This window comes from Mastigoproctus giganteus, chromosome 1 (genome assembly GCF_048544385.1).
Source record: "Mastigoproctus giganteus isolate SK-2022 chromosome 1, ASM4854438v1, whole genome shotgun sequence".
NCBI classification, from domain to species: domain Eukaryota; kingdom Metazoa; phylum Arthropoda; class Arachnida; order Uropygi; family Thelyphonidae; genus Mastigoproctus; species Mastigoproctus giganteus.
In genome coordinates, this window is record NC_143575.1 from 274,013,240 (window position 1) to 274,157,418 (window position 144,179).

General features: G+C 39.7%; 3 protein-coding genes across 5 annotated transcripts in view; 1 reads left to right on the forward strand and 2 right to left on the reverse strand.

The window, feature by feature from the left end:
• Positions 1-12,325: 12,325 nt before the first annotated feature.
• LOC150092007 (vascular endothelial growth factor receptor 2-like) lies at positions 12,326-25,266 on the reverse strand. Its single transcript, XM_090386487.1, has 6 exons — positions 25,146-25,266; positions 23,053-23,183; positions 22,769-22,952; positions 22,303-22,602; positions 19,337-19,485; positions 12,326-12,581 (listed from the first exon to the last, which is right to left on the reverse strand). The coding sequence occupies exons 1-6, from the start codon at positions 25,204-25,206 to the stop codon at positions 12,348-12,350; spliced, it is 1,059 nt and encodes a 352-aa protein (XP_090242613.1). The 5' UTR covers positions 25,207-25,266; the 3' UTR covers positions 12,326-12,347.
• A 16,903-nt stretch (positions 25,267-42,169) lies between these two features.
• On the reverse strand, positions 42,170-91,188 carry Cad96Cb (protocadherin Fat 4-like Cad96Ca). 2 transcript variants are annotated; one of them, XM_090386496.1, is made up of 17 exons: positions 91,108-91,188; positions 66,797-66,942; positions 60,903-60,971; positions 60,519-60,727; positions 60,306-60,398; positions 60,106-60,213; positions 59,507-59,608; positions 59,242-59,367; positions 52,655-52,748; positions 52,104-52,387; positions 51,914-51,969; positions 51,642-51,726; positions 50,380-50,511; positions 48,866-48,924; positions 48,480-48,758; positions 47,276-47,711; positions 42,170-42,880 (listed from the first exon to the last, which is right to left on the reverse strand). In XM_090386496.1, exons 2-17 carry the CDS (start codon positions 66,897-66,899, stop codon positions 42,794-42,796), a joined length of 2,322 nt encoding a protein of 773 aa, XP_090242622.1. In that variant the 5' UTR covers positions 66,900-66,942; positions 91,108-91,188; the 3' UTR covers positions 42,170-42,793. The 2 variants fall into 2 exon arrangements, with proteins under 2 accessions (XP_090242622.1, XP_090242632.1); XM_090386506.1 differs by lacking the exon at positions 42,170-42,880 and having other exon boundaries at positions 47,604-47,707; positions 48,476-48,758.
• Positions 91,189-143,165: 51,977 nt separating this feature from the next.
• The window catches only part of LOC150092009 (transcription initiation factor TFIID subunit 6-like), a 49,117-nt gene continuing 48,103 nt past the window's right edge, over positions 143,166-144,179 (forward strand). For both annotated transcript variants that reach the window (XM_090386517.1, XM_090386526.1), the window contains exon 1: positions 143,166-143,335. In XM_090386517.1, the coding sequence (XP_090242643.1) occupies positions 143,186-143,335 (150 nt within the window). In that variant the 5' untranslated portion in view covers positions 143,166-143,185. The remainder of the gene's footprint in view (positions 143,336-144,179) is intronic.

Consider the following 144,179-nt stretch of genomic DNA (forward strand, 5'->3'; position numbering starts at 1 on the left):
TTTTCTTACAAGATTGGATGAATCATGGGTCCACCGCTTTCAGCCAGAGACAAAAGAACAGTGGAAACAGCTCTTCTCTCCCTCTAAAGAAAGACAAGTCGATTCCATCAGCTGGAAAAGTAATGGCATCGGTATTTTGTTTTAGAATGTCAATGGAGCGTTGCTAGTAGATTTCCATCAGCAAGGCGAAACAATCACAGGGATGTGGTACAGACTTTGTGAGGCATTTGTGTGAAAACATGCAGAGGATAACACAGCAAGGGAGCCTTATTCCTCCCGGCTAATGTGCTTGCTCACAAGTCTCTCATTGTCATGGCTGCACTGTACGAGTGTGGCTTTGCAATCTTATACCGTCTTCCAGATCCAGCACAATCGAATTTTTACCTATTTCCTAATTTGAAAAAATAGCTAGCAGGCATCCGTTTTCCCGCTGACAGTGGTGGCATTGCAGCACCCAGTAGCAAAAGTATTGAATTCAAAGGTATATTGAAAATCAATATGTCATGAGACTTCTATCGGTCTCAGGCGAGGGTAGCGTGTTCTCCCCATCCCCACTATACTACGGTTTTTCATCCAGCAAAGAGCAACTCGATCACAGAACACGCGCAATTTAGACATTATATACGGCGCAATGTGGCCTAAGTTGCTGATGCAGCTAAAACCCTACAAGGAACCAAACCTCAAATAAACCCTTCATTCTCAGGCCACAAACCTTTCAACTGTTCGATGTATAACAAGTGTATACCAATACTCACCAGACTCACATCTGGTGAGTATTGGTATGGGCTTGGAAAACCTAGGGTTCTAAGCTGGATATCATCATTCTTCTCTTTGCTTTCTTGGTGACTCTCTCTCTCTCAGAGTAATGCGTGAATTTTTTTTTCTATTTTTTTTTTTTTTTTTTTTTGGCTGGTGCAGCATAAGCCTCTGGCTTCCTTGCACCGTATGGCTAATAATAATATAAGCAAGCTTATAATGCATCAACCATAAAAATAAAAGATTCCATACCCTCCAAGAATTTTTCGAGTTCTTCCTTTAATTTATTCAAGCTGCCTACTTCCACAACAACAGACGGAAGTTTGTTCCAACAATCAACCACTCGCTGGCTGAAGGCAAGCTCCTGCATATTATTATTATTATTATTATTATCCGTTTATTTCCATAAGGAAACCACCCTGGGACGGCAAAGTGCCAGGAGGGTGCTAAGTACATATCAGGGTACGAGATACTACGTGCAGTGGGTTACATATACTGAACACGTAGTCTCGTCCCGAAATATTATATACACATTTTATGTTTAATATATATAGTATTTACACATTGATGATTCTGTACATACATTATACAACTGATATATTTACAATTCACTAATAATTCCATCTATAAATTACATATTTACATAACTGTTACAGAAGGTATATTTTTACAGTCAACAAATTATTATTGTTCTGAAAGCAGAAAGTTTCTCTTTTACTCTAAATTCTTTGGTACTTTGCAGCCGATTCATATTTTGTAAACATCCTTCCTCAAGTTGAATTTATGCGCCCTCATATCTCAGCAAGATGAAGTATGGCAGCAACATACTGAATCCATCCAATGCCTTAAACACTATAATTAGATCTCCCTGCAGGTGCTTAGTCTCCAGGCGGTGCAATTTGCAGAACTGAAGCCTTGCTTAGTAAGAACACACCTTTGTTCCCTTCACCAATCTGGTTGGCCTTTGCAACTGTTCCAACAGATCTACATTCTTCCTAAAGTGAGACCTCCAGATGTGTATACAGTACTCATGATGCAACCTAACCATTGCATTGTACATAGTGACATAGTGACATAGTGTTTTTTGACAAGCGGCACCGGTGCTTTCGCACAACTCCGCATTTGAATCTCTTGTGAAGTAAGACAGTACAGTACTGTCAAGGCCAGATATCATATGTTAGTGTATGTTCATGTTTGCTTAGTGCGGGTTATGTTGTTCATCTGGCCGCTTAGCCTAGGGTCTGTGGAACACCACAGACTGCTAGTTACCGTCACTGGCACTGGGAGCCGGACCAGGTATGTGGAAAGAGAACTCTGGCTGGCCGACCCTGGGGTTAGCCTGAGCTTCCCAGGGAGGGCCGAGAAAAAAAAAAAAAATAATAAAATAAAATAAAAAGAATGATAATAAATAATATAAAAAAATAAAAATAATAATAATAAAAAAAAAAAAAATTAATAAAAAAAAAAAATAATAATAAAAAAATAAAATAAATAAATAAAATAAAATAAATAAAAATAAAAAAAAAATTTTTTTTTTTTTTTTGAAATAGGAGAAGGGGTGAGAGATTGAGGAGAAGAAAGAAGGTAAGCAGAAGAGAGAGGGTGAGGTAGGGTGGGCTCCCCCCCTGGGGGGAGCCCACCCTACCTCAGGAAGAAGAGAAAAGGTTGTGAGGTCAAGTGACCCACAAAGTCAGATTGCCTAATAGCATGATCCTGCATTTGAAAGTCAAATGCCAGCCCCACTCCCAGAGGAGTATTTATATGAGTTCCTGCACAAGTAGGAAAATCAGATATTGTCATACACCTTGAAGAGAAGAGGTGCCAGCAAGTGAGTGGGTCCCACAATGGGCAGGGGGCCCAGGGTCAACAATTTAATCTTCTTCATCCAAGGGTGACTTGTAGGCAATGGGCAGTGTCCCACACTGGGACTTGGATAATCTTCTCTTAGGGGATGAGAGGAGGCACATGGATTCATGAAACTCAAGGATTGCTTGGAGTTCTTGTGGCTATTGTAGAAAAGTCCTTTTTGGGTTCGTGGGTTTGTCAGATAGCTTCCTTTGTGAACGTCGAGAGATTCCTGTTAGGTCATGACAAAGATCAATATTCTGTTTGTGTTTTCTTTGATTCCATTCAGGATATGTTCTGTGAATTGAGTTTTGGGTTCATTATAAGATGGGGGTGCGTTGAACAGTTTGCTGTAGGTGAATTTGACGCATTTCAAATACAGTCTGGGCAAAAGTAGTGAAGGCTTTGTAGTTGGTTTCGTCAATTATGTAGAGGTGTTCCTGCCCACTGGGTATATTTCCAGTTTTGGTAATTAGGAGACTTCTGGGTAAATCATAAAGAGGGCAATTATACATGAGGTGAATCCAGTCTTCATTGTCACCGCATGTGCAGAGAGGAGAATCGGTGAGACTCAGGGCATGCAGCTTGGCCCGAAACGATCCATGACCAGTGAGGAAGAACGAGACGTGAAGGCCTGGTGAGTACCACGGAGGAGGTTTTGGTGCAGTTATCATAACTTGTGGAAGAAATCTTTTAGTTGTTTCACCTTTGGTTGTTTGCTCCCAAGATCTTTGCCAATGCTGGAAGAGCTTAGTGTAAATCTGTTTCATTTCGTTTTTTGGATCATTAGCTAGATCGAGTGTTATATCCAGAATGGTGGTGGCAATTCCTCTCTTTATGCGGTATGCAAGGCCGCGACGAATAACCTCCAGGTCCAGAGGAAGAGTGCCTGCTAAGACCTGCAGGGCAGGATTACTGACTGTGCGGCATGCTCTAGTCACAGTGAGTAGGATATTGCGTAGAATTGTATGTAGCTTTGCTTTATTACGTGCAATGATGGCACGAGGGAACCATATGGCTGCACCATAGCACACAGCTGGTAAGAAGATGGTTTTATAAAGTAGCATGAGAGTCCTCCTCTTCAAACCCCAGTCTGCTCTGCTAATTCTTACGATCATGGCAGTATAACGACGTATTTTATTGGAGAGGTAATTAAGATGAGGTAAGAATGTTAATCGGGAGTCAAAGGTTACTCCTAGATATTTTAGTTCTGTTTTGAGTTGCAATGTCTGCCCAGAGATTTTAATTTGGGGTGGTCTTCTTATGTCCAAGGATCCTTTGAGGAGGATTGTCTTCGTTTTTTCCCCAGAGATGACTAACTTGTGGTTGTTTGCCCAATTTTGGAGGATCGTTAAGGCAGGGGAGGCAATTTGCTCAAGCTGAGTTCTAGAATCAGCTTTGATAAGGAGGATGAGGTCATCTGCATAGGCCATGCAGTCCACAGGACCCAAATCCATAAGAAGAAATTCATCTAGTATCAAGTTCCAGAAGTAGGGCCCAAGAACCGAGCCCTGTGGACACCCTCTAACAACTGGTCGGGAGGTTTTCTGAAAATTTGTTTGAACAGTGACTGAGCGGTTGAAGAGGTAGTTCTGGAGACAGCGGTAGAGGTTGAGTGGAATATTGATTTGACGTAATCTCCTGACAATGCTGGGCCACCAGATGGAATCGAAGGCACCAGCAAAGTCAATGGAAATAGCCAGTAGATATTTTTCTGTGGTTGAGTTTGCTGTGTTGAGCAGATTGTTCATAGCATCTTCAGTGGAGCATCCTGGCTTAAAGCCATACTGCTTTGGAGAGTCTAAGTTGGCTGTCTGGTAGTAGGTGGATAATCTGGATTGAAGCAGCCGCTCCATTACCTTTCCCAAGACCGGGAGAAGAGCAATGGGGCGGTAAGATTTGGGTAGAGTAGGATCTTTATCTGGACCTTTTAGGATGAGTCGAAGCACTGCCTGTTTCCAAGAATCAGGGAAAATTCCTTTCGCAAGGCATTTGTTGAATAGTGCTAATAGGTGGTTTGGGAGATGTGTTGCTGCTTTCTTGATGACCTCAACCTCAATATTATCATGACCAGGGCATTTATTCATTTTTGTTCTGTCAAGTGCTTTGTTCATTTCCTCAGAGGTGAAAGGAGGTTCTATTTTATTGTTGGAGAAGGCCTGGTTGTCTTGTTTAATTTGCTTTTGTTCATCATTGAGGGGACTCTCATCTGTCTGAAGTAGGGCATTCAGAATATTATTCATGGATTCAGCCCATGTGTGTGTTGGATTGCCATCAGGAGTCAGGGTTGCATTTAACATCTCTCCCCTGGGCAGCTTGTTCATAACAATGCGATAAACGACCCCCCAAGGATCTGCGTTACCAGTGGTTGTCACAAGGTTCTGCCAAGACACTTTCTTTTTCTGCCGAATGAGGCTTGTGTAGTCGTTACGATATCTTCTATATGCTTCCCGTAGAGCCTGGACCTCAGCAGGAGGCCAGGAGTGCCTCGCTCTCTGGAAGGCTTTTCGGGCAGTGTGGACTTGCCGCCTTAGGTTTTCTAGTTCCCTGCACCACCAAGGGACAGCCTTTAGGTGCTTCTGACGTTTTTTCATAGTTCTCTCACATGCTTGTTGGAGTGTGCTTGTTAGGAGGGAGAGGTGCTCCTGTGGATCAAGATGGTTTAGTTGGGATGTATCCATTTGTAGCTTTGATTTTATATTGTCCTTGAAGGCATTCCAGTCAGCTGTTTTGGTGGAGTATCTGATGATATCGTGGTAGGTGGGAGGAGTACTATCAAGTTGTCTAGATAGATGGAAGGAGATGGCCCTGTGGTCTGAGGTGGTCCAGGCCTCATGAACCATCCATGATGAGAACTTTTGTGCTATGGACCGTGTGGCGAGCGTAACGTCAATGTTGCTTTCCCACAGGGTATTGCTGAAGGTAGAAAGGTGATGTGGTTTGTTAAGGACTTCAAATGGGGAAGATGAAAGGAAATCTTCTAATTGCTGTCCATTCTGGGAAACTATGTGGCCATCCACACGGCTATGCCACAAGCGAGATCTACAATTGGCATCCATCGTTACTAGGATTTTGCTGGAAGGTAAGAGGGTTATGACTGACTGGAGATATTCAATATATGTTGCGATATCAGTTCGTGGTCGGCAGTACAACGAGACTACGTGCAGAGAGCCTTGTTGGCAGATAATGTGTGCACAAACACCAAAGGGGGTGCATAAGGAGTCGATCTTTGTGACTGTAATTGTTGTATTCCTAATAATGATGGCTGCCCATGGAGTATCTGTGGTTGTCTCAATGATCCTATAAGCGCGAGGGTAGCCCTGTACCCGTCCCTTGTGGGTGTAGGGCTCTTGAACGCAAAGGATATCAATTTCTTCTTCATCCATTTTCATTCTAATTTGTTCGACAACATTTCTAGCTCTTTGGGCATTCAGTTGGAGAATTTTGAGGACGTTGGTGGAATGGCGATTATGGTGTACAGCCATAGTCGGTTTTGTTATGGATGGTTCTCAATACCCTTAAATAGATTGGACATTTGACATCCCGGACGGAGTGATTGGGATCCATTTTTGCTGCTTTGCAATTGGCGCAGTTAGGGGCTCGATGTTTGTTTGGACAATTGTTGTAGGTGTGTCCGCGTTCAGCACAGTGGCCACAGGTGAAGTCTTGTCGGGCACAGACATGGGATGTGTGTCCAAATCGGAGACATTTAAAGCACTTGATGGTAGGTATGTGCTCCTTGAACCGGCAAGAGCTCCAGCCAATAAATATTCGTTGTTGTTGGAATAATATTTGCCATATCTTCGGGGAGAGTTCGACTACCCAGTTGCAACAAGTACCCGATCTGGATTTGGTGGAGTACTTGACTTTAAGTTCACTTTGAATTTCATGTCTAGTGATATGATCAGCAAGGTTCCTGTCATATATTTCCTCAAGGAGGTCATCTTTGGAAATTCCTTTTTCGACATCGAAGATTACAATTGATGGGCCTTTTGGTTTGGGTATCTCAGCGCTAAGACCCAGTTCATTTATCTGTGGGATTTGAATAATGTTTTCTGCATCTTTTTTGGAAGCAGTCTCAATGATGATTCCAGAATTACGGATTTTTCTGAGGCTTTTAATTTTTATGGTTTTCATTTGAGGTTTCAAGTTGGTAGTAACAACCTCCTTGACAGCCTCGCTTGAAGTAAAGCAACCCTCTTGGGTCGCACGAAGGATGACTAGGTTTTGTTCTCTATTCTGTCTGGTGTTGGGAGGGGCAAATAGCTTATCTGCCATTGGTTGGATCCTCTGCGCATCTGAATAGGACCGGGGGCGCTGTGGCATTTCACTTGGTTCCCGGTTCTTGGTCTGGTGATAATCATTAACTGTGATATTCGGTTCACTGTCCATAAGGTGGCAGTCAGTGTGATTGGGAGGATGGGCATTAATTTTTGGCCGCTGTACCATAGCAGCATAGGTTGATTCTGGGATAGGTGTAGGGAGAAGTGCTGGTCGTGTCTGGCGGTTTGATTGTGCTGTCAGATCTGGGAGGAAAGAGTTCTGAGTGCTATGGCTGGTCCAAGCTGGACTGCTGAGGGCCTTTGTCAAAGTATAATTTGTTTCCCTCAGTTGTTCATTGATTGCAATTAGTTGTTCATTCTGTAGTATTAGGTCATGTAACATTTTCTCGAGGGTACCCCAGCAGCCTGTAACTTTTTGGGCAGCTGGCTTGGTTACTCTACTTCCTTCAAAGCGAAGGCAGAGAATTTAATATCTGACCGCATAATTACCCCAGGTACTTTTCATTTTCCACTACATTGAGTGTATTACCACACAGTTGGTATCTTAATCTGGGATTACTGCTACCCACATGCAGTACCTTACCTTTGTCAATGTTTAAAATTCAACTGCCGTTTCTCATCCCATCGACCTGATTTCCCTAGATCTTTTTGCAGCAGCAGCATACCTTTATTATCGTCCTTAAATACCCTGCTTTTGCGTCATCTGCAAATTTAGACATTAAGCTTGACACACCCTCATCAATATCATTAATAAACACCGAAAAGAACAATGCGCCCAGCACTGACCCGTGGGGGACTCTATCTAATAATATTTTTCCACGAAGAACAATGCCCATTGAGAACTATTCTGTCTTCTCCTGCTAAACCACCCCTTTATCAAAAGCTTTCCAGAAATCCAAGTACATGATATCAAAATTATTTTTTGCATCCGTTCCTTTGTCACAGCATCATAGTATCCAATCAGATTGGCCAGACAAGACTGCGCCTTAAATCCATGCTATAACTGCAGTACAATTGTTTCCTGTTTAGATAATTCTGCATCACTTCTTTAACTAATGACTCTATTATTTTCCTTTGAGTAGAAGTTCAGCTATCAGGTTTGTAATCACTCATGTCACCTTTTGATTCCCTCTGTGACTGGGGATACATTCGCATAATTTCGGTATATAGGAACCTTCGCTGGATCCGAGGATACTCTCATAATATGGCTAAGGGGTTGCATGTGTCTTTGGAGCCTACCTTAATATAAATGGATAGATTCCATCCACCCAAGGTGCCACTTTTTTTTTTTTTTTTTGTTGAGATTCAACTACGCTTTCCTTTCAGTTATCCCAAAATCATTCTGCTCCCGTTATAGTTTGATAAACTTTTGGCATCACCTTCCCTAAAGAATTCCACATGTGTGAATGTAGATGCAAAATATGTATTCAATTTGTCAGCAATCTGAGCAGGATCATCAACATTAATGATTTAAGCCCCTCCGTGTACAGTTAATATAAAAACATAGAATTTTAGTTACTGTTCTTTTCATTCTTTGCCATAAACTTCTCAAAATCTACTTTAGCTTGCCTAATCGCTTTTGTGACTTGATTACAGACTAATCTTTATATTCCAGTCTTCTATATCACCTTATATATTAAATGAATCGCACGCATTTTTTTCTTCAGTTAATCTGACATTCATTTAGGACTAAGCGTTCAACAGTATTTCTTCGTCGATATTAATTACTTCTCTAAATACTTTCCATTTAGAATTTGCTGTTGGTAATATCATCAGTTGGTCCCATTGCACACAATTTAAAACTTTCTGATACCACTGTAGTCATCCTTACGAAAGAAAAAGCCTTTCCCTTTAGCCATGACAGTAGTTATGTCTTTAATTAAATTCCACAATAGTACAGGTCTTTACTGTCATTAATAACCATGCCAACTTTGGTATCATCTGCAAACTTGGACATTAAGCCTGACATACCTTCATCGATATTATTGATAAATACACAAAACAAGTGGGGCCCAGCATCGAAACCTGAGGCCTCACAAATAACATTAGTCCACATAGAGCAGTGTCCATTTATTACTGCTCTCTGCCGTCTCCCACTCAACCATCCCTTTATTCGTTGCAGCAAATTGCCTTTAATGCAATACCTCTCCAATTTGTACAGCAGTCTTCCATGTGCAACAGTATCAAAAGCTTTCCTGAAATCCAAGTATATGATATCAAAATTATTTTTTGCATTCTGTTCCATTGTGATCACATCGTAGTATCCAATCAAATTGGTCAGAGAAGTTTCATCTTAGCAAACCCATGCTGTCTGAAGTGTAATTGCAGCCTTGTCTAGATGATCCTGCAATGCTTCTTTAACCAGTGGCTCCATTATTTTTCTCGAAACAGAAGTTAAACTAACAGCTCTATAATTATTTGTGTCACTCTTTAAACCCCGTTTGTGAAATGGGGATACATTTGCACATCTCCAGTCCATGGGGACCTCCCCTGAGTCCCAGGATGCTCTCATAATTATGCCAAGAGTTTACTAACTTCCCTCGCTGCCTCCTTCAATATAACTGGATAGATTCCATCCACCCTAGGTGCCTTTTTTAATTTTAACTTTAACAATTTCTCCTCCACCTCGCTTTCCGTTATTACAAAATCATTTCGCTCCTTGTTAGAGTTTAGTAAACTTCTGTCCTCCCCTTCCTTACAGGATTCCCCATGTGTGAATGTAGATGCAAAATACTCATTCAGTTTATCAGCTACCCGAGCATGATCATCAACAGTCGAAACACCAACATCAAGTGGACCAATCTGATTCATCCCTAGAGTTTGCATAAGTAAAGACATCTTTGTTGTTTTTCTTTGTATCCTTTGCCAAGAATTTCTCGTAATCAGCCTTCGCTTACCTAACCTCCTTTGTGATTTGGTTACAGATTATATCTGCGATAGGCTTTTGTGTCACCTGGTAATTTATATGCATCCCACACATTTGTCTTCTCTGCCACGAGCCTAGTAGCTTCCAAGATTTTTTTTTTTTTTATGAAACCCCCAAACACGAAAGGTATCAAAACCTATAGTACTTAGTACCGTGCATGGGTTGAAGGAGAAGTATGGGGGGAGGGGGATGGCGGAAACTTTGCTCTAGAGACTAAACATGGGTTTCACCACTTCAAGCCTCCAATAAGCAAAGTGGTGGTATTTCACCGGTTGATGAAAGTCATCTACCACCTCGTTGAAGGCCATTTAGAATTCGCTGTTTTAAACACCATCAGTTATCCCGCTGTATATAATTTAAAAACTGTCTGAGACCTCTGTAGTTACCTTTACGAAAACAAAAACCCTTCCCTTTACCGCTTATGGTAGTTACATGTTTAAGTAAATCCCACATCAGTACACTGTGATCACTGTCACCCAGTGGTTCCTTTATCTGCAAATTCTTAATGCATGAATAATCACTGCTGATAATCAGATCAAGAGTATTACTCCCTCTGGTTGCCCATTGAACTTGCTGCTGTAGAAAACTATCATCCCATAAATCCACAAAACGCCTTGCTTGTGTGCAAGTGATCAAACCGAAAGTTCCAATCAATATCTTGGAACTTAAAATTCACCATTATAAGACATTCTGATTTACTGGCCCACGCTATTTCTCTGCACAACTGTTCGTTGTACTCATCAGAGTCATCAGGCCTATAGCACACTCCTGCTCTCATTTTCCCTTTCCTAGTGCTTATGTCACACCAAACAGACACAACATTGCACTGTCCATCCGTGTCAACTGGATGAACTTCGTTAGAATTTACGTGTTCCTTAACTAACAGCATAATCCCTCCTCCCTTCCTACCCTGTCTCCTTTCTGTAGACGTTGTACTCCCCAAATTCCAATTCTGCACTGCTTATATCTGTGTGACACCACATCTCTGATATCCCAACAATATCTGACTTTGATGTCTTCATCAGCAATTCAAATTCATAAAATTTATTTACTATACTTCTAGCATTGGTGCAGATGCAAGTATACATGCACCTGTTCTTACTCTTAGTTATCCTAAAACAGCCAATGTATTTACTTGCTCCATGATAACTCCCAGGAGCTCTTGAAATTGCCATTAACTTGCTGTCTAGGCTGCTCATTACAATAGAAGCAGTGCAAAAATCACTTTCGCCTCTTCCTGTGGATCAGGTTGATCTGCTAGTCTGTGAATCCCTCCCAAGCTAGCTGTTTTCTGATCCACCTAACATTGCCTCGATAGCATCAGCAAATATTCTTGCACCCTTCCTATTTAAGTGTATCCCATCCCTGTAGAAGCAATCTCTCCTATTAACAAGCAGAGACGATGCTGAAAAAAATTCTACCCCTTGAGCCTTGCACAATCTCTCAAGGGCCGAATTCATTGACAAGGCTCTCATCATATACTCCCTCCTATCGTGTCTGGGCAGACACACTTTCAAATTTAACCCTAACTCGCGACTTTTTTTCCAGCATTGATCTGTACTTGTTAAGTCAATCTGCAGATCTTTTAATATTAAGGTCATTAGTGCCAACGTTACAACAATATCACCTTTTGTGCCCTTAAAATAGTATATCTGCCCTATGACGCCATCAACTTTTACCCCTGGCAGACATTCCCTGGTCCTATATTCCCCGTCTCCCTGACAATAGTCACCACCAATAATCACCTCCTTAGGGACCAGAGCATTCTCGTCTGGAGATTGCCTCTGTGTTACCTGATGCACTGGATAAAAGAAAAAGAGGCTGATTTCTATTTTAGTACAGCATTATTTAGATATGTAATATACCTATCAAAAAATATATTTAACCTTTTGATCCCAAATACCAAAAAAACATTTTTTTTTTTTTTAGAAAACTGCATAGAAATCACTAGTCGATTTGTGTCTAATTCGTAGTTTTAATTTTAGACAATGAATTTTTAAATATATTTTAATTTTCATGCAGAGAAAACCTGCGATATTCAAAGATGACGTCAATAGATGCATAACAGGTTTACGAGACAATTTCGTGAATGAAACAAAATTGTCAATTTTCGTGAGTTCCTTCTAGCTTCACAACCCACAACCAATCCATGTTACTAAAACAGCTGATGGCTTTAACAACTTTTACAACTGTTGCTTTCGCCTGGTTTCTACCGCCCTGGTTTCTTCTAGCTTCCATTCCTCAACCAATTCACGCTCCTGGAAAAGCATAGGATTCAACTGAGTGGATATGTCTAAAAAATGTCATTCACCAAATTGTCTCGTACACCAAACTGACGTGGACTCGTTGTGAAGAGTAAGTTCAAAATGTATACAAATATTCCAGAGTACAGTATTGGATTCTTAGTTCTGGTTATCAATGGTAATTTACTGGATTCAGATAAAATAAATTGAAATTTTAGACATAAAGTAGACAACAAATCAATAATTTATTAAATTATTTATACAGTGTGCAGAATTCATGTTTGACGAACATCTTCATTGAGACTGAGGTAGTTGAAGTTCGGGTCTGGATTTCTCGTGCACCAAAACGTGCTTTGAAGTTTGGCCAGACTTGCCCGAGTGGTCCGTAACGATGCAACTGTAAACTCCTTCATCTTCATATTGAGCATCTGTCACGGTGAGGGTGCTGTAGATCATTTGGTTGGTCCTATATTCCGATGGGTTTTCATTCTTTACCAGTTGTGTGGGAGCGATATGGATGCGATTGCCCTGAAACACCAAAAATCCATTTCAATTTCCAGAATTCAATCTATGGCAGGACTTCACCAATCTAATATTACTCAAGATAAATGAGTTTACGAAAACTTAATATAAGTATGGCCTGTACACTAAAAATATAACAAAAATACACTCGGCACCACTTTATTAGGTATACCAACTGAATATCATGTGGAATTCTATTTTTGCCCACAAGACATGAACGTTTATTATTGCTTTGGACAACTAGTAACGTTCTATTGTTGTTGTGTTCTGGCCTCTTGGCTATCCAGAAGCATCAGTCTCCTGGACAGATGATTTTGTGTACTCGTCCACACCACGAGAAGGTGGGCCTGATCCAGTAGAGCACGTACTGTCTCAAAAAAGACTCTGACGCACCTCAAGATCCTCTGGGACCCATTCTAGAGGAAAAGAAAGGAGAGAAAAAAATAATAAATAAAGAAAAGAGAGAGAGAGAGAGCCAACCCGTGGTGCTGGTTATGAAAGAAAAGAGAATAAAATTAAATATATCTAGATAAGAGAAAAAATAAAAGCCAGTAGTGTTGGTAAAAAAAAAAAGAAAAAAAAAAAAGAAAAAAAAAAAAGAAAAAAAAAAAAGTAGTCTTCAATAAGTACTCTTGTATCCAGGATAATTCAGAAATCGAAGTGATGATTTTTAGGATCAGTGCAATGACAACCAAGATTCTATGGGCAGGAAAACAGCATTATAGTAGAGAAAGAGTGACTTCCTAGAGAGACTCCACTCCCCTCTGGTTTGACAAAGAGAAAAGTCCCCATTATGCTATCCGATTCAGTGTGACGCAAAATACCTAGTGCGAACTGATGCTTTATTTGAAATGACCATCGCCTATGGAAAAGACAGTCAACTTGATGGAGTACACTACTCTGAAACGATACAGCAAATGTACTCGTGACTCCCATAAACATACCATACCATAGACTATCTGTCACGATGAAGGTGCTGGAGATAGTACTGTATTCATGCATACGGCCCTATAGCTTCATATTGTTATTGCTGTACCCTAACCTTGCCATTAGTATGATGCAATTTCACGTAAGATTCTTTGGACCAAGACTTTTCCAATCTTTAGGTATTAAGTTCTGATGGTCCGTAGTTCGTTGCAGGCATTTCTTCCTGTTATACGCAAACAGTAACGATGTATGGTGGGGTTGTTTGTCAATATGTTTCCTGTTTGAACCGGTGGTACGTATGTTGCCCATACGATCAAGAAAATTCTCTGGTCTCTTCGGATAACAACTACTGTTTTTCGGCCACAATGAACCGACTCTTTTACCTGTTTGCCATGATGTCAGGTTGTTAACCATTATGTCATCTACGATGTCTTCACCACGACTGCTAAGAATGATGTCACTTAACCCAATCACATCCCGTATCAGTCTATTGGCATGTGACCTTCTGGATAACCTAATAAAGTGTCCACCGAGTGTATAATATAATGATAATCACAATATTGCTTCACTATCTTAAACAGTTTTGAGGAAATATTCACAATTGTGTCCTCATTGCAATTTTATTTCCAACTGTTTTGCGCATTAATTTTTAGTTCTATAAGGACTGAGCTTGCAATTTTATGTGATACATGGGCCTAATTTTTAATGCGTCGAAATATTAACTTCTTTTCCCAATGCGTCTCGATTTCAATAAATTGGTCCTCTACCTAGAAAGATAAAAAGATTGATAGAAAGCGAAGTTTTTTGCTTAGGTGAATCCAGTCTCGACCAGAATGAAATATCAGATCCAAGAATGGATTGGTTAGGTCCAGGAATCAGTCAAGTCACAGATGGGTTCATAAAGTCGGAGAGTGTACTCAGTTCAGTTGGATCCATACAAAATCATTATCCTCCAGACAACTGACGAAACAGATTCAGACCAATACCAAACCTGAGTGACCATAACACAGTGCGGATATACGCTTAGCACCGCACTGAAGAAACATATTACTTGTGGCAGGTGATCTTTAACAACCAATAACATCCTTTAAGATGAAAACCCAGTACATGATGAAGCTAAAGCAGCCAACTTTAGGGCCTGTTTATGTCCTCCTTGCAGTAGCTGCCCTCCTTCACGAATTTCTGTTCAAGTATCTATCACAAGTTCCATATAAAACTTTATAGGAATCAAAATATAGAATTCTATCCTCAATGTAATTAATTACATTGAGGATAGAATGAGGACCAAATTTTCAAGGATGAAAATTTGGTCACCCTAGTATACAATAATCAAAAGAATATCTTAAAGAATTTCTTAGCCATGTGATGAAAGTTATTTTAATATGTAGAAAGTGATTCTAATAACATTAGATATTCTAATAAACACACTGGTCAAAAAAGTACGAATCTTTATTCGGCATTGAATCCGGCTGCCTTTGTTTCGAATAACAGCAAGTCTGTGGCGCGGCAGGGATTCTATAAGATGTTTTAGTACGTTCCGATTTAATTGTAACCATTCTTCCATCAAAATATCGAGTAGCTGTGATAAAGTTGAAAGAAGAGGACTTCGTTGCCGAATATTCCTCTCCAGTATATCCTACACATTCTCAATAGGGCTGAAATCAGGAGATTGTGGGTCATGAAAGATGGTGGACATCAGTGTCATGTTCTCCGAACCATTCAGCCACGACGCGCTCTTCCATTTCATTCCATTTTGTCCATCACCTTCTGGATAAAAGTGGAACATTGTAACTTACAGTAGATCTGATACAAGATTCATGTGCTCCCTGATGACATTCAACCTTCTGGTATCAACAGACCCAGTCGGTGCCAACAAATTCCACATACCATGTTACCACCTCCAAATGCTTGGGTTGCCTTAACAAGGCAATCAGAATTTATCTCTTCGTGGGATTCTCGCCACACTCTCTGCATACCATCACTGCAAAACAAAGTGTATTGTGATTCGTCTGACCACGGCACCACTGCAAGCAGATTTTTCTGTATTTTTCAGTAACAAGTGGCTTCCGAATACACAGGCGACTGCTAATACCCATTGACTCTTTAGCCATTCCTCTTCAACTTCCTGCACATGGGACGGGTTGAAATAGGGAAAATCTAGGCTTGGTTGAATTCAGGTGTTAATTGCTGCACACTGGATGTCCCATTTTCACTGTTGAAAAAAAGGCGTGAATTAGGGTTGAATTTGAAAGTGTCTGCAATTCTGCCCAGACACGATAGGAGGGAGTATATGATGAGAGCCCTGTCGATCAATTCGGCTCGGGAAAGATTGTGCAAGGCTCAAGGGGCAGAATTTTTTGCAGCCTGGTCCGTACTTGTTAACAGAAGGGACTGCTTCTACAGGGATGGGATACACTTAAATAAAAAGGGTGCAAGAATATTTGCTGATACTATTCGGGGCAGTGTTAGGTGGGTCGGAAAACTGCTAGCTTTGGGGGATACAAGGACTAATAGATTGACATTAGCCCCTGGCAGAGGTGAAAGTGATTCTTGCACTGCTTCTATTGGAATGAGCAGCAGCCTGGAAAATAAGATGCAGGATATTTCAGAGACTGCTGGGAGTCATTGCGGTACAAGTAATCACACTGGTTGTGTTAGGGTAGCTAAGAAAAAGAACAGGTGCATGTATAGTTACGTGTACACCAATATTAGGAGTTTGGTAAATAAATTTGATAAATTTGAGGTATGGCTCAAAACATCAAAGGCAGATATTGTTGGGATATCAGAGACGTGGTGTCACACAGATATAAGTAATGCAGAACTTGAATTTGGGGAGTACAACGTCTACAGATAGGATAGACAGGATAGGAAGGGAGGAGGGGTTATGCTATTAGTTAAGAAACACATAAAATCCAAAGAAGTGAAGCCAGTCGACATCGCTGGACAGTGCAGTGTCGAGTCAGTTTGGTGTGACATAAGCATTGGGAGATCAAAATTGAGAGTAGGAGTGTGCTATAGGCCTAATGACTCTGATGAGTATAATAAGAAACTGTACAGGGAAGTAGAGTGGACCAGTAAATCAGAGAGTCTTATAATGGGGGATTTTCATTTCCCATATATTGACTGGAATTTGGGGGCTGGTCACTCACACACTATCAAGGCTTTTGTGGATTTATTGGATGATTATTTTCTACATCAGCATGTTCGGGAGGCAATTAGAGGGAGTAATACTCTTGATTTGATTATCACCAGTGATTCTTCATGCATTAAGAAACTGCAGAAAAATGAACCACTAGGTGAAAGTGATCACAGTGTGCTGAAGTGGGATTTACTTAAAGAGGTAACTACCATCAGGGGTAAAGGGAAGGGTTATTGCTTTCGTAAAGGTACTGAGACAGTATTTAAATTCTATACGGTGGGACCAACTGATGATGTTACCAACAGCAAATTCGAAATGGGAAGCATTCAAAGAATTGGAAGCTACTAGGCTTTACATACCAACTAAGGAATGTTGTTCAAGGTTTAGGCCTAAATGGATGTCAGATGAACTGATGAGACATATGGCAGAGAAGAAAAATGCATGGGATACATACAAATTAACACGTGACACACAAGCCTATGATAGATACAAGTTGATCTGTAACCAAGTTATAAAGGAGGTTACGCAGGCGAAGGCAGATTACGAGAAATCTTTGGCAAGGGATGCAAAGAAAAACAGCAAAGAGTTCTTTACTTATGTAAACTCTAGAAGGAAGGGGATGAATCAAATTGGTCCACTTGATATTGATGGGTCAACTGTTGATGATCCTGCTCAGGAAGCTAACAAACTAAATGAATATTTTGCATCGACATTCACACATGAGCAGTTATTCAGCGAGGGGAATGTCAGAGGTGTATTCAACTCTGGCAGTAAGCTAGAGAATCTTGTAATAACTGAGAGTAAAGTGGAGGAGAAATTGTTGAAGATAAACACAAGAAAGGCACCTGGGTTGGTTGGGATCTATCCAGTTATATTAAAGCAGGCAGCAAAGGAAGTAAGCAAACCCTTAGCCATAATTATGAGAGTTTCCTTGGACTCAGAGGAGGTACCCATAGACTGGAGATGTGCAAATGTGACCCCAATTCACAAAGGAGGATCAGAGTCTGACACATGTAATTATAGACCTGTGAGTTTAACTTCTGTTACAAGAAAATTAATGGAGGTACTGGTTAAAGAAGCACTGCAGGATCATCTAGACAAGACTTCAGTTATAGCTTGGACACAGCATGGTTTTGTTAAGGGGAAGTCTTGCCTGACTAATTTGATTGGATACTATGATGCAGTCACAAAAGAGCTGGATGCAGGGAATAACTTTGATATTATATATTTGGATTTCAGGAAAGCTTTTGACACTGTTGCACATGGAAGACTGCTGCACAAATTGGAGCAGTGTGGCATTGGAGGCAAATTGATGCTATGGATAAAGGGGTGGTGGAGGGGGAGAAGACAGAGAGTGGTAATCAATGGACACTGCTCATCGTGGACTAATGTTATTAGTGGAGTCCCTCAGGGTTCAGTGTTGGGTCCATTGTTATTTTCTGTATTTATAAATAATATTGATGATGGTATATCAAGCTTAATGTCGAAGTTTGCAGACAATACAAAGGTTGGTAGGGTTGTTAAGGACACTACTGATGCTATGCTGCTGCAACAAGATCTGGAAAGGTTGAGCAGATGGGCTGAGAGGTGGCAAATGAAGTTTAACGTTGACAAATGTAAAGTACTACATATGGGAAACAGCAACCCCCAGAGCAACGTATCACCTCTGTGGTACTACACTGACAGCGGTAGAGAATGAAAAGGACCTGGGAGTAATTGTGCAGGCAGATATGAAATTCTCTGACAGTGCAGACAGGCTGCAAGAGTAGCTCATGGTGTCTTGTCAATGATATACATGTACAGGAATTTTTCTAACAGGGATAAGGAGGTTATTGTTCCCTTATATAAGGCAATGGTCAGGCCACACCTTGAGTACTGTATACAGGTCTGAAGGCCTCTTTTCAAGAAGGATGTAGATCTGCTGGAACGAGTACAGAGAAGGGAAACAAGATCAGTGAACGGAACAAAGGGTGCTCTTACGAAGAAAGGCTTAAGTTTTGCAAATTACAGTGTCTGGAGACTAGGCACCAGCGAGGTGATCTGATAGAGGTGTATAAAGCCTTGTATGCTTTGAGCATGCTCAATGCTGATGGAATACTGCCTCTTGCTCAGAATAATCACCTGAGAGGGCATAAATTCAAATTGAGGAAAGACAGATGTAGGGTAGATGTGCGGAAATTTGCCTTTAGCCAGCGGGTAGTTGGTTGGTGGAACAGACTTCCATCCCTTGTTGTGGAAGTTGAAAGCCTAAATAAATTTAAGGCTCAGCTGGACAGGTATTTCGAACGAACCGAGGGGTGAAGTGGAAGTTTTTTTTTTTTTTTTTGGCTGATGCTGCATAAGCTTGCTTTCTTGCATCATATGCCTCTACTAATGGTAATTTTTCCGGACAGTCCTCCTCATGGTACGATGGCTTCGCTTTTGAAGTACTGTTCTGTTTTTCTGCCATATTTACTCCTTTGAGATGTGAAGGGACAGCTTGCCTTTCAGTCATTAAAAACCTTTAAGATAGATGCTTTTGGGAAACCAGTTATCTTTAGTTTCTTGAATTGCATTTCTTCTGTCTCTCACTATCTTAATACAAAGGTTCGTATATTTTTGGCCAGTGTGCATAACAACGATATTCGACCTAATAGAAATATGCTAAAACTTAATAATAATTAACCTTATTTCCATCATTTAGGTCATTACCCACCTGATCTCCAGGATACCTCCACTCCATCAATGCTGCTGTTCCAATATTGACCATTGCCGAGCATGTCAAGTTAAAAGTGCCGTTGACCATCGCATCATCCGCTCCGTTGCTGCTGCTGATTGCCGGAATAGGAGCATACGATGTGTTTTCTACAAGGTAAAACAGATCCAATTGTAAACAACAGTAATATGACAGAAAACGGTAAAATATTATATCTATCAAAATTGCAATTCAAGGGTACAATCATGTTCAAAGGTAGGGAATCAGCTGTTTTTCTAAGTGACCCTTCTATAAATACATAATTTGAAGGTTGGGCATTGACTACACTTACTTTTATCAGTGGTACTACCATTATCAATAATAATGATGTCCAAAGATCATGCCTATCGATTGTCTGGTATTCTGGTAGGTCCATCCGCACTCCTAAAAAGTCGCATATAGGGTTCGAGGATCTATTTTCGGAACCCCTCTCAAAACCATGAAGACAGATGCGGTCGTTGATCATTATTCCGTCCCCCATACGAGAACACCGCCTCCACTGTAAGTGTCCCAGTCTCTGATGTTGGAGAGATGGTACCGCATTCCTCCTTGTCTCCAGGTAGAATCTGTTTATAGGCTAAAACGGGACTCATCAGAGAACAGACCTCTGCCCCATTTGTCAGGGCTCCAAGTCACATGTTCATGGCACCAGTTTCTACGAGCTCTGCAGTGGTTTTGGGGTTAATGGAGTACAAACCACTGGCTTTCCTGCGTAGAGTCCACTTGAATTGAGCTTTCTTAACACAGTCCGGTTGGAAATGTTTTAACTGTGGCCCAAGCAACCTCAAGAGATAGTTGATGATAGTACATCGTAGGGTTCATCTTGCTGTTAGAGCCAGATAGTGGTCTGTTATGGTTGACCTCGGGCGACCCTGGCCATCTCTTCTTGTAATGGTTCCTGTCTCCTCAAACTGCTTCCATAGACATGTATAGTATCTTAGGTAAGACGAATCCCAAACGCTAGTTCAACTCTGCCATGGTGCACTGTGATGATACAGAAACTGTGCAGAAAGGCCAGAAATGTGTGTAATGCTATATATATACTGGTATACGTTGTTTAGTTGTTTCTGACCACTTTGTTATCAGGAAGCAACAAGCACCGGGGAGGTACTCCCTGATACCCGTCTAAGCAACGAGGATGTGGGCCACAACTGAGCGCGAACCGCAGCAAACTTGAGTGTCACATTTTGGATGTCCAATTCATTCTAAATATGAGCAAATAAAATAGTAATAAAATGATAAAAAAAATTAAAAAATTTAAAATAAAAATAAATAAATTAAATTCAATTAAGAAAAATAAAATAAGGAATTGATGGCAAACTACAAAAAGTTCAGAAAAAAATAAAGATAAAAATAAATAAACAAATAAAATAAAATAAAAACCACGCACCAACGCAAGGCTGGTGCCAGCAATGAGAAACACAATAGAAGGAAGAATAACCGTAAAAGAAGGAAGAAGAATAAAAAAAAAAAAGTAACCACTTGATAGACGGATAAAAGGAAAAGACATGAATTAAAAGGAGAGAGAGGGAAGAAATAGATTCGACACAGGATAACCTATGTCATCAGATGATCCCGCTTCCGGACCAGCAGGAGACAGAAGATAGGACTTCGTTCAGCATCGTACAAGGTTAGGAACTGTACAAATCGAAGGTGGTGGTGAAGATGGCAGTTCCCGGAATTGAAGCACTACTGATGAGTTGTCCATGTTTGGTGAAGGCTTTATGTGTAAAATCTTGCAGATGATTAAATTTTTTTCTGGAGTCCAAGAGAGATGTTTCATTGGCTGGAGAAAATGGTTGACACACAGCAAACAGAGGATGACGAAGATCCAAGTATATGGACAAGTGAAAAGAACATGCTGCCATTCTTCTGGGCAGCCACAGTTACAGAGGGAAGAATCACACAGCAAGTTAGCGCGAAGGGAAGCATGGCCAGTTAGAAGAAAAATAGTGTGGAGACTCGGTCTGAACCATTTTAGAAGAGACTTTTGTAAGGCAAAGGACACAGATGGAATAAACTTTCTTGTGCCCATACCTTTGGAAGAAGAAGACCACTGATCTTGCCAGAATTAAAATGGATGGCAAAGAGATTTTTCAGTTTTAGGATCTCGGTGGATAATAACATGTCTAAAACGTCAATGGAAATGGCATGTCTAAGGTAATAGTAAAAACCTTGATAAGCTATTTGGAGGTCCAGAGGTAGGCAATCGTTTAAAACCAGCAGCGCATCTGTCGAGACAGTGTGATAGGAACGACTTATTATTAAAACTGTTTCCATAGTGCCAAGACCACGCTTCGTAACACATTAAGCAAACGAGCCATGATCAAGTAGTCCAACGGCCCGCCATCTCAAAGAATCATCTAAACGACAGTGAGTTGCTATACTGAGTACTGGAGATGTGGCAATCCCACTGAGAAAGTAAAAAAAACTGTTTTTATAGGCATGAGTAATTTACGCGATGTGCAGCTCTGTAAGGTGGTAGATCGATTTCTATTGGATACTCGGAATTTGCATGCCAAGATACCTATTATATCAAGTATTCGCCTTTGGAGGCACATTGTTATGCCAAATCCATCAGATGCCTTTGGGCTGTCTAGAGATAGCCTGAGTTTCACCAGAATCTTCATGGAATGTTTCTGCAATAAATTGGTAAGCCAGGAGATCCCCTGCAGAATAAAACTGACAGGATGTATAAAGACAATCACCGCGGATTACAGTTACCTTAGATAGAATTGAAGTAAGGGTAATATCAGTTTAAGAGATGGATGGATGAATTTAACCTGTATCGCAGAGGCCAAGACTTGGCTGGGTGTTGAAATTGTCCAAGGTTTATTTTTAATGCGCGGTGGACAGACACAACGGGTAATGTGGTTTTTACTAAAATTTGACTGTATATGAACTATTTTATCATAAAACCAACTTACCCAAGAAGAGTAGGATGAGATGCATGGACTGAGATACATCTTTCAGGTGAGCTTCGCAATTAAACACTCCACTAAAGTACGAAGTCGGGGAAGACAAAATGAAACCTCGCGTGGGGTCAAAAGTAACATCATCTCGGTACGATAGCACGTCCTCGTTTTGCGTTCCGAAAAGTTTCCAAAGGGTCACGTTAGTGTCCGAGTTTGTAGGAAGGCAAGGAAGGTCAACCGGTTGATCCTCGTGGATAGATAGGAACTGGTAGTTGTTACTCAGAGTGTGGGGCATCAACAGATGTTCAGGATCTGAAAAGGCAACGCTTTCATTACTACAGTATCGGAATTCCAAAACAAGAATCATATTTTTTGTCTGATGATGTAATAATCGTATTAACATGATTTTGAAGCCATGGCACACAAATAGAAAATTCTTATTTCAAAACTCAAATCCTATTCCCAAATTTAAGCTTACCATTCACAAAGACATAGACGGAGTTGACATTAACGGGAGTACTGGTGTCTTCTGAAACATCGGAGCGACATTGGTATTCCCCAGTGTCTCTGTACTCTGTCTGGATCAGAACAAGGTCACTGATGTAGTTTCCACTGCGTCCAAAGGTTGTTGTGATAGACAGGCGCTTCAGTATATTCTCGCTCTGCAAGGGACATCAAAAAAATTTGAACATTAACAAACTATTACACTTGGAGTAATGTCAGTGTCAACAAACAATCCCTTTTGATGGTTAAAATACATACCCACTCCTTCGGGACTATCCAGGACACAGGTTGTCGGCTCTTACAGCGTAATCGAAGAGTTGAACCCTGAGATATATCAATGGATGGAGAGGTAACGCTGACAGTGACGCTGTTGTTCGGTAGTGCAACACCTAGGAGGAAATTAAGGCACTTTGAGAACAAGCATTTTTTTTAAATTAAGGTGCTGTTAGAACAACTATTTTTTGATGCAGTTATCAAATACGCACATTGAAATGGGATAGTCAGCACGATCTAGCCAGTCTTCATCATGTATAGTAGGTACCAAAATAAATACATGCATGCCACGTGTACTGAATATAATTAATCATATTATAATGACTTTCTCCCTTCTCGAAGAGCAGCAAACTACTCTTCGAGAGATCAGAATTTCAGCTCAAAAACATGATTTTCTAATCTAAAGAAGATATTTTTATCTTAGCACATTGGTATTAAATCTAGACAAAGATGGATAGCCATGGAGTTGCACTCTCACACACTAGAATTATTAGTATTAGCATCAGTAGAGAGAGGAATATGATTCAAGAAAGCAAGCTTAAACGGTTGATCCTCGTGGATAGACAGCTGCAGTTCCTCAATCAACAAGCCGCTGGCTAAAGGAAAATTTCCGCACATCTATTATACAACTGTCTTTCTTCGATTTGAACTTATGCCCCCTCAGATGGGTAATCTGAGCGAGAAGAATCCCGTCAGCAGTGAGCCTGTTCACCAATTCAAGGCCTTATGCACCTCAATGACATCACTTTGCAAAGCGTCTAGTCTCCAGACGCAATTTGCAAAACTTAAGCCATTATTTTTAAGAGGATCCCCTCATTCTCCACACCAATTTTGTTGCTCTTCTCTATACTCGTTCTAGCAACTCTGCATCCTTCCTAAAATGAGACCACCAGACCTATACGGTCTGGGGATCTCATGACTGCACAATTACAGTTGGTACATTTCTCTTGGGTTACTGCTACCCATATGCAGTACATTGCATTTGTCAATGTTAAACTTCATTTACCACCTCTCAGCCCATCTGCTCAACCTTTCCAGATCCTGTTGCAGCAGCATAGTGTCAGTAGTGTCCTTGACAACCCTGCCAACCTTTGTATCGTCTGCAAACTTGGACATTAAGCTTGATATACCATCATCAATATCATTGATAAATACAGAAAACAATAATGGACCCAACACTGAACCCTGAGGGACTCCACTAATAACATTAGTCCATGATGAGCAGTGTCCATTGATTACCACTCTCTGTCTTCTCCCCCTCAACTACCCCTTATCCATAGCAGCAATTTGCCTCCAATGTCACACTGCTCCAATTTGTGCAGCAGTCTTCCATGTGCAACAGTATCAAAAGCCTTTCTAAGATCTGATTAGCCACTTTATTATATACTGACTAGCCACTTTATTAGACACACTTTCCTAATAAATGCGTCCCATTACATGATAAAGTTAGTGTATCTAATAAAATGGTCAATCGTGTATATCCCATTACCATTAATTTATCTCTCTTTAAAAACAATAAATATTTATTAATTAATTAAAAAGAAAATTAATAAGCAAGACAATTTATATAATTTGTTCATAGATGGCGACACACACTCAAATGGTTTCAGAACAGGCGTAGATGTTCAAATCTCAGCTGTAGGAGCAGTGCCTTAAGCCTGGCCAAATGTGACAGTTTAATTAATACTGTTATGGTAAAACTTGTCTGCCAATTGTTTAAAAATATGTCACTTCATATCCAATGACATCATGGGCTCTGTTGCCATAGTTACCTCACTATTTACCATTGATCAAGGGACACGATAAATGGAGAATCCTCTATCATTTTTAACGCAAAAAATATCTCAAATTAGTGTTCCAAGGATCATTTTGTGTCTTCATATGGAGTTAACCGGCATAAGGACACTGATTGGTGCCAGAAGATTCTCAGAATTCATCTAAATAAGAGTTAATATCTGAAGACAGGATTCATACTTCTGTTTTCGAATATATTGACAGTTTGAAGTAAAATCCGCACACTGACACCAATTATTGTTTAATTTTAGACATAAGCTTCCCCAACAAAAGTTTTTACTTACCATCTCTGATTACTCCTACTCCTACTAACAACAGGACCAAGTAACGTCTCGCAATATCCATCTCAGTATTCGTTCGCTGTAACCGACTTCTGCGGATCCTTCACCCAAACTGATCGATCTCCCAGACCCTATAAAAGACCTTATCCTATCTTTCCCACTTCCGGCCAGTGAGGGGGCGGAGCTATGAGGTTGGAAGAGAAGAGTTCTACGTCATAATGTAGTCAGTCAGTAGAGGGGTTTTCCTGCATAGGACACGGATGTCACTAAAGGAAGTTTATGGAAAATCATTACAATGGATGTGGTTAGTTGAAGGATAAATGATAATGTTGGCAATTTTCTCGCCAACTAGAAACACTAATGGGAAGATCATCGTGCATGCAGAGGGACATTCTACCTGCGTTTGTTTCTCCGAATTGATTGCGACATTAATTCCTCTGCGGTAAAAGTGAAACTCGTTTATCCAGACCTGCAGGGTGTATTTTCACCAATTAAAGATATTTATGGCACGCGAGCAATCGCTATGAATGTCATAAGACACTCCGTTAATGCCTTTAGTTCACCTAGTGACGAAAACCTGCAATGGGCCTGCTCATTCCTCGAATTTTCTCTTACCACAGATTTATGAATGACTTAAACAGTGCTGTAGTTTCCTTGAGTGGAGATTGCAGTTGTGGAAGAGAATTAATGGCAGTCCCCGGAACTGGTTTGAAAGTAAGGTAGTAGGTCACAAACGAAAATATCAACCCCAAAGGGTAGTTTTAAGAGGTGTGGTTAATGCAATTTGATTATAACAAGTACAGGTCATTGCTTTCTCCATATATATACGAGGGCTATCTCAAAAGTGGTCAATTTGATGCACAAAAGCATCAAATTGACCACTTTGCGGTTAATTTAAAATGAATTTATTTTTTAACATAATTTACACTAAAAACCTTCAATCCTTCAGGCATCAGGACTGCTTTCCAACTTTGTCCAGCTTTGAGAATAGATTGTAATCTCAAAGACTCATATCAGAACTATAAGGGGCGATGTAATGCTTCCCACTTATAATGGTGAAAGCAAACTGTACAGATCGTGTGATATGCGACCCTGCCAACATCTGTGGCTACTTCTGACGAATTTTCGGGCACAATGTTGCTAGTAATCTCCCGTTATTGATCTTCCAGGTGGTATTGATCAGTGGAAATAATATATCCTCATTGTGGTAATCCATGATGGCCATTTGTTTCAACTTTGGTTGTTGCTGACGATATTTAGAAGTGCATGGCGAAGATGGATGCCTGCACTGAGCTCGTTGTGACTTCACTTCAGGTTACAATTAACGTGTCCATGTCTCATCAATAGCATCCATGCATTTTAAAAACTCTTTAGCTTCTTGTAGATAATGCGCGAGTGACTCCGTTGCAATTTCGTTGGCTATTTCTTCACATGTCATACGTTTGTCTTCCGTAAAAATGGTGGTAATAATGACTGCCGATGTTGCCCATAGATGTTTTTGGTCTACATGAAGTACTAGTCTAGCCTTGTCTTCAGCACTGGTTTAGCCTTGACGAATCCTTTGACACCAAAGTGAAACCATACTACATTGGGTCGGCGTTCACCATGTAAACTTTCAATTTGGATAAAAGATCTTTGACCAGGAACTGCAATGTGATCCGAAGCAATATCACCATCCATCTTTAAAAGCAATATCACCATCCATTTTTAAGGAACTCTGTTTCAACTATACTAATGTTAAGGTTAATCTTCAAATTATTATCCTGATAAACGTAATTCGCGTAGGTGTTTGGAGTGGGCAGCACGTGCATTACTTTTTGAACAACCCTCGTATTATAATTATCTGAAATGTTGTGAATATTGCAAATCTTTTGATGTGACAAGTAATGGTTGCATAAACGTTTATTTAATTTTTATTATATTCATTTTAAATATGTTTTTCAATGGTGTAACTTTTTAATTAGCTGCGATTGCGTCATATTTTGGAGTGATGATGCAACGTCCGACATGCAAAACCTCTTATACAAGGTCACAGTGACTTTTATACGAATTCTGTAGTCTGTAAAGAATTTGTTTTAATAATTGTCTTTGTGAAGAGCAAATCTTGAGCAAGTTTTGAGTTATTTGGTACAAAATTTTAGAGCAACTTTAAGATCCTTCATCTGAATGATCTTAAAGATCTTAAAGAGGGAATGGATGTGTGAAATCTTTTTTTGCCTTAAAGGCATAAATTTAAATTAAATATTTAAATTATTGGACAAAACTTTAAAACACCAGAACTGTTGTTGGATTATGAGAGTTTTTAAAAATTATTATTCATGAATGAAATTAAAGTTCCAATCTTACCAAAGAAAGAGAGATGGAAGATTCTATTCCACCTGGTGATTTATAACCTTATTATGCAATTACCATATTTCCTGTAAAGAGAGCTGAATTCCTGGAAGCAGATTGGAACAAGCAAAGATTTCACTTTGTACCGCACCCATTTCACAAGAAGTTTATTTCCAAAGCACAGCAGGTCACGAGGTTCCAAATAGCAACACCAAATAACCTATTTGAGTGAACAAATCTTGGATTAAACTTTTGCTTTGTCGGTGTGTTTTCTAACTGATCCGACCTTAACCCACTGACAACTCTGATAACGTCGACCCGTGTGTGTGTGTGTATGTGTGTGTGCGTAGTCATCTGTGAAACTTCGACCTCCGTCTTTGGCATCTGCTGAAGATATCGAAGGTCGAAGTTTATCTCCCCATTTTCGCACTGTCTTAATGAGCCTGCTGTAGTTGTCAACCTTGGCGATTATTTGAAAGTTGCATCAGGGTTAAGTAGCACAAATATTTTACTAGACACAAAAGAACGCTTCTGAGCCTTAAGGGTTCAGTTCCTTTTCAGTTCTACACTGCTTGACAAAATTAACAGAACAAAATGTTTTTAATAAATTTTTTGTTGTGAAATAGGAGTCTCGTTTTAGAATACAAATAGATACTGGACGTTATTTCATCTGGAGACAAAGAAGGATTCCGTACCATCCCTCCAACATCAGAAAAAGAGACACAGTGGAGGCTGTGTTGTCGTGTGGGGCGGAATAATGATCAACGGCCTCGTTTCTTTTCATGTTTTTGATAAGGGTACCCTAACTGCGCAGAGGTACCGGGAACAGATGCTCGAACCCTATGTGCGACCTTCTAAGGATGTGGTTGGCCCAGATTTTCTTTTCATGCACGACAACATCACTGCACGTAGAGCTCAAGTGGTGGAGGAATATCTTTAAACTGAAGATATCCAGCGACTGCCGTGGCGAGCACAATCACCACACTTAAATTCGATCGAACATGGGTGGGACGTCCTTAGGCGTCGCATTGCACGTTGACAGCCAACTCCTCGGATACCTGGTGAGCAAAGGTCTGCTCTGGTGGAAGAATGGGATTTGTTATTATTATTATTAAAATCAATTTATTTCCCAAGAAACCTTGGGTTACCCATGGACGGCTCTGTGCCAGAAGGGTGTGAATGTTTACTGACTAAGGTGCGAGGAACACATGTACAATAAACAAGAGTACATGCGTGCTCGACCCGAGACATTTACAGGAGTAAATTTACAAAATATACAATTGCATGAAGACAAAACAAAGTCTTTGTCAAATACAAATAGGCAAGTTAAAAAAAAAACAAAAAAAGCAGTCAATCTTGTCCAGGAGCAAGGTGAATATCATAGAATATTATCTGGTAGCAGTTCTTGAGGATTTCCTTCCTGTAGGGCTTGTCTTCACAGAACCTATCAGGGTGGATCTTAAATCTATTGAAGATCCGAAGACAATTAGCTGGAAACATGTTCCTCAGGGAATCAATGCTTGACAGCATAAGATGCAGAGGAAGACAGGAGTCGGTGTGCTCTCCTGTTGCCCTCCTCGGGCCAGAGATTAATGTGGATACCGATGGAGCATCAATTCGCCCCGTTAGAAGCCGTGCAAGCGTGAGGACATTTTTTGTCACGATGATATGTCTCCAGGGAGTGGTGCCCAGATTTGCTTGTAGGATCGATCTGGAGATAGTTAGGGGGTGGCCTACCACCCTGTTCATCCATCTAAGCAACCAGTACTCTAAACTGAGATACTTCTGAAGGTATGAGGCAGGGGCAGATGACCAAATTTATGATGTATAGAGAGGAATCAGCGTAATACACAGAATCTTATAGGTTGGAGAGGATCATACACCATACTGATGTCATGTGACCTTTTTGGTAATTCTTGTGAAACCCCTAAAATGTCCCTGATACCTGTCCGAAGTTTCTCTTTGTCTCCTTTTTTGGATAAGGAGAAATACCAAAATTTTGTCCCGTTTTAACGCAAGCTGCACCAGTTACACCACGTGTTCCCTTACTTGTGCCGAGCAGTGTATTAAAGGTTTCTCCCACCTTTCTTAGTAAATATCAACTTTGCAAGCGTTAACTGAATTTCTTTAGGTCAGTCTTGGAGAACCATTGGCACTGACCGAAGTGTTAAAAGTGCCCATTTTTGTAATCATAATTTTCACTTCCGGTCAGGATAATAAACACTCTAAAAACGAGACTCAAAAGTAAGAATGCAGGAACTGAATACTCTTTTGACACTCCCACCTCGAAAGAAGGCAATCAGAGTAAATTCGAGTAACGTAATGGTGAGGTTCAGGTGTGGCGCTAATTTCTCAGAACCCAATTAACCGTTCGCATCATTGAAGAGGAAGTTGAAATTAAGATATACCAGGTGGGGAGACGAAGGAGGAGTTAAGAGGATTAATGTGGCAGATACTGAATGATTACTTAAAACGTGCTTAGTTGGGGGGTGTGGTGCAATCGACTTACGTAAGCGTTAATGTTTCCAACCACCTCTAAATTTATTTCGACACATTTCCGACTGGAATCTAACACAACTAAGACTCAGGGAATAAATAATCAGGCCCCTTGTAACCACAGGGAGAACAGAAGAGGGTTAGAATAGAATAGAAAAGTGGGAAAATAAAGACTTGGAAATAATTTATACAGTTGGGAGGTTCGTTTAAAAACGATAGAAGAAGAAAGGGATTTGGGAGTTGCGATTGGGTGGGACATAAAGTTCTCTGAGCAGTGTAGACAGTTGTCAACCAGGATGTGAACAACTGTTAGTACAGAAGAAGATTTTTACGCTGGTTGTGTTGTTTATTCGGTTTCTTAGCCTAGCGGCTTGTGTTTTCACACATAAACCCCTAGTTTACTGTCCAGCATCACGAGGAGGAGGGCCGGGTAGTAGGGAGTGTGAAGCACTGGCAGGGTGAACCCTATGGTAGCCAAAGCTACAGACAGGTAGAGCCCAGTAAAAAAAAGAGAGAGGAAATTGGGGATAGTAGTGAAGGCGCCCGCCTGATTGAAATTGGAGACAGAAGAGGCCCCCAGGTCAGGATTCCCGTCCTGCTCTGGGGATTGGATGTGATAGATGGAAATGGGGGTGACCCACCAGGCAAATGGGAAGTGAAGAACAACCAATCCAGATAGTTAAGACTGAAAGATCATAGGAAGATTCAACCGTAAAAGCCAAAGGAAAGACAACAAGAGGTAAGGCCTCTGTTTCTGACATGAAAGATAAGTAACACGTGGATAAAAGAATGATTTTTTTTTAAAGGGAAAGAAACAATGAAATGTTTCTTACATTCATCCCTTCACTCACTTCCATTTACCATAATACTCATGCACTCTCTCTCGCTTCCTTACTGGGTCACCCTCTTTCACCAAACTAGCATCCATTCCTTTTTACCACAATCCCTGTTTGACCCTATCACTTTCATTCAGTGCCCAGCACATTCATACAATTATTTCACTCACCCTTCTTTCATTCTGCATTTCATCCCCTTGCAACCAGCTTACTAATACTATTCAGCCAAGTTGCATCCCTGGCTGTCTGTGCATCTTCCTCCCCTTCATAATTACTTAGTAGGTGGAGAGCACAGTTCCTTACTAAGGGTAGGGTAATTCTGGGGTTCCCAGTCGATCCGGTATGTCAAATTCGGCTTTCTTTCAGGGTGCTGGGTACAGGTACTCTGTCAGAATTATATGTCACCATCTGGGCGGGGTGGGAGACATGGGCATTTTTAGGTTATTGGTTGCTGTTTAACTCTGGGGGATGCTGAAGTCCTTGTCTCTGGATATTTCTTCTTGTTTCAAATACCTTTTAGGTGAAATTAGTAAAGGCTTTATATATTTTTTTTTTGTATATATTCCTCTATTATGGAAAGATGTTCTTGTTCACCTGGGAAGGGGGCCAGTCTGCTATTAATCGAGTTCTTGAAATATCATAAATTATACATTCATGGAGAATGTGTGCCATGAATCTTCATAGAGAATGTGTGCCCAGTCTTCACTCTCGGTATAGGTATAGTCTGGGTCATCGGTCAGCCCTAAGGAATTTTATATTGCTTTCAGGAAGCCATGACCTGTCAATATAAAGGTTGCGAAGAATCCAGAGGCGTACCACTTTGGCGGTTTTGGACTAGCCATTGCCACCTGTGGCAGACACCTTTTGGTAACAAGACCTCTGGTTTCCTGCTCCCAATTTGTTTGCCATTACTCATATATCTTTGTGGTTATTCTCTTTCTTTCGGCCTTCATGGTATTGGCTGTGTCAAGGACTATCCCCATAAATTCTGTGGGTATGCCTTTTTTAAGTCTGTAATAGAAGCCCCTTTTGGCTACTTCAAAATAAAGTGGGGGAGTTCCAAAACAGCATCTGCAGTGTCGGGGTGCTCACAGTGCAACATGCTCTGGTGTTAGTGAGAAGTATTGCCCTCTGTATTGATTCTAATGTTTTTGACAGGAATGTGAACTACGGTGTTAACGTTACGACTTCTAAGAACCCTCACGATACATCCACCAAATGCCCCTTCCACTAACAGGTGATCCGGTGCAGTTCTTGAGGAGACCGCTGACGCTTTTCAGGCCGGCTTGTATCGGAGATTTGGGGCTCCAAAGGAAGGTTACACCACCGCGATGAGCCTGTTGGATGGCATTGTGGTTACTTCCTCGATGGATGACCTGTGATGCTGTAGTGTTATTGTGGTTCCAGGAACTGTATCTGGAGTCTTATTGAGATGTTCCTCTTTATATTTAACTACTGTACTATTGAGACTGGTTAGATTTGATGAAAAATTTGACTTCTTTATTGTGACCATAATTCCTGGTTCAGACATCTACATCCTGGATTACACTTCTCCTCATTTTGAATCTTCGTAGTGGACCTACATGTGTCAATTGGATCCTCAGAGATCATCACAACCTTATGTTGGGACTTTATAGTGTCAGATGCCTTCATGGTATTGCATTGTGTTATGGACATTACATTGAGAACGAATTGACCCTCTACCAGGGAATCTGAGATAACTGTACATCAACGTTGTTAGTGGTACAGCATTGTACTGTAAATAAATTGCAAGGTTGCCAAGAAAACTGGCTGGAATCGCATAGAACAATAAATAAAATTAAAAAAAAGACTTCAAGGAAGGCCTATGATGTCCTATTGATGTTTATCGAACATTTGTTTGTATAGATAGGGACGTCATAGTCCACTGTATAAGGCAATTTTATGACCACTCTTGGAATGCTGTGTTTAAGTATGGAGAACTCATCTGAAAAAAAAACATTGAGCTTCTTGAAAGGGTCCAAAGACGGGGAACGCGCTTGGTAAAGTCGGCAAAAAGCTTTCCATATGAGGAACATTTCCAATATGTCCGCTGCAGAACTTGGAAAGAGAGGTGAAAGAAAAAAAGGGTGGAATTGTTACTGTTATAAATGATTCCAGAACTCGGGGCCATAAATTCAAATTATGGAGGAAGAGGTTTAGACTGGATTGCAACAAGTTTTCTTTTACCCAGAGAGATTATCAGAAAAAGTTACCTCCGTGGGTAGTTGAGGCTGGGAGCTTGGGGAAATTCATATGTCAGCTGTACCTCTTCTTGAGGACCAAAACACAAGGTAGTTTGTTTTCTTTTTATCTATTTTATAAAATATGCAAGAATTAAATCAGTTACAGCTTTACTATTACTTCGGTAAAATGAAATGAGACCCAATCTGGCCCAAAATATAAATAAATAAATAAATAAAATTCCTTTCCTCCTCTTGATGTAATTTGTGAGAAATGACCCAAACGTTTTCAATTCTCAAACGAAATTAGCGCCGACCTATTTTATTAGGTTGTTAACTTGATTGCTTTTCAATTCCAGGAATCGTTCAACTGTTAGCATAGCCAAGGGCAGAGCGGGGTATGGACTAAACGGGCTATACTCCCCCCCCCTTAAGGTAAAAATAATGTGAGTTTATTTTTTTTTCATGATGCGAGTAACTCAGCCACAGTGTGAAAAGAAAAAGTCCATAAAAGTTACTGGCGTCCTTGATGGGGCAAGAACCTGGGCCTTCTTACCACGTGTGGGGAGGACGGTGATCATAACCACTCTGCCACAAGCGCAGTGTACCGCATGACATTTATTTTTCCATGAATGACCATCAGTGATCCAAGCATAATCCACACCATCTGGAGTTGTTTCTTAAAAACCCAGATGGCTACAGTACCTCGACCAAATATGTAGCGAAGACCGATTTGATCTTCACCACAATACTCCACAATACAGCTTTCTAACGTTCCAGACCAAATGCAATGGATTGTGCACCAACCAAAGCTGTGCACTGCTGCTATAATGTTTTCTCTTTGTGCTGCAGTTCTCCAAATACTAGTATCAGTTCCTGTGGCGTTCTTGAACTCCTGGTTGTCAGTGTTCGATGAGGACTGGGTCTACGTACTACTTTTCTAAATACCATCCGTCTCTTTCCATCCTGTCTTACCAAAGGTTTTCACACTGACGTTTTTCGTCTTCCAAACCAGATTTTCCAATTGACGACTAAAAGCTACCATTGACGTAGGGTGCTGCGGTTTTATAGCTTTCTGCGACACCATATTATCAAATATGGTATCCTAAGATGTCTTCAGGTCGGAATTCGCTAAACTTAAAGCCTCGATCCACAGTAGTTCTTCTTTGATTCTTATTTAAGCTCTCAACCTCCACACAAGCAACAGATGGAAGTTTGTTCCAGCAATCAACCAACTGCTGGCTAAAGGAAATCTTCCGCACATCTATTCTGCAACCGTCTTTCCTCAATTTGAATTTATGCACCCATATGGTTGTAGTCTGAGCAACAGGAAAAATCCCATCAGCACTGTGCTTGCTCAATACATTCAAACCCTTAAACACCTCAATCAGACCACCTCACAGGTGTCTAGTCTCCACACGCTGCAATACAATTGGACACTGTTCTTCGTGGACTAATGTTATCAGTGCAGCCCCCAAGGTTTGGTGTTGGGCCATTGTTGTTTTCTATATTTATCAATGATATTGAAGAAGGCATATCAGGCATTTCTGATCTGCTTGTTTCCAAATGACCAAAGTTGCTTTTTATGTCTGTTCCTGATATATGGATGGCCAATGTGGTTCATTTTTATCCAAATCCTATGAGTTACCAGATTAGTTTGGCAATGTAGTGTACAGTGTGTGTGATGGCGACTTAACTTAATAAATTGTGAACCCAAGAAACTCCAGTTAATAATGAGGTAAATCCTCTCCCTAAGCAAAATTTTGCTTAGGGAGAGGATTCACCTCATCATCACCCATGAACCAGATGACATGATAGGGCTGACAGTACAGGAACCAGTAGCAGGAAGTGATCACGGAGTTCTCAAGTGGACGCTGAAGAGAGAGATGGATCAGTAGTTAAAGGCAAAGGAATGGATTATAATTTCAGAACCCAAATAATGATGGCTCAAGGTGCTACTTGGCCTCTATAAACTGGGTAGACATCGTACAGAGAGCGAATACATTTTGAATTATGGTATACCTTTAAAACATTAGTCACAGCAGCCTTGAATGCGCATATACCATTAAAAAAATACTCAATTAGGAGGATTCGTTTATTTAATGAAAAACTTTGGAGCCTACAGGCCAGCAAGGTTCCTGGGGTTGATGACATATACCATTTAATCTTAACGGAGGCGGCAAATGAGTTCACTGAACCATTCCGTTGGATTTGGGAAAGTGCCAATGTAGATACATTGGCACTTTTCCAATTCCAACGGAATCTAAAAGTTCTAAGAGTGAAGTGGGAAATTACTGGCTGGTCAGTCTAACTTCAGTAGTAGGGAAAATCATACAGACAATGATGAAGGGCGGAATTCAGGATCATTTAGATAGAAATGGAATCTGAAGGATACTGCTCATGGTTTTGTAAAGGGAAAATCATGATTAACTAATCTGGTTAGCTATTTTGACTGGGTTACTCAAGAGCTAGTTTTAAGGAATAATTTCGACATTGTTTATTCGGATTTTAGCAAAGCCCATGACTCGGTCTCACATGAGCAGTTACTTTATAAGCTGGAACAGGTTGGAATCACAGAGAAAATCCTTAGATGGATAGCTGGTTGACTGCAGGGCAAGGGACAGCGGGTTTTGATAAATTGTTATTCCTCAGATTGCGTTGATGTAAGAAGTGGAATTCTACAAGGATCAGCATTGGGATTACTCTTGTTTTTGATTTTCATAATTGTCATCAATGAAGGGATAAAGGGATGTCTAAATTTGCAGATGATGTAAAGAATGGTAGAGTAGTTAATGATCACCGCCAAGCAGAGCTTCTTCAGAGTGACCTAGGTAGACTTCAGGGATGGTCAGAAAAGTGGCACCTGTGCTTTAATCCAGCAGAGTATAAGGTATTACACCTGGCGAAGAGTAACTCTAAAATAACTTCTACACTTGGTGGAGTTGAACTGAAGCTGGTAGTGGAGGAAAGAGACTTGAGTGTTACGATATGGTCAGACGTGAAGTTCTCCGAGCACTGTAGACTGGTTGCAAGGTAGGCCCATGGTGTCCTATCGATGATTTATCGAACAATTGCTAGTAGAGATAAAGACATCATAATCCCATTATATAAGGCTATTGTTAGACCATACTTGCAATACTGTGTCCAAGTATGGAGATTGCACCTAAAGAAAGACATTGTTCTTTTTTAAAGGTCCAAAGACAGGTAACTCGTCTGGTGAGATCAGCAAAAGGATGTGCATATGAGGAAAGACTTCGAATATGTGGGTTGCAGAGCTTGAACACTAGCAGACTTGATTGATGTGTTTAAGGCTCTGAGAGGCATCAGCAAAATGAATGAGGACGAAATTTTCACGGTTAGAAATGATTCTAAAACTATGGGCCATAATTTCAAGTTACGGGGAAAGATGTTTCGACTGGATTGCAGGAAGTTTTATTTTAGCCAGGTTTCCTTGCACCATGTGGCAATTGCTAATACTAATGACGTGATGAATTTATGGGCCTTTTTCACAACGTGGCTGAGTTAGTCGGTCTCAAGTGATGGTAGCATGCTTTTTGCTTCCGGAAACTCAGGTTTTTCTTCTAGCAAACAGAAAATCTACCACAGAACACGCAATTTATCGAAAATATGGGAGCAATATGACCTTAATTGTTGATGCCACTAAAACTCTACAACAACCTTCACTCTCTTTTGCATACAGTACGTTTTCTGTGCCTTCATTTAAAGATTAATCGTATTTTCGACAACCTGCTTTTATGTCTTACCAATACCTGTACGATTTTAGTAAATTTCTAAACCATACCGATTCTGAGTAGTCTCGATACCAACAAACCGTGGCATAGAGATTAGTAAAAGACGCTTTCTCCTTTCTGCAAACAATATGGAATACAATGGAATTGAATAAGAAGAATGAGCTTGACCTTCATTTCCCCTTTCCGGGGTGGCACGAGCATCCAAGAGAAAATTCCCTTAACCGGTTTATTACAAAACAGACTTGACGAGTTTGTTACACCATGATTGGGAACGGCACGTTTGCTTCTTCATGCACCAGCGCATTTCCTTTCTGAAATGAAATATTAGGGAAAAATGAATGGGGGAAGTGATGCACATCTGCAAAGTTCTTGGATCGTGACGATAAAAATGCGAGTCGGATGTGGGAAAGTGAAGCGTTAAATTGTGAATTTAATAAAGGTTTTCTTTAGCAAACTAAAACCAGTTCACAATAATACCAGGTTTCCTAGTAAACTTTTCTTGTTTTATGTTCAAAATGAGCTGAGTGTTGAATCCCTTTTTCTTCGGAACTTACTCATACACAAAATGAAATTGAAAGAAAGTTTCTTTGGCTAATTACTGCCAATCTCTTCTCTGCGCAATACCCAGAAAGGAAAATGCATTGCTCAGATGATTCATGTTTGAAATCATTTATTCCTTAGTCCATTTAAATTTTGTTTGGAAGGAGAATAATATAAATCACAACTGGCTTGCATCAAAATCCCAGCTTCAATTTACACTTGTAGAATAAACACTTTCTCCTTTCTCCAAAGAGATGTAATTGGAAACCGGTTGTTCATAAATCCAAATTTCATTTAGAGTTATTTGAACTTATTTGACTAATCTTGAATAATCTTGATACCACGATGCCTTCAAGCCCGGAAGTCAGCTTCCCCAAGACCGATCATCGTGTGGAGCCGACCACTGCCAACGTTTTTAACCAGATTTTTTTTTTTTTTCTTTTATTTAGTGTCCCAAAAAAAATGTTGTACGATAGTGTATCTTGAAACCTGCCATATGTTTAATGAATGCCAGTATGGCGGTCATTAAAAACTTCAACCATTTGCTCTACATCGGTGATTTCTTGCCTTTGAAACACTCATTGGCAAAAAAATTTATAAAGATTTTATTTAATATCTGGTACGGCCACATTTTATCTAAAATACAGCTCGTGCACTTCCTGACATGGACTCCACTAGGGTCTTAGGAAATCTAGCTCCAGGTTTGACCATTTTTCCATCAGAATATTTGTCAGTACTATATTGAGATCAGTAGAGAATTGCGAAGCCGAACAGGTCTTTCCAGCTTATTCAAGACATTCTCAGTTTAATTCAGATCTGAAGAATTAGGCGGCCAGAGTAGATATTCGGAACGTTCCTAGAACCACTCCGGTACAATTTTTGCATGGTGGATAGTTGCGTTGTTGGGTTACCATCTTTAAATAATCCATTGCAATCAGGGTTAAAATGATGCATTCAAGGATGAAAATGGTCCAATACTGTAGAAAAACATTCATTGGAGGTAACACGACCTAATGTACGAGCAGACCCATTATGTAGCCACACAATATACCCCATACCATGATACTACCTTCAACCGCTTGAGTCATGGACACGAGGCAGGCTGGATGCATGGCTTCATGAGTTTCACATGCTTTCATCCTACCACCGGTGTAAAAAAGTAAATCGAGACTCATCAGACAGCATGATCTTTTACCACTGTTCCAATGTCCAATCTGGGCGTATACGGTATTTATTTGATACCAAGGAACTTGTGATCATAGTACGTGATAATGCACACCATAGGTTTATCTGTTGACGTCATTTGCAAAAGGTTCCTCATTTTTTGGCCAGCGAATATATTTTGCTCAAGAAAACGGACTTTATTCAAAATTGATTCAAAAACTGAGTTAATTGGCCTCAGCGTGGTTTTTGGCATGGTTTTTCTCTAGGGAACTCTTGTTTTTTGTCCACAAACAGGCAAATCGATCATAGAACGCACGTAATTTACAGACATAACATATACGGCGCAAATTATCTAAGTCCAGAATGGTCTAAGTCATGAAATTAGAAAAAGAAGGAAACCTGATGGGTTTCCATCCTGGCTGCATGCTGTTTGATATGTGTAGTAGGCAGTCATGACAAAGTAACTCCATCATATATTGATTTGCAAGGACTACAAGGTGTCAGATTTCACTTACTCCGAAAAAATAATCGTCCCAAAATAAATAAATAAAAAATCCGTTTTAAACTCTGATTTTCGAGAAATTCCAGTACTATAATTCCGGTCTTTCTACAGCAGATAATGAGGCATTGAGCTAAATTGCTTGAAATCGGATCCGATTCGTTCATCACACTCCAAGTACGAAAGAGTCTGTAAAAATGCAACACCGGATTTCAATTTCAGCAAGTCACCCAACAAAGTTTGCAATTCATCTGTATTTTCCTCAACTTTTCGATCTTTATCTTCATTTTAGGAGTAGAACTTACAATATTTTTCATAATTCAACGATCTCTTGCAACAGATCTCTTAAAATAAACTTTAACTTGTTCTAGATGCTGTTAAATCGTCTGAGGAAGTTCGAAAACAATTTTGTCTTTTATCTAGAGCGCTAAATGTTGAGTTTACAGATGTTGAATAAAATGAGGGGGAAAATACCAACCAAATCTCCATGGTCTTCGAAACTAAATCTTTATTTCATTTAGATAATCAATGATGGGTAGGTTTAAAAACCTATTCAAAATATTATTATGATCTTACTATACAGTAAAAAGAGATTCCATCAGGTGTGTCTTAGAAATCCAGATATTCACTAAAAACTTGGAACTTTTTTGAATTTGAACTTTTGAGATGGTTGATGAAATTTTAAAAACAATTTTGTGAGGTTTGACTACAAAATCCAGGAACTCAATGAAATGTTAACTTTATTGCGATCTACACCTCAAATAATACGCTATCTGAGATGATCTTGTGACAACTTTAGCTGTGTCAAATTGATGTGGTATCCATTTCGCACAGGAAGTTGTTTGACCTTCGCCCAAATCTCTCGATACATCTTTGATCGACTCTGACCTTCGCTTTAAGCTCTCTGCAAAGAAACTTTTCTTGAAAAATAGTCAATACGCCATGAAATATATTTGATAATTGAATATAGTGACATGTCAGAAGGAATTCTTTAAAACAGAACAAGCCGAAAAGTGTATTCAAGTCTTTTATTTCTGTTGTTGTACTATTTACAAACGTATTGGATTCGGTAAAACGATTCAACATATATTATAAATTAGCAGGACCCACGGTCCACATTAACACAACTTCAGCTTAATGAAATACATTTGGCAAGATATAATACATTGGAAGCCCTGACGATGTACATACAATCACTTCTTCAACGTAAATGCAAATGGTATAACCAATATTTTGGGATCTCATAAAACTCTCCCTTGAAACGTATCCCCTTCAATTATATCAAGTGTTCAGCTCATATAAATATATATTTTAAAAATCCATATAGAAATTGTTTTGTTTCTTTTTTAATAAACCGATAAAAAGATTACTTTTAATTTTCTTAGAAATCCATTTTTTTAATTTTTGTACCGGAAGTATTGACAATATAATCCGCAGTGTGGTGTCATGTCGCTAATCCTAAAAAGTACATTTTATAAACGTAGTATTATTTTTCCTCGTTAGAATTAAATAAATATTCTTTAAATATTTCAAAATATTCTAAAAATTTAATTTAAATCGTGAATACTATTTAAGAATAGAACGTTCTATGTAAATATTATTTAAAAATAGAATTAATACGAATGCAAACTTTATAAAGTTCAGGTAATATTTATATCTTTATTTTGCTTAAAATTAAAATATTTATTAACAGTAGTTCTTTTTGCTAATTTACTTAATTTTGCAGTTTATTTTGTTTCATATATCATATAGTTTTAATATTTTTATTTTAATTATATTTTGAGATGTAATAATCGGGAAAAAATTTTTAATGGGCGTTGTGCTCATTATAAATGAACTGCAATATTGTATTCAGGCTACCTAATTTGGATGATTCTCCTCATACTTTTGGGAGAGAATCCAGGGCCGGCGCTACGAGTGCGCAAGAGAGGCACTTGGCATAGGCACCCTCCTAAAATAGGCTCTGTTAAAATGCACTACTGGATATATATGCGTGTTAAGACACGATACGAATTAGGCGCAGTTACAAGGTTTGCCTTAGGCGCCTACCAAGATGTTCAAGCGGAGAAGGAACCTCTTAGCAACTCTTCCACAACCACCATAGGAGAACATCCATCCAGCTGCTGGAACCAGCATGCTGCTGCTTCAAAAATACTCCTTAGAAGTCTACCCCACCTTTCTTTAGAGCACCCCACCTACTACAGGTTTTCCTAGCTGCTACTCGCCTCAAGGACATCTCTCTGTCCCCGTCACCTTCCCTTCTTCCACTGTCTCCATTTTTAGCTTCATTTGGGGCTTTCCCCTCGTCAGACGTTCTTATCTGCTCCTGTTCCAGCTCTTCGTGCCTTGGACGAATGTTGGGATGTTGGGAGGTGCCTTCCTTGGTGATCGCACCTCCCAGTAACTAAGAGGCCAAATGAACAACACATAACTTACGGTAGCCAACATAATTAACACTCATCTGGCCTTGCAGAGGCCTGCGTCTTCACAGTACCACTAAGCGCGGTTTTGTGGGAACCACTGTCACTGCCTAACAAAGACATGTCCACTTACCTCAGGCGTCACAAACGCTAGCGCCAGCCCTGGAAGAATCGTCCCCAAAAAAGTAGGAGAAGACTAATTCTAATGATTCTAACGTATTATTATAGATAAGAAACAGCGTTTGTTATGCTGATCGTGTGGGTTTCCTCCTAAATAGTTATAACCAGCGAATATGCCAATGAGCGCAATTAGAGGGGCTTTGGAGGATACGTCCTCCTCCTGTCCTACCCCAAGAGATCCCTGAAAGCTTTATTTAAACATCCTTTTTCACGCTATATACACACAGAAAGGAAAGTCTGTTATATAAACGGACTGCATTCGCATTTCAAGATATACTCACTAACTGCGAATGGGTTGAAATGCAATCCCAACATCATTTAGACCTCAAAATGAAGAGAAATTTTTCTATTGGACGATACAATAAAAATTTTTCTTCCTCTCGAAAAGTTTACGAAAGCTATCATACAAAATCTACTTGCCTATTCATCTAACAGTCTCTTTAAAAATAGATGAGGATTGGGTTTATATTAAAAGCATAAGCAGCGTTCGTAGATTCTGCTCTCTGGTGAAGACAATTGTATTTAAAAAAAATAACACAAACAACTATATAGAAAGAAGCTTTAAGTAATAAGCACCCCTATTTTAAAGAGATGATTTCATTGGGGATTTTAAAATCAACTCAGTTGTCCTCAAAGTCACTACTTGTATTACCAATTAGATTTATAAACTTAATTAGAGCTGATAATGGTCGTTGTTTCACTAGGAGGTATTGTACCTATTAGTTCCGATAATTAACGCTGTACAACCGGACGGATTATCTCCAATTCCTCCTATCGTTCTATCACAAACGAACAAGAACTCTTGAACGATGGCGCCATCTTCCTAGCATATCCCAACACATTTGTGCGATATTTTATGATGGCGCTTAGCAGCTGGAAATTACAAATTCCTCCAACTTCTCGCTTGTTGTCATGACAACCACAGAATGTGTAAGGTAGTTAACCAAATATTGGAAACATTCCGTATCACACGAGTATCACAGGGCAGACGAGTAGGAAGTTTACATTATGAACACAAACTCCATAAGAGGCAATATTACAGAACTCCTGAGTGTGGTTTCTGAAAGTGCCATCGGATATCCTTGGCTTAACACACAGAGGTAGTCCAACGCGTGACCTTTCGCTGCTAATAGCGAATACACCGAGATGGATGCTCAATGAACTAATAGTATCTGGTTGTTGGCATCCTACACTATGATGAGATTCACCATTTGCGTACATCAGTTTTGAATTCAAAAATACACAGTTAGATCCGTGGGCTTTGGTGTATCTGATGGTTTTCCCAACGGTGTGACGCTGACATCAGGATCGAGTTCCGTCTGCAAAAGAAAAACAATATCCAATATCAAACTACTGTAAATGGAATTGGTGACAATAGATGGTAGCTCATGCAATCTTATTCGCTAAACTGATTAAGTTTGTAACAATTTATGAAATCATGCTGGTTACGAAGTCGTTCAAGTTTAAAAGACCACAGAATTATGGGAAAGTCATCAAGTCTGTTTCACGAATTATTGGGCAAAAGACAGTAAGACAGAAGGTTATGGTAGAGTTGCGCTTCAGTTTGATTGGTTCAAGACTATCTTCAGTGAGAACAGATGGAGATAACTCGATCACATCGAATATGCCAGTCTACGTGGAAGACTACTGTACAAATTGGAGTAGTACAGCATTAAGGGCAAGTTGTTACTAGGGATAAAGGGGTGGTTTAGTGGGAGAAGACAGTGAGTGGTAATCAATAGACACTGCTCTTCGTGGAATAATGTTATTAGTGGAGTCCCACAGGGTTCGGTGTTAGGCCCATTGTTGTTTTGTATATTTATCAATGATATTGATGAAGGTATATCAGGCTTAATGTCCAAGGTTGTAGATGATACTAAGGTTGGCAGGATTGTTAATGACAGTACACTACTGCAACAAGATTTAAAAATGTTGAGCAGATAGGCAACTGAAGTTTAACATTGACAAATGTAAAGTACTGCATATGGGTAGCAGTAACCCCAGAGTAATGTACCAACTGGGTGGGTGGTACTACACTCAGGGTAGTGGAGAATGAAAAGGACCAGGGGTTAATTGTGCAGTCAGATATGAAGTTTTCTGAGCAGTGCAGCCTATCTGCACTGCTCAGAAAGAGTAACTCATTGTGTCTTGCAAATGATATACAGGAATTTTGCTTGTAGGGATAAGGAAGTAATTATTCCCTTGTATAAGGCAATGGTCAGGTCACACCTTGAGTACTGCATACAGGTCTGGAGGCTGCATCTTAGGAAAGATGTAGAACGAGTACAGAGAAGGGCAGCGAGATTGGTGAATGGAACGAAAGGTTGCTGTTATCAAGAAAGGTTTAACTTCTACAAATTGCAGCGTCTGGAGACTAGGCACCTGCAGGGTGTTGTGAATGAGATGTATAAGGCAATGGTTTGAGCAGCTCAACGTTGATGGGATTCTTTCTCTTGCTCAGATTACTCACCTGTGGGGATATTAAATAAGTTCAAGACAGAACTAGCAAGCATTTGGAGTGATCGGTTGAATGAAATGGAAAGGTTTATTTTTATTATTATTATTTTTTAATTTGGCTGATGCTATACTGGGTTTTGGGTGAATCAGCAACTTGGATCATAAAGCACCGTTATGTATTATGTCTGTACAAGTGTGTGTGTTCATGGGTCGGTTTCATGTTGTGGAGACACAGGGGGCTGCAGAACCCGAAATGTTATCATTGCAAGACCAAGTATCCTGCTTATTCAGGTTGAAATCGCATGATGGATACAGGACAGGATGTAGAAGGTTGTGGTTAATGGATATTTTAAAGATTAGGCTTGGATTGTATACAAAAAATTCCCATAAATTTTAATGCATTGTAAAAATTGCATTCCAATATGATTTTTACAATAATACTCTGAATTTTGCGCACAGAGAAAGAATTGTGTTTCTGTGCTTCTGCACATATTGTACATTCATTACTCCAACCAGCGCATGGCAACACACATATCCAGTGCTTCAACTTTAGCCTATGTGTTATGTAAGAACAAAAGAAAAATAATAATTGCTGGATTCGCATTGGCCCGATTTTAACGAAATTTGGGAAGGCTCGACAAGTCTCACTAACAAAGCTGAATCAGCTGACTCCCAACTGATCTATTAGGAGTCGTGTTATTACGTGCGGATCGACAATCCAAAAAAATAATAATTGCCTGATTTCTATTGATTGGGCTGAAGTTAATGAAATTTGGCATAGTTTGACAAAATTTTCGAAATGGTCAAAATATAAATTTTTATGAAAAATCTATCCATTGGGAAACTAGTTATTACATGTGGACAGACAGATGGACGAACTGATGAAGACAATAAGCATTTTATGCATATACAGCTCGCGTGAACTTCTAAACAACTTACTAAGTTAAAATGGCCGAATATAAGCATAATTTTTAGGCAGTGGTGGACAATGTTTTACTCGTCATGAATTATGCTAAAATTTATATTAAAATATTCAACAAAATTATTTAAAAATACTGAAAATTATTTCATTGGTCATTAAAAGATCGGTCTAAAAGTTTGGAATCGTCTTTTCTTTTTTTGAATTTTCAGTTTCTGTAAAAATAGAACCAACTTTTATTAAAACATTTTCGATAAAAATCAAAACTTAAATAATACTTAAGAAATATTTAAGAAGTTTCTAAATATTTGAGAATATTCCAGAAAAGTGTAAAAGACTCCTGAATTTGATAGAACATTGTAGAAGATTACTGAACTTTGTAGATGATTCTAGATTGTTTTGCATTAACATAAATTGAGTAGTAGTAGTAGTAATGGAGGCGTGTGATGCAAGAAAGCAAGCGCATGAGCTCATGTAGCATCAGCCACAACCATTCCCTCTAGAAGTTTGTCCAGTTCCTCATTGAATTTATTATCAACTATAAGTTATCAACTTCCACACTGACAGATGGAAGGTTTTTCCAGCAATTAACCACCTGCTGGCAAAAGGCAAATTTCCGCACATCTATTCTACAACTGTTTTTCCTTAATTTGAATTTATGCCCCCTCAGGTTCGTAATCTGAGCAAGAGGAAGATTCCCACCAGAATTCAGCGTGCTCAACCCATTCAAGGCCTTATACACCTCAATCAGATCGCCTCGCGGGTGCCTAGTCTCCAGCCGCTGCAGTTTGCAGAACTTAAGCCTTTCTTGGTAAGAGGACCCCTTCGTTCCACTCACTAATCTTGTTGCCCTTCTCTGTACTCGCTCAAGCAACTCAACGTCCTTCCTAAAATGAGGCCTCCAGCCCTGTACGCAGTACTCAAGTCGTGGTGTGACCATTATCTTATACAAAGGGATAATCACCTCCTTTTCCCCGCTAGAAAAATTCCTGTATATCATTGATAACACCCATGACCTGCTCTGGCAGCCTGTTTGCATTGCTCAGAAAACTCTATATCTGGCTGCACAATCACTTAGAGAATAAAAGCTGTAACTTATAAAAACGAACACTCGTCGTTTAAAAAGGGTATTTCGTGTAAGTTTTTGATAAACATGGCAAGAAATAAGTAACTTAGCGTTGAAAAACGAAGCGCTATTATAATTCTATATAAAGAAAGTTATTCCATGAGAAGTATTGGCAAAAATCTAGGTGTTTCATTCAAAGGAGTTCAAACTACCATTCAACGATTCAAGGAGACTGACAATTTAAAGGACAAACCACGATCAGGAATACCGCATGTTACAACGGAAGCACAATCGACGACTTACTGCATATGAAATCCGCACTGAGTTTATTAAGAACAGAGAAACTCCATGTCTACATCGCAAAACTTCGTCTTCAACAAACAGAATTTCATGGTCGTGTAGTGTTTCGTCGTTATTATAACCGGAAAATCGAAATAAATGGTTGTCTACGGCTAAGTAACATCGGACAGTTGAAGTGTGGAAAAACGTACTGTGGACTAATGAATCCAAAGTTGAAACTGTTGGTTCGAAGCATAGAGTTTATGTGAGACGATCAATTGAAGAAAACATTGTGCCACATTGCTTAGTGCCTACTGTCAAGAACGGTGGTGGTTCTATCTTGATTTGGGATTGCTTCGGTTTTTCTGGAGTGGATGACATCTTCAGAACTGAAGGAATTTTAAGAAATGAAGGCTATAAAATCATTCTTGAACATCATGCAATATCCTCTGGACTTCGACTTTGCGGAAGAAACTTTGTATTACAACAAGACAATGGACCCGAAGCTCTAAGCTGTACAGGAACTTTCTAGCAACTAAACAACAGGGACTGGGGATTGGAAAATATGATATTCTCACCCCAAACCTATCTTCATAAAATTTATGGATAATCGTCATCAACATCGCAGATTTCTTGAAATAATGTTAGTCAAGACACAATTATAAAATTAATTGGCCTAAATTAATTGGCTTAATGCCACGGCAGTGATAAAATCTCGTGGAAGATATCTTTGTTAAAGAAAAATACTGATTTCTTTTTTAATATTAATTGTTTCAGTATTTTTTGCTTCGATTTATCAATGCTTAATAAAAAATCTTAAAATATTTTGTAGTGTGTTGTTGTTGTTTTTTTTTTTTCTATATTAAACCTTGGTATTATCATAGCTAATTTAAAAAAAAATTAATTAAAATTAAATTGTGATTCCAAACTTTTAGGCGGCAGTGTACATTAAAAGCAGAATTAGACAAGAAAACAGCACCAACTAAAACTCACTCGATTTGACTGTTCATCCTCCCAGCTTAGTTTCTTCACTCGCCGTGGGATGGAGCCACTAGGCCATCTAATTTTCCCATTGATTAAGGCACTTCCTATATTTCGGGAAAAAGTTGTCAATGGCGATGTCACCGGGCCAAAGTCCCTTTCGCCTGCTGACGACGGACGAACTGCCGTGCCATTTGCTTTCCACGCTGCCACCAGAGGGCTTGTCGGAGGCGACGGCGAACAGCGCCTTTCGCCACCGGTGTCTCCTTCGTCGTGGCCTTCCCTCATGTTAAATATTGGATTCTCCACACCAGCCTGAGGTCCACCACCACCAGGAGGTGTCGGCGATTTGTTGGTAGGGGGCGCTCCGGCCATGTAACTCGCCATTTTGCTCATCGCAGGATGGCTCGAACTGACGACACTCGGAATACGATCCCTGTATTGCTTCCTGCAAGAGTCACAATTTCAGTTTAATCCTGTAAAATAGCTTAATCCTTGTTAAATCCTTAATTTTATTTATCCACTTAATCCTAAATAATTGTTGACCTATGATAATACCACTTAATCATAAATACTCATTGATCTACTTAATTTGAGCTAATCCGGTTAATATTTTAATCCAATTAATTTGTTAATTCGCATTTAATCTGATCTCCTTACGTTCTATTAATCTTAGTAATCAACATAATGCTTGGTAAATCTTAGTTAAATCCTTAATCTTATTTATCCACTTAATCCGTAATTTTATTGATCCACTTAATCATGAATAATCGTTGATCCACTTAATCCTAAATAATGGTTGATCTACTTAATCATAAATACTCGTTGATCTACTTAATTTGAGCTAATCCGGTTAATCTTTTAGTCCAGTTAATCTGTTAATTCGCATTTAATCTGATCTCTTTACATTCTATTAATCTCAGTAATCAACATAATGTTTGGTAAATCTTAGGTAAATCCTTAATTTTATTTATCCACTTAATCCTAGTTAAATACTTAACTTTATTGATCCACTTAATCCTAAATAATGGTTGATCTACTTAATCCTAAACACTCTTTGATCTACTTAATTTGAGTTAATCCAATTAATCTTTTAATCTTTAATCCAGTTAATCTGTTAATTCGCATTTAATCTGATCTCCTCATGTTCTATTAATCTTAGTAATCAACATAATTCTTGGTAAAGGTACTTTGTATACAAACAACTATAACTTACGTCTTCAAAATATAAATGGTCAGGGTTACTATGACAACGAGAAGGGTTCCAAGAACCACTCCAAACACGATCATCAACACCAAGGAGCTGTCAGCCTTCTTTGAACGAAACGTGGTACCCAGAAGCATGTTCTCCGGGAAGTTGACTGTCACCAGAACGTTCGACTCTCTCGGAGGAACGCCGTTGTCCCTGGCAACCACAACAATATGACAAACAGTGGAGTTCAGTTCGTCGAGGTCTCGTAGTCGGAGGTCGCCAATAGGAGAAATGGAAAATACCCTGAAATTGAAAAAGTCACTGCAATAAATCCTCCCAAAATTCGTAATGTAGCACTTCATTCAGATGGAAAACGAACTCGAACGAAATGGAAAACGAAGTTCACTTACCGTGAGCACGGTCCCTTCACTCGTAACTCGATGGTGTCATTCAGGTCCCTGTCCATCACCTTAAAAGAAAACGAGCTCAGTTCATCTGTGGTCCAGCTCTAATTAATATAAGTTATTATAATAATCTTTAACTGATTTAGTTGGTGTACATCTGCATCAGCCAGCCATTGAATGTGCAGCAAAAAAAGTAATGAGACTGAATGTTAAAAAAAAAAAAAAAAATGCAACACTAGTATCTCTCTGGAAGAGGGAGCTAGTGGAGCATACAAGTATGACCTTGACAGTCCCCCTGATCCAAACCAGGCCTTACACTTTTTTTTTGTACGAACGTTCTTTGTGCTTTAGTGTCTAACGTCACCACCATCAGAAACCAGAGAATGGAACAACAGATCAACACCAAATTTTGTGTAAGGTTGGAGAATAATCCTACTGGGTCACATGTTACGACCATCTTATGGGGATGTGACTCTGCCAGCAGTTTTCTTGAGCCTTTTAAAAAGCACAGAGGATATAACAGACGATCCCCGAAGTGGATGACAACGTGTAAGATCCAGTGGTCTGGATCTCACACAACGATCAACGTGCAGACATTTCTGGCTCACAAGCAGGTAACAGTCAAAAAAACACCCTCCTTATTCCTCTGACCTGGCTCCAACAGACCGTTTTCTGTATCCCCAGTTGCAATTTAAATTGGTAGGACTTATTGAAGTCTTTCCAAAGTTTGTATGAACGCTTGTAAGAAGTAGATATTCCGTCCCTTAGGGCTACTTTCAAATATTTTTCTTATCCTTATTTGAATTCAGTCATTACTTTTTTCCACACCGTGTAAATGAGGATAAATCAAAATGAACATGCTCTGTTCATCATACCCATTGCACACACGCGTCACCAATTGCCTGAACTCAATCTTTACCTTTACTTTTAAAAACCTATATACTGTATTTACCATCATATTTACAATTTATTGCGTTATATTTTTACATAATAAATTTAAAAGAATAGTGCAAGTTTATTCTTTACACTGATATCAAAGGTAAGTTACATTGTTTTTATTTTTTAAACGTAATTTGAATAAATCCATGGTTTATAGCGAATTGGTCCTTGTAATCATGAGATCCCATGACTACACATGAAAGACCAGCCATGATTATGATTGTATAGTTATGATTTTATACGCTGGTGTACAAAATGTATGTGGACACCCACACATACAATAATTTTACAATTTAATTTTATCATAATAATAATAATAGACTCGGTTATCCGAAGCAGTAGGGATCGAGGATATTTCGGATAATCGAGTTTAAAATGAAACCTATTTACAGTATAAAAGGTAAGCTGGAAAAAAAAAATTGATGAGAGAAATTTACAGTAATTTGCATTTATTGTTTACATATTATGTAAATTAATTTTAATATTTCAATTAATTAATTAATATTTTCTTCTTGGAAGATTAACTATTATTAAAGATTAATATTAGCTGTAATTTAATATTAATATGTAAATAAACTTACCTCAACTTTACCCACTAAGTAGCCTGTTCTGACGTCCTCTTCTTTCACCAAGAATGTATACTGGGTTTCACGAAATTCGGGGTCGTGATCGTTTACATTCATCACGGTAATGTTAACGCGGGCAACATCGCTCTGTAAAAAAAGGTAAAATGTGGTCAAATTTGGTGCTGCCCTCTATTGAGAAATTTAAGAAACATCTAAGAGTTTTACTTTAAACTGATTTTTTGTGAAAGAAAACAGATTTTTTAGAGGGAAAAACCAACCAATTTTTTTATAAAAGATGTTTATTAATACCATTATTATATTTTTGATTTTTAAAATATTTTATGCTGTCCCAAAATTCAGGTTTATTCAGAGCATTTTAGCTCCGACACTATATTTTGTGTTTCTTATTTATTTATTTTTAAAAAAAATGTAAATTAAAACGCATTAATTTATTTATTAATTGTGTCAGAAATTTGTTGACAATTAATAAATTAATTTATAATTTTTTAAAATTTATTATCACAGTAATGTTAACGCGGGCAAGTTGCTCTGGACGGAAAAAGATAAAACTGAGGTAATGCGTGCTGCCCTCTATTGAGGCATTTAAGAAACATCTAAGAGGTTTCTTTTACAGTAATGTAAAAAGATAAAACTGAGGTTATGCGTGCTGCCCTCTATTGAGACATTTAAGAAACATCTAAGAGGTTTCTTTTACGTTATACTGATTTTTTAGAAGAAAAAACCGACCGATTTTTAATAAAAGATGTTTATTAATATCATTTTTATATTTTAAGTTTTAAAATATTTTCTGCTGTCCCGAAAATCAAGCTTATTCTGAGAATTTTAGCTCCTTGTTGTTTATATGGGTTGTCTATTATTTTTTTAAATAAAAATTAAAATATATTAATTTATTTATTATTTTAGATATTTGTTGTTAATTAATAAAAGGATTTATTATTTTTAAAAATTTATTTTTAACTATGATCATAAAACAGTACAAAATATAGCAAAACTTGGAACAAAATTTAAATTATTATTAACTTAATTATATTTAAATCTCCTAAATGATTCATTACAAATGATGGACTATTACAATGTTTGTTTAGAATGATTTTATTCTTACTAATACTTGTTCTGTATTTAAGAAAATAACAAAAGCAATTATATGATTATGAGTACATATATCTGGGAAAGTTTAAAATTTTTAAGATTAAAAATTAAATTTTTAATTTTCCCCTCAAAGAAAGGGGTTAAGAACAATAAAATTCTTGCCTTACCACTTTGCCATCAGAAGCCACTATGCGTAAGGAATAATGTTGCTGTTTCTCGTAATCTAAAGGTTTGGCAACAATTATTTCACCCCTACAAACATAAGAGCTCTATTAGACACTTCTCGTGCTGCCATCTAGTGTTAGTTACAGTAAACAAATTTTGTTATTTCATATTATTGAATTTAATTAATTAAATATAATTTAATTAACTTAATCAGTTTATTAGTAATTAATTTGATTGAATTCTAATTTCTACAATTTTTAGTAGTGGCACTTACGTGCTTTGGATGGCAAATTCTTCTCCAGGGTTATCCAACAGTTGAAATCTGATGTTCTGGAAAGACATAAAGATTATTTAATTAAACATAATAATTAATTTTTTAATTAATTAATTAATTAAGTTTAAGTTATTTATTAATTAAATATAATTTTTTTCTCCCACAGACAGAATCAAGAAATTATACTTACTTTGTCTATTGGCTTGGAGGTGTGTACTGTAACTACCACCTGGTGCAAGGGGGCACTTTCTAATATGGTGGTCACATAATCCTTCTGGAGGAACTTCAGCTCGCTCGGCAATGTCTGGTCGCTCTCCACACTTAAAGTAGTTAGTGTGTAGCGGTCTCGGTTGTCAACCTGGGTCGCTCGAATCACTAATGTCACCGGAAGATGAAGAGAATCCGAGAGAGGTTTTCGAATTGTAATTTGAGCAGTCCGGGGATGGAGTGAAAAGAACGAATACTCTGGAGTGTCTGCGAAGGAAACCAACAAGAAATTATGCGTTCATCTAAATGCGTAAAAATCAAATACAAACGAAGCTAACCCAAGCATGCATTCAATTTTGCTACTCTCGTTTCTAACTGAAGAAGATTATTATAGTGTGCTCGGCACGTTATCGGAGCATTTTTAACCAATACTACATTTTACTTAATTTAACAAGGTTTTATTTTTTTATAATTTATATAATTAATTAATTATTAAAAATATTAATGGGTTTTTAAGAATTTACAAAACCTTACCAGAATTGAAACTGTATTCTATCGGTGCTTGGATTCCTTTATCAGGATCTTCTGCTTTGATAGGGCCGGGCGAAGAAACGTTTAGTAGTGTTCCCTAAATTGCAACAAAAACAAAAAGAAATTAGAATAAATAAATCATAAAAATGCTTTCGTTATATTAATATAAATACTAAATATACATACAGTGTTTATAAATGACAAGAGATGGCGCCAGATGCAATGCCCAAGTTATCATAAATTCATATAACAAAACACGAATGTTATTTCTGAAATAATAATGTCACACAGACGTAAACTAGTTAATGAAAGCAATATTTAATAATGTAAAAGAGGAAAGCCGGTTTTCCACATGACCTTGTGAATATAGGATGTAAAATATTCATTACTTCAATTAGGGATAATCAGTAATTATCGTCCATAACAGAGATGAGGTGGTAGCTGCGCCCTCTCTCGGTTGTTAAATATTTCAGTTATTAAAAAATTAACAAATTCTATTTAGAAAATTGTTTAAGTTTTCGTTGAAGGATATTACTAAAATCATGATACAAGGATTTGCAGATTAAAATCACTAATGCTGTCCCCGTTTTATTCAACCGGAAGTAATCATTATAAACCGTGACGTTACATCCGCTTTTGTGTTCTATAATAACAGTTTTTCTATTGTTTTGCGTCATAACAAATATCCACAAGCATTACCGTGAAGCGTGGTGCTCTTAGAGCACGACACATTGCGAAATTTCCGTGGAAAAGCAATTAAATGGAGCAAAGGGGCTGTACTGGAGTCCAGACGGGGCAGTGAAAATCCTCTAATGAGATTCACAAGCTTTTTCTCCCTCTACAGACATTAATTTGCAAACGGGGCAGATGTACAAATAGGTAAAATGGTAAATATAAATTATTAGTGTTAATGATGTACATTAAGCTGATGAAAGATGTTTCGCATTGAATTTCAGACAATAAAATGTTTGGGTTATTTCCCATTTGGAAACACACAAAGCGATTTTTTTTTTTTTTTTTTATGTGAACCCCAAACACGAGAGGTATTAGAACCTATAGTACTTAGTACCGTGCTTGGGTTAAATTTACCAGAGTTGCACGAGATTTTCCATATTATTGAGTTCGTAGGACAGTAAAATTCATCTCCCTCTTCACATATACAAAGTGCACTGAGAAAGATCTAACTTTTGTGTGTATATGTGTGGTTCTGAGGCTTCGAGGAAAGTTTTGACCCATTTTTAGATTCTGCTCAATATCAGGCACATAGACCTGGTATTTGCTAAGCGGTTACCACAACGCACGGAATTTCCATTAGTAGAGGCATTATGATGGCAGAAAGCGAACTTATACAGCTTCAGCCACTTGAATTTATTTAAGCTATCAACTTCCACAACAGATGGAAGTTTGTTCCAGCAATCAACTTTCCCCTGGCTAAACGCAAATTTCCACACATCTACCTGACAAATGTCTTTCCTCAATTTCAGTTTATTCCTCCTTAGGTTTGTAATCGGAGCAAGCGGAAGAACTCCATCAGCATTGAGCCTGCTCAAACCATTTAAAACTTTAAACTCCTTAATCAGATCACCTCGCAGGTGTCTAGTCTCCAGACGCTGCAATTTTCAGAACTTAAGCCTTTCTTGGTGAGAGCAACCATTAATTCCTCTCACCAATTCGTTGTCCTTCTCCATACTTTTCCAGCAGCTGTACATCCTTCCTAAAATGAGGCCTCCAGACTTGTATGCAGTACTCAAGGTGTGGCCTGACCATTGCCATATACAAAGAAATAATCACCTCCTTATCCCTGCTAGCAAAATTCCTGTATATCATTGACAATACACCATGAGCTACTCTTTCGGATCATTTGCACTGCTCAGAAAACTTCATATCTGACTGCACAATAACCAACAAGCCTCTTCATTCTCCACTACTCTGAGTGTAGTGCCACACAGTTGGTAGGTTACTCTCGAATTACTGCTACCCATATGCAGTACTTTGTCAATGTTAAACTTCAGTTACCACCTCCAAGCCCATCTTGATTTCTTAGGACAATAAAGTTCATCTCCCTTCTTCATATACAAGGTGCGCAGATATAAATTCTGTAAGTTCAAAAGAACTTACAGAACGTATTTGACACATGATCAATCTGTCCGTATGTGACGTTTCAACAGCACAGAAGATTCCTATGTTAACGATTGATGATGTTATCTGAATGGAAACGGACTAGTGCTGAAACTGTTCACAAAACACCTTATCCATACCAGTGGTGTATAGTACGTAGCATGGTATAGGTTATCACTGCTGTACAGCTGTCCACAAGCCACTAATCACCCTGACTAATGCCAAAAGATATCCAACTTGGTGTAAGGCCCATTGTTCTTGGACCATAAAACAACAGAAAGCTGTGCTTGAGGGTGATGAGTCACGGTACATGATTTAGTATTCCGATGATTTTGGCCTCTGTGTGGCGAATGCTCGGAAAACGCTACTTGCTGGACTGTATCGTCCCGACAATGAAGTTTGGTGGAAGCAACGTAATGGTCTGGAGCTGTTTTTCATGGTTTGGCCTTGGTTCATTGTAGTGAATTATTCAGCATGGGCCCCCGGACCCCTAATGTCATTCTGTTTGTGAAGTAATGAAACAATAATATATCTTACGATCGTTGGCTAACGCTCAAAGGAGGGAGGGGAAGGAAGACGAAAAATGAAAATGTATTCTGTACCTTATTTTCTCTGAATCAGTCTTGAAATTCCTTTCGAGGTGATTTGATTTTAAAAATATTTCTATCTTCCATGTCTTGGAATTATTTCATGGAAACCCTTAGGTAATACGAGATAAAAATCGATCAAATGCATGGGACAATATAAGATCTTTAAAGAAATATAACTTAAAATTCCTTTTGGAGGTGGCGTGGCATAGGAGGATTTCAATCTTGAACCTTGAATGTGTTTTCTCTGGGTGCCAATTCTCTTAAGGCCCTTTGAAATTATTAATAAATGCAACATCGAATAGTGTTTCTCTTTATTTTCTTGGCTGGTATTGATATTATTGATTGGGTAATATCTGGATTGATACAGCGTTTTGAATCCTTGAGCCAAATCTGTAACTTATCTGGAATCCTATCAACCTTTCAGGATTTATGGACCTTTCGTGGACCTAAGCACAAAATTTACAACAGAAATACGCTAAGGATATTTCACAAGAAATATGCGATGAACTGGGTCCTATGAAGAAAATTAACTGACCCAACTTTACTTCAGCACTAACTCCAGCCAACTTGCTGCAGAACATATTGGAACATAATCTAATTGAGTCGATCGCTTCCCTTACTTCCACGGGATGTTTTAGCATCATGAAGACACCGAACAATTTTAACAGATCTACAGCGTCTGAAGAAAGACTAAATGGGTTATCAATTCTTCATATAAATTCAACCATGTTGTGAAAAGAGGCCCATGAAAATTCCTCACATCATCAACGGGACTCGAACCTAGGTCATTTCCACCCTGTGTGGGGAGGACGGCGATTCTAGCAACTGTGCTACTCACCAGGACTTTATTGCTGTGGCCCGATGGTTAATATAATATGATTATTAAAGATCAAGATAATAATCAATTTGTAATGTCCCATCTAGCCATAATATACTGATGCAACATAGCCTAAGTTGTTGATGTGCTCTAAAAGGATGAACTGTTTTTGAGTTGTATGTTGCATACTGGTGATGGTCACCAATTAAAACCCATATCAAAATACACTTAGAAAATTGGTAAGACACTTTTCAATTACCCTGTTTTTAAAACTGAATGCACGAATGCATTTCAGGGTGAATGAGTTATCCGGCGTCTTAAAATAGGTAAATGATGTTTGGCTGGATTCGAAATGAATTCTAGATACTGAGTAGAAAGAGATGCAATGGACTGCTGTCCTCAACCTCTAAACAGATTGCTGATATTATCAACTCCTATTTCTGTCTCTCTCTTTCTGTTCATAATTAGAGTCAGATAAGACTGCTGTTAGCAAGGTACACTGCCTTTATAAGTCCTTGGTTTATCGACAGAATTTCAATTAGTTTTGGAAGTTATTCTGGGAACACTAAACTTGGCGTAGGTGCTACGCTGAAGACTCTATTTAAGGGCATACAGAACACCAATGGTATTACTGCGATATAAATATTGAACTGTTACAAATTTTAACATGCAGGCTAGCATTGTCATGGGTCATTAATTTTGGAGATGAACCTTTCCTAAGCATCCGTCAGACTCAACAGACACGTTTTGATGGTAAAGAATTTGCTCTCGCTTTAGCACAGTTGGTAGGATCGCGGTCCTCTCCACACCGGGTGGAAGAGACCTAAGTTCGAGTCCCGTCGATGACGAGAAGAAATTTTTATGGGCTTTTTCACAACGTGGCAGAGTTAGTCGGTCTCAGGGGAGGGTAGCCTGGTTTTTTCTCCAAGAAACTCGGATTTTTCATAAAGCAAACAGAAAATCGACCTCAGAATATGAGATGGCCATTCCACGGCTCCAAAGTGAGAAATGAGCGAGCTTAAAATCAAATTATGAAGCAGTCAAAATGTACTGTGAATAAATTCACCAGCAGTTTCCCCAGTATTGCACTTCAAATAAACAACACTTTCCCCTGGAGTGAAACCTGTTGCTATTTGTGTATATTATATTTGTATATATTAAAAGTTTTAACTGCTGCTGTGTGCAGGAGTGGTACCTCCCAGCTTCGTAATTAATTCAGATAACCGATATCCTGTTCCATACATATTATTATTATTGTTGTCGTGGTTGTTGTTATATTATTTCTCCCTGATGGCGGTTCCACCTCGTGACGGTTACTGGTACCAAGGGCATAGGATGGTTATGTCTGGTGTAGTTCGTCAAGGACTCTCTGACTATTCCTGGGTAGTAACCTACCCACGAACCCCTCCCCCCTGTGCTATTGACGCCAATGTGAGATTTTCCAACGTTCAGATAGTCCTACAGTAACCTCCCCCTACACACACATAGGGTGCTCTCGCCCTATGACTGCCTCAATATAAATACTCAGGGCATTGTCTAATCCCCTCCCCACTCCCTCCTAAACACTTCGCCTGCTGCCCTGCCACCATAATACTTTTACTGTTCTTGGTGGAAGTATTTCTGTCATCCACATTCTTAACTCACGCTATGTCCTTGCGCAGTAACTAAGGTCGGTGGCATTCCACAGGCCCCTGAGTTGAGAGAAACCACTGGTACCGCTTGACCCTAACACTAAGTATTCTATTAAAATCTTGGTGTAAGGTCAAAAAGTAAAAAGAATGGTAAAAAAAAAATTATAAAGTTTTGGGGCAGATTTTACAACAATTGCCAGAAAGATGGACCATGGCAATGTCTGGAAATGTCTAGCAATGTTAGCAAATAACTGTATTTTTCATTGTTCTGCTAGCTTTTTACCCGCACGCTATCTGGATAAGAGACAGAGAGTGTGGTACAAAGCCAGTTGACTGAGATGTCAGTCGAATAACACTTCCAGAAGACATAACACGCGCTTCTACTTTTTCTAAGAATGCCACACAGTGACCAGCAAGCTTCCTTCGTGCATGACTGTCAGTCACGTGGTGCAAAAGTGGAGCACTGAAGCGAAATTCCGTTTCCAGGACACTCACCTCGCCTCCCACAATTCCTCACGAGTATGTCTCCGAACGCGTTGTCCAACGCCACTAATAAAAAGCATCCGATTGATATCCGATAGGCCCGCAGCACGCGATCCTCGCAGACCCCATCGATTTTTACGAGGTAGTCTCCGACGCACGTGGTGATAACAAAACCGCTGCCCGCACTTTATTCCTACCTCAAGCGGCAACAAAATGACTTCGAGGGGAGTGAGGGGGAGGCGAAGGTCGATGGCCGAGGGAATTGGAGACCAATTCCAGTCGCTTCACACACGTCGGAAAGATCACCGTAGCGAAGAATCCGAAACGGGTGAGAGAGTCGGCACTTTTAAGAAAGAAACTGACCGAAGCGGTGGAACAGTCGGTGACAGCGACCCCTACCACCTTCGAAACTTTTAAAAAGCAACGACAAATGTAGCTGAATTCAATGCTAAAGGGGTCCCCAAAACGTTTTATAGATGATCATAACGAAAAAGGCTTCCAAAACTAACCAAGCACTGCTTGTTGCTGTTTGAAGAATACGAACTTGAAATGGTTAGTTAGTTTAGAATAAGTGTCAAGGTTGCTAAGACCATCAGGAGTCATTATATCGTGTCTCTAAACTGCGGGTTATGGTTGATTTATCCCTTTCTCGGAATGAAAAACTGCAACCCTTTCCAGAGACCAATTGGTAGATCTGAAAAATCAGAATTTAATAATAGTTAGCTCCCTCACTGTAACCACGCATTATGGGAGCCAGTGAAAGAAAATCACAAATTCTGTAAAAACCCTTAAGGGGGCACATGTTTTGATTTTTATTTTAAAAAACATTACGGTTAAAATTTTAAACAAAAGTTTAATCTTATCCTATCCTGCTGATTTTGCGACAGTTGTACATAAACCCTTTGGTATGTTCTACCTAACTTCAGATCTTCACACCAACAATCTACTTACCACCCTCAGTCGGTCGGGGAGTCTGGCCGTGTAGCGATCTGCAAGAAAACGAGGATTTTGATCGTCAGCATCTAAAACGTTCACTGTGAGGGTGGCATAAGACCAGAGAGGAGGTTCACCTTGGTCCTGAAAACAAGTAGAATGGAAGGTTAGGTTAACATTACTGGATCAGACACTAAACATCCATCTTCAATCAATCAACTTTATCACAGTTCCAGACAAAATAAAGTTAATGAAATGCTGAACTCTTTAGAAACTTGCTTACCTGAGCCCTAAGGGACACGTTAAACTGCGGTAGGGTTTCGTAATCCAGAGGTGATGCCAACATAAGAGTTCCATCCAGTCGATTTTCGAAGTTTAAGTAATGCTGAAAAACAAAACAGAAAAACGTCCATTTACTCTACCATCCTAATTCCTTTTCTGTTTCTCTTTTAACATTATTTGTAACTCTTATATTTCCATCGTACAAAAATAAGTAAATGAAAGAGATAAGCTTCGCGACCTTCCTGTGGTACCGTGACCCACAGTTTAAGAAACCATTAGAACATTCAGATATAAATGAAATTCAGACAAACGTTATTTAGCCTGTAAATTCTAAAAGATATAAAACATTGAACCCTACTTGCGAAATTAATTTTCCTATTTCTCATTTGATCTCTTTTTGGAGCAAAATTGCTTGTTACCTACATTGCTTGACCATTTTGTTAGAATCATGAGTTAATAGTGTGTTGGACAACTGTTAGCCCGAATTTCTGCTTCGACACAACGTGGCACAGCTTGTAAGAAGTCCAAACCTCCACAGTCCTAAAAAAGTAACCAAAGATTCAATAAGGATTCATATGTAAAGGGGAAATAACCACCTACCGAATATGGGCCTGAATCCACAGAGTACTCTACAGTGCTAAAGGGTCCTTGTTGATCTTTGTCTTCCGCCCTTATCCCCTGGAGTACTGTTGAGCCAACCACAGTAACCTAGAAACAGAGATAAGTTATACATCAGACTGAAGTCCGAGATACACGCTTGCCTACACACCAACGAACATACACACACCAACGACACTCACCTCGCTAATATTAACGCTGTAAGGGGCTCCTACGAACTGTGGGGGGTTGTCATTCACATCTGTGACAAATATACGAACTGGGATGATGATACTCTGGAATTAGAAAAGGGAAAGGTTAGTATGGTTGCATGAATCCATCTATCAATAACCTTAAATGCAAACCTTAGTATTGCAGCAAATCTGATGGATACCAAATGGCTAAAAAAATCTCACCGGATCGTCTGTATTCTTCTTGATGCAAGCAACTTCTATCATCACATTCTTAGCTCCTTGCACGCCCTCTTTATCCAGTTTCTTCCTGAGTATGAGATTTTTGGTGAAAGGCTGGATATCAACCGAAGAATTGTTCCTCACTAGCGACACTTCGATGTCCCCATTCCTTGAAGGGTCTCCTCCGATAGGGAGACTTCCAATTATGGTCCCTGAAAGAACAAAGATTATACGGTTGATTACTGGAACAAGTTGCCTCCGGAAGTACTTGAGGTTGATACTAATACTAAACAGCTGTTTGAACAACAGAATACACAAAAGGCACTGGAAACGCAATATGATGCAGAGCTATCTTCCAAAGATTACTGAAATGGGTTTAATACTCACCTATTGGAAGGTCTTCTTTGACAGTAAACGTTTCCGATGACCCGCCACTGGTCAAATAGCAACGACCATCTACAAAAATAAAAAATGAAGTCAATATTAATTAGTAGAACTGGAAACTCAGTGCATGTGTCTGTAAACGATGTGTGTCCTTAGGTGGGTTTGTCTATTGTTAGGATTTAAAATAAACATGATTAAAAACAAGAAAAGCCCTCACTTTAAATCGATTGAGTTTATGCTCTATTCAGTCAAGGAGGTCGTGGCTTTCTCCTAAAAAGTATTTCTTTTTTCCTGGAAGATATTCAACACACAGATATCCTCGAGTCTAAATATAACTCGCATTTCAGTGAGTTGATGATCGTACAAATTGCTTCAAATACCGCAACCACAAAGTCCAAATTTAAAGCAATTTCCACAGGATTAGAGAAAATTAACCAGAGGAGCCATGCAGAAAATAATAACCCAGGAGGAACAAAAAAAAATTCCCAAAAACCACTTTCACGCAAATACGATTCAAAATACAATGCAGGTGGTGATCCGAGAAAAGGGGAGGCAACATTCTTCAAGTTTCCCTACTAGGAAACAGTAGACAACAGACCATATTCTAAAAACAACCCGGGGGTGTTGAAGATGTAAATACACCACAACTGGTTCCAAACGTGAAGTTTCCTCTCTGTCATTCATAACTGTAAGACAACTCCTCAACCCCTCAACAAGAAATGCAATGTTCGTGTTGCCATGGTGAAGATCAAATTACAGCCCTGTCGTTCAAAAACTTCGATGTCCAGCGAGTTTTGTTATGCCAAGAATGCTCGGAAACTATGACATCGGTACTTCCTGTACATGCAAGACGCTCAGAGGTCAAGAAACTACAGAAGATACGCGTTCTTTTAGCTTATCATCTCGGAACTAAGTAAACCTTTCGCGTTTCCATTTATCTCGCGGATGACCGAAAAATTTTCATTTTATGTCCTTCCCCCTGCCATGCATGTAAACGATTCATGCGTGAACTCCCCGCTTCGAAATGTATCGTAATCTCCACCGCTACGTAACATCCCGGAGGCAGAAGAAAAGAAAAAAGTTATGAAGGCGGTAATTATCCACCATCAAAACTTAATGCAAACGAGTTTTTCTGATATGTGGTTTACAGATGGCGCCACCGTGCATCGCCCGTTTGATGAGGGTAACGTTTAGTGTGAAAACTGCACAGTTAATCCCAAAGGCTTGTAGTTGCTGTCCAGTTCAACAACCCCTGGTCCATTCAAGATGTAGTTGCGCTGGATGGTGTGGTTGATAGAATCCATTACGAAGCGTAAATGGTTAATAGAATTCGTAAAGACGCATACAGATGACGTTAGATGTGGTAAAAATTAAGTCTGAGCCACGAGCACATTACTCTGACCGGCTTGGGGGGGATGGAATTGGTGGACAGGTAGCGAACTCAGAACAATTGCTCATTAAGTCTAACGTTAACTCGTTATGTTAACGCTAAACTTCTAACTGCCTTGGGTGTGCGTGCACTTCTCCTTTGTTCCTCATCTAATTACTCTCACCATCTATATATCTTCCAGGTTTTAATGCCCCCCTACCTGCCCCATTACACAACCGTTAGACAAATTACTGTCTCCAGGTCGAAGGAAGTGCTGGGCCAATTAGAGATCAGAAAAGCGAACGTTTCACATCTGTTCTTTTTTCGTTCTTTTTTCTCAAAGAATGTTTGAGTTTGACCAAGAATTGGCTGTGCCAGACTATCTTGGTGGCTTGCTGGAAGCTGAGTCTGATTTGTTAGAAAAACCAGGAGTGGAATGTTTCGGTTTGGTCAGGGTCTATTGTTGGATTCCTCTTGAACAAACAATTGGTAATTCGTTTACATATTGGTATGGGTCTTGGAGACAGACACATTGGAGAATGGGCAAATATTAAAAATAAATTTTTTCAGTTCATAAAAACGCATTTTTACAAAATTAAGAACATCATGATGGCTTGCAACATGAAACATTTCATTTTATTTTTAATTTGAAAAACAAAGCCAGATGCAAAAATTACAGGCAAAAGTAATTTATTTTTGAATCCGATTACCACTCCCAGAACAACTGAAGAGCCTATGATATATAATGATTGGTTTAAAGAACAAACACGGGAGATTTAATTTCATAATGTCTTCGAATTCTTATCTTAGCTACACTGCTCGACAAAATTAACAGAACAAGTAGAAAACTTGGTGTAACTCGTGCAGCTTTGCAATGAAGCGGGAAAAAATTTGGTCTGATGGGGTAACATTTATAGGGGTTGTACAAGAATTACCAAAAAGGTCGCATTGTCGATACAAGATGCTCGACAATATGGTCACATGACATCAGTACGGTGTAGGACCTATTCCAACGGCTAAACAGGCCTGACAGCGGTGAATAGGCTCAACATAAGAGTGTCTATAATATTCTGTGGCAACAAAATCCATTCTTCCACCAGCACAGACTTTAGCTCACCAAGTGACCGAGGTGTTCGCAACTGGCGTGCAATGCTACCCAAGTGGATCCCACACATGTTAGAACGGATTTAATTCTGCTGTTCGTGCTGGCCACGACAGTCCTTGGCTAGTTTCAAGATGTTCCTCCACCATTTGACCTGCAGTGGCGTTGTTGTCCTTGAAAGAAAATCTGGGCCAACCGCACCCATAAAAAGTCGCACATAGGGTTCGAGGATCTATTCTCCTTACCTCTGCGCAGTTTCGATACCCCTATTAAAAATATGAAAAGGGCCGCGACCTTTGATCATTATTCCGTCCCACACGACAACACCCCCTCCACCGTAAGTGCTCCTTTCTTTGACGTTGGAGGGATGTACTGCATTATTTGTCGTCATTTGATGTACTTCATTCTTCGTTGTCTCCAAATGAAATAATGTCTAAAATCTGTTTGTAGGCTAAAATGAGACTCATCAGGGAAGAGAACTCTACTCCACTTGTCAGGACTCCAAGTCACATGGCACCAGTTTCGAAGAGCCTTGCATTGGTTTGGGGTTAACTGGATACAAATCACTGTCTTCCTTGAGTAGAGTCCACTTGAATTGAGCCTTCTTAGCACAGTCTGGTTGGAAATGTTCATCAAGAAACAGTTGATGACAGGATATCGCAGGGTCCCGTCTTGCTGTTGAGTCGCGTAGCAGTCTGTTCTGGTTGACGTAGCCGTCGGGCGACCTTGGCCAGCTCTTCTTGTAACGGTTCCCGTGTCCTAAAACTGCTTCCATAGAGTAAAGACAACACTGCGTGACACATTAAGCCACCATGCCACCCCCGCCTGCCCGGCTTCAAGTTTTCCAACGTCCCACCACCTCAAAAAATCATCTAAACGACGATGACTTGCCCAGCTCAGTACTGGAGATGTGGCTGTCCTACTGAGCAAGCCAAAAAAAGGGGAATGAAGTGATGTGGTCGCAGCCCATGTTTTTATAGGCATGAATAATTGGCATAACGTATGGCTCTGTAAGGTGGTAGATCGATTTCTATTGGATACTTGGAATTTACGTGTCAGGATATTTATTATATCAAATATTCGACTTCGGCAATACCGTTCACAATAAAATATTCTTGAAAAACATTTTGTTCTGTTAATTTTGTTGAGCAGTGTAGGCGATTATGGAAAACAGATAAAAGTCGGATTATATCCAATAGAAGGCGTTAATTCAGAGAATACAGAAATTTTTGTTTTTCCTTAGCCATCGTGATGATTTACCTAGATACTTTTAGTCAATTAAACAATGTTCTTCAACAGTTGAAGAATTGCTCACTTAGTGATTATTTCTTCATCTTTTGAGGACACAAAGTGTCCTCAAAATTTATTGAGGTCCAGAGACATTAAAGTCTTTTTTTGTTGTTGTTGTTGACAAGGTCAAATTGACGTTGCGGACCAGTGATCTTCAACCATTTATTGAAGTGCTACATACCCGTTTTGCTACAAAAGAATTTGTCACTTCCATTTGATTAATATAAATTGATCCAAATTATTATCTAGCCTCAGGTTGGTAGTCTACCCCGAAGCGATCCTAAACTAGCTGCCAGAAACTGTCGCTCTAGGCAGTTATGCAATCAGTGCCACTCTTCCAAAATCTTAAAGGAAATTAAGGTTGAAGTTTTTTCAGGTGATGCCCATCCATATAGGCAACCATTATTCGGTCCATATGGACAGGATGCTCCAGTACGGGGAGCATCCTGTCCATATGGACCGAATAATCGGTTGGTGTACCTACTAAAGTGGCCACTCAGTATATATAAAACTTCATAAATAAATGCTATATAGTATTTTGCTAGAAATATACTCGTAAACACAGTATAGACTAATCTAGAGCTCTCACAGGAAATACGATTCTAACGTATTTCCTGTGAGAGACATGGTGGAAGGTTATAGACAGAAAATTCACCAGAGGCGCTCTAACTGTTAATAATTTCGAACGCTGGGTCTATTTTGACTGACAGAAGTCTTCCTAAAACGGGAGTATTGGAAATTGCCTCAGGCCAGCTACAACAGTTAAGTCTTCTGTAGTTAACAAAAGAGTACTCCTCTGGATTCTGTGCTTGCGTCCCAACAGCACTCAGCACTAAAAAGAAATTCTAATCAATCAATGTTTTGTTACGCTCTCCTGTCACCATGAATAGTCCCATAATTGGACTGTTCTCAAGTCAGCTGACAAATAAATTCAACGCAACCTTAAAGTCTCTCAGCAATAACAAAGCACCAGGAATTGACAACGTACCTGCAGAGCTTTTAAAATACAGTGGAGAAAATCTAAAGAAAGCTTTACTTGAACTGATAAAGAAGATAAACAGGGATGAACGTTGGCCAGAGGAATTCTGCACATCAATCATAATCCCCCTACCCAAGAAGATGACACCAACAGTATGCTCAGACCACAGAACTATAAGTCTTATTACCCATGCATCCAAGATTCTGCTGAAAATTATCGAAGTACGTATGGAGAGTCATATTGAACAATTTCTGGCTGACTGACAGTGAGGCTTTCTCAGCAGATCGACGAGAGATGCTATTGGAACGTTGTGAAAGAAAATGTATAACATGGGAAGAAACCTCTATGTGTGGTTTGTGGATAACTAGGAGTTTGATTGAGTGATCTGGAGAGAACTGTTCACGTTTCTTGAGAAACTTGGATAAAAGAAGAAGATAATTGAACTGATCTATGGTTTATACAGAAGACAAAATGCAAAGATAAGAGTGAGGGAAGAACTGACAGAAAAAGCTAAAGTTAAAAAGAGAGTAAGACTTTCCCCCAGATTGTGCAACGCTTTTGCCGAAGTGATAATTAAGGAGACACTTGGGAGTAAGAAGTGGGGAAGCAAAGAAAAATACGTACATGATGGAGACAAAGATGGAGACAGCTCATCATAGAGAGTTAGGGACTGACCAGTCACAAGATTGAATTACTAATGATGATGATGATTAATAAAAAAATAGAAATATTCCAATTCATATATTTAAAAGAAAATTATGAGCTACAACTCTACTGTGGAATCAAAGCATTGTGAAGCAAATCACTACGAGTGACCTCGGCCTTGCATCCTTTTTGGTGAATTCATCCCCGTTCATGAAATGGATACTTGTCGACAAAGCTAAGGATATACACGGAAAAGCGGTCAATAATTTTACGGAAGTCAGATGTTCTCTCAGGGGTTTAAAGGCAAACTCTATTATCCCTTGCTTCATTCCTCGCTATTATTCTCAACATTCGTTCCGAAGACTTCAAGTCACGTATTGCTTTAGGGAGCATCGATTAGCTTCTCCAACCCCCCTACGAAAACCTCCTTCACCCTGCGGGTACCAATAACGAACATCCCTCTCATCACACATTCTACGCACTTAAATAAAAATATCGTCAAGTTTACTGACCTTGGCAGACTGCAATGCTTATCAAGGGCGCCACCAGGAGGAGCCTCCGTAGAACAATCCATGACAGCGTACTCGAGAAAGCACTCGTGGCCTTACACGGCATAGTGACTGTGGGAAGGAGTCTGGTCAGCAACTGTTACGAAGCCCTGAGGATAAAAATACGCTAATGAGATACAGGATTCAACTGCCAATTAAACAGACATGACTGACACCGTACACTTTAATTAGATACAGAAAGGAGTTACTCAGCAGGATTTATAATAGTTTACTAATATTTTTCTTTAATTTTAGTAGATTTTACTGATTTTTTTCACTTAGTTTCAGTAGATTCTACTGATTTTATCTTTTAATTTCAGTAGATTCTATCTGTTGTTGTTGTTGTAGGATTTTAGGACCATCAGCGAATAAGTCCATCTTGCTCAGTGTATACTGTCTGTAAATTGCGTGTATTCTGTGTTCGATGTTCTGTTTGCTGGACGAAAAATCGAGTTTCCGGGAGGAAAAAACCATTCTACCCTCGATTGAGACCGACTAACTCTGTACGTTGTGAAAAAGGCCCATTAAAATTCCTCCCTTCATCGAAGGGACTCGAACTCTGGTCCCTTCCATCCAATGTGGGGATGGTGGGCGATTCTACCAATTGTGCTACCCACGAGGGCTTAGACTCCATCGTCAATTTTGTTGAAATTATTGTCAGCCACATACCAGATTTTGAAATGTAGTTAATCCAGTTGCGATAGAACTTTGTTAGCTGACGATGGTCATCATCTTAAAATTATTCCATAAACAAGTTAAGCGAGCATTAACGTCAAAAAAAATTTACTTTCTAAACATGGACACGCATGAGAATAAACCGTAGCTAAATATAAAATTTCACTTGTTTTTCTTAAATGAAGATGACTGGAAGTGCTTAAAAGATTCGTCACACAATCCACGATTTCTTTCTCCTAACAAAATGCAAAATGTCTATGGCAAAACGGGGAGAAGGTGTCCCTACTCTGCAAGTAATCGATGAAAGAGGTACATTTGAAAATACTCTGCAAATACTCGATGAAAGAGATTATGAGGAATCCTTGGCAAAGGATGCAAAGAAAAACAGAAAAGAGTTCTTTACCTATGTAAACTCTAGAAGGAAAGGGATGAATCAGATGGGTCTACTGGATATTGATGGTTCAACAGTTGAGGATGTTGCTCGGGTGGCTAACAAACTAAATGAGTATTTTGCATCTAAATTCACACATGAGGAGTTATTCAGGAAAGGTGATGCCAGAGACGAAGTAAACTCTGGCAGTGAGCTAGATGATTTTGTAATAACTGAGAGAAAAGTGGAGGAGAAATTGTTGAGGATAAACATAAAAAAAAGCACCCGGGGTGGATGGGATCTATCCAGTTATATTGAAGGAGGCAGCAAAGGAAGTAAGCAAACCCTTAGCCATAATTATGAGAGCTTCTTTGGACTCAGGGGAGGTACCCATGGACTGCAGATGTGCGAATGTGACCCCCAATTCACAAAGGAGGATCAAAGGCTGACACAAGCAATTATAGACCTGTGAGTTTAACTTCTCTTCCAGGAAAATTAATGGAGGCACTGGTTAAAGAAGCACTGCAGGATCATCTAGACAAGAATTCAGTTATAGCTCAGACACAGCATGGTTTTGTTAAGGGCAGGTCTTGCCTGACCAATTTGATTGGATACTATGATGCAGTCACAAAAGAACTGGATGCAGGGAATAACTTTGATATTATATACTTGGATCTTAGAAAGGCTTTTGATGCTGTTGCACATGGAAGACTGCTGCACAAATTGGAGCAGTGTGGCAGTGGAGGCAAATTGCTGCTATGGATAAAGGGGTGGTTGAGTTGGAGAAGACAGAGAGTGGTAATCAACGGACATTGCTCATCGTGGAGTAATATTATTAGTGGAGTCCCTCAGGGTTCAGTATTGGGTCCATTATTGTTTTCTGTATTTATAAATGATATTGAAGATGGTATATCAAGCTTAATGTCCAAGTTTGCAGACGATACAATGTTTGGCAGGGTTGTTAAGGACACTACTGTCGCTATGTTGCTGCAACAGGATCTGGAATGGTTGAGCAGATGGGCTGAGAGGTGGCAAATGAAGTTTAACATTGACAAATGTAAAGTACTACTTACGAGAAACAGCAACCCCAGAGCAACGTATTAACTCTGTGGTACTACGCTGACAGTGGTAGAGAACAAAAAGGACCTGGGGGTAATTGTGCAGGCAGATATGAAGTTCTCTAAGCTGTGCAGACGGGCTGCAAGAGTAGCTCATGGTGTGTTTTCAATGATATACAGGAATGTTTCTAGCAGGGATAAGGAGGTGATCATTCCCTTGTATAAGGCAATGGTCAGGCCACACCTTGAGTACTGTATACAGGTCTGGAAGCCTCATTTCAAGAAGGATGTAGAGCTGCTGGAACGAGTACAGAGAAGGGCAACAAAGTTAGTGAATGGAACAAAGGGTTTCTCTTACGAAGAAAGGTTAAGTTTTGCAAATTATAGTGTCTGGAGACTAGGCACCAGAGAGGTGATCTGATAGAGGTGTATAAAGCCTTGAATGGTTTGAGCATGCTCAATGCTGATGGGATTCTTCCTCTAGCTCAGAAAAATCACCTGAGAGGGCATAAATTCAAATCGAGGAAAGACAGATGTAGGATAGACGTGCGGAAATTTGCCTTTAGCCAGCGGGTGGTTGGTAGGTGGAACAGACTTCCATCCCTTGTCGTGGAAGTTGACAGCCTAAATAAATTTAAGGCCTAGCTGGACAGGTATTTCGAACGAACGGAGGGGTGAAATGGGAGTGGTTTTTTTTTTTTTTTTTTGGCTGATGCTGCATAAGCTTGCTTTCTTGCATCATATGCCTCTACTAATGCTAATGCTAATTTGTAGAGTTCTGACATTTTGCAAATTTATATGAATCATAATTCGATCGATGTTTCGATTAGAAGAGAAGATCTAAGCTTTAAATTCATGTGGCCAATTACAGTGTCTGGTGGTAACAACACGCCAAACAAGTGACCTTAAGACAGGCGTAGACGACCGTAGTTGATGGAGGCATTCCATATTATGGAGACATTACACCCTTGAAGACGGGGAAATTCTATTAAGTAAGCAGACATGGTTGGCGACTCTTTTGATGAGTGAATTCACTGGAGTGGAACTTTAAAAGACAGAGAAAGGAGGATCGATGTTATTAACAAAACCAGTGGCCCGTAATTGGAGTGAAGAAGAAGAAATTGTAGATGTCTTTAGATAGAGCAAACGCAGATCGCAAAATGGATGGAACAACAGTCGGAAAGGGAGTTGCCTATGTAGGGTCCCATCTTCGAACATACTGAGATTGCTGAAACAAAACTATCGACTGTAGCAGGAACCAGGAATTTCCGGATATTTTAGTAAACGGATGGGCGCTTAAACTACATAAAAAATACGAAAATTCCAATTAAATCAGCGAACTTCTAATTGAGCTACTCGCATTATACAGTAAGCCATGTATATCCATCAACAAGTAAAAAATAAGATTCAAAACACACTGGAGATCACAAAAAATTCCGTTTATCTTTCCACTTAATTTCGCTCGGATAAGTTGAATTGAGTTGTTACATCAGCGTGTGGTACGTTTTCTGTTTTTTAAACTTTACCAGACACGTAATCCTCCTTTACCAACATAAAGTAGAATTACGTGACAAAAATGTAAGAACAATCCAACCTCTGAAATCATTAGCGTTTAATTGCAAGACCTCCCAACAAGATGCAATAGACCATCCTATCATTTAAAGCTGGCAAATGAGGCAAACAAGAAAACTCGCCACGGAGTCAGTGACAAGGTAATGTCCTGGCAAATTCAAAAAAGGAAAAACACCTGGAGATCAAAAGGGCGTGAAGTTTACGGATGGATGGTAGCCGAATAAATCCATTCTATTTTACAAGAGGGAAAGAACAGATGGAAACAAAAAAGGATGAGTAATGTTTATAATCATAAAATATCGTCTATGGAGTTCAATATTCACTCTTCGTCAGGGAAATCTTTGTGATCGTGTGGTCATCCTGGAATATAAACCGAAATTTTATTTAGTTTTATTTACATAACTTAAAAGTCAGTATTAAGAAGTTCTTTTCTCAGGAGGAATCAGTAGGGTTTCCCTGTAAGATATTTCGCGTTTTTTTAGCTCACACCTACATGCAAATCAGCCGTGAACACACCAATACGCCGATGAACGTAACCCACGTGTGGGTTACGTTTACCCAGTGTGGTAAAACAAGCTTGTATTTTAGGGTGATCATGCTAGATGAACCTCGTTCTCGCGCTTTGTTTATCTAGCATGACCACGCGGTGCCATTTTTGATTTCCATATATATTCGTAGCTAAGGAAGAGACACACACAGTGTCGAAAGCTTGTGTAAGTATTTTATTTTATTTTATCAAAAGAAGCGAGAGCAGCGAGCAGGGACGAATACCCCTAGTTATCATTATAATGACTTTTTCTCCTTATAGGACCTTTTTCTACCCTCGCAAGGAGTACTGGTACCAAGTGCATGAGATAGTTGGCTGTGTCCAGTTACTGTTGATCGAGGAACTCTCTGAGTGTCCTACAGTGTTCAGAATCGCGGCTTTCTGGAGTTCCATTTAAGTGTTCTATACGAGACATTGATGTTAGGTTCTTATGGGGGTTTTTTGGCACCATGCCTGTGGTTGATACAGTGATTGGGATGGTCGTGCTTGTTCCATACACCACATTTCTTTAACCTCCTGTCTTAGATCTGTGTACTTCCAGATCTTTTTCCTCGTAAGTTTTCTGGAGGTTGTCAGTGTTGGGTACCGCTGTCGATCAGGAAGGTAGCCATTTCCTTCTCGTCGATGAGTATTATGTCTTGCCTGTTGTGCCAAACTTCTTGTGCGTTATTACGGCTCAGTTCCAGTACAGTTTGTGAGTCGAGGTCTCTGGTACGGTCTAAGGTTCGTACTTGCAATACGTCACACTTTCTTTGATCAATTGATATTGTTTCGCTGGTTTCTGTGGTATTAACCTGGCGGCCTGGTCTCGTCTGCGAATGTATTCTATCTGTGTGATCACGCTGCACGCCACTGTGATGTATTGGATTGTTTCAGGTCCAGATGGCATCGTCGGCATGTGTTATTCTATCATCCGGGGTTTTTAGTAATATATTTCCTCATGTTGATTAACTGTTCTTGGTTGGCGAGCATGCATCATTCGATCTCGGAGAAGAGCCTCCTGCACGTTAGCTGCGCGTTGAAAGCCATCTTAACTATATAGTCTTGATGGAAGTCATTGTAGTGTTTGCCATGGAGTGTTTTCTTTGCCCATTGTTCTGTTTTTGTTTCTTCTGTCTGTTTGAGTGGGTCTCCTTGTTAAGGTTTAGCGGTGTGCTGTTTGTTTATTTCCTTATGGCTTGGAGTTGTCTTTTCCAGAAAGTAATCTCGCAGGTTTTTAATTGCCTTCTCCTGTAATGCAATGAAGTCTGTCAAACACCTCATTCTTTCCAGGTTATTATCGGTCTCTCCACTGCCGACTTCAGTGGCATTGGTGGCTCTTGGCCATTACTATGCTGGTCCGTCTCATAATCTCCTCCAGGTCCGAGTTTGTCCAATCTCTGATCCCGAATGAGTGCCTTAGTATAGGGACAGCACAAGTGTTTATGGTTGTAACCATGTTTCCACCATTCAACTTGATTTTAGCAGACTCCTCAGTCATTGATGGTACTTCTGAGTCGGGTAGGCCTTGATCTCCTTGTGTTCTTCCTGTTCAGCCTGCATCATCCCCAGATATTTGTAGGTCTCTCCCTCTGTCATAGCTTCTGTCTCTTACCGATCTTCAGCTGATAGTTTTGAACGATTGGATGTCTCTGATTCAATCCATGGGTCTTGCATTTGTCTTCGACAAATTGCAAGTATATCTAGTTTTGGGGTATATCCATACTTTCTGTTAATGAGCATGGCGGACAGTGTATTGACTGCTAGAGAGAGGGTATCTCTCTCTCTCTGAAAGATTTCTCTTCTGATGGGGACCAGTCTGGTCGGGATGTTCTCGACCTTGATGGTGGTCCTACATTTCTCTATGGTTGCTTTTAAGAAGTGTTTCGGTGTCAGGTTGACTTTGTAGATTATGAGTGTTTCTGTCAGGGCACGGAGTCGAAGGCCTTTCGGTAGTTGATTTAGGCTGTCTACAGATTGCGGCGCTTCGTGTAGGCCTGCTCCATAACTGCCGCATCAATAGTCCATTGCTCCTTGCGTCCTGTGTTCATCTGTTAATATTCTTCTGCTGCTCGGCCATGTTGAGAGGGCGCTGTATCGTCCAGTGTGGCTCATGTGTTCTGAATGTGCTCCTGCTTTTTGAGATATTTAATGCGTTCATTGACAACACCCTTATGTGTAAATATGTTTTCCTAGAAGTTAAAGTTGTGGTGAGTTCATAGGTGATTTTTTGGTTGTTGGGACCGTGGGGTTGTGGAATTATTTGCATGAGATTATATTACAAACTGAGTAATTGATTTCATAGTCGTACATTGCATTGCATAGTGCTTATACATATATCACTGAAATCTCCCATAGAGATACCATTATCCCATAGACTTTGTATGGATGATAATGGCGACTTGAAATATTCCATTTTTTGAAATTAGTCATGGAGACGGAAAACATTTACTAGCGCCATCGCAGTATTTTGACTTAATATCGTTTGTTCATTAGTTTACTTAAGCCTTCTGCTGGATAATATTGTGGGCTTGCTTGGGCTATCATTTCTCAATCTTAAAGTTGATATTTCTCCTCATCTATTGGTCCTTGGGACCCCGTTATTGGTAGGTGAGGATCTTATAAAAATACTTAATTTCAAGAATTTTTCTGGCGCCCTCAGGCTATTAGGGACTGAGATCTAGACACTGCTTTTCGAAGATTTCAGAACTTCCCTTCCACTTTCCATCCAGCTGGATAAGTGAAATACATATTGAACATAGACATATTGATATAACTCTGTCTTTAGGGTACTAATGAGTATCCTATTAGGATTGAGAAGACAAGTTTAGAACAAGAGGATAGACAATAGTCGTGTGGTTTTTTTTTTTTTTTTTTTGTTTTTTGCCTACACTTATCTGACATGGATACTGACTTGGACCATGACCAAGTTAGGATACTGACACAAGATATTGACATTGAGAATTCTTCTGGATCAGAGTCTACCGATTCATCTAAGAAAAAAAAGGGATGCAGGGGGAAGAAAACTCCCAAAACTCCTAGAATTACTCAAGCTCGAGGAGATAAAAACATTGTGGTGGAGAGTCCCTCTGTTTCGTTGGCTTCTGAGCCGCCGATGGTCATTGTCGATAGTAACTCGATTCCAACAGAATCTTCTGAAGATCTTTCTCTAACAGAGGGATTGGACCTGGGTGGGTCTTTGAATGCTTCAATTGTATATGCGACGGTTGCCAAAATCAGGAAAGCTCTGGGAGAGTTTCTATCAAAGGATTCTAGCAAGATAACTAAGTCTGCCTCTAACCGCATTCATAGTCTATGGGCGGATCTAGAGGCAGTTACCACCGCAATCTTAATTGACAATGAACGACTTAAGACCAAAGCATCTGAATTGGAAATCAGAGCAGGTCTTTTGGACAAGATGATACAGATCCAACGTGATCTACATCCTCATAAGACTTTTACGGAAGTTGTTCGTGGTGGGACAAAGCGAAATAGACAGACTCCTGAAATAACAGAGATTCCTCTGCTAACGTCTTCAGTGGAGGTGGCAGCTTCTTCGGGCAGACCAATTGCTGGTGAAGATAGGATGGATTCCGGAAGTGGGATCTCTGATTCCGAAAACATACTAATACTTAGGCCCTCAGCAGAATCTTCCCTGGCGTCTAGCCAGGATATCAGGAAGGCAGTTACTGAAGTGATTAAAAAAGATCACAAGGACATGAAAATCAAGGGTGTACGTCTTTTGAGAAATAAAGGTGTGTTGTTAGAGACAACAAATCCTGATGATGCCAAGAAGATCTCAAGTGCTTCTGCATTAAAAAAAGCAGGATTATCAATAGAAAAACCCGGATTGTCCGATCCTACAATTTTGATCTACGGTGTCCCGAAGGAATATTCTAAGGAGGATATTTTGGAGGATTTAATTAATAAAAATTTAAAAGACTTTGGTTTTAGCCAGGAGGAAGTTAAGAATGAGATTACATTCAGATTTAACTCTGGCACCGGAACCAGAGTGACCAATTGGGTTATTGGTTTCAGCCCACGCCTTATGGGACACGTGATTCAGAGTGACAAAATTTATCTAGGTTTTACGTCACACAGATTTCGTAAGTTTACACTTGTAAGCAAATGCTTCAGATGTCTGGGATATGGTCACAGTGCGCAGTTCTGTTCCCATAAAGCTGTATCTTGTGGCCACTGCGGGGGTGGAGGCCATGTTTTTTCTGACTGTATTCACAAGGAGGAACCACCACAGTGTGTTAATTGTAAACGTAGAGGTAGGGATTGTAATCACTCGGTCAGGGATAATAAATGCCCTGAGTATCTTAAAGCTGTTGAATTGACAGACCGAAGAACCAGACATGAATAATACAACGGTAATTGATTCAACAAGTGTTAACCTGCAATACGGCGAAATAAAAATTCTTCAGATTAATGGGCAAAGATCTCGTGCAGCGGCGGACGAGATTAGGAAAGCTGCTGATGATCTGGGGTTTGATATTGTATGCTTGCAAGAACCGTATTACTCTTCTCAGGTAGGGGGTTCAGCGTATAAAGTTATAGGATATCCAATTTCGGCAAGGATTATTGCCTCAAGTGACGATCGACCCAAGGCCGCCATAATTATCTTTAACAGTGAACTAGTAATAACAACTATCTCAAGTGAATGTTCTGCTACCACAGTTTGTATCCTGGTTTCCTCCAGGGACCAGTCGTTTTATCTGGTTTCCCAGTATTTTCCTCCCTCGGAAGATATTCAGCCAGCCTTACACAGACTTGACAGGGTATGTAGCAGATTTTCAGCTAAAAACTTACTAATTACAGCAGATTTCAACGCTAAGTCTACACTTTGGAACAGCGGCTTTTCTGATGCTCGAGGCGAGCAGTTGGTTGATCTGATCTTGGATCATAATCTCTGTGTAAAGAACTTGCCAAATAAACCATATACATTCTCGACGACAAATGGTGAATCTAATATAGATGCTACTTTAACCTCCATTAATCTGGTGGATAGGGTACAAAATTGGGACGTCAATCCGTATCTAATTAATAGTGACCATCGAGCAATCACCTTCTCGATTTTACCGGAGGATAGGCAAGTGAATATAACAATAAGGGATTTAAGGCGTTTTCGGATGGACAGGGTGAACTGGACCAAGTTTCGTGAATATCTGAATACAATTTTTAATGGAGATAACAAAGTAATCATTAACACCTTAACAGCAAAAGAATATGTTTTTCTGGTTCAATATCATTTATATCAAGCGATGGCCTACTCGACGAAAAGAAAACAGACAGGAAGAACTTCTGTCCCATGGTGGTCTTCGACACTAGCTGAATTGAGACAACAAACTCAACAAGCACGAAAAGCATACCAAAGGAATAGGCATCTATCGGACGCAGACACTCAGGCTTTGAAAAATGATTACAGAGACTTGAGGAAGAGGTACCATAAAGCAATTGCTGATAGCAGGCAAAATTGTTGGCAACGTCTGGTGAAGGAAACAGGAAATGCTGACCCTTGGGGTATAATCTATAAGCTTTCAAGAAATAAACTTTTGTGTGGTGAAATTTACAACACGATAATTAAAGAGAATCAAGAAAGTTCGGACTGGGAATCTACAGTCGAAGGGATAGTGAGTAGCCTATTTCCGGAAGATTTGCCGTTTATGGACAGCCCTGATCAAGCGGAAATTAGACGCATTAATCGTGAATATAAGGGGACAACCGAAACTGCCATTTTTAATATGCTTGAGCTAGGAGCTGCAGTAGCTAAATTGAACCATAAAAAATGTCCTGGCATTGACCTCATTGAGAATCAAGTAATTGGAAAATTTTATGAATTCTTCCCTGAGATTTTATTAAACTTATTTAATAAATGCCTGCTAGAAGGGCTTTTCCCTCTCGAATGGAAGCTTGCGCTCTTAAAAATCTTGCATAAACCGGGAAAGCCAAAAACAAACCCCAGAGCATACAGGCCAATCTCTTTATTGGCAAATCTTGGCAAATTATTTGAAAGGATGATTGCCCCAAGGATTTTTAAATTATTTACAGAACATAATCTCTCCTCTGATTGCCAGTTTGGATTCAAAAAAGGACGTTCCACTGAGGACGCAATCTCAACCCTGCTGACTTACATTCAGGAGGCAAACAGCAAATATGTTCTTGCTGTTTTTATTGACTTTGAGGGCGCTTTCGATTCCCTTTGGTGGGAGAGTGCTCTCAGGTCACTGCAACTGGCAAAGTGTGATGACTACCTGTTCAGAGTCCTCAGATCTTACTTTAAGGATCGACAAATTAGAGTATGTGCAAAGCATTTATCATACACGACAACCGTTTCAAGAGGATGCCCTCAAGGTTCAGTCTTGGGACCTCTCTTTTGGAATGCAGTGCTAGACCAGTGGCTCACGAAGGATAGCGATGAGTTCATCAAAGTTGCATATGCAGATGACTTGGTGGTGGCGGTGCAGGGAGGATCAAGACAAATTCTCGAACAAAAAATTCAGTCAGTTTTGAATAATTTAGTGGCATGGGCGGGTTTGAATAAACTAAAGATTTCTGTCACCAAGACCAATTTCATGGTGTTTAAACACCACTTCGATTATGGAAGGCCGCCAAAGGTAACCCTATATGGTACTCAAATTCCATATGTACAGAACACCAAATATCTGGGTTTAACTTTAGATGATCGTCTCAGGTTTCATGTACATGTCACTAAAATCAATGAAAAAATCAAAAAGTTCGTAGCTGCAGTTGTTAGAATTTCCCGCAAGGAATGGGGTTTATCCAAAAAAACTCTGGTATTGTACTACAAGACGATATTTCTTCCCATTGTAGATTATGGTGCTGGTATTTGGTTTGCGGCTGCTACCAAGGTTACAACTAAAGCCAAGCTTCTGTCCCTGCAACGTACAATGTTGCTTACAGTTATACGCGCTCCAAGGACAGTGTCGACAAATGCCTTACAGGTTATTGCAGGTACCATCCCCTTGGATTTACACATTATTTTCCGAGGTATTGTATATAACTTAAAGAAGGGAAGGGCGTTACAAATATTGAATATCACCTCTAATCCAAATAACAACATAAAGGAGGAAAAACGTAGAATTTGGGGCGAGCTTGTGAATTGCTGGCAGCAACGTTGGGATTTGAGTGAGTATGGAACCATTACAAGAGGCTTCATTCCAGCCGTAAGCTTTGCAATGGACAGGAGGGTGTCGTCTTGGTTTGCTCCCACCATGACAACGAGTTACTTAATCACTGGACATGGCTTAAGGGCCAAACTATTTGAAAGAGGATTAGAACCTGACCCCTACTGTTCGTGCGGTGAGGTGGAATCTTGGAGACATGTCATCCTTGAATGCGGACTGTATACTTCAGACAGGCAGGAATTACTAAATAGGTTGCCAAACCTCACGGAGAATAATTTACCTCTCTTGGTTCAGAGGTGGGACATCTTTGCTTTGCTTCAGGAATTCTCGGCCAAAGTTTTTAAAAGAAGACAGGAGCTAAGAAATCTATTGCAGGATACCAATTAAGGGAAGTGCTGCACATTTGACGACAGAACACTTCGTGTAATGTCATCTTTATAGGATGTTTCTTGTCTACAGCGAGATGATCTTCTGCTCCTGGACACCCAATTCAGGCTTGCATTTGTGGATGGACTCTAAAGTGGAGATAATGTTAATGTTAATGTTTCTAAGTGTTAAGTTAATGTAAGTGTATGTATTTGCTATTTGCATGTAAATAATCGTATAATGTTGCTTTTTTTTTTTCAACAAGTGTACATTGTTCTTAGTTGGAAAATTTTTATTTTTATTTTTTATTTTATTTTTATTTTTATTTTTATTTTTTTTTATTATTTTTTTTTTTTCGCTGGCCTCCAAGTTTGGGCAGCCTTGGGGGCGGGATTGCTGGCACCTACCAGTATAGCACTACTTCCGGTAGGTGCAGGATTTGTGCATTACAGCACACATAGAGAATGGTGGATCCAGGTGTTAGTTAATCCCTGGTGGCGAAATGGCCTGACATAATGCTCTTTTTTTCAGGCCTGTCTTGCAGACGTTCTGAGCTTTCTCAGGAGTAAAAGGTGGAGATGGGCTTGTGTCTAGGAGCCACCCTTCATATCAGGACACACACACAATCAATGTACAGAAAGACTACAGTATATATAAGAGCATGTATATAAATCTGTATATAAATATTGTATATAAATTGATTAATATTGTATGTAAATTGATTAAGATAACTTGAGAATGTATATACAGTTGTGTGTTAATAAATAAAAATAAAATAAAAATGCGCGGCCATGTTGCCCCCAGGGCTCCGTGCTTGGACCATTGCTCTGGTCTATTGTCCTGCCCCCAGGGCTCTGTTCTGGTCTATTGTCCTGGGCTTGGATCTTGGGGGGGGGGGGGAGTTGAGCCGCCCTTGGCCTTCGCGAACGACCTTGTCCTGGTGCATGCGGACACTAGGGCGTCCTTGGAAACTATTGCAAATGGAACGCTTGTGAAGCTCCAGAACTGGGCAGCCTTGCAGAACCTTACCGTCTCTGTCACTTCCTCATAAAGTACCATGGTGCAGATGTGGGAAACCACCGGTGGCGCCTTTCACAAAACGCTATGCCACTATGCTCGGCCATGATGTTCTGGCTCTCCAAGCAGTCTGGTATCTTCTAAGTTATGCAACTGGTCTGGATCTTGTACGTTGTTGAAAGACAGGTGATCGATCTGTAACCGGGTTTCTGGTGTCTTTATCTTTAGCATTCAGATTCACACAAATGATTCCTTGAGTCAGAGACTCTGGAATTGTCAGGGTTCATTATCATCTGGGTGAACTGCTCTGCTATGTGTGTCTGTGCAGCTGAACTTCTTGTACTAGTAGTGGTGAATGTTATATATTCCTGGGGTTTGCCAGTTGTGCGACTTCCTAATGGACTGTTGTATTTCTTTTCCTGAATTTCCCGTTCTGTCATCTCTTGTATATCGTTCGTTTTCTTCCGTTTAGGTCTATCCAGGAGGTACAACCTTATGATTAACTTTGCTGCTACGCAGGTTATCTTAGAATTCCTCCAGTGCCTCCTGGTCTCGGGGAGCCTCTGTACTCCTTTTCCTCTTGTCTGATGCTCCTGTAGAAGGCTCTTTGCTGCTCATAAAAATCCTGTTGCCTGTTTTCCTCTGGCACTCTCCATGTCGGGGAAGTCTCTTGCTGAGAGCAAAGAGGTTCTGTTTGAGGGTGTCCAGCTATTCTGCGATCCTCTGCTTATAGGTGTTGTCTTTGGTGCGGATGTTGTTAGTCTGTGTTGGTAGCACAGTGGTATCGTCACTCTCCTCCCCACACCGGGTGGAAAGGCCTGGTTCGAATCCCGTCGATGACGCGAGGAACTTTAATAGATTTTTTCACTCTGGCTGAGTTAGTCGGTCTCAGGCGTAGACATCAAGGTCCACCCCGCAGAAACTGGGGGCTTTCGTCCTGCAGAACAGACAATTCCACCAGAGAACACACGAAATTTACAGACACAAAACACACGGGTAGATGTAATCAATTAAGGATGACCTAATAAATAATTTATTTTTATTTTTTATTTTTGTGGATGTTGACTTTCTTGAGGATAAGATTCAGTTTTTGATTAGCTTCTTACTTCTGATACCCCATGGTACTGGATCAGTTCTTCACCTTTAGCGCTTCTATTGCTGTAGACTCCTTTCCCCGGCTGGTGTCTCCTTGTCTTTTCAGTTGATTTTGTGTTGTTCTCATCCTGGTAGCTGCTACAGGGCTCAGTAAATGTCTATGTGGATGGTATCTAGCGTTTCTTCGTTGTTTTGGAAGTAGCCCGGTATCATTCGCCGATTGAAGTGGTCTCTGACTTGCCACAGGATTTTGTTGGGTCTCTGTGTGGTATGATGTGGGGTTCATTTGTTCGAATTCTGAGAGCCTTCTTCCACTCTCCTTCTATTCTGCATATCGCGATCTCGTCTATTTCCACTTCGAATCGAAGTTCTTGTACTCCCTGTTTCTTTCTCCGGTTATCAGTCCCATTGTTAAAATATTCATAAAGCAGCAAAAACGTTTTTATTCTTGATGCTCTGTGGTACTAACTTGGATTCACTTTTGGCAGTCTGTTTCTGTATCAATGGACACTGGCAGCCAGATTCATGTTTTTAGGCGCATTAGCAACTTAGACCATATTGCGTGGTATGTATAATTGTTGTATGGCTGTAAATTACTCTTCTGTGAGCGATTATCCAGTTTGCTGGATGAAAAACCAGATCTTCCTGGAGTAAGAGTATATCAACAAAAAGATTGAAATGTAAGGAGTTAAGTCAACAAAAAAGGTTGAATACCATTCATCTATAAGAGGTTTCTTTATATGGGTATTTCAAAATATTTCAGGATCGAATATCAAATTTTGTTTAAAACTGGGAATATCTTCAAACGTATGGAGTGTTAAAACTGTTTATGGTGTTAAATCCTTCAAGTCGTAACACTGTGTTTGAATGGCATAAGCGGTTCAAAGATGGGCGTGAGGCGTTCGCAATGACCCAAGAACTGCTCGTCCATTACCTCCAAAAATGGTGTCAGAGTGGAAAGAGATCGTCGCTTTATCCTCAGAACGATGGCTGATGTGTTGGATATGGACAAGAGACGATTCATAAAATTCTGCATGAGAAAAGGAAGGTCTGTGCAAAGTTTGTGCCACACAGCCTCACGGATGAGCAGAAGCAAAGAAGGGTGTCATCGTGTGAAGACTTCATTCAATTCCAAACAAGGCAATTCCAATTTCCTCGACTGTATCGTCAGTGCAGATAAGTGTTGGAGCATGCAGTGGACTTCAAAATCATCACCAAAGCCTAAATGGTTTACAGAAGTCCAGGATCAAGATAATGTTGATTGTGTTTTTCGACAACAGAGTCAAATTCAGAAGGAATTTTTGCCTGGAGGGAAGAGAGCGAATGCTGTATTCTATGTATTTGTGCTTCAAATTCTATTAAAGCGCATTTCCCAGGTGAGGTCGCAATTTCGAGAGAAAGGCGCTGGTTCTTGTTGTACGACAGTACCTGTCCACTCCGCACCTGTTGTGAAGACATTTCTGAAGAAACAGGCATTTAACAGATCAACCATCAACAGACTTCTTCCTCTTTCCAAAGGTAAAGAAGTGCGCTCAAAGGAAAGAGATTTCAGGATGTTGGACAAAAATAAAAACGTAGCCACTGCATCGTCTCTTTGGACGCCTTCGCTGACCATTTTCAGAAACTTTCAGAACGATTCAATAAGTGCATTCAGTCAGGTTGTGATAAAACCATTTGTGTTCCTTCAACTTTCTGTTCTTTTTATTGCACCAGTCCGGGAACTTTATTACCACACGTCTTATATCACATTATCGACGGTAAAATTATCCATTTCTTTCTTGAAGTCCCCGCGATGTACTTTTATATAATAATAAATAGAATAAACGTACAGACGCTGAAGACTGGCCCCCCGTTCCAACCCCTTTCCATTCTAAATCAATAAAAACATTCCAGAGGTCGGTCACGAACTTCAAAAATCATTTTTATGGAGTTGTCTGTTGGCATATCTTATCTGGGAACCAGTTTCGAAAACCAATTTTTAAAGCTTTTGGCCGCAAATCGTTTTCATAATCGCAGAAGGGGTTGAAAACCCCTTTCCTTTTTTTTTTTGTCTTTCACATTCAAGGTCACTGATGACAAATTAAACATAGAGTAGTCATCGAAAAGATATTCAAAGGTGATGTTAGCAGCTTGTTTTCGTCTTTAACTGCATGAGGTCACTCGGCTAAATATGGACTCCGGTTAGCCAATCTTCGGAGCCGGATCTACATCCCATAAACAAACCTTCGCAATGTTCACGGCCCAATAAAACGGTTTTGTGTAGCGTACGTACCAGGTTACGGATAGGTGCGAAGAATACAGTACCGGGACCAGTTAAGCGGCCTTCCAGACGCGCATTCCTCTCGCTCGTGCAGGTCACTTTTAGGATAACTTGACTACTGCATTGGCTAAGTAAGGTGGTTACAGCTGCTCCCGTATCCACCTCACCAGTGCCTGTGCCTCGGGGGAAGTGGCCGAAGCACGTAGATCCTTCACACTTCCGCAATGGGGAGACGCTCTGAAAGTGAGCAAACCTGTGAGGTAACCCTCGCAATGGGCCATTTCGACCTCTTCCTGGGCTAATGGGGCAGGATTAGTTTGCTCAAGGAAACAAGTTTAATAACATGACGATCGCACCGATTACTCATTTTTTAATAATACAGTACACACACTGGCCAAAAAAATAAGAACCTTTATTCAGTATCGAATCGAGACGCCTTTTTTCGAATAACAGCAACTGTGCTGCAAGGCATGGATTCTATAAGGTGTTTTTAGTGCGTTTTGGTCTATTTGTCGCGTATTTGCCATAAAGTTGAAGGAAGAGGACTTTGTTGCCGAACAGCTCTCTCTACATCCTATCCAACACATTCCTAATAGGATTAAGATCAAGTGAATGTGGGGGTCAGGAAAGATGGTTAAAATGGGTGTGATATTCTTTGAACCATTCATGCACGATGCGCTGTTGCATTGTCATCCTTAAAGTGGCCATCACCTTCGGGATATAAGTGTAACATTGCAGAGTGCAATGGGTCTGATACGAAATTTAGGTACTTTTTAGATGAGATTCCACCTTCCACTTGTATCAACAGACCGAATTCGTGTCAACTAAACATTCCTCATACCATGATACCACCTCCAAATGCTTGGGTTGCCATAACAAGGCAAGCGGGGTCCATCGCTTCGTCAGGTTCTCGCCATACTCTCTGCCTACCATCAGTTCAAAACTAAGTGTATCTTGATTCGTTTGACCATATGACTTTCTCCCATTGTTCCACTGTCCAATCACGACGTACTCGGATCCACTGCAAGAGGATTTTTCTGTTTTTCTCCGAAAGAAGTGGCTGCCGAATAGGCAGACGAGTGCCAATACTCAATTTCTTCAATTCCCTGCTCATGGTACTGGTTGAAATAGAGTAGCTCTGGGCTTTGTTGAATTCAGATGGTATTTGCTGCACATGGGATATCCGGTTTTTCTGTAAAGTCCTCCTTAGATGGCGTGGCTCTTGAGGTATTGTTTTTTTGCCACATTTACGCCTTTGAGAAATGGAAGAAACGCTTGCTTTGTGGTCATTAAAAATCTTTGAGGCGGATTCTTTTGAGAAACCAATTATGTCTTTCGTTTCTTGAATCGTGGCTCCTTCTAAACACACTTAGCCAGTGTGCGTAGATTCTTAATGTAGATGACCGTTAATTCTAAATAAAAGATACAACTTAGGATGTACAATTTGAGAACCCGTGTAACATGACAAATAAAAAACCTTTCTTGTCTGATCGGCACTAAGGAATCTTCAAGACATGGGCTAATATGCTAGAAACATTCTTCAACAAGATGGATCAAGATTAAATACAGCAAATACACTTCTTAATTTCCTTAACCAACATATCCATCAGTCATCTGGAATTGCCATCCTGAATGCTTTTAGATGTATGGTCCTAGCCAATGTACTCACCAGATTTGAATCCACGTAATTATTTATCGTTGGCTTTTAAGCTTACCTTAGAGCAGCGGTTCTCAAACTGTTTGGTCTCAGGACACCTTTACACTCCTAAAAATTATTGAGGAACCCTCAATATACTAAGATACTTAGTATAACGTCTTAGAATTATTGTGAAAATAGTTTTGACCTCGCGGACCCCTGAAATGGTCTTGAGAACCTACAGGGTCTTTGTCTAGTCTTTGGACATGATCACGGACCACACTTTGAGAACCGCTACGTTAGAGCAATCGGTACTCAGCAATGCCTCCTGGTGGATAAAATATTTGGTTTTTATTGCTTATTGTTGTCGAATTTTCTTTCTTTTCCCCTCACTAGCTCCCAAAGGGAAATTAACGCAAAGGTCTTCTGTAGTCCAACCAATTTTAAGAGAAGACCCTATTTCCGGGATTCTGTGATAAGACGCTATCGGCAGATCAGTAATCTCTTTGAAACATGCGTTGAAATTGGTTCAATCAGCCGTAATAACAGCAGGCGTACGACATTTAACGTCTTCCGGTTTGTCGCTGAGAATGACAAATACGGGGAGGGTAGATAGGAAACGCACGGTTTTATAGGTCAATAAAGAAACTTATAGAGGCACCTATTTGTCCCTCTGGCAGCCCATTTACGAGGTTATTAACGTACTTATGTTATTAAAAGTAATCTTGTCATCGAGGGCATTCGTTTAACTTCCCAGACGGATTCCTAGATGTGTCCCAAACAAGCTTTGGGACACACCTATTAAATTTTAACCAGTTAGAGCTTGAATTTTTGCATATTTTCAACATTATCAAGTGATTGATAACTACATCAACCATAGATCATTCTCCAATGTTCTCTCATTTCTTTTCGCAGTTTTCCCTCCCGAGTTCTCATTCACGTTAAACAATAGTATTTTTATGGCTCAAAATAGTCTTTGGTCACGATCGAAATTGTGCCCACCAGCGACCTCTGTCTGAGGAGCACGTCCCATTACGCCACAACCACAAAAAACAAAGCGCGTTATTGGTACAAATTTCCGCATTCGACTGCAGATAATCCCATCAGAACGCCATCGTTGGTTACATAACAAAATGGACTTCCGTATTCTGTATTTCCCGTTTATTGTTAGTGAATGTCACCCTGAGACACGTACATCAAAACGACATCGTAAAAAAATCTCTTTATTCTATTTTCTTCTCTCTTTCTATTTTCGTTTTAATTTAATTCCCTTAGAAATTGTACCGGGATGCGTGGAACTGGATTCTTAATAAAAATCACAGCTCCTCGTGAAGACCCGTGATTTTTAATTGTTAGGAAAATGGTTACAACTTTCATCTGGCAACTTGGTTTCTTTTTCAGGATCATTCTCCATTAGCGTGCAATGCATGTATGGAGTGGGGTCTTTGGAAACCTGGTCACGCGCTGCGCAACGCTAGGTGGGGAGAATATTCGGCGAGTGTGGGATACAAACTTCGATGACTTTCTAATGATGGTTGGGAATTTTACGTTGGCGACAAGCAAAGGGTGAACGAACTAATTAGGCCATCGAAGAAAAGTAAGAAGGAAGAAAAGGAATGGACTGAAAGTCTCTGTTGACGCCGAGTCAGAAATAATACACTCTCTGTAAAATGGCACCAGCATGGCGTTTTTTCGTCGAACGAGAATTGTAGAGTGCGAGCCAATAACGATCCCGGTGGCTCATTATAGCAGCTGTCCTGAGAAGTAGGGGGAGGGGAGGAAGGCCCTTACAAGTTTCTTTGTTGGCTTAGCCTTCCCCTTTGCCTGTAGATAAGATAGAATCTCCAGAAATAACATGGTGTCTGGTGACTGATAAAGATAATTGGTGTTTATCCTTAACATATCGTGGAGTTGCCAAACATAAATCTGTGTTCGGTGTTGACCACAATCTCGCGGTGCTCATTACTTGATAAATCAGACATTGAAGGTTGTTGTTATTGGTTTTTTAGGAGCATTAGAGACTAAAGCCATATGCGCGTGTTCTGTGGTAGATTTGCTGTTTGTTGGATGAAAACCCCGAACTTCCGAGAGAAAAAAAACTATGCTATTGTCGCCTGAGACTGATTAACTCAGCCATGTTATGAAAATGGTAATAAAAATTCCTCTCGTCATCGACGGGACTCGACCCCAGGGCTTTTCCACCCGGTGTGGGTCAAGCAATTGTGCAACCCACAAGAGCACATTGAAAGTCGTTTAAAATTTCCAGATGTCTAACTGCAATGCTTTATAAATTTTCGGTCCAAAGTTTTTACCAATAAGAATGGTAGATAACTCATTCATAATGACAACTGACGTATTTTTCTTTCTGGGATGGCAGGATTGGGATGTGGTGAGCCCCTAGTAAAGGTCTCACCACATACTTTGTGATTTGGTATGATTCGTTAACTCTCGTCGGATATCTATGTACTACTTGAATAACTATTGTACGAAGAATGATGGGCAATCTTCCAGTCTAATCTTTAACATGAGTATGCCATAGCAGACGGAGCAAGTTGATAGACGCAACTTCTCAAGTTTTAATGAAACCCAATGTCTGATGGACTTTTTTTGCTATAAAGGGTAAGATCTGATATCTTTCCTCGTTTGTTCCTGGTTCCAATTCATTTTCTACCTTGATTTGTGGGTTCAATGCGGAGGTGTGGGCTTTAGTCTGTAGACATCCATGAACTCAACATTCTTCTATCGGCGTTGGCGTCAAAAACTCCCACGTGGAGTCACCCCTACTTGTCAACTTACAAGAAACCAGACAAGCCATGTAAGGGGTGAGGCAAACAACCTCGAATAACATGAAACCAGTAATTAAAGCAAACAGAAGGTGCTCAAATACTTCCTCCATCGCAGGTAGTATTGACCTTCTTAAACACCTCCTATTTACTGTGGCGCTCCACAAGGAGATTTGATTACTATCGAAACCCTCTAATAAGAGGGCGCTGACAGTAAACTATGGATCCCAATTAAATGGGTGGCCTAGTGAAGTGACAATGGGTAATTTATCTAACTCGGCCTGAGGAGAACAGGTCATTTGAGAAGAAACGGATTTTAACCAAATAGTAGAGAGCCGTTTGGGTTTGCAGAGTGGAGCTCTCTGGAGATAGGAGTTCCTCAATGCGAACCAGTGGAAGTTGATTTAACTGTAATCACAAGAATATGAATATCGCTGCATGTGCCATCCAGCACGTTATAATAAACGACTCTCTGTGGTACTTTCACTTGACCCTCGATCAAGCCCACCGGATGTCCCTCCCCTCCCCTTCCCCCTATCCTTTTACATGGCTGCTCATTGTTATCATGTTTTACAGAAGAGATAAGCTTCCGGTAACAATTGGTTGCCTGGAGCTATTCCCCACGTCACAGCTGCACACACTCTGTATGTCTCAAGACGTAAGTGAAAAGCAAACCCTTAGAGGTAGTGGCCCTTCCAGTTTATCCACACCGATCATTTCATTACATTAATATATTCGTACAATGAACCTCCAACCCGGGCGAATGTACACCTTTTAACAACGAAACTCGACTCGCAAGAGTCGAGTTTCAAATCATAAATACAAACTCGAGTTCAGGGTTTTGTAACTTTTGCATTTTATCAGTCAGCCATATTGAAAAACCTTGTCGCTTGCACATGATGGACTTTCTTAGCATCAATTGACACTTGACTCGAGGATATTGATTAATGCTCATGCGCATATCTCAATTTTTAGCGTTTGGCCATAAAATATACAATCGTTCGCACCTGGAGATTATAATCCACGCTTTAATTGGTTTTGTGATTTGAAAAGTTCGAGCAAATTGAGTTTATTTTTTTTTTTTCCAACCATCATATAAAAAAATCGTTGATGGATAGAAGGCCTCGGTACATGCACTGGACCAAATGAGATTTTCCTGGAAGACAGAAGGAGAAAATGTTTAAGAAATGTATGTGTTCCATTATTACCACTATAAATACCGTTATTTGTCGCTCCACTTAATTTGGATGGCCTACTTCGGCCACTTTTCCTCCAGTTGCCAACAGGAAGATTGTCTTGAAAATGAGATTGTTGACAGGTTTATTCGATCACAGCAGAGAAGATTAATGTGGAGTTGACGCATGCGCAGTTAGTCACGATCCTTGCCTTCAGTTTTCCTGAACTTGGGAAATCGCAAATAAATTAGATTATATTTCAAATTAAGTTATTAGAGATGCAATTAACATTTGGAATTATCTGTTTTGGCTTTCAAAATTTGAGTTGATCTTATAGTCGAAAAAATACGGTATCATAAAGCCGTTATAAAATGATAAACTTTATTATGGACGCAATAATATTTGTCTGTAATAATATTATATTATTTGGAGTTTAAAATAATTATTTGGTTTTTTTCTATTCAAAATTATTAATACAATAAATCTTTTAATATTTATTTAATAAATTATTATTATTTAAAGTTTATACGCTTATTAAATGTGATAATTATAATGTTATTAATAAATTTAATATTAATTTATTTAATAAACATTTATTTTAATAATTATTTAATACCACAAATGGGATTTTGTTTGAAGTCAGCACAGAGTGGTAACTGAGGTCGTGAGGTGTTCTAGAATGATTTGGATGTACATAAGGAAAAAAAAAAACAAAGGTGTCTAAAAGGTCATTTTTTTTTGATAAATGAAAGATCTAAGGATCAGATTAGGTTCTAATTTGGAAAAGGATACGAACATGGCTGACTGGTGTTCACCGACCCTCAACGCTACCATAATTACCAATAAACAGGATACTAATAAGATCAACGCTTTCATTTCCTCGTATCTCAACTGTATTTTTAGAATGGTAGAATGGTGGCTTGTTGGCCTATTGCTGAAATAACCGAGGGTTGGATATAATCGAAATTAATAAGGAAAAAACCAAACATAAACATTCTTCACTTGACTACGCAAGAGGGCCATTGTCAATTCTTGACTTCTGTTAGTTTTTGGAATTATTTTCATTAGTAACTTTTGACCACTCCGAAAACCATTGGTTGCACCGCGCATCTCATTAGCGATTCTGCTTGAGTGGAGGTAGGCTTGGTGGAGGACGAGGGAGGGGACTGTGTGAAAAAACAGAAGCACCGGTTGTTCCCCTTGACTACAGCAATCAACAAACAGAAATAACCCAAAAAGACCACTAAGCGAGCAATACGGAACTGTCCAACTGGAGTGACTAACAAGGCCATCCACCCCTCCGTCAATAGGCCAATAAAGATTTAATAACCGCTGGGAATTATGGGAGGAAACATGATTACCTGTAAGAGTGGGCAAAGTAGGCCAGCAAAAATGAAAGGCAAAAGGTAAACGAAGGAGTGGAAGAATGAGTTCGAGAGAAACCAGTGCATTCGTCTTAGCTGGGGGCCCACATTACAAACGTACGTGCAAAAGCCTTCTTTAGTGAACGAGTAATTATTATTCGAAGTACGCACAATCGAGCATATATGAAGGACAGACAAGTCGAGCAGCGTTTAAACAATGGAACAGCGCTCTCTGGTGATATGCATTGTAAGAAAGCTCCCAAATCTCTCTGACTAACACCCCACAACATACGGGCAGAAACCCCGACATGCAGGAGGAACTCCTCCCGAGGGTGTAGCCATAAATCTGCTCTAATCAGAAAGACATCTGCATCCCAAAAGGCAGGTGTCTTTATGAGCATCTGATTTGTGAAAATCTTCCATTTTCACAACTCGGCCTAACATTTTCATCCTAGAATAAAATCTTCCATTTTCACAATTCAGCTACCTCCTTCCATTTTCATGGCCCAAAATGGAAGCAGGTAGCTGGATGCGACTCACGCGGGCCTCAATACAGAAGACCCCACAAAGTTTCATAAATGGTTATAATATAACTATAACAAAAGAAAGGGGTCCCCAAAATGGAGTCTAAGGATCCCCCGACATCATTGTACGATCTTGATTGTGTCTGATAATAATTTCATGAATTTGCATAAATACCAAAACAAAAGAATCGACGAAAACCTAATAATTCTTTTGATCAAACAGTGACCAGGACTAACAATATGTGTTTTGATCAAATAGTGTCCTCTTTTATCCACAGGAGAGGTGTATATTTGGGTTCAAAATTTCGGTACCCCAGGATGCTTTTATCTTCAAGGGATACTACAGTGAGAGGTAGTGATCAATCTATCAAGAAGTTTTTGAATTTTGAAGTAATTTAGAAATTTTATTCAACGTATTCGTGTAGCACCCCTTGGTTCAAAGCCCCCACATATATCACCTGCACATGACTTAATATTTGAAAATTTCCACTTAATTAAAAGGCTAAATTTATCTGGGGGGGAAAGACAACGCGATCGAGAGAAAGGGTGGGCAAGGTATAATTTAAAGCACATCTACTTAAGTTTGCAGGACAATGCTGAAGAAACCCAATCTGAAACAACATCTAGATTTCGTGACTGAAGGGTGGGGGAGGTCGACGAGATAGTTCCCTGAACAAGACACGAACAGCAAAAGGGTACTCACCATGATTTGCCTTGGTCACCAGACGGAGCTGCCATAATCCATAGCACACACGCACTGTTCTATGTTGCACACTCTTTCACGTGAATGTTTCAGAAGCTGAGCGTCGTATGACAAGGCTTCCTTGGGAACAAGCCATGCGAAACCAGAGCTCGTCTGACGAGACTAGTTTTACTTCTTTACCATCTGTGGGGACGAGGCTACTTCCTGGCGTTGGATGATCCAAAGTCTCGATTGTTAACCTCCCTCCTTTCTACCCTCCCCCTTCTTCGTATAAAGAAGTCTTATGACCTCGGTGGTGTTACACAGGTAGCGTTCTGGATGGAGGAAGTGGGGAGGGGAGGAATCAGCTTCCCGAGGGATTTGGAAGCGACCTCCTCTTGCAGCAAGTGTGCTCTGAAAGACGTTAATAACAGTCTTTGGTGTGGCAATTCGCTCGCGTAAAAAAAATGTTCTTATTCAGTGTTGGATGGCTTTTGTATTGGGTACCATCGTTATCCGACGGGTGTGGTGTCATAAATAGTCCTGCCGTAAGGTCATCCTAGCCGTTCCTGAAACACACCTCGTGACATACTGAAATGAAAGACTACACCGCACTATTTGTAATACCGGAAATGCCAATAAGGGCCACTTCCGGTCCAAATTATGTAAAAAGAATCAATACTCTTTGGATAAGAGACCACAAGGACAGATGTTCAAAACTATGTTGGAACTGTTTTCTCTAGAATAACGATAAGCTTAGGACAACGTCTTCAAGGACTACAATGAAAAAGATGTGGTTCTAAACTTATCCACTAGGACCACATCTTTTTATTCTCGACAGTCCTTGATCTTTTAACCACTCAGTTTGACTCACTAAACTGTCTCTGTCCATGGGCGTTTCCCCTCTCTGAAGAGTGCAAATTAGTCTGAACTTCGTTAACACCCTTTGTGGTCTTTCTTCCCGTTAATCCTCTGCTGTTCCAGGTTAATGATGCCATTGCCAATAAGAGATATCTACTAATTAAAGAGAGCCGAACGTAAGCCCCAAACCGCAACTTTCAGATCAGCAGCACGTTGAGAAAGAGGGTTGTGCGTGATACGATTTCATCTACAAGAAACGAGACCCGTGGAATAAAAAAAGAAAAGAGTTTAACAAGCAGCGTCCCACTTTCGGAACTAAGCGTCTGTCACGTACCGTGCATGGAGGTTCGCTCGAGATTTTTGTTACGATTTAGTCGCGATGATTTCCTGATAAACGCATTGGATGCTAATAATTGCTAATCTCCCTTGGAATACCTATCCTGGTGATTAACCCTCATTTTCCATTCTTCAATCTACAGCAAAAGACTTCTTTGTACGGTTAATTGGGGACTTTCATTAAAAAAATGTCCAAGCGGCGTGCAATGCGCCAAAAACCCAGTTTGGGGTCGACTTTGTCATAACTAGAAATGAAAAATAAAAATGAAAATAAATATGGGAAATCATGCTTCAATTAATATTTCCAAGTTCACTTTATCGTGACCACCTGTCAACGATGAAGTGAACTGCTTTTTGTTCTTCTCAAAGGTTCTTATCCTCTTTGTCAGTTCTTTGAATTTGTGGAGTGCAACACCCTGTCCCCACTATCGCAACCGCTGCAATCATAACTCCCAAATATCCACAAGGTTTAACCTCTGTTGACTAGTTGTGGCACGTGTTCGGATTGCTTTGGAAGAGAGTTGGAGAATTACAGATACTAAATCAGAAGAACAGTGGCCAAGGCGGAAACTGAATATCTGTTCGACAGAGATTGGAGAGACTTTTGCAAGAGATGGGTTATGGATTAACTTGATCTATCTTTTGGATAGAGATATCACTTTGCTAGCACTATTCATGTTCGCTTGCCCTTGCAGATGGCACATTGCATATAAGCACTGTCCTCCAACTTATTTACGCGAGGAATTTTTATCAGTCTTTTTCCCATAGGGTGGCCGAGTTAGTCGACCTCAGGCGAGAGAGCAATGTTTACTTCCTTCCCAAAATTCGGGTTTTTCATCCAGAAAAACAGGCAAATCTATTATTGTCTATGTCGCTGATGCGCTTAAAGCCCTACAACAGCATGATCTCTTGCCTTCAAATGGGCCTTGTCTTTTTTGGACTCTTTGGAGGGCATAACTAGTTGAACACTACAGCTGTTTTAAGATTGCGGTTTCGTGGTTAATATTCATATTGTGACATTTTTGTTTGAACTGTTCTTATGGGATTGTTTGGAATCCTTTTCCGTTGCAGAGGCTGCATTTTGGTTAAGGTGGTAGTTCGCTTTCATTGCAGAACCTAATTGTAAAATTGCTCACCTGTTCCAGTCCAGCTCCATATCTAAGATGAACAATTGATAAATGTTCTTCTGTGAAGTTCATGGGTATCGTGTTTTATTCCAAGGTAAATTTTAAAAATCATTTTTCCCAAATAGGAGCTATACTCCTGAAGACCTTTTGGTATTTGGAGGTAGAACATGCCAAAATTTCACATCGTAAATCTGTGCATTCAACCACTATTGACTTACGCGTATGGGTTGACTATTTAGTCTTCTGTATCACGTTCTAATTTTCGGACTGTCTAAGGCTTTCTGTTTTGTATGGTAAAATGGCTTTCTGGTAAATTAAAGTTGCTTGTAATTTCGTCGAGGATGGGTCTACTCTTGAAAAACCTTAGTGTCCCTCCAGTCAAAGAGGTATGAGATTTTCAGACTGTGAGATTGGATCTAAACCTTTTAGCCGAATTGGACAACAGTATGAACACTAGGACTTTCTACAGTGGAGAATATCCAGGAGTTTATTATATCAAAAACCAATTCTTTGTTTGGTTTTATCAATGAATAAGAAAAGTACTGTTTTTTGAGTTCCACCTTTAAGTTTCTTTCCTAATGGGACATTGATTTTGATTTTTAGAGAAAAAGCCAACCCAATGGGCCTTGTTGAAGAAGACAATGTTAGCGTAGTGGTGTCAGCATGAGGGATCTTTTGTTTGGGGCACCGATTCTGGTGATTTTCAGTGAGTTTTTCTGGAATTAACGCATGACTTTGTATGTGAAATGAGGATTTGCTAAGTGTCAAGGTGAATTCAGATTTTGCTTGGCGAAATTTAAATATATGATTTCTTTGACAAGTGAGCAGGATTTAATTTGAAAAATGGTGGAAGCCGTTTTTTTAACATGCGTTTGAGAATCGCCTCCAATGGAGGTCTCGCATTGTCGTGATGCAGCATCCTCTCACCTGCGTGCAGTTGTGGTCGTTTGCGACGAATGTGATCCGCAAAGTGTGGAATACAATTCTGTAGTAAGGGACCGTAACAGTTGTATGACGGGACACAACATGCTGAAAACCATTCCTTGAATGTCAAAAGAGAGATGACCATAAACTTTCCTGCAGAAGCTACAACATTTGCTTTTTTCGGTGTTGGCGATGACGTAGACTTCCAAACAGAGCTTTGTCGTTTATTCTCTGGGTCAAAATGATGAAGCCATGTCTCATCCGCCTTGTGCATAACCTCATCATCTTCAGTAACCATCCGTTGCAACTCCTGAAAAATCTTCATGAGAACTTACTCTTGCTCATGTTATTGATTGGCTCTGGTATTGTTATTTTGAACAGCCTCAGCATATTTATCTAAAAACATGGGTAAATGGCTTTCAATAAATGGAAGTTTTTTGGATGCTTTTGGAGGGTTCAGATCTTTTCGCAGATAAGATGGTTCTATTAAATAGACTATTCAACTTGCACTCATTAGATAAAGTAAAAGTAGAGGGGAGAACGTATATGAGTAAATGAAAATTTTGGACATTATGTCCCCACACCTAAATATTCCTAGCTCCTTGATTTAACAGGGACTCGACAACGCTTCCTACATACATGCTACTCGGATTTCTTCCACTCGCTAGTTGGTAGATTCATGACAACCAGCTTATATACTAGCTGATTCGGATGTCTTCTGGAGTTACCAATAAGTAACTCTGTACGACCTATAATGATGTCTGTCATAGACTCAAAACATGTCACCCAAACTTCATGACAGGAGAGGTAAGAGATGCATTGCTTTGGAGACAAAACATGGTTTTCTCCACTTCAAGATGTTGTTGTTGTAGTGGGGTTTTAGGAGCATCAGCAACTAAGGCCATATTGCTCCGTGTATATTGTCTGTAAATTGGGTGTGTTTTGTAGTCGATTTTCTGTTTGCTGGACAAAAAAACCCGACTTTCTGGGGGAAAAAACTCCATGCTGCCCTTGCCTGAGACCGACTAACTCGGCCATGTTGTGAAAAAGACCCATAAAAATTCCTCCAGTCATGGACGAGACTCGAACTCAAGTCTTTTACACCTGGTGTGGGGAGGATGGCGATCTTACCAAATGTGCTACCTACAAGGGCCTCAACATCGGGATTTATAATCTATTTTATTATGTACACACGCGGAACCTATATATAGGTTTCTGTTATTCTACTAGTATGTCAATACGCGTTGTAATGAGGAACCTATTTTCAGTCCTTTATGATTTGCTAAAAATAAATGCACTTCACCATATGACCAGCAGGGGAAGGAACTCTTCTTGAAGGTTTAAAGTACAACTCATTGGGTGGGGAGGGCAGATTTATATATTATCCAGTAATATTCATGTATAGTCAGTAGCTGAAACCTTAAAAGGTGACCAGGCAGCACCTTTTAAGAAAGAGACAACAATCACAACCATTGTATCAGAACCTTCACGTTTGTGTTCTCTGGGGGTGGAAGAAAGAAAGGGGAGGGTTAACACGGTTTATGAAAAGAGCATCATTAATTCTCACGAGGCCACATATCCGTCGGCATTGTTGACCTCCGTTGCACCGATAATTATCTCTGGAATTAAATACCTGATTGCGAAATGGCTACGAACAAAGGCGAAACTGGACTCGGTACAAGACGCATAATTATAAACCACATTCGTAGAACACACCTACTGGCACAACACCATTGCCCATCCCCACCCAGCAAACGGGTTCGTAAAATCGCACGTGCAACACGCCCTCGCTGAGGAAAGCGAGTGTTCCACTTCGAAAGACGTGATCCGAATGATGTAAAGATATCTTTTAGTTCGTTGTTTTCTTAAGGTCTTCGAGAATAGACACCCGCAGTTACCCTCCCCCCCCCAGTCAAATATTCCCAAACACGCGAATTAACACGACAGTTAAGAGGTCTGTGGGCAGTCCTTGTGGATTTTCAATTCACAAGAACTATCCACAGACCTTTGCAAAACTCCTCTGATTGGTAAAGTCCTTCAACCAAACCGGCCATCTTTACCAGTTGAAAACAATACACTGCTCGACAAAATTAACAGAACACGTGCAGCTTGCGATGAAGTGGAACAAAATTTGGTATGGTGGTGTACCATAAAATAATCATGAAATTAGAAACTTCGGACAGGTATAAGGGGCATTTATTGGGTTGTATAAGAATTACCTAAACGGTCACATTACAGAAGATGCTCGAAAATATGGTCTCATGATATATGAGTACGGCCTATGATCCCCTCCAATGACTAGACAGCGGTGAACCATGCTTAATATAAGGGTGTCTTTAAGATTCTGGGGCAGCAAATCCCATTCTTCCACCAGCGCAGATCTTAGCTCACCAAGTGACTGAGCAGTTGGCTCTCAAGGTCATCCCACACGTCTTCGATCGCGCTTAAGTCTGCTGATCATGCTGGCCAAGGCAGTCTTTGGATATCTTCAGTTTCAAGATATTCCTCTGCCAACAGCTCTATGTGCTGTTGCAGAACACCACTTCCACCGTAACTGTCCTTTTTTCTGACGTTGGTGGCATGATACCGCATTCCTTGTTCTATCTAGATGGAATGACGTCTAGAATCTGTTTGTAGGCTAAAACAGGACTCATCACAGAACAGAACTGAAGCCAATTTTTGCCCGCTTCATCGCAAGCTGCACGAGTTATACCACGTTTTCTGCTGGTCCTATTAATTTTGTTGAGCAGTGTATTTTTTGATCTGTGCTAAGTCTGCTGCCTGATCAATAAATGAAAGATAAAATCTCTTCTTTCATTTGTCCCCGTTCTCCTCTGCGCGAGTTCTTATCTTCGGAGCAAAAATTAGCCTCAACTTGGAGAAAAGGGCAATATCAACCCCCCCCCCCAGACTTCTCTATCTCTCAGCAAAAAATGCACGCCAAACAGAAAATGTATGTTCTAATTGCACGAGATGATATGGCCAACTTATCGCAGCATTTCGCTATATTTGGCTGCAAGGGCAGTGTCCAAGGCCGGTCTGTCCACTACCAAAAAACCAAACGGCAAACAGAACTTCAAAAAATTCTGTCTGTCGTCTGCCATCTAAGTGAATTTTCGACGGAAATTTCTTCTCAGCAACGCTTCGATTGGTAAAACAGGAATTAAAAAAATAATAAATAAATAAAAAAGAAAATCAACACGGCCCCAAAGTACCAATTACCGTGGGAAAGTGTAGAACGTGCATTGTTCACACGCTGACGTCACACAACAATGGAACGAGACGAGTTTGGTTTTTTTTTTTTTTTTGCTGCTGTTGCCAAGGCAACACGTTCTTCGGGCGTGTGGATTTAAAGACAATTTTCGGATAAATTACCGTAAGCACCGCTTCCCGTGTAGTTAATGCAACCCATTTCCCAGAGTAAGGACCCTCGACCGGATACGTGTTGCACGAGGCTTCCGGTTGACGGTAAGTTGTGAATGGTGAAAGAGCGCCATCTGTTGCCGTCGATTAGGAAGTGAAAACACGCTAGCAGATTTCCCAGGTTGGACTCAGAAGTATCTTCCCTAAGTCCCCCCCCCCCTTCCTTCAGTATCCTGGAATGCATCCCTGTTAGTGTTGTCACGTTTGAGTCCACTTTTTGTCCATGTTTCGATACGCAATTAAAAGAATCTTTAAAATGCATTGGAAAGGTAATTGAAATAAAATGGCTTCAACAGATGAGAAAGTGAACTGTGCCCTCTGACAAGGACTCAATTCGACATCAACTGAAGAAAATTTACATCAACAGTGCACAGAATGCTTAGAGTTGTTGTAGTAGGATTTTAGGAGCACCGGCGAATCTGGTTACAGGCAGATAATAATCAGAAACAGGTAGTTCCACTGATTGTTATTTGGATGTACTTAATAGTGGCAGCCCTTGATAACGTACTACTAAATATATTCTTTTACTAATAATTAGAAAAATTTTATTTATTTATTTAGTTTTTTTTTTTTTATATACGTGGCTGAGTTAGTCAGTCTCAGACGAGGGTGGGGTGGCTTTTTCTCCCGGAAACTCGGATGTTTTGTCCAGCAAACAGAAAATCGATCTCAGATATATATAATTACTTATATGTAACAGTGGGAACTGCTCTTCTTGGACTAATGTTATTAGCGGAGTCCCCCAGGGTTCAGTTCTGGGCCCATTGTTGTTTCTATATTTATTAATGATATTGATGAAAGCATATCAGTCTTAATGTATAAGTATGCAGTTAATATGAAGGGTGGCAGGATGGATAATCATATTAATCAGGATTTGCTACTGCAATAAGATTTAGACAAATTAGGCAGATGGACTGAGAAGTGGCAACTGAAGTTTAACATTGACAAATGCAAAGTACTGCATATAGGTGGCAGTAACCCAGAGTATCGTACCAACTGTGTGGTACTACACTCAGGATAGTTGAGAATGAAAAAGACCTGGGGGGGGGGGTAATTGTGAAGTCGGATATAAAGCTCTCTGGGCAGTGCAGACTAGGCTGCCAGGACAACACATTGGGTTTGTATAGGGTATACAGGAACATTGCTATCAAGGATACGGAAGTGATTATCCCTTTTTATAATGCAATGGTTAGGCTGCATCTTGAATACCGCATACAGGTGTGGAGGCCTCGTTTTATAAAGGATGCACAGCTGCTGGAACGGGTACAGAGAAAAGACAACTAGATTCAATCAGATCACCTGCGAAGTGATCTGACTGAGGTGTTTAAGACTTTGATTTTGAATGAACTGAGCAACCAATGCTGATGGAAGCCTTCCTACCTCTTGCTCAAACTTGAGAAAGGATGGTTATGGGATAGATGTGCGGAAGTTTGCTGCATTCAGGGGGTGGGTGATTGTTGGAATAAACCCCCATTAGGTTTTGTTGAGGTGGGTAGTCTGAATAAATTCAAAGAAGAACTAGATAAACTGTTAGAGGGATTGGACCAATGAAATGGGAAGTGTTGGCTTTTTTTTGGGTGAAGCTGTATAAGCTTGCTTTCTTGCATCATTTGCCACTACCATTACTACTACTACTACTACTAATAATAATAATTACATATATATATATATATATATACACTCTTCCAACCATGCAGGTAACTCTGGGAACCGAGTCAATGGGATTGGACTGATTCCGATTGAGATGTGGTCTTAATTGGATTGAGATGTGGACAGGTTCGCCACATTATTCTCCTAAACTCACTCTTGTATCAACTGTACATTATGACATGGAGGTTAGCCATATTTGTGTCTGCCATAGCAATATTCGCATCTCCAAAGAAATGCAACAATGCAGATAAGGCAGAACTTTTCAAAATGTCATGACAACCAACCATATTCATTGTTTCCTCAATGACATCAATATCATCACACTACTTTTAATGCATCAAAATGAAAGGTCTTACAATTGTGGAATAGGAACCCCCAAAGTAACTTATACACTTGGTGGGATTGAATCAAAAGCAGTAGAAGAAGAAGAAAGGGATCTTGGAGTTACGATAAGAGCAGATATAAGGCTCTCTGAGCAGTGTAAACAGGTTGCCAGGAAAGCCCAATGTGTTCTATCGATGATTTATCCAACAATATCCTGTAGAGATAGGGAGGTCATCGACAAAGTTATCATTTGCATATACAAAAGATGGAACTCCTTTGTGAGATGCCTTTCCTTTAATTATCTATAAGTGAACGAAAAACCACCGCTATCAGCCACCACTGACCCAATAACAAATCTTTTTACCTAATAATTACCGAAGTCTTGTAGAGGTTACCATCACAATTGGTCTCTTAGACCAAAACATCGGTAAAATAACTTCATACAATAGATATTAACCTAGAGTGGTTAAAAGCACGAGATCTTTGTATTCTGAATAATTAGTGGCGACCCCCAGTGATTGCACGCATATACGATATGCCAATACAGACACGTATAATAGATGCTTCATTACCTCCTCTGACCTTTGAGCGGTCCTAAAGGAGAAATACATTCGCGACCTACATCCTCGCGCTTGCTCCTCACTGGGAAGCAAAGCGGCAATCACGAAACACGCAGCTACTACGATCCGGTGGCACCAAGAACAATCGACTGTCGGAGCATCTCCGACAATGGTCCGTGCGTTTAATTACAGTTCTCATCGAACCCTATCAAGCGATCCTCGGATACTCCACCCACTTCCGGCATTCCTACGTAAAAGTCGGGTACAATGAAAACCCCACATGGGAACTGTATTGTCTCTTTATACCGTTGGAGACAATCGGAAGCCATGTTTGAAACACTTTTGGGTCACCCACTGCACCACAAATAATCTGGAACGGTCTCACCTTTATTTAAGTCACATTTGTGGTCTCTGAAGATTTAACGACAGGAACTCTCTGAGAAAAAAATGGTACCCTTCCTCTGTGGACCACTTTTTTCTAGTTCCACCAGCCTCTGAAGGGTGGCAAAGATGCCAATTTTCATCCCTGTAATGTTATATATAATCCTAATTATCTTATAAGACGAATGAACATTTGATACATCAGTAGATGGTGCCACTGCTCTATCACGCAAGTTTCGGCTGAATCCCTATAGGTTGATGGAAGGTTGTTGCACAGTACAGAAGTAGAGAGGATTTTTATTGGTCATATTATGATCACCTAAGTCCAACTTATAAGTCAATGCGTATTATGTCCATATGTGGTTAAGCTGCCTGTTTCACTGGACAAAAAATCCCGAAGGAGGGGATCTTTTCTGTCCACTCCTGAGACTGAGTTACTCAGCCATGGAATGAAAAAAAAGCCCATAAAAAGGTCCTGGAGTGATAATAACCACTGTGTTGTTCGAGCAGATTAAGAAGGGATAAATAAGAAAGAGAAAAAGTTAGTTCTATGAGTTTAGAGTTTGACAACAAATGGATGTTGAGTCAGTATCTTAGATGCAAAGATGCGTCTGAGCATCTTTGCATCTAAAATTTCTAAGGGACATTAGAAGAGAGAGATTTGCATATAAGATTGCCAAAACAGAAGTCAGATTAATTCCCAATAGAGATAAGTTGTAGGTCTTATCTAGAAACTGCTGTTCTGTTTAAGATGAGCATGGAAGCAGCAGACCGCGAAATAAGACAACAATGGGTTCTGGAGGATTGAAGTTAAATAGGTTTCTTCACCCCCATTGGATAATTACCTGGAGATCAGCATTTAAGGAACGTGATGGATATTCAAGAAGTTGTATCTATTTTCAGAAAGCGGAGTTTATTGAACTATAAAGTGGAAGGTAATGAATTGTCATCAGACAAAGTATGGATAAGATCTGTAGTTAATGGAAGGTTCATTTATGTAAAGAAGGAAATGAGTGGGTAAAAGGACAAAACCTTGAGGAACCCTGACGGAAATATTCAGGACAACAGTTTTAGTTTCTCCAAATTCATGGAATTTTTCTAAGGATGACTAACACAAGCCAAGGTTTTTCCAGTGAAAATCTCATATAATCCGTATTGACGATCGATGATCAAATTGAAGGTTGGGAAATAGTTTAAGGTCAGCGATTGATGGAATTCTTCATGACTTTGAAAGGAGTAGAGGTAAGCGGAATGGGGACGATAATTGGAAGGAAGGGAGTCGTCACCCAGTTTGGGAACTGGTTGAACAAATTTCCAAGCAGAAGCAAAAACTACATTGGAATTGGAAAGTGTAAAAAGGAGAAAAAGGACAGCAGCAAGTTCAGAAGTATAGGGTTTTTAGAACAAGCAGAGAAATGCAATCAGCCCTTCATGATTGTTCAGAAATTGCTCAATCTTATCATCAATCTTGGTGATAACATTTCATAATCAATCTTGATTGAAAAACTCCACTGGAGTAACTTTTCCTATCAACATATGAAACGTATTCACTTCCTGGGATGTTGGTATACAACAGAGGCAATTGCAGAACTGAACGGGAACTCACTCGCCCAATACCACGATGAATATATATATTTTATTCCATCATAGTTGTTAGTTCAAAATAGCCCACACGTAATCATTAATATCTTCAGTTCCTCTGACTCTTCGGACTCCTCTTTATCCCAGCTCCAGAAGAAGAATTGAATTTTGGTATTGATCATTGATGAAAACTTATTGTTGTTCAGTGCTGATAAGATCATCAGTCAACAGAGTCCTCTTAATGATGACTCTGCAGGCGACAGCATTTCTACCTGTTTGTAGTTTTGACGGTGTGCACAAAATTAGGAAGTGTGGAGATAAATCAACCCTTTACGAACTGAAGGACGCATGAATGGGGCTGTTTTAGCAAACAAAACTGTGCAATCGGAAAGATAGTGGCAGGCGATACGCTCCTGCGTTCTCATCCACTCAAGGGGAACAGCGTCCATCGGGCCGGGGGACTGCGCGTCTCGTGACATGCAACGATGATCTCCCCGCCGCTGTTTCGTATGTCCTCTGCTAAGGTCAAGGTAAACAGCGCTGCAGAAAGGTGACCTCTGAGACATACGATGGATAAATGGCAGAACAATTAACAGCCAGATGGCCCCACTGAACGCATTTCGCTCTTATAAATCGTTCTTCTTTTCAGCCGCTGCTTCCTCGTTCTCTCCATCAGCGACCACGATGCGGATCTGTCTTATCTGGTGTCATTGTGCAAGAACAGGGTTTCCTTGATCGGTGGAAAGTTCGGGTGACCTACATGGTGAGCATTTCGCGCACTGACAAACGGGATGCGGACCTGTTAGCGACATTAAAACGACACTTCATCCGTGACAAGTATATAGGACGGCTGTCAAGGTGAGGGTCGTGATGACGAGATGTGTTTTAAAACTCTCACCGTGCTTTTCCCACCGGCAGAACACCACGTCGAAGCTGACTATGACTAGGGGTTCAAACCTTAACCCAAATCTGCTGATCCAGCTATCCGATGACCTAGACATCTTCGTGGAGAAAATACATTGTTGAGGTTTCAGATGGAGAAAGAGATAATTGTAAAAGGTTGATCTTTCTTTTCTCCGCTAGTGACCTGCTCCGGGTCAAAACAACGATAGCTTCTCAACCCTCCCCCCAAGATGTGGACAGGAATCACTTGTTCCTAAGTCATTAAGATTCCTGTTGTCTCTTCCCCTATCAACAAAGACTTCCTGCACTTTGTTTAGGGCTTCGGAGCATCATTTGTCTGTTTATTAATGAAAGCTGACTGGTCAAAGCACGCTTTGAAGTTAACAGTGACGTAACTAAGAAATCTCTTTTGAGAAGATAAAGAAGATGTCCTCGTTGTGTCTCCAGAAAAGTAAACTTCAACCATGGGGTCGCCAGTCGCGACCCACTTAGTGGGTTGAAAGATTTCAGTTTGGTCACGAAAGCAATTCCATTTCGATTATAATTACGCAAGTGTGTAAGGGCCAAGCAAGTAAGGATATGAGGTGTCAGCATATTGAATTCTGGGAGAATACATTATGCAACCTTATCAGCATTGTGAAAAAGCCCTTATAAATTTCTTGCGTTGTTGACGGGATTCGAACTCAGGCCTTTACATCCGGTGTGTGGAGGATGGTGATTATACCAAAGTGCGCTACTTGGGAAAACCAAACTAAGAGAGAAGACTTACGTTGATTCTATTAATCTTTAGAATAATTTGCGTACATGAGGATATGGTATGGGAAAATTTGCGCGTTGAGGAAGGGCGTGCAATGTTTTCCTTGGATAGCAGCGGTACTGCAGACTGGTGGCAAAGCACCTCTAATGAGTTTGTTAACTCACAATTTCAAAAGAAAAATATTTATGTAGGATGGTGGACGTCCTCATTGGTTTGCTGTTCAACAATATCTGGATGAAATATTTCCTGGACAATCACTAGAATGAACCATTGTAGACCTGCAAAATAATCGCACAGGTCACCAGATTTAACTTGGAGATTGTTTACTATAGTGTTGTCTAAAAACAATAGTTATCGAGAGGTTTAAAAATTAACAAAACGTTCAAAATTGGCAATGCCACTACTCTGTGACATGATGTTGTTGTTTTAATAAGGTTTCAAAAGCATCAGCAACTAGGGCCATATTGCTCCTTGTATACTGTCTGTAAATTGCTTGTGTTCTTTAGTCGATTTTCTGTTTGTTGAACGAAAAACCAGATTTTCAGGGAGAAAAAACCCTCGTATGAGACCAACTAACTCAGCTACGTTGTGAAAAAGGCCCATAAGAATTCCTCCCATCAACGACGGGACTCGAATTCAGGTGTTTTCCACCTGGTGTTGGGAGGATGGTGATTCTACCAACTGTGCTACCCACGAGGACTTGAGACATGTAGATAATGCCCACTTTTGCGTATTAATCATTCTGACTTTGACTATTAAAAAAACTTAATACAAATAAATATTTGAGATTTCATTCTCGAAACCAAATTGGTTTCGTTCCAGGGGAAGGTTCAAATGGATGCCTGCATTTAATGGAGGCATTCAGCAGGCAGAATTGACATTTCGAGAGCGTGCCCCTTGCCACCATCTGGTTGAAAATTAGCGCTACAGAACTGTTGCGCACACACTTCTTCATTTACCAATTGCTCTATGGAAGCAACCCAGCAATTTGGTCTCCACCGATTTCGGGGAGGAGGGTCAGAGGTGAAACACTTGATACCACCATCAGGAGGGATGCAGGAAGCATATTTTTTAGGAACCCCGGAGCTATTTTCAGTGGACAAAGTGATTCTTACTAGTTGGAGGCGCACGAAATATGTTAACGACGTCGTAACGATCTCTTTGGCAGCTCACGTGCCTGGTAAAGAACCCGCCTACCCTCCATAGCAAAGCTTAATCTGCCGATCGCAGTTTGAACGAGGCAAGGTCGTTCTTGTCACGACCGCCAGGTGGCCGGCCTCCCGCCCCCTCATTTTCTCACGAGTTCTCGGCATCCATAAGGAAATACTAAGTTCAAGGTATTTTAGCCCTGAAGGGGTGCGGTGTTTGTTTGAAAAGACTTCACAGATCACAGTGTGTGCATGTGCGTGCCGGTGCTTATTCAAAACAACAAAACCAACTCATAATAAAACTCAACTAAACATTATATAGCCAAAATCATTATGTCAATCTTGTTTTCAGTTTAATTGAAGTTTAAAATGACATTTTTATGTTTTCTATATCCCCTCTCCCTGTGTATATTTTGAAACCTCTCCACATCATTCCTCTCCACTCTATCATCGCCAATTATAAATCAGATAGAATGTACTGGCTACCATGCCAACATATGAAGATTTTGAAGAGCTGCTATTGGCTGAAAGTTATCTTCTGCTTCTAGTGTATTGACTTTGGTAGTCAACCCTGGAGACGGGTCTCTAGGGTCGCCTTCCAGCGCAGCAGCGCAACTTTATAGACGTTGGATTGGTTTTGGCTATGTGTCCATTTTTAGGACGGTGAATGCGGTTAGCCCTATGATGACTGCTGCCAACATTCCAAAGGAAAAATAGTCTCTCATATAGGATTCACCACAGATCCAACAAACTCCAAAACCGTGGAGAACAGACGGATTTTGCAACACGTGAAATCTCTATGGCAAAATCGCTGGAACCTCACTAACAAAGGCTCCATTACTAAGAAGTTTATACCGGAGGTAGGACAAGTTCATCCACTCTCCCCAGCCTGGTTTTCGCCCGGACTCAAAACTACCTACCTATTGACCGGACATGGCTCATTTAGAAAGAGGCTATATGACTTTGGAATCTCAGCTACTCTGCGGTGCTCCTGTGGATAGGAGCACCGCGTAGTAGTCTTGGGTCTTGGGAGCACCTGGTATACGAGTGTGACCAATACGAGGACCTCAGATGTCAACTATACACAAAGATTCACTCGCTTCTTCGAAACCAGGAGGACATCGTTCTACAAGAAGAAGAGACCTACAAAGCATTCACACTTTTTTCGCAAAATCTGTTCACAAGACAACGGACCCTACCCTCCCCTTGAGTGGAGGTATTCCAAAAGTTCACAAATCCACGAATAGGACAATATCAATCACGAGACAACAGCCATCCCTCAACGGCCCAGAGTAATGGAAACGCAACTAAGACTCTGACTCAACTTGTTCAAAGACACCATAGAAGACCATAGAAGATCTTGCCCTGTTGGGCACGTGGACTAAAGGACATCCAAGGTTGTCATATGACTCAACATACACTGTTTCTCTCTTGAAGGGTGCTTTCTTTCCCTTCCCGTGGGGAGAGGGGGCTTTTCCCCCACTCCTTCCCTTCCCCAAATCTCTTCCCTCTGATGGAGCACGGGTCTGCTCCACTGCAATCGCGGGCCATCCTCTCTATCGGCCCCTTACTTCCTTTTCTTCCCTCCAGTCTTCACACCCGTTTACTGTTGACTTTCACAGCATTTTCAGCCCTACGCGTCCAAATTTAACTACATCAAAATTTCCTGCCCGACCCATTCAGGCATAAAGAAAATATTATTTCAGCGTATAGCCCCTCGCAAGCATCTAAATTATTCTAACAAATGCTAATAACTAATTGCGAACAGCAGTTTTTATTTATTTTTTATTTTTTTAAGGTTCTAGCCACTGAAATCCCAGGAAAGTAGGTGGCAGGATCCGGCAGAATACTATATAGGTAACACCCGGCCGGCCTCCCCGTGGCGAAGTATGTAACGTCGGGTCCCATTAGGGGCCCGGCGGCTAACAGGCCGGATGAACAAGGGCACAACATGCTAAATACCACATGACCCATATACTTTTAAATCCCTAGCTTGTCCGATACAGTGTACATATGCGGAGATGGGAGAAATCCCAGGAGCCGTTAGACCCAAATATACCTGTACCATAGCAGCAGTGGATGTAGTTATCATCCATAGTATCTAGAAAGCTTTCAATGCATGTATTGAAAGCGTTCATTTGGCCCCATGTCCTAAAAACGGACATAGACCCAAACCAATCCAATTTCTATAAAGTTGCGCTGCCGCGCTGGAATGGGCTTAAACCAGAAGACCATTACTTCATATTATATTCTCGGAGCTCCTGTTTATAATAAGGACATCACGGTCTCTGCATAATCACCAGCTCCTCTTCCTTACGTGGAACTGGCGGATAAGGACCATTGGTGAATTCTTATACCACATAATTGTGTATGGGATGTTGTTGTTGTTGTAAAGTTTTAGGAGCATCAGCCATTAAGGCCATATTGTTCGAATCCCGTCGATGACGCGAGGAACTTTAATGGGCTTTTTTCACTCCGTGGCTGAGTTAGTCGGTCTCAGGCGTAGATGGCAAGGTTTTTCTCCCCAGTAACTGGGGTTTTTTCGTCCAGCAAAACAGGCAAATCGACCATAGAACATACGGAATTTACAGACACAAATACGGGTTAATGTATTTAATTACGGGCAACCCTAAAATAATAATAATAAATAATAATTAAGGCCATATTACTCCATATATGCTGTCTGTAACTTGCGTGTGTTCTGAGGTCGATTTTCTGTTCGCTGGACGAAAAACCCGACTTTCCGGGAATTAAAACTATGCTAACCTCGCTTGAGACGACTAAACTCAGCTACGTTTTGAAAAAGTCCCATAAGAATTCCTCACGTCATCAACGAGACTCGAACTCTGGTCTTTTCCACCCGGTGTGCAAAGGTCGGCCATTTTACCAACTGTGCTACTACGAGTGCATTTTGGACGTAAATAGAATATAAATATATGAATTTTAATTATCTTAAAAATGAAGTCCTCCTGGATACCATGGTTGATATGATCACCATAACGGGCAGAAAAGGTACGACTTCAAATCCCATCAATAACGTGTGGAACTTTTATGGACTTTTCTCACAACGTGGCTAAGTTAGTCGGTCTCGAGCGAAGGTGGTGTGGTTTTTTATCCAAGAAACTCATGTTTCTCATCCAGCAAAGCAGCAAATCGGCCAAATAACACGCAATTTACAGACATATCATATAAGGCGCAATATGGTGTAAGTTGCTGATGCGGCTAAAACTCTACAGCCACCAAATGATACCACCTTTTAAATTACTCGAGAAATGTTCCAAGCTCGTGGAATCCTTCCTCTTCAGGTTCACTGCACAAATCCAAAACAAAAAAAGACTAATTTTGCTGCTTTCCTCAACTTGAAGACAAGCCAGTTTCTCGTGCGTTGGACAGATAATTACCGAGGGCTTAAAAGTTCTTCAACTTTTCCCCAATATAAAAAAAAAAAAAAACAGACTGGGGGGAAGAGAAAAAACATAAAATAGAACTCTACATAAGCTTAGAGGCCTAAAAAGGGCAAAAATCCCTCACGATAGTCTACAGTCTACTGGCTATGGGAAACAGTCCGAAGAACAGGAAATAATCTCGGATACAAGCACGCGAAGCATGACCCTGAAATCCCACAGCTCAAATAGAAAAAAAAAATAATAATAAATAAATAATTAATAAATAAGATAAACACGAGATCAATACGATGATAATTTAATTTATAATAAGAAGACCAAGATGGGGATCAGCTCGTAGCCATAATAACTTTCAAAGTCAAAATGGCGTAGCAATTATGAGTTTTGGGGTTGGCTGTTATCTCAGCCGCGTTCTCTAGGGGCTTATCACACAGTCGTCTGCCAGCGGTTGACATGAATGCTAAAAGATTCGAAAGATTTTTTTTTCGTCTTATTGGTTGTAAACTCTAATGACGCTAAAAATGGTTGTGATAAGAGCTTTACGAAATGGAAAATTTTATCAGATCTTGTCTTAATTAATTTATTCACTATTTATCTGCTTAATTAAATTTACATGGCGATTTTTATTTTTTTTCTTAATTAGCACAAGTATTTCGCTAAATACAAAAAGTTTTTTTCAGATGTCACTGTTGTAGTTTTGAAGACGTCATTAAGTAGAGCATGAAGCTTTCTGCGCACGCGTGAGATCGACTAATGTTTTAGATGATGTCGACTTTAATCTGCACGCAGCTATTGTCGAATGTATCGCGTATATTCAAAGTGAGAACAGCTGCTGATTTTCGCACGAATTAAATAGGTATGTAGGTGAAAAACGTGACCATTGAGCTATCTTTTATGCTGCCCTTGACTGTATAACAGTTTAGATTTCGCCATCATTTAATTTTGTTGTCTTCTACGAAAACAATGTACAGTAAACAAGGCTAAATAACCATACACTGCCATCTATGATTTTTGTATTTTTAATATTTCTGGCAATTAAATCGAAAAAAAAAAAGCAAGGTTAACTAGCTCTGATTTCTGACGTAATTCGTGACTGACTTGTTCTACTTTTCTCTCCCTCCCTTTCTTTTCTTTTTTTTTTAAATAAAACTTGGCGAGATTGTTTAGAAAAGATTTGAAAACTAAAAATAGATCAAACTATACATTATTAAGGTCGACATTTGTTTTTATAGCTGTCAATCACAGTTCAGGCCACACCGCCTCATCTCAACACTCGTTAAGATATTTAAAAAATAAAATTTTACAAGGAAAAAGACCTCAGCCCTTTAATAAACCCATTATTATTCCCAGCAGTAATTACACCTCAGCTTCTTCAAGTTGAAAATGTAGCACGATGCACAGAGAGTAATTATAAGGGTCGGCGCAAAATGCACGTGTCATAAAGCTTGATACTGTTCGATTTTTTTAACAATAAATTTTCTTAGAATAAAAATGCCATAAAGGGAAAAAATTAACCTATTTTATTTAAACATTTTAAAAATTTATATAAAAATTATAAAAATATTTTATATTTAAAATATATAAATAATAAAATAAACTGCACAAATATAAATAAAACACCTTTTTCTCTCGTGTTAACAGCCTTCAGTCTTGATATATATATACAACAAATATTTTGTTGTATATAGTTCACTGTGCACAGTGGTTGTAATCATCGTCCTTAGCCCTCATAGTTGGTAGAATCACCGTCCTCCCCACACCGGGTGGAAAAGACCTGAGTCCCATCGATTAAGGGAGGAATTTTTATGGGCCTTTTTCACAACGTGGCTGAGTTAGTCTGTCTCAGCTGAGAGTAGCATGGTTTTTCGTCCAGGAAACAGAAAATTGACCCCCAGAACACACGCAATTTACAGACAGTATATACAGAGCAATATGGTCTTAGTCCTGGATGCTCCTAAAACCCTAATGTAACATAACATCGTCCTTAGTCATTATAATCACCCCCTCCCCACCGGATGGAAAAGGTGCTGGTCTCGATCATATCAATGAGCGAAAAACTTTTATGGACTTTTTTCATCCATTGGCTGAGTTAGTCGGTTTCAGGTGAGTACAGAAACGTTTCACGTCCAGAAAAAGAGGCAAATCGACCATAGAACACACGCCATTTATGGACAACATAAACGTGGGTAGATGAGGCTATTCTGCAGGTAGCCCTAAAATGAGTGTTTTTTCGTTTTTCTTCTTTTGTCTGGTATTAAACCTAAATAAGAATAAGATAAGGCAAAACAGGACACAGAAAATTGCCAAGATAGATATTCAAAAAAAGAGGACGGTCCTGCTTTTAGCAGGACGTGTGATGATCTTAAGCCTGTTCAAATAGCTAAGACTGAATCTAATTGGTTGTGCCTGATCAAGTTTGAGTATTATTACTATCATATGCTTTGAGTTTTTAATGAATTTCTACAGAAGGCTAAAAAAAGGTCAATTAACTAAGTAATTTCTGAAACATGACTGCCAGACTTAGCTAAGAAAATCCATACTTTTGCTAGTCCTAAATCTGTAAATTCTGTTTATACACCGAGACAGCCATATGAGGTTGGAGAAGTTTGTAAATATTTTACCATGTTAACTGTTCGTTGCGTGGTGTAATGTGGATTCGACACATGATGTGGATCCATCTAATTACTTAAGCCTAAATTCATTATGTCCATGTGCATTGAGTTTACTTACAGAAGGCGATAAGTTTCAATGATTTATGAGCTCTAATGTCTACACAATAAAAGTTCAGAGACACATGGGGGGTAAAGAAAGGAGTGGTATGTTATGCTCAATATTATTCCATTAAAATGCCCAACCATTGCTGCACGCAATAAGACAGAAAGACTTCGACGCATGAATACAAAGGCACCAACTATTCAAACGTGTCCCAGTTTCTCTCGTGAATGTTGGTCTCGCCACCTGATGTAAATTTTTTTTGGTGTAACGATTTTTGGTTCCTCCATCAATAATGGACACATATCGAGCTATCTTTAAAGGGGTAATGACCGCTCCCGGTAGAAATTAAACAATGAGGAATACGTTGATTTCGAGCAATGCTTTTCATGTCAACAAGATGACCCTCTTCATTACAAGCATCAAACAGGAAGCATCAGAACAGGAAAATGAAATTGCTTTTAGTTTCTGGGGTCTTCGTGGCTTGAGGACAACAGTCGAACGGTTGCCAAAGTAAAGTTTAGGGCACGATCCCGTGTATCGTGCGATTTCTGTACAAAGTTCAAGTAACCTCTCTGTACCAAACTTTTAAATTAGTCTCGCATTTCCCACAAATCGATCAGACTTGTGTCTAATGGCGTCAAGGCTGTCCTCATTTCAAGAGACTAGACTGCAATGGTCAAAAGTAGGGCAGAGAAGGGGTTGTTTACTAAGGGGAAGACACTCCCCTTCCCCTTCCCCGAGGAGAAGTAAAGTGCTAGTACGACAGGTTGCGATATCTCTGTAACTAGTTGACTGATCATTAGCAAAGACACATTTCGGCCTTGCAGGGAGTCATTTAGACTTTCATACACGGCATGCGCAAATTATCAGAAACTTTCTATCCGAGTTGTGGGAAACTGAAGATAATGTTATAACCAAGCCACGACAGCTTCCATATGCCGTGACTATACCAAGATCCGAAACGCCTGCAACTCGGAAGGAAGTAGAGTTAGAAGTTGTGACTGCATTTGTAAGTACCTGTCTTAGGTAATGTCAGACAAGGGCTTTTGTTTCTGTTTATAGCATTGCCTTTGTCACTTCGCGTGGCCGCTGGCCTATGAGAATATTTCCTGGTGTTGTTTCGACACACCCCATCTTGCGTTCTAGGAAATGTGTCACGGCAGCGGTCAGCGTTGTATGGATCTCCACCCTGCCAATTATCAGTTTTATGCTCTTGAAAGGAAATCTGCTTTTCATGCACTTCCTGGTCAGTTTTCCCTGTACATCTGTCACATATGAAACTAGTGCTGCCATCTCCTCACTTACTGCAGGAAAACCTGCTACCGGTTCCGAAGCCTTACAAATTCCAGTTTTAACATTGCTGACTGTTCATGCTCAGAAAGGAAGCTGAATATTTGGGCCAGGGGTGACTACAAAAATAAAAAAATAAATAAAAACGCCCAACATCTGCCACTACACCAAGTTATCTTTTGTCGAATCCTCTGAAAACGTCTTGGGGAGTTAGTAAGACGGTCCCGGTTCTTAATTTCCCCCTCCCTCCTAAGTAGCACCACCTGGCGACAACTACAAAGCGCTTTGAAGGCCATTCGTCTCTCTTCCTGTTCCTCACGAGTGCCCAAGAGCAGGGGAGCGTTTCTTAAAGCCAGGTGGTGCATGTTCAACCAGCATGCATCCGCTCTTCACAGCGGCCTCAAGTTAGTCCAGACACGCCGACGCTAGTTTGGTGACGGCGAACTCACTTTAACCTCGACACTCGGGGTCCTCCACCCTTCATTGTTCCCCGCTTTTATGTTGAAATTTCTGCATATATTAGCAGGCAAATACTCTCCACTAAATTTGGGTAGGGAAAGGTTAGGAGCTGGGAACTAATTCTCAACACGTACTCGTTATTATTTCTCGAGCCATGGGAATTTAAAAGATTGTTTGCTAAGTCAAAATTAGACCACCGAGCCTACCATCCTCTAGCGTCAAACAACACTGGCCAGGAAAAGACTAGCAGACTTCATTCTGTAGAGGATAAATACTTATAAAGTCTCCCGCGAATCTAAGAGTTTTCTTTGGCCTCATGGTGACGTCACTTCCGTTTAAATCCCGTCTTCGGGAAGTGAAATCTTCACCGTACCTGTCGTCTGCTGTCTGCTTCCGTTAGCCAGAAAAATGGTGTTATGGTTTACGGAAGCTTCCCACGAGAGACTCCGGAAAAGTCAACGACTGGAGAGAGAGGGATGAGAGTACACCATAGAAAAAATCCCGGTGGTGCAAGCTGCAGCCACGTGCTAATAGAAACACAAACGAAACTGTTTTGTGCAACGTAGCACTACATTCAGCGTCTACTTTTACCATTTCAATAGGTCATGTGGTCACCATTCTAATCCTCGTGGTTTCAGATATCGACCTTGAGATGTCAATGTGAAAAGGGAGTCTACAGATTGCGTGATGGAGTGTCACGAACATTAAAGACTATTCACTAAGCTTGTTCTTCCTCCTAACTGTTCCCATGGCGCAATCGCGTATCTGAAACTTTCCACAATAGTGAATATACAGGAACACGCCCTAGTGGGATTTTTAAACTATGGCCTTATCATATATATTTTATGAGATGGCTTTTGTATTTCTGCCAGTCTTTGAGGTCTTCTAGAGAAACATTCCTTCAGTAAAGGTCGCTCATAAGTTCTTTCGCACCATTTCAATTTTTGCAATTTTATTTGATGAACATGGCAGTTTGTATTAAAAAATGGCTTGTTTTTTACAATATACACAATATTTTTTTAAAAGAATGTTTAATAAGTGCTAGTTTAGAAGACTTCTGAAGTGGATTCGATCCCAAAAAAAAAACCTTAACCCAGTAACTTAGTTAAAAAACATAATTTCTGTATCTTCCATGTATCTCCACGAAATCAAAAGCCTGCCAGTTTAACAACTACTCTTTCCTTCCAGATTGCTCAAGAGATCCTGTCTGATGAAAGATGATCCTTCCAGTCCCGAATCCGATATCAAAGTGTTACATCAAATAGCGAAGATCTTCGAGCTTGGCCATATCAGGAAGTGTCTTCTGTTACGATGGAATCAATCTGGAGACCTTCATTAGAGATATTTGTGTACCAATCCCGTTTTTAGCTTTTCCATACTAATTAAGGAGCTTAACGGTGCATATTCGTCACCTGGACAATACGAGTGGTAGCCAATCGGATGGTTCCATCTGCTTCCTGTATTCAACGGCGAATTCCATTCCTTTTGTGTGCTTAATGAGATCGTGCTTCGCTTTTAACACTAATCATACAAGCGAGCCGCTCCGAGATGGACGACCGGATAGGAACAATGTAATTACTTCTCGATCCCGACGCGTGAGCTACGGCTTCCCACTAAGTGGCTCCTGGTGCCGAGAGTATTCATTGTTGCGCGCTTGTTTGGAGTCGATGAACCACAGAGCAGTGTTTGTAGACATTTCTAAGCAGTGTAATGAGGAGAGTGCAAACATCTCTCGGGTCAAAAGGAGAAAAATCACCACTGTTTAATCCTTAACCCAGGTAAACTGGTTTCGGTGCAACTAGATTACAAACGATGTTGCTTTTTAATTTTTTTTTTTTAAGCTTGACCAAATTGAAAAGGTCCAAATGGAGAATTCGTGATTTACTACAGAAACAAGTCAGCAGTTGTCTCGATTTACACTTCACCCCTGGCGAAGTGATTATTCTATACAATGATCAGTTCACCAGGAAATACAATACTAGCCAGAAGGTTATTATCATAAAAACAAGCGTTGAAACTGAAACGTTTAGTATTGCTACATTAGATCCATCTGCAGCTCTTTTCTCTAAAATTGGGATATTAACCGGATATAGATCCTTTGTTTGTCTCGATGTACTCTGTATTTCTAATATTTACTTCCGGTGGGCAATTAGTGCATGAAAGCGTTGTAGTGAGGCGTTACTTGTAATAGCAACGGTTTCTAACTGACTAAGGTCACCAGCTCGACTACTGTGAATGATCACAATATTTGATGACGTCATTTATAATTGGAAAAGAATAGACGAACATAATCAGTAGTGCCTAAGTTACTTTAAGTCATATATAACTAATTAGGCGGTTAGTATTGAGTAATAATTAAGTACAGGGGTAGCCAAGAAAGTCTGAGAACATAGGTATAAAATTCAATGTTTTTCCTTTTTCAATGTATTCACCGCGAAGTTCAATACACTTGTATTTAACTGAAAAGTTTAAATATCCTTTTGTGTTCCAGAGAATTGAAGCCAACACTTTTGCAGCTGATGGGTGGGCTAGAAACTTTTTCAGAGTTGGAAATACCACGTGCTTCCACTGCATGCTTTCTAATTTGGATTCCGGATCATAAAAATGCAGTCAAGTTTCATCACCAGTTAGAAATGGGATAAAAATCTATCTGTATTGACAAGAATCAATTGAAAATTCTCTTTTGATGTTCCCACCCATCAGAGGTTGGGATCATCAAAAGAGATTTGCTTCCAATTTGTCGTGAATGGAAAAGTTTCTGGGAACCCATCTTGCACAAACTTTGGACATGCCCGTGTATTATTATTAAAATGCTTCCATGAGAGATTGAAATATAATCCATGAAATAATGATATTATATATTGTGATTGAAATATATAAATAAATAAAAAACCAAACAACAAAATACAAATTACTGTATGCGCTTCTCTCCTCACTTAGGTTGACATTTGAATTCAAACTGTCAGCCTCAGCTGTCCATGGAGCTAACTTGTCCAGTAATCACGACTTACTGGCTAAAAGAAGGATTGCTTCCAACAATCTAGTCTAAACCTCTTCCCCAGTAATTTGAATTTATGGTCCCTAGTTCTGGAATTCATTATAGCAGTGAAAATTTCACCTTCATTCATTTTACTGACCCATTTCAGAGCCTTTCTTCCTACAGTCACCCTTTTGTCAATCTCACCATACGACTTGCCCACCTTTGGACCCTTTCAAGAAGCTCAATGTCTTTTTTTTTCAGATGAGGTCTCTATACTTGGACAAAGTATTCCAAATACAGTGTTACAATTAACATTTCGGTGTCCGATTTTTCATTCTTCCTCTTTTTTCATAAATTGGATAATAATAAACTCAATGCCAATTATAGCATAGAAACAGAAAGCAGAGCCTAAATGCCTTGGGATTCCTCCAACCCCGGATGAAATACACTTAACTACAGCACAGTGGAGACGTGTTTTTGAAAGGGACATTTCCACAGAAAAAGAACGACTGAGAACTATCCAAGTTCCCATCACTCACCATAAAGAACCTCGACATGTCATAAAAGGAGAACTCTCCAACCGGCACAATTTACCTCGTTGAAGACATCAATCACAACGACTTTCTCCTACAAAGAAAGGGAAAGGTGGTTACCTAGCAACTCTCAAAGTTACGTCACAGTAATGGCTGTCAAAAGTCGCTAAATAGCTTTCCATTAACTGGACACGAAACCAGAAGAGTTATCGATGCCTGGACCGAAGACTTGTAATATGCAAATTGCAATTGAGTGACCCTTTTATCGTGTCGTTTGTGGGCTATAGACTTCCACGCGTAGAAGTGCTTGACCCATAAATCTCTAAACAGATACACAAATGTGTAATGAAGTTTCGAGCGACCCTCTCAGCTGCTAAGAAACGCTATCCAAGCCTCTGACCGCACCTCCTTCCTTCATTCCTTCCATCACTATCGCACTTTCTGCGCAACCAGCCCTACCCAGGTTTCCATCGTCAGTTTGTGGAAACGTGTTTTGCCATAAAAGAAATGGGGTCAGACAATAATCGTTTATTTATATCCAACTACAGCTCTCTTTGTTCGATGCAGGGGTGTGGTGAAGCCTTTCCGTTCACCTTTAAAGAGGCAAAAAGCTTTTTCAGCGCACAATCGTTTTTAGGAAGAAAATTTAATGTTAAGAAACAAAGACCACCAACACTCTGACGAACCCTGAGATTGGGGAAGGATATGCCTAGGCGGAAAAGATAAGGACCAAATCTGCAGTCTCGAGCAGGGCACACCTCGTGAAAAAACAATGGGTAGCAACAATTATGCTCGTAAAAGAATCCAAGATGGTTGCAAAGTGGCCCGAATCGGACCCCATCAGATAAAATAGCTTCTCCCGTGATTGCTGTAATCTCACACTGCGACAAAATTGCCCTGTCCAGGGGTTCTAGTTTTATTGTCAGCAGGAAGCGATGTTGCGAGGGTGGCTTCAGGTTCCGGATTGTTAGAAATAGCTTTCAGAATTATTAACAGCAGTTTCTCAAACACAAGCATAAATAATAAAAATAAATATGGATTTTTGTACAGCGTTTTTATAAGTATTCCGGCGGAAATCGAGAGCAGACATTTACTTTTTATACCTCCACAAACTGACTAAGCAGGCATGAATTAGTCATTGCTATTCATATGCGTAGGTGCCCCGCATTTTTGAGTGTTGCATATTTAACATTATAGGTGGTGTGGTGCGGTGAGTAGCTTATATCAACATAAACATTTTAAATTCGTATCGGAAGACACACTGCTGGACAAAATTAACAGAACACGTAGAAAACGGGATGTAACTCGTGAAAGAATGTAACTCGTGAAAGAACTTGCGATGAAGCGGGACAAAATTTGTCCCGCTTCATCGCAAGGTTGTATAAGAATTACCAAAAAGGTCACATCACAGAAGTCGATAAAAAGGTTCTCGAAAATATGATCACATGCCATCATACGGCGTATGATGCCCTCCAAAGGCTAAACAGGTCTGATAGCTGTGAACAATGCTCGATATAAAAGTGTCAATAATAGTCTGTGGCAACAAATCCCATTCTTCCACCAACGCAGACTTTAATTCACCAAGTGACCGAGGAGTTGGCTGCCGGCGTGCAATGCGACGCCCAAGGGCGTTCCATACATGTTCAATGTAATTTAATTGTGGTGATCGCGTTAGCCATGGCAGTCGTTAGATATCTTAAGTTTCAAGATATTCCTCCACCACTTCAGCTCTGTGTGTAGTGACGTTGTCGTGCATGAAAAGAAAATCTCGGCCAACCGCACCCCTAAAAAGTCGCACATAGGGTTTGAGGATCTGCTCTGAGCAGTTACGGTATCCCTATCAAAACATATGAAGGGGTTGCGGCCGTTGATCATTGGCCATCTCCAACCATAGTGTCCCTTTCTCTGATATTAGAGGGATGGTACCGCATTCTTCGTTGTCTCCAAATGAAATAATGTCTATAATCTGTTTGCAGGCTAAAATGAGACTCACCAGAGAACAGAACTGTACCTCATTTGTTAATGCTCCAAGTCACACATGTTCATGGCACCAATTTCGACGAGCTCTGCGTGGTTTGGGTTAATGAGATACAAACCATTGGCTTCCTTGCATAGAGTCTACTTTTTATTGAGTCTTATTTACACAGTCCGGTTTGAAATATTGTCACCTGTGGCTGCAGCAACCTCAAAAGATAGTTGATGACAGGACATCGTAGTGTTCCGTCTTGCTGTTAGAGGCAGATAGTGGTCCGTTCTGGCCGACGTAGCCCTCGGGCGACCCTGGCCAGCTCTTCTTGTAATATTCCAATCTCCTGAAACTGCTCTCATAGTGTCGAGAAGACGTTGCGTGACACATTAAGCCACCTTGTCATCTCCGCCTGCGACTGCTCGGCTTCAAGTTATCCAGAGGCTCGCCATCTCAAAGAATCATCTAAACGACAATTACTTGCCATCCTGAGTACTGGATAAGTGGCTATCCCACTGAGCAAGCCAAAAAAAACGGGAATGAAGTGATGATCGCAACCCGTGTTTTTATAGACCTGAATAATTTGCGGCTTTATAAGGTGGCAGATCGATTTCTATTGGATACTCAGAATTTGCATGCCAGGATGCTTATTATACCAAATATTAGCCTTCGGTGACACTGTTCCCAATGAAATATTCACGAAAAACATTTTGGTCTGCTAATTTTATCGAGAGTGTATATGCTTATTCTTTATATGCTCTCAGAAAAGTATATGGATGTATATATTAGAAGTATCAGTTTAGTGATAAGTCAACAGGAAGAAGTGAGAAATAGAAGAGTGAAGAGATATAGAAAGGTTAATACAATGCTATAATAATAAGTAAGAAGATATCGCCACATAACTTACAACTGCTGGTGTCAGTTTTCAAGAACCAATCAACAAAATTGTAAATAAAGATGACAATATTAAACCTTAGGTCCTGTTTCGGATATAATATAAACTACATGCCTAATACATAATTTCTTCCCATCCTTTTTACTTTCTTTCTGACTTTAATTTCCGCTACGCTTTAATTAATTTCAAATTTATATCTTATTAGTTTTAACTAAAACTTATGGCATGTATTTTATATCCGAAACAGAAACGAAGTTTTTATATTATGATCTTTTTCAATCTTAATGATTGGTTCTTGAAAAGTGACACCAAGGTTGTACGTTATGTGGCAATGTCTTTTTCCTTAGTATATTATTTATTTTGATTATGTTATTTTTTGTCTATTATTATACTCACTCTTTATTACCCTTCTATTTCTCTTCACTCCTCTGTTTCTCTCTTCTTCTCGTTGATCTGTTTACTAAATTAACATTCATCATGGCTTTGGGTTTCTCTGATTATCAGTAGCCATATTCAATCAAAATTTGTTCTTTCTTTCTATTCTCTCCCTTTTCTTTGTCTTATTTTTATACTATATTAGACGTATATATATTAGAAAATATTTTTTGAGGGTTGTGAAGACAAAAGATACTCTTCGACGATGGACTCGAATTTCTGTATACAGTACTACAGTTTTAAGGTATTGCAGAGAAAGGCAGTTGGTTACTGTAGGGGTTTAGGCGCATCAGTAACTTAGGCTAATTGTGCAGTATATAATGTCTGCGAATTGCATGTGTTCTGTGGTCGATTTGCTGTTTACTGGGCGAAGAACTCCAGTTTCCCGGAGGAAAAAAAAAAAAAAAAAACATGTCATCCTAGCTCTATCGCGGTAGTACAGTTGGTATAATCCTCATCTCCTCACACCTGGTGGAAAAGACCTGAGTTCAATCCCATCAATGATAGGAGGAATTTTTATGGGCCTTTTTCACAGTGTGGCCAAGTTAGTCGGCCTCAGGCAGAGACAGTTTGTTTTTCCTCCTAGAAAAAAAAATGGTATATAGTATAGTATCTTTCCCACAATATGTCAGAAAGGCAACATGAAAAAACGGCTAGTAGTACTGAAAAAAAAAAATGCATGGAATGATCATAAATCGTCAAGGGATACAGAGTTCTACAATTAGTCCAAATTGTGGTGTAACCAAGTGTTTCTAAATGAGTCATACAAGCTAACGCAGATTACGAGAAGTCCATTGCTAAGAGTTTTAAAACAAGCAGCAAGTAGTTCTTTACTTGTGTACACACTGGAAGGAAAGGAACTAGATATGAATGACAAAACTATTGATGATTCTCTTCTGGTTGCTGACAAACTAAATAAATATTTTGTCTCTTCATTCACACATGGAAGAATTTTTAGAAATAAGATTCGCAGAAGGCTGTCGAATATTGATTTAGAGTTCAATTATTTTATAATAACAGAAAGTAAGGTTGAAGAGAAATCCAGCAACTAAAAATGAACAAAGCAGATGGGGCTGATGGAATTTAACCAATTGTGTTAATTGGATCTTTGGCCATAATTAACTTTTGCCCATAATAATCAGAAAATCCGCAAATTCAGAGGAAGTAGCTGTAGATGTGCAAATGTATTCGCTATTCGCAATCGTGGTCCAAAGGGCATGCTGGGTAACTAGAGACTTGTAAGCTTGATTTCTGTTCCAAAGAGAATAATGGAATCAGTAGTTAAAGAAGTAATGCAAGATCATCTTGATAGGAGTGGAGGCATAAGGCAATCACAGATTAGTTAAAGAATGACCTTGTTTGACCAATTTCATTAGCTATTATTAGATTGTTACAAAGGAATTGGACATTTTAAAAATTGCTCAAAGTTGCAATAGCATCTCAAAATTACTCTTTTGCAAATAGCAATTTCGATGTTCAATAGACAAATTTAAGTAAAGTCTGTGATACTTTACCACACATACGATTGTTGTATATGTCGGAGCAATGTGACATTAAGGGGGAAGTTACTGCTATGGAAAAGGGACGTTTCTGTAGTATGAGACAAAGAGTGGCTTCAAAGGGGTCGGTGTTGGCCGTTACTGTTTTTAATATTTATTTTGATGTCTAAGTTTGCTAATACAAAGGTGGGTTAATGATGGTGATCAGAGTATGCTTCTTCAAGAGGATCTAGATAAACTAAACAGATGGATTGTAAAATAGCAATTGAAGCTTGATAGTAATAAATGCATTTGGGTAGGAGTAATACAAGAATAACATACTATCTGGATAGTACCAAACTCAAAAAAAGAGAACGAAAAAGATCGACATGAACAGGCCGACATGAACTCTGCAGTGCAAGAAACCTGTTAGAAAATTCCGTGGGGTTTTATCAATGATATACAGAAACTTTTCTAGCAGGGACAAGGAGATGATTATCCAATTGACATATATGGAACACTGCGTACAGGTTTGGAAATCTCATATTAGGAAGAACAGATCTGTTGGAAAGAGTGCAGAGATGAGCAATACGATTCGTTGGGAGCATAAAAGGATATTCTCACCTAGAGGGACTGCAATTCTGCAAATTGCAGTCTCTGGAAAACAAGCATCTGCATGGTGACCAAACTGAAATGAATAATGCATTAAAAGGATAAGGTAAAATAACTTCTGATGGCATCTTTGCTATTTCTGAAACAAAACACACAAAGGGACATAAATATAAACTGGAGAGGGATGGTTGTAAGAATATATGTGCAGAAATGCACATGCAGTCAAAAATTAATCAAGCTTTGGAGTTAACTTTCACTTAATGTTGTTGTTGAAGTTCGAATGAATATAAGGAAGGTTTGGACAAATTATTGGGAAGGAAAGGAAATTAACTTTTCCTTTTTTTGGTAGGGGGGTGCTGTATAAACCTTCCTTCCTTGCAAAGTATTGGCCAGTTTTTATGGGCCTTTTTCACAGTGTGGCCAAGTTAGTCGGTCTCAAGCTTTCATTAAAGTAAAGTTCGATTTCATAATTTATAATTTCAGTTTAAGCGTTATAAAAGCAAAACAAACAAAAAACATGGCTGTAATTAGCTTTTGTGCGTCAGCATATTTCTATGTTTTCAGCTGTTGTCTGCAGTCGTCAACACTAATCTCAAATGTTCTGTGTCTAACTCAATTTTACCGCAACAGACCAAATGCTTCCCCGTTCCACTCTGGACATTGGATCAGCGTATATTACGTCTCCCATTCACTTCGCCTGCCCATTTAACCCGCCCACCTACAGAACTAACACAAAAATCTCTTACAAAAGCGACTTTTACGTCTTTCTTAATCGAGACGGTCATAAAACCATTCAAGAAGACAATCGCTTCACCAGGATATCCTGACCTGACAGAAACACTAAAATCTTTATTACTGGTCATCAGAGCGGTGCGTTGTATACTAGTAATGCAGGTAAACAAAACAAGAGACTGGTTAACATTATGAAGACACAAGATTGTTTACAGTCTTTTAATTGCAGTATATCGCGTGCCATGTTACTTCGAAACCCGACATTTCTGAATGGTACACGCACCATCTAGTGACATATTTATGCCACAGGGCTTCTTTTATTGTTTTATTCGCTCGTTAATTATTATTATTTTTGAGCAAAACTGACGTTTTGATCGTGTTTTAACACATTGGTCTTTTCAGAACATCCTCTAGGGTTACATGGCATCTGAAACCGCGTTTTCTTTTTTGTTATTTTTGTGGTGTGATTGTGGAATGAACCCGCCTTTCGCAACGCTCTTCGTAGTCGGCTGTCCAATGGTATTGATCCCTCTACGCCGACACGTCACCCTCCGTCACCTTTCCGAGAATCAGCCGGGTTCTCTGCACCTGCCGCTTGTCAAAACAGATACCACTTACGACCAACTATCGAGAGATCGAACATCGTGTCGTGCTTTGAATTTGATAACTCGGAACTTTGTAAAACATTCCTTCAGAAATAATCGAGATTAGAAATTATGAATTCTCTTTGGATGATGGAAGATGTGTTCGGAAAATCGAGACAACCCCCTCACTGGTTATCAAATTATTTTCTATTTTCAGTCTTTGTATTTTGCCCTTGACAGCTCCTTCTGTAATAGACACAGACACTTTCCAATGCTTCCATCCTCCAGGGAGTGATAAACGTTCCGAAGTCTCCATTTTATGTCTATTAAGCCAATTAAAAATGATAGGCCACCTAGCGGAACTAACTATCACTAACCTACTGGCATACTTATGTATCCAGTGAATTACCATCTCTTGAATTCCGGAGGGGGTTGCAAGGGCACAGGATGTAACAATCGCCCCATAGAGACAACACTTAACACCGATTGGCGACCTCTGCCGATAAGTGAACAAAAGGCAAGTGTCACTCGCATAGATGGCGTTCATTATACTCCGCTTTAGTTTTTCAGTTTCTCCCGGGGTTCATTATAACGGGATGTCATTATCCCAAGGTCACTAACCGGAACCGAGTGAAATATAGCCGCTTATCCTCCTTTGTGTATGACAATAGTTGTTATTTTAGAGGTCTGTGGGGCTTCAGTCCTACTATAAGATTGTCCTGAGAAATTTTTCAAATATTGGCTCAGGTTATGAGTTATATCACAATCTCCATTGTCTCCTGCAGGCTGATGATTTCAAATCTTAGTATTTTCTGTTTTATTAGCCTTCAACCCATTCGCGGTACCAAATTTCGCATTCGGGATTTTCATAAATAATAATAAACAGTGTGGGTACCAAGATTGTTTGTTGTTGAATAAACTTCTGGGAAAATCCTTGAAAACTTGGATTCGAATGCCATCGATGAGTGGAATTTGGTCATTTCCAAAGGGATGGAGGATAGAAAATTCACTGAGTGGAACATTTTGTTTGTTTTAATTTCCCCATCGCTATCTCCAATTGCAATAAGATTCTGAAAGATCGGTGAAGACCTTTAAAATATTTTCAATTCCTCCAACTCGCACCAGACTATTTATAGTCTCATTTTCCCACAGCTTTACACTTCCTTATGTAGAAGAATAAAACCGATTCACCAACACCAAACCTGTTGATGGTCTTTTTGTCAAGCAATTATTCACCTCCGCAGATCCATTTAAAAGTGACGACTTACCTTTTTTTTTTTGCTTTTCTTCGCCTTGGGACCAATCAACTGGACAGCAGACGATCACTTGCTTCCTGTATGACGAGCACTTAGCCAGGGCGCGCGTGCACACACGCATACACACACACACACGTCCGCCCACTTCGACGAGGTTTTACCAGACAGGAATTTTATTCAGGAAGGATCTACTCCACGGGAGAGAAACACCACCAACACAGTCTTAAACTCCTTCTGTGGATCTTCGAAGAATTTCAACTAAGGGAACATTTCTAGTGGGAGCCTTCGACGTCTCTCGGCGGCACGTTTCTTCTGGAGAGACGCTCCGCGTGCATGAAATCTACCGTTGAACTAACGACACTCAGCGCCACCTGCATGCAAACATAAGGTGTGCGCTTCCCACCTGGAATTAGGAAGTCCTGTTGGTTGCTTAGCAACGCTCTGCCGCGTGGACATTAAAAACAATGAAAAATTGTGGCGCACACACACGAGTGGCCCACTGTGCTAACGAGTCAATACCAATAGGGGTTGTGTAATAATGGGGTGGGTCCATTAACGGAAAAATGCTCTGAATTGTATCGACATGAATTTCATAATGACATTGGCAATCCCTAGTTGCAGTTATCATCAAGGAATGTATACACTATGGTACCAAAATTATAGGGGGAAATTAAGGCACATTTCATGGAGATTCTTCTATATGCAAAAGTAAAAAAAAGGAAACTTCAGAAGGCAATGGTAGCTTTATAATCCACTTGTCCACCTTTATGCGTAATACACTTATTGACTTCACCATGTTCCATCTGTCCGTCCGCATGTAATAACTCAACTCCCAGTGGATGGATTTTCGTGATATTTTATACCTCGGCCTTTTATAAATATTTGTCAAACTATCCCAAATTTAATTAAAATCGGATTAATAGAAATCGGGAAATTATTTTTTCTTTAATTTCTGTTATTTTATTTATTTTTGTTCAAGACGTCTGCATACGTACACCATATTATCAAAAGTAACCGGACACCTGGATGTTTAAAACAATCTACTTTTGATAACAGGAATACGGCGTTTTGGCTTGTTCCTCTTTCAACACTTCTTATATCTTATTCTATCTTATTTTATCTTATATTTTATTCTGAAACACGGCCCATTTAAAAGACCAGGAAAAATTCCTTAAAAACGTAAATGTCTCAGTAATCCAATTGACCTTCCAGCTTTGAGAAGATTGATCTCCACAGAAGAGTAGACTACATCTGACTGATCAGTTCCTCCCCTTTCAAATGTTTTCTCTGTTCTATCGCCTTGCCCTCAATCACATCATCTCGCAGGTGCCTCATCTCCAGATTTTACATTTTTTTAGAACTGAAGCTTTCTTTTGTAAGAGCATCCTTTTTTCCCCCCTCACAATTCTCGTTTCCGTTCTCTGTACATGTTCCAGCAGCTCCATATCCTTCCTAAAATGAAGCCTCCTTTGTATCATCTACAAACTTGGACAGTAAGCCTGATAAGCCTGCATCAATATCATTGATAAATATAAAAAAACAGCAATGGGTCCAACACCAAACCCTGGATACTCCTCTAATAACATCAGTCCACGAAGAGCAGGGTCCATTGATTACCACTCTCTATCTTCTCCCACTGAACCATTCCTTTATCCACAGCAGTAACTTCTCCTTAAAGCTACAATGCTCCAATTTACACAGGATACATTTATGTGCAATAGAATTAAAAGCTTTTCTGAAATCCTAGTGTAGTCTGTATGCAACACATCTTTTCTTAAAGCATATTAGTTTTCTTTCCTTTTTCTTCTATTTACGCCTGCATTTTAACTGAACTATTTCAGATGTGAAAATATGCCACTCCTTTTCATTGTATATAATTTAACATGTGAGTCCATAGCTTGACGCCATGATGGACAAGAAAGAATCACATAGGATGTCCTGATAGTAATCCGTTAATATATTTATTTCAGGCAGTGAATGGTTACATGATTGCCTGATGCGATAATACCCACCATAGCGACAATGCTATGGGTTTAACCTGAAATAACTAATACAGGAAAAATTACAATCCATGCTTGTAATCCATGCGCACACTCTGGAATGGTCAATTTCGATATGATTATTTACTTCAAGTAAAAGAACTTAGGTATATGGAGCAAAGTCCAAAACGTTTGAAAAGGGTTGCAACGATGCATGATAGTTGGCCAGTCTGATAGTCCGGGTCTGCATTTTTTTCCCCCGATTATCCTTGTAGAAGGAGTTGCATTCCTCTATAACGCCTTTCTTTGGACGTAAATGCAGTTTCATCGCGCAGTGCCGTCTATTTGTTAGCAGGACAATCCTCTGTCCCAAAGCTCTGCATGTGGAGACTTGTTTGGAAAGAGTCAGATGAATTTCATGCGTAAACTTTATACCGATAGGTTCAGTAGAAGGCTTCAATAGCACACCACTAAAGGTGAAAGTGTAGTTTGGAAAACCAAAGGCAAACGAGACTTTTGTTGGTAAGACACAGTAAAGTGAAATTCAGAACTGCATCTTTGCTACCACATCTCAATTTCTGAAACAGCTTTTGAATCAGTGTTTGAAAAATGGATTCGAAGTTATGAACGATATATTGAGTCATCAAATCAGCAGTTTCTCAATTATCGGGATTATCGGTCCCATTACTTCCAGAACCTCGACTCTTTCACAGCACTTTTTTTTTTATGCTTTTTCATTGAATAATGTTGTCCCTAAGGCTTGCCTTTCTTATATGGTAATGTCCTTCAGTTCCTAGATATCCTTTATAAATAGAAGCAAACTTCAAGATTTCAACTTCAACATTTTAGAGGGAATCAAACTTCCCGTCTTGGTCTGGGTTTTGGCTAAACAGTCAACAAAAACTGTTTTTCTACCGAGGAAGAGGAAAATTCATAATGCCTACTGGTTTAGTTGTCTAGTTCCTGGTTCTCTCCCACCAGAGTGTGTTGGCATCGAGCGTGGTGGGTACATTAGCCTAAATAAAAGGCTCCCTCCTCTCGGTTCACTATGAAAACGTTGGATAATTCAAAGTGGCTACCGATACGATCTTCCTCCCACCCAGAAATACTACTGGGGTAGTTCGCAAGGCGGGGCGAAGGTCATTCATTTTACACAGCTTTTCCACTCGCGTCCAACATCGTTGCTCGTCAACAAAAGGAGATCGTGGAAGTCACGATTTTCTTCGCACTACCGTCTCCGGGCGGGTAGTTCTGCACGAGCTTGCGAACTGTGACGTTTTGCTCAAGTGATTCATTTCTGTTGCGTCAGTGAAGCCAGAGATGCCTTCTGCGAACAAACAGCGGAAGTTGTTCGCCTATTGTTCGTAATCTCCGATCCAAGGTTTTCATAATATCGAGCACTGTTCGGAGGTAACTTGGCTAACTCGAGCACCCATCCTTCCTCCTCATAACGATAATTCGCTTGTCAACAATCAACATACAACCACGTCCCTTTGACAGACTTCAACTAGTACGTGTCGCATAGTTTGACACTCGCCACGATGTATTAAAACTCTTTGTGTCGTAAGGTGTTTTCCTCAATGCACCCCCGAACAGTCGTTTCATGGATTCTTCAGAGCGTTTAAGAGCTCGGGGGGTGGTCTGAAAGAGAAAGAGAGAGAGAACAAATCGCGTGTCATTAGCAGGTTCTTCGTGACGCTGTTTTTTAACAAGCTTCGAAAAGTTTGTTGACCCTTGACTCTAGAACAAAGGCATTTAACACGTCTATAGTCCGCCCCTCACCATTACCTCCTCCAAACCCAAGTCCAGTGATGTTTTTCTATTTCTTAATCGTATTCAATCTCTTAATTGTATTCGCAATCTGATGAGACTCCAGAAGCTGTCATTATAGTCAATATCTTATCACTTTCGCTATCTATTGTCATTCTTTTCCAGCTACGGTCTTTTCTCTTTCTCACCGTTGCAATTACGAAGACCACTATTTGCTGACGAAGACATCAAGGCTGTGAGGAGATCTTAAAATAGATTCGTTCTGGCATATGTGAATTCATTTAAACTTAATACAATTTTAACCCACTTTCACGCTGTTGACTGTTCCTCGTTTTGGAGTATTAACAGATGAAAAACAGCTTTGGGTGAAGGCCACACTTAACAACGAACAAGGAAAAATCACTTCAAATACCTTCATACTTCGTCCACAGATGCGTATTTATGATGACAATCGTCTTAAGTCAATAAAGCCATTCTAAACTTACATGGTGTGAGCACGATGTATGTTTTGGTTCTTGGGCTGCAGTCAACTAGCACTAATAGATGATAATCCTTGTGTTTATGAGAGAGTGTTTATGTAACGTTGAAAATAAGAGAGATTCTGTATGTCCTCTCAGGTAACAAAGTGGTTATAACCACCGCTCTCCCAACATCGTGTGGAGAAGTGCGTGGATTCGAAACCGTCAGTGACGGTGGGAAACGCTTATGGGCCTTTTTCACTCTGTGTTTTAGTTAGTCGGTCCTAGGCGAAGATACTAAGGTTTTTTCGCCCTTGGAATTCCGGTTTCTTTTTTGTCCAGCCAAACCGACCAAAAAAGCAGTTTACGGACGTAATGCACACAGGTACATGAGTTTACCTTGGATAGTCCGAATATTCAATATTTATTTATTATTTATTTTTAAGTATGTTTTAAAGAAAACAGGCACAAGAGTTTCATTTTACAAATATACATGGTCTTAGTTCCAATTTCAATTATGTCCAATTCCACCTACAATGTTCTAATGCAAATGATTAAGCTTATTAACATCCTACATTTCTTCCAACTGTTGTCTCAATGATCTGGGTAAATCACCTATCATACCAAACACTTCCCGTGGACTTGAAAAGGAATTAAAAGAATCCTGAACTTAAAGAATCCTCGAGGTTCACTTGTTTCCCTCTCTTTTTTCTCTTGTATAACAAGGATCTTCTTCCATTGACAGGAAATCCTATCCTATCCATAATTTTGCTGATGATAGTACATTGCCTTCTACCGTCCTTTTGAGAAACTTTGAACTGCAAAAACAGCTCCAAAAATCCTAGACGAGATCACGTTTCTCTTTTTAGGGATTGCACCAACTTCTAATCTCTCTCTCTCTTGATACATTTTTTTCTCACTGTCCAAAAAACTGAATTTCCTTTTTCGCTCTTGTCTCTGTTGACTTAGTGCAAATCTTAAATCCGTTTCGCCATGCAATATTATTTTCCCACGTCTAGGGTAGTGCCCCGAACCTCTCTCCATTGACTCCATTCAAAAGAGGGCAATCTGGTTAATTAATGACCCGTATCTGACGAACTCATTCTCCCTTCTGTCTCATAGACGTTTAGCTTCTGCAGCGGACCTTTCCTGTAGATCAGTGGCAGCCAACCTTTTCCTGCAGCGTGCTATATATTAAATTGAAAATGCGTTGCGTTATTCATAATTTTAATTTGGTAATAAACTATTTTTGAAAATCTGACTTTATTTAAAGATATTTAGGAATTCGTGTTGGTAGATAATTCCATGGGAACTCATCTTCTAAATGGGCATCTGTAATTTCTCCACTCTCTTCGCAACCAATGCGAAAATGTTCCTCAACTAGTCAACGTCCATTAAATATCTAACTCCAAACCCATTCAACCAGCTTTTTCTTTTCCTCATTTATCCTTTCTACTTCTGCTTTCTGGAGAAATTTTCCTTCGCATGTATTTCCTGAAAGTTACGAGCTACAGAAATTGAAGTCTAATTTCAACAACTATCTGCAGATGGCGTTATTGTAAAAAAAGTTATAACGCCATCTGATTTTTTTTTTTTTTTCGCCACTCTCTTTTCTTCCCACAATTTTTGATAACTTTTCAAAGTTGCTGAATTCAATGATCCAAAATGAGCTTCCAACTCGAAAATTGAATGTACAGAAGCGCTCTCACCAACATTTCCAAAAAAGAAATGCTCAGCACCTTAAAATGAAATTGAAACTCAAATCACCCACTGAATGCAGCTGATATTATTCCAACAACTTTATTCGCAAGAACGTCTTTCAATAAGTCCACCATCTTGATAAAAGCTGTTTTGGACACTAACGCCTCGTGACGACCTCTACATATTTCCCCGTTCCTGATTGGCAAGTTTTTACCCCCTGAAACCCGCCATCACAAAAAAGGCAGTCGTGGGAATATACACTTCGTGACAGCCGTTTAGGCATCTATTTAACAAGCGTGGATCTCTCCCTGAAACTCAAACCATTACGTCATCGGACGCGTCACGAATTCTAAGGTAAATCTCGATTTCACAAAAGCTTTTTTTTTCATTTAATGCGAATGGGAGGATACATTTCGCTTCCTTACATTTGTTTTCCTGATACTCATTTAAAAAGCGATTAATGCCCGGATGAAATGACTTTACATTGTTCAGTCAGCCCATTGGAGAATTTCCAACGTTAACTTCCTCTAGTCACAAAGGAACAATACGTATGGATTAAATGTAGACGCAATTCTACCACGCATTTGGAGTAACCTGTTCCCTCACTATTTCTTTAAACTTCGCGCAGAGCAGAAGCAATTGGACTCTTTTTTTTATCTTTAAAAAACCCAATTGGCAACATTCACAGAACACCAACATCCATATTAAGTTAAAATAAATAAAGTCATTCGGAATACCATGGATTGAGCAACGAATTTCAGATTAATCCCCATTCAGAAGTAGCAATATATTAGAAAAACTATTTTTGTCTTTTTAAAGCTGGTTTTTAATAAGAGGTATCGCTACTGCTCTTTTGTTGTTGTAATAGGATTTTAAGGACCATCGAAAAAGCCATAACACCATCACCCGAGACCGACTAACTCAACCACGTTTTGAAAAAGATCCATAAAAATTCCTCACATCATTGAAGGGACTCGAACTGAGGTCTTTTCCACCCGATGTGGGGAGGACGGTGATGTTGCCGAACTGTGGTACCCACGATGGCACCACTCTTTTCTACGTATGGTAATTTTTATATAAAAAGTGTAAAAACCTTAAGTTAATCTTAAATATCGAAAGACTCAAGTTTACTACCTTTTCTTTTTAGTTATTAAACGAAGATTTAATGAGACACATTTTCTTTCACTTTTCTAAGGTGCGAATAACTGTGAGATGTAACAGTAACCAGTGACGTAATTATAGGAAAAGAAAGAAAAGCCCTCATCAACGGTGCCTGCACTATCGGTCGTTCGCGTTCATCGTCTACGCTTTAATTTCAGTTAGACATGCAATCACTAGCAGCGGATACGTCGTATCTACTTTGCAAATTATGGGGTATTGCCGAGGGAAATGACCTTCGCCTTCCTCCAGTGGTAAACTCTTACTTCCACTTAGCTGCGATTCCCATTTACGATGTTAGATGCCTTTTTCCAATTTGTTGTTGTAGATGGGTTTTAGGAGAATCAACGACTAAGGCCATATTGCTCTTGAATTTTGTCTGTAAATTGCTTCTGTTCTCTGGTCGATTTTCTGTTTTCTGGACGAAAAAATCCGAGTTTCGGGAAGGAAAACCATGCTACCCTCGCCTGAGGCCGACTAACTCAATAAAATTCCTCACGTCATCGACAGGACTCGAACTCTGGTGTTTTTCACACGGCGTGAGGAGGACGGTGATTTTACCAACTGTCCTGCTCACGAGGACAATAACAGAGGAAGAAAAGGGTTAATAGTATAAAGGAAAAGAGAAGAGAAGAAATCCCACACTACTAGACAGTGTAGTAAAAAGGTAGGTGTACCTAATAAAGCAATTACTCAGTTTAAATTGCACTGGCAGTCTCGGAATTTGTCTCCAAGGCCTTAAAAGGGTTGGGTAAATGAAATGCAGAGGGAATTTTTACGCTTAGTCACGTGACATACACGTGGGGGGATAATATTAAATTAGGAGGGGTGAATAGTGAACTAGATCTCTGACAAAGAGTCCTCTAGTCAAAAGATGATTAAGTGCTGAAATAAACTCCCACTTACTCTTGTAGAGGTTGAAAGTTTTCAAAATTTAAAGAGAGATTGGATAAACACGGGAAAAAAATAGGTAAATGAGGTGAGGGAAGATAAGATTGGTTATTTTAATTTACGAAATAAAACTTTAATCTTTTTTGAGAGCCATCATTTTTCCCATACTGATACTAATTCTTTTTTTATAAGCAATAGGATTATAGCCCTGTTTTCTTCAAATATTGACAATATGATGCAAGGAAGGAAAGGCTTGTATATCAGATAAAAATACCTACTTGTTGGTATCATCACTATAAAAAATCAAATAATAATAATAAATAAATAACAAAATAAAATTAAATAGAACAAACCACCTGTTTGCTTCCATCTTCCTGTAGGTACCTCTCCAGCTGACATCTGAATCTCGTCAAGCTTCCAGTAATCAACAACTCGCTGGCTAAACGGTTCTGTTTATAGATGCATGTCTCTAAAATATGAAGTTGTAGATCTTCATATTTTCCTATCAAGAACCCAATCCAGAAGAATGGCCTATCCGGAACCGCGATATTACTTATTGTTAATTAAGAAATAACTGATGCTTACTAATTAAGGTCAGTTAAATTTACATCCGGTAAGACAAATTTAGATTTATGTCAAAGGCTGTCTCGAGTAATTAGTTCTTAATTAATAAACCATTATTAATTAGGAAAAGAGGCTAAAAACTTTAATAACGAACGTGAGATTCGTATTTAGGTTAATCGAAATAAAAGATGTTTGTTAAGATGAACTGATTTCCATCCGTAGTCTAAATTCACCTTTTGACCATATTTAATGAAACGGAAAAACAGTTACATTTTTCTCGATTTCTACTAAGGGATAGGGATTGTCAAGGTACACATTCTGTTGAAATAGCCCCAAAGGGAACATCTGACGATAATAAATTGTTGATGTTAATTCAACACCGAAAACGCAAATCTTTAGCATGAGATCTCTGATGTCCTTGTTCAATAAGTTCCTCTGGCTTTCCAACGCTCAGCTAATTCATGAATAGATCCATTAACAATGGATCTATAACAGATCCATTGTTAATAGATCCATTAACAGCCTTTAGTAAATATTTAGTATTTTTAATTTTTTTTTTCTCTTGGTAAACTATTATATTAGAGTCCCCGAGAAAGTCACTTCAACTACTCATGTGTATTGTGTATGTAAATTGCGTGTGTTCTCTGGTGGACGAAAAACCTCAGTTTCTAAGGAAAAACATTGCGCTCTACGACTGACACCGACTAAGTCAGCCACGGAGTGAAAAAAGCCAATAAAAGTTCCTCGCATCAGCGACAGGATTCAAACCCGGGCTTTCTCCACCTGGTGTGGGGTGAACGGTGGTGAGACCACGGTGCCACCCGTGCAGACTATTTAAGTGTAACAGTTGACAAGGAGAGGAAAATATCTCCCAGAAAGCAATTGTCTCTCACAATGGAAGAATTAACTTTGACATGCAGAACGTCGCAAGGCATCAGTATCCGGACTATACGAAGAATTCGCAAGGCATGAATTATGCAGTATCCGCACCATACGAAGAACCCTACAAAGAGCGCACTCCTGGATTAAGAAACCGTCACGGAATCTACTCATCTCAGACACCAACCGATAAAAATATAGCTGTTTGATGCCGAGGATGTAAAGGATATGCGCAGGAGGACTGGTGGCAAGTCATGTGGTCCAAATGTTATTCTCTGGCATTCATGGTGCCCATCGAAATGCACTTTTATTTCTAGAGCATATTTCAACGTCGTTGTAACATCAGGCACCACCCAGAAATGTCACTGTCTACCTATATTGACAGGAATACTTTCAAGTTTACAGTCCAACTAACCACCGCATCAAATGTGCGAAAGAGTGGTCTGAGGATCATCAGGAAAACTTTAAGCATCTACCATGGCAATCCAATGCAGATGTTAGAAGTTCTCGGTATTGCTCATGAGCTAAAAAAGTTGTCCTTCAGTACAATCTTCTACCACATCACTCCACTAATGGTCCAGTATTCTCCCTTTCACTTTTAAATACCTTGTTCACTCCATGCCAGATCATGTGGAAGTAATGATTCAGGCGAAAGGCCATCGCACAACTATTCGTTCATGTTCGTAATGAATCGGACAGGCAGAGCACAGTTCCTGATAGTAAAATATCATACCTTAATCAATTTTTAGCCTTGCCTTCTCAATGCAGTTGTTGTAGCTGTTGTTGGTTTTAGGTGCATCAGCAACTAAGGCCATATTGCTTCGTATATACTGTCTATAAATTGCATGTGTTCTGAGGTCGATTTTCTGTTTGCTGAACGAAAAACCAGAGTTTATTGGAGAGAAATTCATGCTATCCTCGCCTGAGACCGACTAACGCAGCTAGATTGTGAAAAAGCTCCATAAAAACTCCTCCAGTCATCGATGGAACTTGAATTCGGGTCTTTTCCACCCGCTGTGTGGAAGACGGCGATCCTACCAACTGTGCTACTCACAATGGCCTCATTGCAGTGATATGAACAATAACTTAATACCCTCATAAATTGCCAAATTTAAAGATACTTTTCCTTTTCCACAAATGCGAAGAAAATTTACAATCTTTTTTCATATCCCTTTCGCTCAGATGTCCTGTGTTCTATTTATTTTTAAATAATAATAATTTTCTGTTTATACTCCGGGACGACCAAACGGTCAGAGGAGTTCACAAGATAGACAGATTACAAGAAACAGCACCGTATTCAGTAGTCACGGGCTTGAACCCCGGTCACTCAAGACACGTGTACTTATGTACCCGCGCGCCTTACCACTAGGCTACGGCGGCCTAAGTTGATAATCGCAATGTCATGACTTCATGCCTTCCTGTTTAGTTATGCTTTCATCCAACAAGTAACCTCCAACCATAATATCAATTGAATATACAGACAATACACTTATACCTCATGCGGGTAGGCTGTCCTAGCGTTCATTCTAAAAGAGATTTTCCACTCAAAATTTAGTTTTCATACAAGAAAGTCGACAGCTATTGTTGTAGAGTTATAGGCGGATCAACGAATTCGGCCATATTGCCCCGGCGATATGGGTGCAAATTGCTTGTGTTCTGTGTCGTTTTGATATTTGCTGCACGAAAAATCCGAAATTCCAGAGACCGACTAACCAGGCCACTTTGTGAAAAGGCCGATAAAAATTCTTCGCCGCATTGAAGAGATTCGAACTTGGGTAATTTCAAGCTGAGGGGAATGACTGTGATTATACTAACTGTGCTACACACGAGGGCAATTTGGTAAGATAAAAAATCAATAAAATAAAATCATTTTTATTATTTAAAGTTTGTAGATACTTTTCCGTGTATTAACAACGGATGCAATTACTTAAAATATGTAATATTAAGTTCCCGACCGGGCCCCTTGAACAACTACAGACTCGGTTATTGAAACCCCTTATTCTCCCTCTCCTTCCTCCTCTTGCTGCACTTCTTTACATGCGATTTGTATAAAAAATACAATTGGCTCTTCTCATATCTGAGTATGGCTGCAATGGTTGGGAATAATGTATATGTTTCATTAATAAATTACGATATGTCCATGTATTGCAATAGAAGTTTCAGGAAGTAAGGTAGCCTAGAAATAACAAAAAGAAAAAAAAAATAAAAGAAAAAAAGCACTAATTAATACAGTTAATTTGGCTAAATTGTTTCTCTATATTAACTTGGTCGCCATGAAAACTGTAGTTCGCGTCCATTCATAATAACACGTCCTGCCATCTAGTAGCCAATGTTGGAACTATTACTGAACTTTTATCAACATAATAAATGTTAAGCAGTATCCTGTAATTATTATTATTTAAATAAACTGTCAGAGTCCATTTAAAAATTATTGAACAGTGATCAAAATATCAGGCTATGAACCCCTTCAGAGAAATTTTTCAAATAATAGTTAAAAAAACCAATTTTAGGCATTTCTTTTTTAAATTCAAAATACAGTACAGTACTACGTTCTAAACAAATTGCTTACACGTGCAAAATTTAAAAAAGATAATCTAATTAATGACGTAGAACTAAGGCCGAGAATTTTGAGAGGCGCCCTCCCAAAAATAAAAAAAAATATTGTTCAAGCTGTTATTCCAACGTAAGCAGCCGAAGCACAATCTTTGTTTTTTTATAATTTGGTACTACACTACTTGACAAGATTAACAGAACACATCGAAAACGTGGTGTATCACCTGTAGCTTGCGATGAAACAGGACAAAATTTGGTATGGTGGTGTACCACAGAATAACGATGAAATGAGAAGACAGTGAGAAACCGCGGACAGGTATAAGGGACATTTATAGGGGTTTATAAGAAATACCAAAAAGTCACATTACACAAGTCGATACAAGATGCTCGAAAATACGGTCATATGACATCATTGCGGCGTATGATCCCCTCAAAAGGCTAAACAGCCCTAACAGCGGTGAACTATGCTCCAAATAAGGGTGCCTATAAGGTTCTGTGACAACAAATCCCATTCTTCCAGTAGCGCAGACCTTAGCTCACTAAATGACCGAGAAGTTGGTGTTGGCGTGCAATGCAACGCATGTAAGGTCGGATTTAAGTCTGGTGATCGTGTTAGCCATGGCAATAGTTGGACATCATCTTCAGTTTTAAGATATTCCTCTGGCACTTGAGCACAATGTGAAGTGGAGTTTCCACGCATGAAAAGAAAATCTGGGCCAATCGCAACCCGAAAATATCTCATATACCGTTCGAGGATCTGTTCTCTGTATCTGTGCGCAGTTAGGGTACTAAACCGGGACTCATCAGAGAACAGAACTGTCACCATTTGTCAGGGCTCCAAGTTAATGGCACCCGTTTCGATGAGCTCTGCAGTAGTTTGAGCTTAATGGGATAAAACCGCTGGCTTCCTTGCGTAGAGTCCACTTGAATCGAGCCTTCTTGACACAGTCCGATTGGAAATGTTTTCAGTCGTGGCTGCAGCAACCTCAAGTGACAGTGGATGACAGGACATGGTAGGGTTCCTTCTTGCTATTAGAGCCAGATAACGGGGTATGCTGTTTGACGTAGCCCTCGGGCAACCTTGACCAGCGCTTCTTGTAATGATTCCTGTCTCCTGAAACTGCTTCCACAGTGCCGAACGATACTGCGTGGCACATTAAGCCACCGTGCCACCTCCGCATACGACTGCGAGCTTCAAGTCGTACAACGCCCCCCATCTCCTCATTTCAAAGAATCGTCTAAATGATGATGACTTGCTATCCTGAGTACTGGAGATGTGACCATCACACTGAGCAAACCAAAATATAGAATGACGTGATGTTATCACAACCCGTGTTTTTAAAGGCATTAATAATTTGCGTAATGTGAGGCTCTGTACGGTGATAGATGATGGAGTGTTAGTGCACGAGAATATATAAGGTTTCATTAGTATAATGAAATCTCAAGTCTTCATCCAAAATTTTAGATGTGGTCCGAAGACAGTAATACTTCTGGATGGAATAACTGTAGCAGAAAGTGAATAATACAAGAGGAACAGAGCCTAATAATACAAGGAACCATTCAATTTCCCACAGGACCATGAAACTTTCATGAATGCTTTCAATATATTTCATTTATGAGTATTATGGTGAAATTTAAATTTTTGACGTTATCAAAAGTAATTGTATATTTAATGTAAAAATTCTATAATCGATTTTTTTGTAATTCTTATAGCTGCAACTAGAATAGTTGCATTTCTTTCAAAAATGTGTTTTACAATGTTAACGACAGAGTACTAAAATATGTGGATATGTTACTCCGTGATAAGTGCAAAGCTTCATTTTAATTCGTGGTAAATTGCCGAAGTGGGTGGAATGGTATCGTTTTTGTTACCTCTCATATTGTGAATGCCTTCACTACGAGTTGCCTGATATTGCACTACATCGAATAAGCGACGCTTCGCCAATGGAGAAGACTAACGTTACTTATTATCGGCCGATACCACCACCCAGACAGCACCGTTTCGAAGCTTGTTGGCCTCCCATCGGTGGGCGGTTAGGTAACCCAGTGATACCATGACAGACAACCGAGTTCTGAATTTAACTCCACAAATTAGTAACGTTAGTCTTCTCCACTGGCGGAGCGTTGATTATTCGAGATAATGCAATGTCATGTAAATCTTTGTGAAGACAGGGGCTCACATCTGGTGAGTATGGGCTTGGCACACCCAGGGTCTTGTGCTGGATATCATCATTCTTCCCTTTCTTGGTGATTCCCTTCTCTCTCTCTCTCTCTCTCTCTCTCTCTCTCTCTCTCTCAGGGTAATTCAGAAATTTTTTTTTGGCTGGTGCAGCATAAGCCTCAGGCTTCCTTGTACCATATGGCTAATAATAATAATAATAATTTGCATAACTTGCGATATTTTCCAGAATTTCAAAAATTGCAAATTTTCTTCAACTTTTAATTTTTCCAGGCCTATACCACACTAGATAATCGTTCTGTTTTCTGTTACTGATGAAGTCAGCACCAGAAAACAAAGTTGCATGGGTTGAATATAAATTAACGGAAGGTACAAACTAAGCTAACAAGAATAATCTCTTATAAAGTTACTCTAGAACTAAGTTCAATAGCAAAGCTTAATTAGACGATACTCACCTTATATAATCTGCAGTAGTTACTTAAAGTAGGATGGATAGATAATTTTGGGGTTTGAAAAGTTTAAATGAGTTAATTAGTAAGGATACGGGATTAAAATTAAAACGGAATTAAAATATGCTCAAGGAAGTAGAAGTGCATAACTCCGTCCTTGGTTGTCATTGAAGAATTAATTAATTAAAAACTCTAAAATATATAAAACCCGGTGAAGCCAAAAGACATAACGACTGACTTTCGTTTTTTAAACGTTTCAAGTTGGCAATACTAAGTGAGGAGGGAACGCGTGTTATTTAAAAGAATTTCTATGTTCCCGTGATGCTCTTTGTTACATGCGGGAATCTAAGGTGCGTGAGATTCCAGACCTTGAAAAGGTTGGAGGGTAGTTTCGCATTTATGATGTTTAATTTAGAATGACAGCGGAACCATTCTATAACAAGGTCTTCGTATTGAAAAATTTTGTAACTAGTTTTTAATTTTATAATGGTGATGGCTGAATCAACTAAAGGGGTGTGGTTGTGGGAATGTACGTGTAGTGTAAGCTCGGTACTGGATTGCCCTGTTCTGAAACTGTTGTAGTGGTAATAAGCCCGTGTGTTAGAGGTTTTTGTGGTACCGTACTTGGTAGTGGTGCTTCCGATGTAGCAGGCATTTTTGCTATTTTACTGCAGTTTTGCTGCAATGCCTGCTACATCGGAATAATATTATTCATGTCATTTATTGGGTATGTGGCTGAATTAGTTGGTCTCCGGCAACTAACCCAGATCTTTTTTCCCGCTCAGTCGATTGCAACTGACTGGGAGAAAAACTCAAGTTTCCAAGATATTTTCTCCTAGAAACAAAGGTTTTTCTTCCAGCAAATAAATCGACCACAGAACACAATTTGCAGACATAATACATGGCCTACAATAATAATGCATATATGAAGTCCTAGTAGATTGTATATGCCCTACTGCTATTTCACGAATATGGGCCATGATACATCGGTTCTTCATTGGGTCACAGGCTTTTATCTCTTTTGGTCTCAGACCTTCAAGTTCTTCTGCACCACCTGTACCATAAGGTAGTAAGATATAAGACTGGTCGCTACAGTTTACAAAGGGATTCTGATAGTGGATCGGACAATTACAGATCTGTAAATGTAGCCTTTCTGGCTGGGAAAATTATGGAATACATGATTAGAAAAACAGCATACATTTGTTAAAGGGTAATCGTGTTTGCAGTGTGAAATCTCTTGATCTGGTGAACAGTAATTGATATTTATTTATGTTAATTTAATCTGATAATCTATTATGAGGTTTGTCATAAAAGAAGGGAATGGCAGAGAATAATTTCGACACAGTATATTCAGACTTTAAATTGGCTTTTGATGGCATCCAAATAAATTGGTATAACATGCCACCACTAGTCTGAGTTAAGAATATAATACATGAATTGAATAATACATGAAACTGTCATTGAATGACGGGAATAAAAAATTATATAAATTACCATTTTTTTGAGACGACCAAGATTCCGAATGGAGTTCCACAGGACTCTGTACTGACGCTGATTATTGTCTCTGATATTTGTCACTAACAAATATCAGAGACAAATATGGAAAAGACCTGAATTCGAGTATCGTCGATGATGTGATGAATTTTTATACGCCTTTTTCACAACGTGGCTGAGTTTGTCAGTCTCAGCAGAGGATAACAGGTTTTTTCTCCCAAAAATTGGGATTTTCTTCAAGGAAACAGAAAATCGACCACAGAACACACGCAATTGACAGACATATGGTGATCAATAAATTTATATTTATTTATGTTAAATTATACTGATAAGTTATTATGAGGTGTTGTCTGAGCAATACGGAATAATATGGCCTTAGTCACTGATGCTTTAAGAAAAAAAAAAAAGAAAGTTATCTTATTACTTGGAATGAAATAAACTTAAGGCATGTGAAAATGAAAAACCACCTAGAAATAACTGTGCAATCCGATATGATGTTCTCCCAACAGAATAAACAAGCTTATACAAAAGAATATTTTATCTATGAAGTGCAGGAATTTTAATGATACGAGATAAGATTTTTTAGATCACTAAGAATCATTCCTAGAGAGAGAGAGAGAAAGAGAGAGAGAGAGAGAGAGAGAGAGAGAGAGAGAGAGAGAGAGAGAGAGATTCTGTATGTTGTGAAATCTACAGATCAAACGTCTGTGTGGTGGCTTTTAGCATTTAGCATTAGCATTAGTTGAGGCATAAGATGCAAGGAAGAAAGCTTATACAGCATCAGCCAAAAAAAAAACCCTTCCCATTTCAGCCATCCGGTCACTCCAAATGTTTGTCTAGTTCAGCTTTAAATTTATTTAAGCTAACTTCCACAACAACAACAACATATGGAAGTCTGTTCCAGCAATCAACTACGTGCTGGCTAAAGGCAAACTTCGGACATTTATTCTACAACTGTCTTTCCTCAATTTGGATCTATGCCCCTTCAGGATTGTAATCTGAGTAAGAGAAAGAATTCCATCAGCATTGAGCCTGCTCAAGCCATTCAAGGCCTTGTACATCTCAATCAGATCACCTCTCAGGTGCCTAGTCTCCAGATGCTGCAACTGACAGAATTTAAGCCTCTCCTGGTAAGAAAACCACTTTGTTCTTCTCACCAATCTTGCTTCCCTTCTATGTACTCCTTCTAGCAACTCTACATCCTTTCTAAATTGAGGCCGCCAGACCTGTACGCAGTACTCAAGGTGTGGCGTCACCATTGCCATATGCCAGTGGTTCTAATAATAACTTTATTTATCATCAATTTGCTATACATAGAACGAATAATTTGACTAGTTCCAGAGAATCCGTTTCGTGGACCCCCCTGGAACTGGTATACGGACACCCCCGGGGTTCAACGATCCCAGTTTTGGAAACGCTGATCAAGGTGATTATACCTTTGTATAAACGCTTATACAAAGGTATAATCACCTCCTTGTCTCTGCTAGCAAAATTCGTATATATCATGGACAAAACTCCATGACCTGCTCTGGCAGCCCGTCTGCGCCACTCAGAGAACTTTATATGCAATTGCACAATTGCCCCCCGGTCTTTTTCATTCTCCACCTCCCTGAGCGTAGTACCACACAGTTGGTACGTTTCTCTTGGTTTATTGCTACTGAGCCCGGAGTGTTAGAGGATACATGTCGACGAGGCCACCTGACCTCAGAAACTATCCAACACATCACCGCAGGATGCAAAGTGATCACCCATACTGAGTGCACTCATAGTCACGAGCAGGCAACTAGGATAATACAACAGAAGCTAGCAAGGATATACCAGTTGATCAAAGAAACTGTACCGTACTACAAGTTCGAACCGCAAACAGTACTGGAGATCCCAACCCACAAGCTGTACTGGGACCTATTTATAATAACGAATAGGACAATCCCGCACAACAGACCAGAAATAAGCCTTGTGGACGAGAAAGAAAAGGCTACTTATCTGATTCACATAGCGATACCCAACATTGGCAACCTGCAGAAAACTCGTGGGGAAAAAAATCAGGAAGTACACAAACCTAAGACAGGAGATCAAAGAGATGTGGCATATGCAACAAGTACCGACCATCCCGATCATTGTGTCAACCACAGGTATGGTGCCAAAGACCCTACACAACAGCCTAACAGCAATAGGTCTCCCAGCGAACACCTACAAGGAACTCCAGAAAGTCGCAATCCTAAACGCCTGTAGGACAGTCAGAGAGTTCCTCGACCAACAGTAACACTAGACATAACAACAACAACCATCCTGTGTACTTGGCAGCAATACCCGTCACGAGGTGGAACCTCAATCTGGGAGAAATAATATAAGAGCAATAATAATAATAATATTAATAATAATTTGAGTTCGGCTCAAAGTGAAGTTGATAATTTTCTTATTTCTAGTTTATGCTAGAAAATTTTAAAATTTGTTGACCTGGTTTCCTTGGATCATAGGCAAAAACATTCTTCCGTGAGTGTAACTCTAACAAGAAACCAAATACAGCATCCAATATTGTTAAAAATTTAGTCTATTATTTGGCTCTAATTGGGCTGAAATTATCTTAGAAAAATAAGAAAATGGAGTATTTTTCTCATTAAGTAAGGCACAGGGTAGCAAACACTGTGACGTAAGGATTCCGATGTAGCTATTGGAGTGTGTGTGTGTGCGTGTGGCTCTCAATTGTGCAATGTCAACGAAAGAGCCTAAACTGAGCAGTATTCTTCCACCCGAATCTGTCAAAGTTTTGGCTGAATCGATAGGAATAGCAAATATTTCTGATGATGTGGCAAAATTTTTAGCAGATGATTCAACGTATCGATTAAAAGTTTTAGTTCAGGTAGCATCGCCCACCGTCTATAAGCCTGTCATTTTTTTTTTTTTTTTTTGTTACTAAGTTGTGCAGAAATATATACAGTATTTATTTTGATTTAGTATTTGATACAGTATTTAACGTCAGTGTACTTTTACCTACCTCAGACGAAAGCGTACACTCATATCTCCAAGTTTGTCTTGGAGAAGACCGAGTTGTAATGTAGTTATATTTTTCTTGGTCACCCAAAATATATACAAATCTCACATTCTCATAAATAAAAATATTATGCATCCACTTCTAACACACTGAAGAAAATACAACCGAAGCAGGTCGAAAGCCAGTGCTATATTCAAGGAATACTAAAATTTATGTTAACACACTCCACTAGGTATTTTAAATTTAAAAGCATTTATTCATAAAAGTAACAGACTCTTGTGTACACAGCTGTTTCTTTTTCACTTTTAAAAATTTAAATCAGCTGAATGAAAAATACATTTTATGTAATAGAAACAAATTTCCAGCAGAACCGATTACAAATGTACACCATCTTATTCTCTGTATTAGTTATTGTTTTTCTTGGGTTTGATCCTGCAGTAGCACCTTCCAGCTTAGTTTTGCTGGTTAATATGGGTAACTGCTGTTGAGCTCTTTGACTGCTGGTGGTTTGCTGTTCTTTGAACCATTTATCTTTTTGGAGCTTACTGTGGGCTCCCACAGTGCATTGTAGCAATATGATGATCAGTCTCTAGGATGTGATTATCAGACTCTAGTGTCTCTTCAGTAGCTTCTGTTGCAGGTACAGCTCATTGTGCTGTGGCCATTTTCAGGATAAGCATTGCATATTTAGTTTGTCTTCAGTAATCATACA

Bases quoted from the DNA above. Each gene is read 5' to 3' on its own strand.
- Cad96Cb (XM_090386496.1), bottom strand. From the start codon at position 66,899: ATGCCGTGTAAGGCCACGAGTGCTTTCTCGAGTACGCTGTCATGGATT. The intron at 60,399-60,518 runs GTGAGATTTTTT...TTCTAATTCCAG, and splicing joins AGAAGAATACAGACGATCCG to AGTATCATCATCCCAGTTCG. The intron at 52,388-52,654 runs GTAAGGTTTTGT...TTTCCTTCGCAG, and splicing joins AGAATACAGTTTCAATTCTG to ACACTCCAGAGTATTCGTTC.
- LOC150092007 (XM_090386487.1), bottom strand. From the start codon at position 25,206: ATGGATATTGCGAGACGTTACTTGGTCCTGTTGTTAGTAGGAGTAGGA. The intron at 19,486-22,302 runs GTAAGTTGGTTT...TTTACCTTGTAG, and splicing joins TCTCATCCTACTCTTCTTGG to AAAACACATCGTATGCTCCT. The intron at 12,582-19,336 runs GTGGGTAATGAC...TTGGTGTTTCAG, and splicing joins GGAGGTATCCTGGAGATCAG to GGCAATCGCATCCATATCGC.